At 54.3% G+C, this 141548-nt stretch overlaps 3 protein-coding genes across 4 annotated transcripts in view; 1 reads left to right on the plus strand and 2 right to left on the minus strand.

The window, feature by feature from the left end:
* Positions 1 to 20776, minus strand: part of LOC134338747 (uncharacterized) — a gene marked incomplete at its 3' end in the record, with an annotated part of 30739 nt that extends 9963 nt beyond the window's left edge. The window contains exons 1-2 of the mRNA XM_063034789.1: positions 20235 to 20776; positions 9645 to 9842 (exon numbers count right to left, since the gene is read on the minus strand). Coding sequence (XP_062890859.1) covers positions 9645 to 9842; positions 20235 to 20400 — 364 coding nt within the window. The remainder of the gene's footprint in view (positions 1 to 9644; positions 9843 to 20234) is intronic.
* An 18273-nt stretch (positions 20777 to 39049) lies between these two features.
* Positions 39050 to 109198, plus strand: gnl3l (G protein nucleolar 3 like). The gene is made up of 15 exons (XM_063034677.1): positions 39050 to 39071; positions 39182 to 39231; positions 42759 to 42857; positions 76804 to 76920; positions 83330 to 83413; positions 84084 to 84219; positions 88802 to 88905; positions 93606 to 93750; positions 94655 to 94742; positions 96221 to 96398; positions 101155 to 101297; positions 104557 to 104693; positions 104937 to 105082; positions 107362 to 107539; positions 108609 to 109198. Exons 1-15 carry the CDS (start codon positions 39059 to 39061, stop codon positions 108671 to 108673), a joined length of 1683 nt encoding a protein of 560 aa, XP_062890747.1. The 5' UTR covers positions 39050 to 39058; the 3' UTR covers positions 108674 to 109198.
* Positions 109199 to 124789: 15591 nt separating this feature from the next.
* LOC134339041 (synapsin-1-like) overlaps positions 124790 to 141548 on the minus strand; it is a 193779-nt gene continuing 177020 nt past the window's right edge. Inside the window, exons 13-14 of one of the 2 annotated variants that reach the window (XM_063035311.1) lie at positions 139882 to 140503; positions 124790 to 126865 (exon numbers count right to left, since the gene is read on the minus strand). In XM_063035311.1, the coding sequence (XP_062891381.1) occupies positions 126838 to 126865; positions 139882 to 140503 (650 nt within the window). In that variant the 3' untranslated portion in view covers positions 124790 to 126837. Of the gene's footprint in view, positions 126904 to 139881; positions 140504 to 141548 lie in introns of both variants that reach the window. The other variant, XM_063035310.1, reaches the window with a different exon arrangement.

The raw sequence follows: 141548 nt of genomic DNA on the forward strand, positions 1-141548 counted from the left end.
GCCACAGAGAGCTGTGTAGGTGAGGGGTGTCATGGAGACAGGGGGGGAGTGCTGGGGAGGGAGGGGTTCACAGTGATGGGGAGGGGTGTAGGGGAGGGGGGGTTTTGGAAATGGGGAGGGGTGTGGGGGAGGGAGAAGGACACAGAGATGGGGAGGGGTGTGGGGGAGGGAGAGGGTCACAGAGATGGGGAGGTGTGTAGGTGAAGGGGGTTATGAAGATGGCGAGGGGTGTAGGGGAGGGGGGGTTTTGGAGATGAGGAGGGGTGTAGGTGAGGGTGGGTTTTGGAGATGGGGAGGAGTGTAGGGGAGGGAGGGGGAAACAGATGGGGAGGAGTGTAGGTGAAGGGGGTTATGGAGATGGGGAGGGGTGTAGGGGAGAGAGGGGGGCACAGAGATGGGGAGGGTTGTAGGGGAGGGGGGTCACAGAGACGGCGGGGGGTGTAAGGGAGGGAGGGGGACACAGAGACAAGGGTGCAGGGCAGTGGTCCCCAACCACCGGGCCGTGAGGAAACGATAGGATTTGGCGATATGAAACAATAGGAGTCAGTTGCACCTTTCCTCATTCCCTGTCACGCGCTGTTGAGTTTGAGTGAGGTTATTACGCATGCGAGGTCATCAGTTGGTCATTAACCTACAACTACTCGATGAGTGAAAAACAAACGTCACTTGAGAGTTTCTTTGGAAGAGGTGGTCGGGGACATAAATAGCCTAATGATACTGTAGGGGAGGGAGGGGGTCACAGAGACGGGGAAGGGTGGTTTCACAGACAAGGGGGGATGTAGGGGAGAGAGGGGGGGTCACAGAAACAGGGAGGGATGTACTGGGGGGGTCATGCAGACAGGGAGGGGTCACAGAGATGGGGAGGGGTGTGGGAGGGAGGGGATTGTAGGCATGGGGACGGGTGTAGTGGAGGTGGGGGCCACAGAGAGCTGTGTAGGTGAGGGGTGTCATGGAGACGGAGGGGTGGGAGTGCTGGGGAGGGAGGGGTTCACAGTGATGGGGAGGGGTGTAGGTGAAGGGGGTTTCGGAGATGGGGAGGGGTGTGGGGGAGGGAGAAGGACACAGAGATGGGGAGGGGTGTGGGGGAGGGGGTTATGAAGATGGGGAAGGGTGTAGGGGAGGGGGGGTTTTGGAGATGGGGAGGGGTGTAGGTGAGGGGGGTTTTGGAGATGGGGACGGGTGTAGGGGAGGGAGGGGGCACAGAGAGGGGGAGGGGTGTAGGTGAGGGGGAGTTTTGGAGATGGGGAGGGGTGTGGGGGAGGGGGTTATGAAGATGGGGAAGGGTGTAGGGGAGGGGGGGTTTTGGAGATGGGGAGGGGTGTAGGTGAGGGGGAGTTTTGGAGATGGGGAGGGGTGTAGGGGAGGGAGAGGGACGCAGAGATGGGGAGGAGTGTAGGTGAAGGGGGTTTTGGAGATGGGGAGGGGTGTAGGGGAGGGAGGGTTATGGAGATGGGGAGGGGTGTAGGGGAGAGAGAGAGACACAGAGATGGGGAGGAGTGTAGGTGAAGGGGGTTTTGGAGATGGGGAGGGGTGTAGGGGAGGGAGGGGGACACAGAGATGGGGAGGGGTGTAGGTGAGGGGGAGTTTTGGAGATGGGGAGGGGTGTAGGGGAGGGAGAGGGACACAGAGATGGGGAGGAGTGTAGGTGAAGGGGGTTTTGGAGATGGGGAGGGGTGTAGGGGAGGGGGGGTTTTGGAGATGGGGAGGGGTGTAGGGGAGGGAGAGGGACACAGAAATGGGGAGGAGTGTAGGTGAAGGGGGTTATGGAGATGGGGAGGGGTGTAGGTGAGGGGGGGTTTTGGAGATGGGGAGGGGTGTAGGGGAGGGAGAGGGAAACAGATGGGGAGGAGTCTTGTGAAGGGGGTTATGAAGATGGGGAGGGGTGTAGGGGGGTTTGGAGATGGGGAGGGGTGTAGGTGAGGGGGTGTTTTTGAGATGGGGAGGGGTGTAGGTGAGGGGGGTTTTGGAGATGGGGAGGGCTGTAGGGGAGGGGGGGGTTTTGGAGATGGGGAGAGGTGTAGGGGAGGGGGGGTTTTGGAGTTGGGGAGGGGTGTAGGTGAGGGGGGGTTTTGGAGTTGGGGAGGGGTGTAAGGGAGGGAGAGGGACACAGAGATGGGGAGGGGTGTGGGGGAGGGAGAGGGACACAGAGATGGGGAGGAGTGTAGGTGAAAGGGGTTATGGAGATGGGGAGGGGCCATGGAGTCAGGGAGGGAGGGGGTCGCAGAGACGGGGAAGGGTGGTTTCACAGACAAGGGGGGATGTAGGGGAGTGAGGGGGGGTCACAGAAACAGGGAGGGATGTACTGGGGGGGTCATGCAGACAGGGAGGGGTCACAGAGATGGGGAGGGGTGTAGGGGAGGGGGGGTTTTGGAGATGGGGAGGGGTGTAGGGGAGGGAGAGGGATACATAGATGGGGAGGAGTGTAGGTGAAGGGGGTTATGAAGATGGGGAGGGGGGGTTTTGGAGATGGGGAGGGGTGTAGGGGAGGGGGGTTTTGGAGATGGGGAGGGGTGTTGGGGAGGGAGGGGGCACAGAGATGGGGAGGGAGCCTATCACAGAGACAGGGAGGGGTGGAGGTGAGGGGAGTCGCGGAGATGGGGAGGGGTGTAGGGGAGGGAGGGGGGTCACAGAGACGGGGAAGGGTGGTTTCACAGACAAGGGGGGATGTAGGGGAGTGAGGGGGGTCACAGAAACAGGGAGGGATGTACTGGGGGGGTCATGCAGACAGGGAGGGGTCACAGAGATGGGGAGGGGTGTAGGGGAGGGGGGGTTTTGGAGATGGGGAGGGGTGTAGGGGAGGGAGAGGGACACATAGATGGGGAGGAGTGTAGGTGAAGGGGGTTATGAAGATGGGGAGGGGGGGTTTTGGAGATGGGGAGGGGTGTAGGGGAGGGGGGTTTTGGAGATGGGGAGGGGTGTTGGGGAGGGAGGGGGCACAGAGATGGGGAGGGAGCCTATCACAGAGACAGGGAGGGGTGGAGGTGAGGGGAGTCGCGGAGATGGGGAGGGGTGTAGGGGAGGGAGGGGGGTCACAGAGACGGGGAAGGGTGGTTTCACAGACAAGGGGGGATGTAGGGGAGAGAGGGGGGTCACAGAAACAGGGAGGGATGTACTGGGGGGGTCTTGCAGACAGGGAGGGGTCACAGAGATGGGGAGGGGTGTGGGAGGGAGGGGATTGTAGGCATGGGGACGGGTGTAGTGGAGGTGGGGGCCACAGAGAGCTGTGTAGGTGAGGGGTGTCATGGAGACGGGGGGTGGGAGTGCTGGGGAGTGGAGGGGTTCACAGTGATGGGGAGGGGTGTAGGTGAGGGGGGTTTTGGAGATGGGGAGGGGTGTGGGTGAGGGAGAGGGACACAGAGATGGGGAGGGGTGTGGGGGAGGGAGAGGGACACATAGATGGGGAGGACTGTAGGTGAAGGGGGTTATGAAGATGGGGAGGGGTGTAGGGGAGGGGGGTTTTGGAGATGGGGAGGGGTGTAGGGGAGGGAGGGGGACACTAAGATGGGGAGGAGTGTAGGTGAAGGGGGTTATGGAGATGGGGAGGGGTGTTGGGGAGGGAGGGGGCACAGAGATGGGGAGGGAGCCTATCACAGAGACAGGGAGGGGTGTAGGTGAGGGGGGTCACGGAGATGGGGAGGGGTGTAGGGGAGGGAGGGGGACACAGAGATGGGGAGGGAGTCGCAGAGACAGGGAGGGGTGTAGAGGAGGGAGGGGGTCACAGAGATGGGGAGGGGTGTAGGCGAGAGAGGGGGGCACAGAGATGGGGAGGGGTGTACGAGAAGGAGGGGGACACAGAGATGGGGAGGGAGTTGCAGAGACAGGGAGGGATGTAGGGGAGGGGGGATCACAGAGACAGGGAAGGGTGTAGGAGAGAGAGGGGGACACAGGGACAGGGAGGGTTGTAAGGGAGGGGGGTCACAGAAATGGGGAGGGCTGTAGGGGAGGGAGGGGGACACAGAGACGGGGAGGGTTGTGGGGGGGTCACATAGATGGGGTGGGGTGTAGGGGAGGGAGGGGGACACAGAGACGGGGAGGGTTGTGGGGGGGTCACAAAGATGGGGTGGGGTGTAGGGGAGGGAGGGGGACACAGAGACGGGGAGGTGTGTAAGGGAGGGAGGGGGACACAGGGACAAGGAGGTGTGTGGGGGTGTCACAGAGACAGGGAAGGGTGTAGAGGAGGGAAGGGGTCAGAGAGATGGGGAGGGGTGTAGGGGAGGGAGGGGGACACAAGGATGGGGAGGGAGTCGCAGAGACGGGGTGGGGTGTGGGAGGGAGGGTATTGTAGGCATGGGGAGGGGTGTAGTGGAGGTGGGGGCCACAGAGAGCTGTGTAGGTGAGGGGTGTCATGGAGACACGGGGGGAGTGCTGGGGAGGGAGGGGTTCACAGTGATGGGGAGGAGTGTAGGGGAGGGGGGGTTTTGGAGATGGGGAGGGGTGTGGGGGAGGGAGAGGGAGAGGGTCACAGAGATGGGGAGGGGTGTGGGGGAGGGAGAGTGACACAGAGATGGGGAGGGGTGTGGGGGAGGGAGAGGGACACATAGATGGGGAGGAGCGTAGGTGAAGGGGGTTATGAAGGGGAGGGGTGTAGGGGAGGGGGCTTTGGGGAGGGGTGTAGGGGAGGGAGGGGGACACAAAGATGGGGAGGAGTGTAGGTGAAGGGGGTTATGGAGATGGGGAGGGGTGTAGGGGAGAGAGGGGGGCACAGAGATGGAGAGGGAGCCTATCACAGAGACAGGGAGGGGTGTAGGTGAGGGGGGTCACGAGAAGGGGAGGGGTGTAGGGGAGGGAGGGGGACACAGAGATGGGGAGGGAGTCGCAGAGACAGGGAGGGGTGTAGAGGAGGGAGGGAGTCACAGAGATGGGGAGGGGTGTAGGGGAGAGGGGGGGCACAGAGATGGGGAGGGGTGTACGAGAAGGAGGGGGACACAGAGATGGGGAAGGAGTTGCAGAGACAGGGAGCGGTGTAGGGGAGGAGGGATCACAGAGACAGGGAAGGGTGTAGGGGAGGGAGGGGGACACAGGGACAGGGAGGGTTGTAGGGGAGGGGGGTCACAGAGACGGGGAGGGGTGTAGGGGAGGGGGGTCTCAGAGACGGGGAGGGGTGTAGGGGAGGGTGGGGTCACAGATGGGGAGGGGTGTAGGGGAGGGAGGGGGACACAGGGACAGGGAGGGTTGTAGGGGAGGGGGGTCACAGAGACGGGGAGGGGTGTAGGGGAGGGGGGTCTCAGAGACGGGGAGGGGTGTAGGGGAGGGTGGGGTCACAGATGGGGAGGGGTGTACGAGAGGGAGGGGGACACAGGGACAAGGAGGTGTGTAGAGGAGGGAGGGTCACAGAGATGGGGAGGGAGGGGGAGACAGGGACAGGGAGGGTTGTAGGGGAGAGGGGTCACAGAGATGGGGTGGGGTGTAGGGGAAGGAGGGGGACACAGAGACGGGGAGGTGTGTAAGGGAGAGAGGGGGACACAGGGACAAGGAGGTGTGTGGGGGGGTCACAGAGACAGGGAAGGGTGTAGAGGAGAGAGGGGGGCACAGAGATGGGGAGGGGTGTAGGGGAGGGGGGTTTTGGAGATGGGAAGGGGTGTAGGGGAGGGAGGGGGACACAAAGATGGGGAGGGAGTCGCAGAGAAGGGGAGGGGTGTGGGGGAGGGAGAGGGACACATAGATGGGGAGGAGTGTAGGTGAAGGGGGTTATGAAGATGGGGGGGTTTTGGAGATGGGGAGGGGTGTAGGGGAGGGGGGTTTTGGAGATGGGGAGGGGTGTTGGGGAGGGAGGGGGCACAGAGATGGGGAGGGAGCCTATCACAGAGACAGGGAGGGGTGGAGGTGAGGGGAGTCGCGGAGATGGGGAGGGGTGTAGGGGAGGGAGGGGGTCACAGAGACGGTGAAGGGTGGTTTCACAGACAAGGGGGGATGTAGGGGAGAGAGGGGGGTCACACAAACAGGGAGGGATGTACTGGGGGGTCATGCAGACAGGGAGGGGTCACAGAGATGGCGAGGGGTGTGGGAGGGAGGGGATTGTAGGCATGGGGACGGGTTTAGTGGAGGTGGGGGCCACAGAGAGCTGTGTAGGTGAGGGGTGTCATGGAGACGGGGGGGTGGGAGTGCTGGGGAGGGAGGGGTTCACAGTGATGGGGAGGGGTGTAGGTGAGGGGGGTTTTGGAGATGGGGAGGGGTGTGGGTGAGGGAGAGGGACACAGAGATGGGGAGGGGTGTGGGGGTGGGAGAGGGACACATAGAAGGGGAGGACTGTAGGTGAAGGGGGTTATGAAGATGGGGAGGGGTGTAGGGGAGGGGGGTTTTGGAGATGGGGAGGGGTGTAGGGGAGGGAGGGGGACACTAAGATGGGGAGGAGTGTAGGTGAAGGGGGTTATGGAGATGGGGAGGGGTGTTGGGGAGGGAGGGGGCACAGAGATGGGGAGGGAGCCTATCACAGAGACAGGGAGGGGTGTAGGTGAGGGGGGTCACGGAGATGGGGAGGGGTGTAGGGGAGGGAGGGGGACACAGAGATGGGGAGGGATATGGGGGGTCACATAGATGGGGTGGGGTGTAGGGGAGGGAGGGGGACACAGAGACAGGGAGGGTTGTGGGGGGGTCACAAAGATGGGGTGGGGTGCAGGGGAGGGAGGGGGACACAGACGGGGAGGTGTGTAAGGGAGGGAGGGGGACACAGGGACAAGGAGGTGTGTGGGGGTGTCACAGAGACAGGGAAGGGTGTAGAGGAGGGAAGGGGTCAGAGAGATGGGGAGGGGTGTAGGGGAGGGGGGGTTTTGGAGATGTGGAGGGGTTTAGGGCAGGGAGGGGGACACAAAGATGGGGAGGGAGTCGCAGAGACGGGGAAGGGTGTGGGAGGGAGGGGATTGTAGGCATGGGGAGGGGTGTAGTGGAGGTGGGGGCCACAGAGAGCTGTGTAGGTGAGGGGTGTCATGGAGACAGGGGGGGAGTGCTGGGGAGGGAGGGGTTCACAGTGATGGGGAGGGGTGTATGGGAGGGGGGGTTTTGGAAATGGGGAGGGGTGTGGGGGAGGGAGAAGGACACAGAGATGGGGAGGGGTGTGGGGGAGGGAGAGGGTCACAGAGATGGGGAGGTGTGTAGGTGAAGGGGGTTATGAAGATGGCGAGGGGTGTAGGGGAGGGGGGGTTTTGGAGATGAGGAGGGGTGTAGGTGAGGGTGGGTTTTGGAGATGGGGAGGAGTGTAGGGGAGGGAGGGGGAAACAGATGGGGAGGAGTGTAGGTGAAGGGGGTTATGGAGATGGGGAGGGGTGTAGGGGAGAGAGGGGGGCACAGAGATGGGGAGGGTTGTAGGGGAGGGGGGTCACAGAGATGGTGGGGGGTGTAAGGGAGGGAGGGGGACACAGAGACAAGGGTGCAGGGCAGTGGTCCCCAACCACCGGGCCGTGAGGAAACGATAGGATTTGGCGATATGAAACAATAGGAGTCAGTTGCACCTTTCCTCATTCCCTGTCACGCGCTGTTGAGTTTGAGTGAGGTTATTACGCATGCGAGGTCATCAGTTGGTCATTAACCTACAACTACTCGATGAGTGAAAAACAAACGTCACTTGAGAGTTTCTTTGGAAGAGGTGGTCGGGGACATAAATAGCCTAATGATACTGTAGGGGAGGGAGGGGGTCACAGAGACGGGGAAGGGTGGTTTCACAGACAAGGGGGGATGTAGGGGAGAGAGGGGGGGTCACAGAAACAGGGAGGGATGTACTGGGGGGGTCATGCAGACAGGGAGGGGTCACAGAGATGGGGAGGGGTGTGGGAGGGAGGGGATTGTAGGCATGGGGACGGGTGTAGTGGAGGTGGGGGCCACAGAGAGCTGTGTAGGTGAGGGGTGTCATGGAGACGGAGGGGTGGGAGTGCTGGGGAGGGAGGGGTTCACAGTGATGGGGAGGGGTGTAGGTGAAGGGGGTTTCGGAGATGGGGAGGGGTGTGGGGGAGGGAGAAGGACACAGAGATGGGGAGGGGTGTGGGGGAGGGGGTTATGAAGATGGGGAAGGGTGTAGGGGAGGGGGGGTTTTGGAGATGGGGAGGGGTGTAGGTGAGGGGGGTTTTGGAGATGGGGACGGGTGTAGGGGAGGGAGGGGGCACAGAGAGGGGGAGGGGTGTAGGTGAGGGGGAGTTTTGGAGATGGGGAGGGGTGTGGGGGAGGGGGTTATGAAGATGGGGAAGGGTGTAGGGGAGGGGGGGTTTTGGAGATGGGGAGGGGTGTAGGTGAGGGGGAGTTTTGGAGATGGGGAGGGGTGTAGGGGAGGGAGAGGGACGCAGAGATGGGGAGGAGTGTAGGTGAAGGGGGTTTTGGAGATGGGGAGGGGTGTAGGGGAGGGAGGGTTATGGAGATGGGGAGGGGTGTAGGGGAGAGAGAGAGACACAGAGATGGGGAGGAGTGTAGGTGAAGGGGGTTTTGGAGATGGGGAGGGGTGTAGGGGAGGGAGGGGGACACAGAGATGGGGAGGGGTGTAGGTGAGGGGGAGTTTTGGAGATGGGGAGGGGTGTAGGGGAGGGAGAGGGACACAGAGATGGGGAGGAGTGTAGGTGAAGGGGGTTTTGGAGATGGGGAGGGGTGTAGGGGAGGGGGGGTTTTGGAGATGGGGAGGGGTGTAGGGGAGGGAGAGGGACACAGAAATGGGGAGGAGTGTAGGTGAAGGGGGTTATGGAGATGGGGAGGGGTGTAGGTGAGGGGGGGTTTTGGAGATGGGGAGGGGTGTAGGGGAGGGAGAGGGAAACAGATGGGGAGGAGTCTTGTGAAGGGGGTTATGAAGATGGGGAGGGGTGTAGGGGGGTTTGGAGATGGGGAGGGGTGTAGGTGAGGGGGTGTTTTTGAGATGGGGAGGGGTGTAGGTGAGGGGGGTTTTGGAGATGGGGAGGGCTGTAGGGGAGGGGGGGGTTTTGGAGATGGGGAGAGGTGTAGGGGAGGGGGGGTTTTGGAGTTGGGGAGGGGTGTAGGTGAGGGGGGGTTTTGGAGTTGGGGAGGGGTGTAAGGGAGGGAGAGGGACACAGAGATGGGGAGGGGTGTGGGGGAGGGAGAGGGACACAGAGATGGGGAGGAGTGTAGGTGAAAGGGGTTATGGAGATGGGGAGGGGCCATGGAGTCAGGGAGGGAGGGGGTCGCAGAGACGGGGAGGGGTGGTTTCACAGACAAGGGGGGATGTAGGGGGGTCATGCAGATGCTGAGGGGTGTAGGGGAGTGAGGGGTGTCACAGAGACAGGGGTGGGGTTATGGAGATGGGTAGTTCAGGGGATGGAGGGGGTCACGGAGATGGGGAGGGGTGTAGGTGAGGGGGTTATGGAATGGGTAGGGGTTTAGGGGATGGAGGGGGTCATGATGACGGGGTTGTAGGTGAGGGGGGTCACGGAGATGGGGAGGGGTGTAGGTGAGGGGGTTATGGAGATGGGGAGGGGTGTTGGTGAGGGGGTTATGGAATGGGTAGGGGTTTCGGGGATGGAGGGGATCATGATGATAGGGGTGTAGGTGAGGGAGTTATGGAGTGGGTAGGAGTTTAGGGGATGGAGGGGGTCATGATGACGGGGGTGTAGGTGAGGGGGTTATGGAGATGGGGAGGGGTGTAGGTGAGTGGGGTCACGGAGATGGGGAGGGGTGTAGGGGATGGAGGGGGTCATGATGACGGGGGGGGGTGTTACCTGGTTCACCGCTCACTGGACAGACGGGACAACACTTCCCCGGCGGGATGCGGGCACCCGCGCAGCTGACCTCCAGGCACTCGATCGGCTCGCAGACGGCTGTCCCTCCCGTCTGGCAGGCGCAGACAAGGCATGGCTCTGGCGTCCAGATGGCCCCTGGGTACAGGAGGATGCTGCCAACGGCGCAGGCCCAGCCGGCTAGAAAGCAGAGCGGCAGTGAGAGAGAAAGAGCAGCTGGAGTCAACGCTTTCCGCACCTCACTGCAAGATCCCAGTGCCCTACCCGCTCCTCACTGCCCCCCGCCCCCACCCCCGATGCCTCAACTCCCCATTCATAACACTCTCCTCATCCCGGACACATCCCTCGTATCCAGTTTTCACAGATGCACCGCAGAAAGCATCCTAACCTGAAACTTCACGGCTCGGCACGGTAACCGCTCGGCCCGTGGCCGTGAGAAATCCATCACGGACACAGCTCAGCCCATCATGGAAACCAGCCTCCCCTCCGTGGAGTATCTTCCGGTGGCCGACCATTTTAATTCCCATTCCTATTCCAAATTGTCAGTCCATGGCCTCCTCTTGTGCTACCCCCGGGGCAGTGGAGCAATGCCTTGTGGGTAGCCTCCAACCTTTCAGCCTAAATATCGAATTCTCCTTCTGGTAAAAAAAAAACATTTCTCCCTCCCTCTCCCCTCTTACCTCTTCTACCTGCCTGTCCCCTTCTCATAGAGAAGTATACCATAGAACAGGCCACCTAGTCCAACTCAAAACCATTGAAGCTGCCTACTCCCATTGGCCTGCATCGGGACCTCTACCATCCACGTACCCGTCCAAACTTCTCTTAAACATTGAAATCGAGCTCGCATGCACCACTTGTGCTGGCAGCTCGTTCCACACACTCGCCACCCTCTGAGTGAAGAAGTTTCCCCTCATGTTTCCCTTAAGTTCTCACCTTTCACCCGTAACCCATGACCTCTGGTTGTAGTCCAACCCAACCTCAGGTGGAAAATGCTTGCTTGCATTTACCCTATCTATACCCCTCATAATTATGTATACCTCTATCAAATCTCCTCTCAATCTTCTACGTTCTAAAGAATACAGTCCTAACCTATTCAATTTGTCCTTATAACTCAGATCCTCCTGACCGAGCAACATCCTTGTAAATTTTCTCTGTACTCTTTCAACCTTATTTACATCTTTCCTGTAGGTAAGTGACCAAAACTGCATAAAGTATGCCAAATTAGGCCTCACATATATACAACCTCAGCATAACATCTGCTGTACTCAATACATTGATTTATGAAGTCTAATGTGCCAAAAGCTTTCTTTATGTAACATGCTGTAAGGTTTCACTGATAATGTAATGGTTACTCTGTAGCAGCAATGTTTGGGTTATGACTAGAGATAACGGGGTTTGGAATGCTGTTGTTCTTTCTTGTGAGTCTGGGAGAGAGATTTTCGGGTCTTTTGCCAGGGAGAGATGAGGAGAGAAGAGGCGAATGGAGAGAGTTGGTAGACCGCCCGACGGACTGGACTTGGAGCGAGGGTCCGACGGGTAGCAACGATCGGAGGAGGTTAATGGTGGACGATCGGTTTATCAACGAGCCCCAACTTTGCACAATAGACTGTTTCATAAGAATGGGCCCTTTTTCTTTTTTGCCGTTTTCTTTACTAACCTTACAGTGAAAGTAAGAATTATAAAGCTCAATCGTTTAGTTGCATATTGTGTACTGTTTGTTATTTCAAGGTACTGCTATGTAACAGGGGACACATCGTGCAGCTTCCACCCAAACGAGATTTCTTAAGTTTGGCTGGGCGGGGGGCTATCACCCCCTACATTAAGCCACTAACCAAAGCGAGAGTTACACTTACAACTCTATATACCTGTGACGCCACTTTCAAAATGATTTATGGATCTGTATTCCCAGATCCCTTTGTTCAACCACACTCCTCAGCGCCCTATCGTTCACTGCGTAAGAGCTACCTTGGTCAGTCCTACTGAAGTGCAAAACCTCGCACTTGTCTGCATTAAATTCATCTGCCTTTTTTCAGCCCTTTTTTTCCAGCTGATGCAAATTGACCTGCAAGCCTTGATAGTCTTCCTCGCTGTCCACTACACCCCCAAACTTGGTGTCATCCTCAAATTTGCTGATCCAGTTAACCACATTATCATCCAGATCATTGATATAGACGACAAACAACAACGGACCCAGCACTGATTCCCTGCGGCTCCACCAGTCACAGGGTCCAGTCAGAGAGGCAACCATCTACTACCACTCTCTGGCTTCTTCCACAAAGCCAGTGTCTAATCCAATTTATTACCTCATCCTGAATGTCAAGCAACTAAACCTTCTTGACCAGCCTCCCATGTGGGACCTGGTTAAATGCTTTGCTAAAGTCCATGTAGACAACATCCACTGCCTTGCTGTCATCCACTTCCCTGGTAACTTACTCGAAAAACTAAGATTGGTTACACATGACCTACCACCCAGCAGTCCATGTCTATCCAAATACTCACATATCTGATCCCTTAGAACACCTTCCAAAAACTTTCCCACAACTGCTGTCAGACTCAATGGCCTATAATTTCCTGATTTCCTTTTTTCAAACAGCAGAACAACTTTGGCTATCCTCCAATCCTCTGGTACCTCTCCCGTCACTAACGATGATTTAAATATCTCTGCTAGGGCCCCAGCAATTTCAGGACTTGCCTCTCATAGGGTCCGAAGGAACACCTTGTCAGGCCCTGGGGATTTAGTCAGGGTAGCAAACACCTCCACCTCTGTAATCTGTACAGGGTCCATAAAGTTGATGCCACTTTCCCTTACTTCTACAGACTCTGTATCCATCTCCCAAGTAAATTCAGATACATGGAATGCATTGAAGATCTCCCCCATCTGTTCTGGCTCTAACGTGGATTACCATTCTGCTCTTCCAGAGGACCAATTTTGTCCCTTGCAATCCTTTTTGCTCTTAACACATCTGTGGAGTCCCAAGGGATTCTCCTTCACCTTGTCTGCTAAGGCAACCTCATGCCATCTTTTAGCTCTCCTGATTTCTTTCTCAAGTGTTCTCTTGCATTTCTTGTACCCCATAAGCACCTCATCTGTTCCTACCTGCCTATACCTGCTATGCACCTCCTTTTTTCTCTTAACCAGAGCCTCGGTATCTCTTGAAACCCACGATTCCCTGCACTTGTTATCTTTACCTTTTATTCTGATGGGAACATATAAGCTTTGTGCTCTCAAAATTTCACCTTTGCCGGAAAACAGCCTGTCCCAATCCACACGTGCCAGATCATTTCTCATACCATCAAAACTGGCCTTTCTGCAATTTGGAATCTCAACCCATGGACTGGACCTATCTCTTTGCATATTTACTTTGAAACTAATGGGATTGTGCTCACTGGATGCAAAGTGTTCCCCTACACAAACTCCTGTCACCTGCCCTGTCTCATTCCCTAATAGTAGATCCAGTATCACACACTCTCTCATTGGGACGTCTATGTACTGATGCAGGAAAGCTTCCTGAACACATTTGATAAACTCTATCCCATCTAGCCCTTTTACAGTATAGGAGTCCCAGTCAATATGTGGAAAGTTAAAATCACCTAATATCACAATTTTATGTTTCCTGCAACAGTCTGCAATCTCTTTACAAATGTGTTCCTCTAAATCCCTAGGATTTGTTGCGTGCTCTGTAATTATGGCCCCATTAACGTGGTCATACCTTTCTTATTTCTCAGTTCCACCCATAACACTTCACGAGTTGAGTTCTCCAGTCTGTCCTGACAGAGCCCTGCTGTGACATTTTCTCTGACTAATAACACCACTCCTCCTCCTTTAATCCGTCCCACTCTGTCATGTCTAAAACAACTGAACCCCCGGGTACTGAGCTGCCAGACGTGCCCCTCCTGTAAACCAAGTCTCAGTAATGGCTACAACGTCATAATTCCAGGAGTTGATCCAAACCCTGAGCTCATCCGCCTTTCCTACGATACTTCCTGAATTGAAATATACACAGCTCAGGAGACTAGTCACACCATGCTCAACCTTTTGATTCCCGACTTTCTCTGAGATCTTACCAACATCTGCCTCCACAACCTCTCCACTAACTGTTCTGGTACTCTGCTTCCCATCCCCCTGCAATTCTAGTTTAAACCCCACCGTGCAGCACTAACAAACCTTCCCACTGAGATATTAGTCCCCCTACAGTTCAGGTGAAAACTGTCCCTTCTGTACAGGTCCCACCTTCCCTGGAAGAGAGCCCAATGATCCAAAAGTCTTATGCCTTCCCTCCTACACCAGCTCCTTATAATCACCGACTGTATAACCTTCCTAGTTCTGGCCTCACTAACCCGTGGCACAGATAGCAATCCTGAGATCACAACCCTGGAGGTCCTGCCCTTTAACTTACCACCGACAGTAACTCCCTACGCAGAACCTCGTCACTTGTCTTAACCATGTAATTGGTATCTACACGGACCACGACCTCTGGGTGGTCACCCTCCCACTTAAGGATGCCAGGGATTTGATCCGAGATGTCCCAGAGGCAACAAACCATAGGGGAACCTTGTTCATTCCCCCTAATTAACGAATCCCCAATCAGTACAGCGGGCCTCTTCTCCGCCCTTCCCTTCTGAGTCCCAGAGGCACGACCACTGTGACTTTCCTCTGTTAGGTCATCCCCTCGACAGCATCCAAGGTGTTGTTGAGGGGGGTTTAACCCCCTCCCGCTCCTGTCAGCCAGTTTCCTGTGTCCTGTCTCTCTCTATGTCCTATCTATCGCCCCCTCAGCCTCCTGAGTGATCCGGAGTTCATCCAGTTCCAGCTCCAACTCCTTAACACGGGTTGTTAGAAGCTGCAGACGGATGCACTTCCCACAGTTGTAGTTGTCAGGGACACCGGGGGTCTCCCTGCCTTCCCACGTCCCGCAAGGGGAGCATTCCACTATCCTTCCTGGCATCTCTACCTAGCTGAGCAGATATAAATACGGGGAGGAAAAAGAAACTTTGCCTCGAGCTTCTCTTAGTTTGCTCTCTCTGGAAAAGGCCACCGTAAGAGTGGACAGAGCGAGAGGCTTCAGCTCTTCAAGGGCTCAGTGAAGAGGGATTTCTTCACTAAAGCCTCAAGGTCACCATTCTAGCTCTGTCCACTCTCCTTTCCTGTCAGATTCCCTCCTTTCCCAAACACCTGGCTTCACCTATCAGCTTCTCGCTACCCCTCTTCCCCTCCCCCCAACCTTTTTATCCTGGCGTCCTCCCCCTTCCTGGTCCTGAGGAAGGGTCTCGGCCCGAAACGTTGACTGCTTATTCCCCTATCCACAGATGCTGCCAGACCCGCTGAACTCCTGCAGCACTTCCCCGCTGCCCCCAATAAGACAGCCGGCAAAAATCGGGAATGGGAATTAAAATGCTTGGCCACTGGAAAATCCTACTTTTGGCGGATGAGGGGGCAATGTGATAGAGGGGCATAAAACGATACACAAAGTGGGCAGTTTTCCCAGGGCAGGAACAACTAATAGCAGAGGGTGTAAATTTAAGGTGACTGGAGGAAAGTGTGGGTGGGAGATGTCAGAGTCAGGGTTTTTTTTAATGGAGGGTACTTGGAATTGCCCTGTCAGTCAGATACAGTAGAGACTTTTAACATAGAGAGCTGGTAGTGTTGAGCTTAGTGTGAGGCTATCTCAGCTCGGGGGGGGGGGGACAAAGTTCGGAGTTCAAATCTGACATCCTCTGTAAGGAATCTCTACATACTCCCCGTGAACGCTTGGGTTTCCTCTGGAGGCTCTGGTTTCCTCCCACAGTCCAAAGACGTACCGGTTAGTAGGTTAATTGGTTATTGTAAGTTGTCCCGTGATTAGGCCGGGGTTAAATTGGGGGTTGTCGGGCGGTGTGTTTCGAAGAGCTGTTAGGGCCTGTTCCCTGCTGTATCTCCAAAGACTAGAAACTCCTAGATAGGCACATGGGTGATGGAAAAATGGAGGCCATGTAGGGTTAGATTGATCGCAGAGTTGGTCAAAAGGCAGGACAAAGGGCCTGTTGCACCTGAAAACTAACCTTTCACGACTCCAGTGTGAGACCACCTCCAAAACCCCCCGGAGGAGGAAAAAAACTGCCGGCGTTTCAGATTGAGAACTTGCCTCGGGACGTCAGGTACTGGGAGGGGTGAGGGGAGAAGGGAGGCTGGGCCCGAAAGGGGGGACTGGATGAGGGAGGGAGATGACGGGAGGACGGAGCTAGGAGCCGGGGGAGAGGGGATGGATGGAGGGCGGTGGTGGGGGGGGGGATGGAGACAGAGGCTGCGGGGTGGAGAGCGGACACCCAAGAGGCTCTGGAATGACAGGAGCAGCAGAGGGCGTCAGCACTGCCCACGTCCCTCCCTCCCATCCCACCCGTCCATACGGTGGATAAAAGGCTGGTGACACTGTTGCCCTGGCCTTTCCCTCTCCTGCTTTCTGGGAGAGGGCTCAGACGCTGGAAAGGCCGGGGGACCAACTTCAAGAAGAGCTTTATATTTATTAATTTTTTAATTGAGATACAGCAGGGAGTAGGCCCTCTGGAGCCCCATCGCCCAGCAATCCCCGGTGATCCCCGCCCCCCCCCACCCCCGGTTAACCCTAACCTAATCACGGGACAAGTTACAAGGACTAATTAACCTACATCTGTGGACGGTGGGAGGAAACTGGAGCACCCGGAAAAAACCCAAGGAGGACTTACAGAGACTCCTTACGGACAACGCTGGAACTGAACTCCAAGCCGATACCCTGAGCTGTGATAGATTGCTCTTTTACCCCCGTCGCCCCTCGACCCCCACCCCTCCCTCTCTTTGCCCACATTCTCCCCGTCGTCTCCCTCCCACACCCTCTCATGCTCCCCCCCACCCCACCTCCTCCTCTCCCTGACTGTCCACACTTTCTGTTCCTGTTCTCCGATCACTCTTCCCTCTCTCTCTATCTGACACTCATGCTCCGTCCTTCCCCACCTGTCCACCCCTCTCCCACTGCCCTCCTCCCTGTCTCTCCCCCTCCTCCCCATCTCTCTCTCTCTTTCCCCGTCTCCGTCTTTCTGTCTCCCGCTCCGTCTCCCCACCTCTCTAATCCTCTCTCCCTCCCTCTCCCTGTCTGTCTGTCTCTCTCCCTTCCTCTCCCCCTCACTTCTCATTCGCCCCTTCCACCCTTCTCCCCCTCCACCCCATCTCCCCTCTCCCTCACTCTCTCCTCTATCGTTCTCTTTTTCTCTCCCTGTCTCTCACTCCCCCTCTCCCCATCACACGGTTTCTCTGTCTCTCTCCCTTCCCGTCCCTGTCTCTCACTCCCCCCTCCCCATCTCTTTCTCTCTCACTCTGATTCTCCATCTCTCTCCCTCCCTCTCTCCATCTCTGCTTTTCTCTCTCTCCCCTGTCCCACTCTCCCTTTCTGCCCTCTGTCTCCGTCTCTCATCTCTATCCCTCTCCCATTCTTTCTCCCTCCCTTTGTCTTTCCCCCTTCCGCGCACGTGTGTGTGTGAGTGTGTGTGTGAGAGGGTGTGAGAGTGTGTGTGTGTGTGAGGGTGTGAGTGAGTGAGTGTGTGTGAGGGTGTGAGTGTGTGTGTGTGTGTGTGAGTGAGTGAGTGTGTGTGAGGGTGTGAGAATGTGTGTGTGAGTGAGAGAGGGTGTGTGAGTGTGTGTGAGTGTGTGAATGTTAGTGTGTGTGTGTGTGAGGGTGTGTGTGCGTGTGAGTGTGTGAATGTTAGTGTGTGTGTGTGTGAGTGTGTGTGTGTGTGAGTGTGTGTGTGAGTGTGAGTGTGTGTGTGAGTGTGTGAGGGTGTGTGTGTGCGTGTGTGAGTGTGTGTGTGAGGGTGTGTGTGTGAGTGTGTGTGTGAGAGGGTGTGAGAGAGAGTGTGTGTGTGTGTGAGTGAGTGAGTGTGTGTGAGGGTGTGAGAATGTGTGTGTGAGTGTGTGAGTGAGAGAGGGTGTGTGAGTGTGTGTGTGTGAGTGTGTGAATGTTAGTGTGTGTGTGTGAGGGTGTGTGTGCGTGTGAGTGTGTGAATGTTAGTGTGTGTGTGTGTGTGTGCGTGTGAGTGTGTGAATGTTAGTGTGTGTGTGTGTGTGTGTGAGGGTGTGTGTGCGTGTGAGTGTGTGAATGTTAGTGTGTGTGTGTGTGTGAGGGTGTGTGTGCGTGTGAGTGTGTGAATGTTAGTGTGTGTGTGTGTGTGAGGGTGTGTGTGCGTGTGAGTGTGTGAATGTTAGTGTGTGTGTGTGTGTGTGAGGGTGTGTGTGCGTGTGAGTGTGTGAATGTTAGTGTGTGTGTGTGTGTGTGAGTGTGTGTGTGCGTGTGAGTGTGTGAATGTTAGTGTGTGTGTGTGTGTGAGGGTGTGTGTGCGTGTGAGTGTGTGAATGTTAGTGTGTGTGTGTGTGTGTGAGGGTGTGTGTGCGTGTGAGTGTGTGAATGTTAGTGTGTGTGTGTGTGTGTGAGGGTGTGTGTGCGTGTGAGTGTGTGAATGTTAGTGTGTGTGTGTGTGTGTGTGAGGGTGTGTGTGCGTGTGAGTGTGTGAATGTTAGTGTGTGTGTGTGTGTGTGTGTGTGTGTGCGTGAGTGTGTGAATGTTAGTGTGTGTGTGTGTGCGTGAGTGTGTGAATGTTAGTGTGTGTGTGCGTGTGTGTGTGTGTGTGAATGTTAGTGTGTGTGTGCGTGTGCGTGTGTGTGTGTGTGCGTGTGCGTGTGTGTGTGTGTGACTCTCTCTCTGTTGATCTGGACCCCTGTGTACCCCTATTCCCAACCACTCCAGGCAGTGGCCCAGTGGTGTTCCCACCCGAGCCCCAAGACTGCCCATCTTCCCAGGGTGCGTTCATACCTGCGTTTCCCTGGAGAACAAAACTGAGGGCCGTCCATGGGAGACACGGGAGACACGGGAGCCCCGGTGTGTCCTGGACAGCGATGGCAATGTGCACTAAGTAATTTTAAACTTAAACTCATGTGAAGGGGCGAGGCACGCAATCTGATTACAGAGCGACGGGCCCTCGGCATGTGAGGGGAGAGGAAAACTGGGGCACAGGACACACACACTCACACTCATTCATACTCACACATTGAATCTGTGTCCCTCCCTGTCCTTGTGCGGGTGGAGAGGGGAAGGCAGTGGGGGGGGGAGAGAGGGAGAGAGGGGGAGGGGGAGGGGGGGAGGGGGAGAGAGGGGGAGAGAGGAGGGGGAGAGAGGGGGAGGGGGGAGGGGGAGAGAGGGGGAGAGAGGAGGGGGAGAGGGGAGGGGGGAGGGGGAGAGGGGGGAGAGAGGGGAGAGAGGGGGAGAGAGGAGGGGGAGAGAGGGGGAGGGGGGAGGGGGGAGGGGGAGAGAGGGGGAGAGAGGGGGAGAGAGGGGGGAGAGGGGGAGGGGGAGGGGGAGAGGGGGAGAGAGGGGGAGAGGGGGAGAGAGGGGGAGAGAGGGGGAGAGAGGGGGAGAGAGGAGGGGGAGAGAGGGGGAGGGGGGAGGGGGAGGGGGAGAGGGGGAGAGAGGGGGAGAGAGGGGAGAGAGGGGGAGAGAGGGGGAGAGAGGAGGGGGGAGGGGGAGAGGGGGAGAGAGGGGGAGAGAGGGGGAGGGGGGAGGGGGAGAGAGGGGGAGAGAGGGGGAGAGGGGAGGGGGAGAGAGGGGGAGGGGGAGAGAGGGGTAGGGGGGAGGGGGAGAGAGGGGGAGGGGGAGAGAGGAGAGGGAGGGAGAGAGAGGGAGAGGGACACAGAGGGGGAAGAGGGGAAGGGGGGGAGATGGGGAGGAGAGAGGGGGAGGAGAGAGGGGAGGGGAGGGAGAGGAGAGGGAGAGGAGAGGGGGAGGAGAGGGGGAGGAGAGGGGGAGGAGAGGGGGAGGAGAGGGGGAGGAGAGGGGGAGGAGAGGGGGAGGAGAGGGGGAGGAGAGGGGGAGGGAGAGGAGAGGGGGAGGGAAGAATGGAAAGTAGGGAGGGGGAGAGGAAGAGAGAGAGGGACTGGGGAGAGAAACCGAGGGGGGAGAGGCCGGCAGGACTAGAGGGGAGAGACAAAAAAGGGAGAGGGGGGAGAAGAGAGAGGGAGAGAAAGGGAGGATGGGAGAGAGGGGGGAGAGGGAGAGATGGGAATGGAGAGTGAGAGAGGGATGGGGAGGGAGGGAGAGACAGAAACAGTGTGATGGGGAGATGGTAAGTGAGAGATGGGGAGTGAGAATGATATCGGAGGGGGGAGGAGAGGGGGTAGCAAGAGAGAGAAATAGAGGGGGAGAGGGGCAGAGGGAGAGAGGGGGAGAGGGGGAGGCGACAAGGGTTGTAATAGAGAGAAGTTGGGTGGGTGGAGGGGAAGGAGTGAGGGTGGCAAAAGTGTGGTAAGGGGCGGGTGGAGGGAAAGGGGACGAGGGAGAAAGGAGGTAGTTAGAAGAGCTGTGTGGTACATGGACTGCAGACCACTCAGCCCCTCGATCCCCTTGTGCTATCCCACAGGGCTGCTCCTCAGCCACAGCTCTCAGACCGCGGATGATTCCTGGATCTGATCAGCCTCCCCGCCCCCCCCACCAAACCCCTCCATCCACCTCCCTCTGTGGCCTGTGTCAGGATCGTTTGTCCTGGATTGCCGCGAAGCCAGAAGAGAGGCGAACCTACCTGGGGTCCCACGGTGAAGTGTCCGCACTGCCCCGCTGGCTTCTGCGAGCTTCCGCGTGGGGCGAGGGACAGTGGCGTCGCTCCGTGGGGTAAGGCGTCGCTGGGTCCCGGCGCAAGTCAGGGAGAAGAGCCCCAACAGAGGCACGACCAGTGCCCACCAGCGCATCTCCGCTCCCTCCTCTCTCTCTCTCCTTTCTCCCCTCCTGCTCTCCGTCGCCCTCTCACCTGTTTGACAGTCCGTATCTGTCCTCCGTGGGTCTCTGATACCCTCACTAACTCTTCTAGTCCTCTCGGTCACTCTGCATGCTCTCTCCCCTGTACACTGTCTTTCCCCGTCTCCGTCTCCCTTTCTATCTCTCTCCCTCCTGCACCGTCGCTCCCTCTTTCTCTCTCTCCCCTAATCTCACCCTTTCACTGCCCCCTTCCTCTCTTCTCACTTAGTCTCACTCTTTCTCTCTCACACCCCTGTCACAGTCTCTCTCTCTCACATTTTCTTTCCCTCTCCCTCAGACTTTCTATCTCTCCTTTCCCACCGAACTCCCCTCTCTTTCTTTCTCTCTCCACCCCCACCACACTCTCCCTCCTTGGCCCTTCCCTCCACCCCCCACCAACCTCAGCAGCCAGTAGAAGCCGAGACCCAGGCCTCTTTCCAACCCTCCCGCCAGCCCCGAAGACCCTCCAAACTTGCGGGGAGAGAGAAAACCGCTCGCAGGCCGGCCCCGGGACGTTGCGAGGACGCAGAGAGCGAGACAGGAGAAAGAAAAGCACACTCCGAGCGAGGGGTGTGACGATTTGCCAGAGGAGAACGTCGGCCAGACTGTTTGACTCTCTTCAGACCTCAGGCCTCAGGCCTAAGCCTTGATGAAAGGACTTTCTGTGCCCTCGAATACTTCCTTCACACAGGTAGCTCTCAACAGGCCACAGGCGAACAATGATCCCTTTTCACCGGCAGTTAACGAGGCCACGAAACCTGAAGAGAAGGAAAAACAAAATAATAAATAGAATTCATTCAGTGAGTCGGAGGAGTGGGAAGGAACTTGACCTTGGTCGCCTCATCTCCGGCTGTGATTGGACAGAAATAACTCACCAATAGTAAATGGAGATTAGAACTGAAGGGATTGAGGCTGAAACATTGCAGGACACACAAAGTCAGTGGGAGAGTATTGAGGGACAGAAGGGCCTCGGTGTACAAGGGTAGGACACACACCGTGAATCATGGGGAGTGTCCAGGGACAGAGGGACCTCAGTGTACGAGGGTAGGACACACACCATGAATGGTGGGGAGTGTCGAGAGACAGAGGGACCTCGGTGTGTGAGGGTAGGACACACACTGTGAATGGTGGTGAGTGTCGAGGGAGAGACGGACCTCAGTGTACGAGGGTAGGACACACACCATGAATGGTGGGGAGTGTCGAGAGACAGAGGGACCTCGGTGTACGAGGGTAGGACACACACTGTGAATGGTGAGGAGTGTCGAGGGACAGAGGGACCTCGGTGTAGAAGGGTAGGACACACACTGTGAATGGTGAGGAGTGTCGAGGGACAGAGGGACCTCGGTGTACAAGGGTAGGACACACACTGTGAATGGTGGGGATGGTCGAGGGACAGAGTGATCTCGGTGTACAAAGGTAGGACACACACTGTGAATGAAGGGCAGTGTCGAGGGACAGAGGGACCTCAGTGTATAAGGGTAGGACACACATCGTGAATGGTGGGGAGTGTCGAGGGACAAGGAACCTCGGTGGACGAGGGTAGGACACACACCATGAACGGTGGGGAGTGTCCAGGGACAGAGGGACCTCGGTGTAGAAGGGTAGGACACACACTGTGAATGGTGAGGAGTGTCGAGGGACAGAGGGATCTCGGTGTAGAAGGGTAGGACACACACTGTGAATGGTGAGGAGTGTCGAGGGACAGAGGGACCTCGGTGTAGAAGGGTAGGACACACACTGTGAATGGTGAGGAGTGTTGAGGGACAAGGAGACCTCCACGTACAAGGGTAGGATGCACACTGTGAATGGTTGCCATTGGGGTGCCCAGTAAGAGAGCTGCAATGTTCTGGATGGTGTCGAGCTGCTTGAGAGTTGTTGGAGATGCACTCACCCAGGGAACTGAAACACGTCCTGTCCCACTCTCGACTTGTAGGTGCTGGGGGAGGTAATGTGGCGGATGTGGTGAGCAAGGACTAACTCCACCCAGTCAACTGGGAACTGTCCCATCACATTCCTTGACTCATGGATGTTCAGAAGGTAAAGTGGCAGATGTGGAGTGACTATGAGACACAGGAGCAGAATTAGGCCACTCAGCCCATCAAGTCTGTTCTGCCATTTGATCAAGACTGATAAATTATCCATCTCAACTCCTTTCTCATGCCTTCACCCTGTAACGTTTGATGCCCTGACTAATCAAGAACCAATGACTTGGCCTCCATGGTCATCTGTGGCAATGAATTCCACAGATTCATCACCCTCTGCCTAAAGAAATTCCTCCTCTTCTCTGCTCTACATGGACATCCCTCTATTCAGAAGCTGTGCCCTGAACTAACCCCAGCCAGGCAACTGGGGAGTGTCCTATCACACTCCTGACTGATAGGTAATGAGGCAGATGTGGAGTGCATGGACTAACTCCACCCAGGCAAATGGGGAGTGTCCCATCACACTCCTGACTGCAGCCTTGTCAATGTTGCATGAGCTTTGCTGAGGTAAAAACTTTCCTGCCACAACATCACTGGTGACCACAGTTCAGTTTCTGGTCATCAGCTTAAAGAGTTTAAAGGGAGCAGGTACCCGTTGGGTTCGAAGGGAGTGGGACATGGGGTCCCAGTGGGTTTAAAGAGAGCAGGAGATAGGGTTCCAGTAGGTTTAAAGGGAGCGGGAGACGGGGTCCCGGTGGGTTTAAAGGGAGCGGAAGATGGGGTTCCAGTGGATTTAAAGGGAGCAGGAGACAGTGTCCCGGTGGGTTTAAAGGGAGCGGGAGACGGGGTCCCGGTGGGTTTAAAGGGAGCGGGAGACGGGGTCCCGGTGGGTTTTAAGGGAGCGGGAGACGGGGTCCCGGTGGGTTTTAAGGGAGCGGGAGACGGGGTCCCGGTGGGTTTTAAGGGAGCGGGAGACGGGGTCCCGGTGGGTTTAAAGGGAGCGGGGGACGGGGTCCCGGTGGGTTTAAAGGGAGCGGGAGATGGGGTCCCGGTGGGTTTATAGGGAGCGGAAGATGGGGTCCCCGTGGGTTTAAAGGGAGTGACAAAATGGGGTTCCAGTGGATTTAAAGGAGGCAGGAAAATGAGGTCCCAGTGGGTTTAAAGGGAGCGGGAGACAGGGTCCTGGTGGGTTTAAAGGGAGCGGGAGACGGGGTCCCGGTGGGTTTAAAGGGAGCAGGGGACGGGGTCCCGGTGGGTTTAAAGGGAGCGGGGACGGGGTCCCGGTGGGTTTAAAGGGAGCGGGGGACGGGGTCCCGGTGGGTTTAAAGGGAGCGGGGGACGGGGTCCCGGTGGGTTTATAGGGAGCAGGAGACGGGGTCCCGGTGGGTTTAAAGGGAGCGGGAGACAGGGTCCCGGTGGGTTTAAAGGGAGTGGGAGACGGGGTCCCGGTGGGTTTAAAGGGAGCGGGAGACGGGGTCCCGGTGGGTTTAAAGGGAGCGGGAGACGGGGTCCCGGTGGGCTTAAAGGGAGCGGGAGATGGGGTCCCGGTGGGCTTAAAGGGAGCGGGAGACAGGATCCCGGTGGGTTTAAAGGGAGCGGGAGACGGGGTCCCGGTGGGTTTAAAGGGAGCGGGAGACGGGGTCCCGGTGGGTTTAAAGGGAGCGACAAAATGTGGTTCCAGTGGATTTAAAGGAGGCAGGAAAATGAGGTCCCAGTGGGTTTAAAGGGAGCGGGAGACAGGGTCCCAGTGGGTTTAAAGGGAGTGGGAGACAGGGTCCTGGTGGGTTTTAAGGGAGTGGGAACATGAAGAGGTGAGGACAGACCCCACTAAATTTCTCTACACTCAACCCTTTGCACTGCCTGAGTGGCCATTACAAGCTCGACGTATTTCTCCGCATCCCCAGGTCAAAACACAGCGCACCTCCCACAGTGTGCAGCTCCCTCACTGCCCCAACCCACAGGACGGAGGTCCCTCTCCAACACCCCATGGAGTGACACTCCCTCCTCTGCCTTCTGCAACCCAGGGACCCCCCCCCCCACAGTACAGAGATCTCTCGCTGCTCACCCGCAGGGCGAGCTCCCTCACTGACACCCCACAGCGCGACGCTCCCTTTCTCCTGGAGTTCCCTCACTCCACTTTCCACAGCATGACACTCCCACAGCAAAGAACCACCCGATGTCCGAATGATTTAAACAGCAGGCCGGATGGATTGAAAAGGCCGGGTGTCGGGACCAGAGGTGAGACCTAGGCCTACTCCAGGCTCTGTGACCTTTACTCCGCTGTGTGCTGAACTGAGGCCAGGGCTGCGGCCTATTCCGGGCTCCGTGCTTTGTGTCTGAGGACTCACTTTCGTTCTAAATGCTGTTTGCTTACTTTTATTGTTTGCACGATTTGATTCTCGTTTTCTCTCTCTCTCTCTCTCTCTCTCTCTCTCTACCCCCCTCCCCCTCCCTCCCTCCCTCCCTCCCTCTCCACATTGTGTGTTTGTCATTTTTAAAAAAGTTGGCTCTGTTTCATGGCTGCCTGTAAGGTGACGAACCTCAAGGTTGCATCATAAATACATGAGAAATTGCCTTTAAACTCCCGAGAGAGCAGAGGCCATCAACTTTTTGTTGTTGATGTTTCTGTAGCAGGCAATTTCTTTTTTACGAGGCTGAGTTGCTAGCTTGACGCTCAACCCAGCACGGATGGAAAGCGTGCCTGGGGAGCCGGCTGGATTCGAACTTGGGAGCCTACGCCACCAGCCGGCTTATAATAAATACATACTTCGGTAATAAATGCACTTTGAACTCTGAACGCCCTCTTGTCACTGTCCCCACCCCCACCGCGCGGATCTCCCTCGCCGCACCTTCCGCCACACAGAGCTCTCTTTCCGCCCCTCCCTCCACATGGAGCTCCATCGCTGCCCCTCCTGCAGTGAGAGGGCGTTGCCCAGTGCCTCTCTCCCCCACAATCTAAACCCATTGAGGGGGTGAGCACGTGCAGACTTGAACAGACACGCCAGACACGTGCACACACACAGATATGTACACACACGCAAGACGCTTAAGGTCAGGATCAATGGGCACCACCACCACCCAGGAGAATCCCCTTCATTTTCTTTTTGGAGGGGTGGGGCTGGCATTTGGGCAGGGGCTGTTACCCACCCCCAACCACCAGTGACAAAGTTAGGCAGCTTCAGAACAGCCCACGCACAGCCCAGCTGCGTAGCGATAACAAAAGTCTGAGCAGCTTCTAACCCTGGAAGGCATGTGAAGCAGATGGGGCCCATCTCGCTGACAATCCTCTCCCTTTTCCTCCCACCCCACTCGATTACCATACAGGAAACGAGCTGTTGTTTTCTTTTTCCAAAATTCCACAAGCTTAAAATGCGTTGCCAAGTCAGGATTCGAACTGGGGCTTCGCTCTGTTGGGTCTGAGTGCCTCGGGTCCTGAACCCCACCACCCTCACGGTGAAAAGGTTGCCCCTCCAGAATCCCCTTCAAGTCTCTCCCCTCTGCCCTTTAACCTGTGCCCTCCAGTTTTAGACTCCCCTCCCCTGAGAAAAAGACTGTGACCATCCACATTATCTACACCCCTCGTGGTTTTATAAACCTCTATAAAGTCGCCCCTCAGTCTCCTTCACTCCAGGGAAAACAGTCCCAGCCTGTCCAGCCTCTCCTTACAACTCAAACCCTCCAGTCCCAGGAACATCCTGGTGAATCTTTCCTGCCCCCTCTCCAGCTTAATGGCATCCTTCCTAACTCTTAATCAACTCCGTTTTGTGTGTGTGTGTGTGTGTGTGTGTGTGAGAAGTTGATAGAAACAAGGGGTAACTGAAACGGGGATCGGTGTAAATGGCTGGACGAGGGGTTGGCATGAATTCTGTGGGCTGACAGGTCTGTCTCCATGTTGGATCTCACCGCAGAAAAGAAATGATTCGTCTCCTCTGCTACCCCTTTGTTCCTCTTTCTCTCTCTCTCTCTCTCTGTCCTTGTGACACCTCCCACAGCATAGTGCTCCCTCCCACAGTGTGGAGCTCCCTACTCGCCACCCCTCCCACAGCGCGGAGCTCCCTCCTCGATGCCCCTCCTACCGCACAGAACTCCCTCCTTGATGCCCCTCCCACAGCGCAGAGCTCCCTCAACACCGTGGCTGTCAGCAAGATGCCCACGTTACAACACAACTACCCCTAGATAACGAGAACAAGCGGCAGGGACTGAATTTGAAATGGGCCCGGAATATAAAAGCAGGGACATAATTCTGAGGCTTCGTAAGGCAGTGGTCAGATCGCACTTGGAGAATTGTGACCAGTTTTGTGTCTGAGGATGTGCTGGATTTGGAGATGGCCCAGAGGAGGTTCACGAGAAGGAAAGGGTTAACATATGAGGAGCGTTTGATGGCTCTGGGCCTGTACTCCCAGGAGTTTAGAAAGGGGATCTCACTGAAGCCTAAATATTGAAAGGCCTAGATAGAGTGGATGTGAAGAGGATGTTTCTGATAGGTGGGTAGAGTCTAGGACAGAGGGTACAGCCTCAGAATAGAGAGATGTCCCTCTGGAACAGAGATGAGGAAGAATTTCTTTCGCCAGACAGTAGTGAACCTGTGGAATTCGTTGCCTCAGGTGGCTGTGGAAGGCACGTCACCGGGGTTATTTAAAGAGGTTGGTAGGTTCCTGATTAGTCGGGGGGTTGAAGGGGGAAAGGCAGGAGAATGGGGTTGAGAGGGATAATAAATCAGCCACGATGGAAGAGCGAAGCGGATTTGATGGGCCGAATGGTCGACTTCTGCTCCTGTGTCTCATGAACTGGGCTTGATGGAGGATAGGGTATGAGCACACATTCCTAACGAACGAGGCAAGCCTCACACGCCTTGTTTGGGGTAGGACTGCAAACTCCCCCATCTCCTTACACTTACAGGCATGGATTGGCCTTGGAAGCAGCTCACGGTCAGTGTCCAAGCCCCCGGGGGGGGGGGGGCGAGAGGGAGACGAGAGGTTGTGTAAGAACTGATTGGTGTGCTGGGTAGACCGGTTTCCTCAGGGCCCCAGAGACCTGGGTTCGATCCCATCCTCTGCCGTTGTATGTATTTGCTGGCAAAAGGTACCGAAACATTCGGGCTCTGACGACCAGACTGCGTAACAGTTTCTTCCCCCAAGCCACTAGACTCCTCAATTCCCAGAGCCTAGTTTGACACCAACCTACACACTCACACGCACACACGCGCGCGCGCACACACAACTGAACACCACTCCACTCCCTTTGCAATTTTTGCTCATTTCTTTCTCAATTCCTGCTAAAACATTGTTGACATTTACATTATTTATTATTATATTGTAATTTGTCCTTCACTGTGCCTATTGCCTTGTTTATTAATTATTTGTAGGCCTGAAGTCTAATGTAATTTTGTGTTGTTTTAGGTAGTCTAGTGTAGTTTTGTGTTGTTTCATGTAGCACCGTGGTCCTGGAGGATCATTTTGTTTTTACTGTATACTGTACCAGCAGTTACGCTTGAAATGACAATAAAAGTGACTTGACTTGTGTGTGTGTGTTTACCTCTGTGTGTGTGGAGTGTCCAATACATGTTTCTCCGTGTGCGTGTGTCCATGTGTTTGCGTGTGCGTATGTCTGTGTATGTCTGTGTGCCTGTTTCTGCGTGTACGTCTCTGATTGTGTGTTTCTGTGTGTGTGTGTGTGTGTGTGTGTATGTGTCACATTGAATGTGTATGCGTCTCCCTGTGTGTGGAGTGTGTACGTCTGATTGCATATGTATGCCTGTCTGACAGTGCGCATGTTTCTGCCCAAGTGTGTGTATGTGTGTATGGCTGTCTGTATGTGTCTGTCCGCATTTCTGTGTCTCGTTGCATGTGTTGACCTGTGTGGGTATGTGTGGGGTCTGCACGTGCCCCCTCTGACCTCCCCGGGCCCCGGGACTTCCCCAGTCACTCTGGTTCCCTCCCACATCTCAACAAACGTGTGGGATCGGTGGGTGAATCGTGTCCCACCCCACAACCACCCCTCAGCGTGTGCATTCAGAGTGGTTGCCTCATCGCCTGGTAGTGAAGGCTCCAGTGCAGAGGCAGAGATGATGGAGTCACACCACAAGTCCTGGTTACGCGACCACTGACGCCAGGCGCACAATCTCTGAAGAGTATTGATCATGGCCGGGGTCACCCGTCCTGTAAAGACACTGCCCAGAAGGTATCGATGGCAAAGCACTCTCCTGTAGGAAAATCTGTCAAGAACGATCCTGGTCACAGAAAGATCGTGATCGCCCACGTCACACGACACGACACGTATCGACAACGATCTCAGCTCTGTGGCAGCACGGAGGCGTAGCAGTTGGCACAGCGCTTTACAGTTTAGCTGATGCAGGTTCAATTCCCGTCGCTGCCCGTGAGGAGTTTGTACGTTCTCCCCGCGACTGCGTGGGTTTCCTCCGGGTGCTCCGGTTTCCTCCCACAGTCCAGATGTACCGGTTGGTCGGTTAATTGGTGTTTGTAAATTGTCCCGTGACATACAGAGTTCTGAGGGGTATAGACAGGGTAAGTGCAAGCAGGCCTTTTCCACTGATGGGTGGCACTACAGCCAGGGGTCAAGGGTGAAGGGTGAAGGGTGAAGGGTGAAAGGCAGAAATTTTAAGGGGAACATGAGGGGAAAGTTTTTCACTCAGGGGCTGCTGAGAGTGTGGGACGATCTGCCAGCACAAGTGGCGGATGCTGGCTCGGTTTCAATGAGAGGAGTTTGAACAGGAGGGGCTTGGATGGGCACAGGTAGACAGGGCTTGGCAGACCAGGCCAGCACAGACTAGATGGGCTGAGGGGCCCTTTCCTGCCCTGTGGTGCTGTGTGACTGTAACCCCCTGCCTCCGGGGTGAGTTAGGGTGTTTGTCAGGCGGGTACACGGATGGGAAAGGTGGAGAGGGATTAAGTACGGGATTGCAGGGCGGCGCACCTCAAAGGCCCTACTCCGCGTTGTATCTCAATAAATAAATCTGTCCTGTAGAGACATCTGTCGCGAACGAGCATGGTCAAAAGACCGTGGCCGCCCTCATCATACGACGACAATGATGGTGAATGCACAGGGCTGTAAACGGGCAGATCTCCCTCCACTGTCAAGGCCACCCTCCAGACGCGGTACGTCAAGAAGGCTGTAAAGACCCTCACCGTCTGGGACGTGCCCTCGCCTCATGGCAACCATCAGGGAGGAGGTACAGGAGCCTCAAGGCACACACAACGATTCCAGAACAGCTTCTTCCCCGTCTGAGTGGTCCGTGGACTCATCCTCACTTCACTATATATTTATCAGTAATTTAGTCATAAATAAACAGTAATTTGGCCACAGAACAACAAATTTCACAATGTACAGTTCAGCACGAGACCTAGGCGCACCAGTCCCGTATTAGTCAACGTGGAGCGGACAGCGAGTTTGTAAATCTGGCGGGAGCAAAGGATGTAGGGAATGGCGAGGCTGGGGTGTGGGACAGGTAGCAGAGGAGTGCCACGGGCGGGTAGGGGTCGGGGGTGGCACGGGTGCAGGCACACCCAGCCCTGAGACACCAGGCAAGGGCATTTGATTCCAAACAATTGGTTTATTGATCATTACAGAACGTCTCTCTGGTACTTCCCGCTCCCCACTCCCTCCTCTATCCCTTCCCCGTTTCCCAACCGCGATTCCCCCTCTCCCTGCCCCCCCTTCCCACTCTCAATCCACAACAGAGACCCAGAACAGAACCAGGTTTATCATCACCCACAAATGTCAGGAAATTTATTTTTGTGGCAACAGTACAGAGCGATACATAAAATTACTACAGTACTGTGCTAAAGTATCAGGCACCCTAGCTCTATATATTTGTGCCCAAGTCCTGCACAACGCTGTTGATCAGTGGTAAACCTTATATTCTGAATCTCAAGGCCCCATCCCCTAGTTCTGGTCTCACTTGGAAACAGCTTTCCGTCTCTGCCTTATCCTCCCCTTTATGTTCTATGTTTCTGCAAGATCCCCTCTCATTCTTCTGAATTCTGGCATGTAATCTCAGCCTCTCCTCCAAGGTTAACCCCTTCATCTCCGGAAGCAACCTGGTGAACCCAGGTGAAGTGTTTAAGGGGAACGTGCGGAGGGGGTGGTGGAACTTCACTTGGAGGTGGTGGGACTCGAGGGCTTGGGTTTTTGGGAGAGGTGTGGGCTTTACTACCTGGAGCGTAGGAAAACAAGGGGAGATTAGGAAGGAATATACAAAGGGTACGAAGGGTAAATGCAAGCAGGCCTTTTCCACTGAGGTGGGGTGGGGACGACAACCAGAGGTCACGGGTGCAGGGTGAAAAGTGAAAAGTTTAAGGGGAACACAAGGGGGAAACTTCTTCACTTGTGAGAGAGTGTGGGACGAGCTGCCAGCACAAGTGTTGGACACCGACTCGCTTTCACTGTTTGAGAGGAGTTTCGCCAGGAGGGGCTTGGACTAGTGCAGTAGACGGGGCTTGGCAGACCAGGCCAGCACAGACTAGTCGGGCTGAGGGGCCCTTTCCTGCCCTGTAGTGCTGCCTCCTGCCTCGGGGGTGAAGTAGAGGGTCTGGCGGATAGGTACACGGATGGGAGAGGTGCAGAAGGAACGTGGGCCAAGCTTGGGTGGGCGTCTCGGGTCAGCATGGACGAGTGGGGCCAGAAGGCCGATTTCCTTTGCCAAATGACCATCGTAGGGGATAGCAGAGCAAGCTAGAAGGGCTGAATGGTCTTGACGCCCAACCTGTTCGCCCCCATCCCAGGAAGGATGAAGGGGCTTTGGGGAGGGTGCAGAAAGGTTTCACTAGGACACTGCCTGGATTAGAGAGTGTGATCTGCAAGGAGATGCTGGACAAACTTGGGTTGTTTTCTCTGGAGGGGAGACCTGAGAGAAGTTTAGAAGATTAGGAGAGGCATGGACAGAGTAGGCAGCTGGTGTCTTTCAAACAAGAGAAAGTACGTGGATGCTGGAAATCCTAGGCAACACAGACAAAACTCTGGAAGAACTCAGCAGGTCAGGCAGCATCTGTGGAAAGGAGACGTTTCGGGCTGAAGGGTGGGGTGGGGGGGAATGATTCCTGAATAAAAAGGTGGGGGAGAGGTGAACATATCCTTACCCCTGGGGACAAAATGTCTAATGCCAGAGGGCGTGTGTGTGTAAGGTGAGAGGGAAGAGGTTCAAGGGAGATGTGTGGGTGCCGGGGGAGGCAGGTATGATAGAGGCTGTTAGAGAGCCACACAAATGTGCGGGGAATGGAGGGAGATGGATCCCGTGCAGGCAGAAGGAATTGACAGTGATCGGTCCAGCACAGCACGATGGGCTGAAGGGCCTGCGTCCAGACATTCCATAGAATAGGGAGAGAGCGCAGGCATGAAGGGACTCATGTGTGAAGAGCTCTGCCTCCTCCCCCCTGGTGCTGCAGCATCTGTAAACTCCTGAGCTGTTCGAGTACAAAACCAACAATCTGTCATTTTCTCTCTCCCTCCCCCCACACCCTCTCTCTCTCCAGCCCCAGGCTCTCACCGTCCCTCTCTCTCCAGTCTTCCCCTCTCTCCTTACATCCGCCCCCTCTCTCTCCTACCCCTCCGTCTCCCTCTGCTCACAACACCCCCACCCCTTCCTCGCTGATAAACGACACCAATCTTGGAAGCCAACATCCCTTATTTCCTGTTTTTCTGCAGATGGCAAAAACCTAATGAATTCCATAACCCCCCAGATCAGAGCTGTTGTTTATCCCTGAAGATTGTGTTGGAATAATTCACAGAGAGAGAGGGGAGAGAGAGAGAGAGAGTGAGAGAGGGAGGGGGGAGAGAGAGAGTGGGAGATGGGGTGAGGGAGAGGGAGAGGGAGGCTGAGCTGGTGAGAGAGGGAACCGAGGGAGAATGTGGGAGATGGGTGAGAGGAGATGGAAGTAGGAGAGGGGGAGGGGGGAGAGAGAGGGGGAGGGGGAGAGGGAGAGGTGGTGTGAGAGAGGGAGGGAGGAGAGGGGCAGGGCAGGGGGGATGAGAGGGGGAGAGGGAGAGGGGGAGGGGGAAGGGGGATAGGGGAGAGGGGGAGGGGGAGAGAGGGGATGAGAGAGGGGGAGGGTGAATAGGGGGAGAGGGGGGAGAGGGGGGATGAGAGAGGGGGAGAGGGAGAGGGGGATAGGGGGAGAGGGGGGAAGAGGGGGATGAGAGAGGGGAGAAGGAGAGGGGAGGGGGGATAGGGGAGGGGGAGAGGGGGAGAGGGGGGAGAGGGGGGAGAGGGGGAGAGGGGGGATGAGAGAGGGGGGATGAGAGAGGCGGAGGGGGGATAGGGGGAGAGGGGGAGGGAGGGGAGAGGGGGATAAGAGAGGGTGAGAGGGGGAGGGGGGATAGGGGAGAGGGGGAGAGGGGGGATGAGAGAGGGGGAGGGGGGATAGGGGAAAGGGGGGATGGGGGGATGAGAGAGGGGGAGGGGGGATAGGGGGAGAGGGGGGATGAGAGAGGGGGAGGGGGGATAGGGGAGAGGGGGGAGAGGGGGGATGAGAGAGGGGAGGGGGATGGGGGAGAGGGGGGAGAGGGGGATGAGAGAGGGGGAGTGGGGATAGGGGGAGAGGGGGGATGAGAGAGGGGGAGGGGGGATGAGAGAGGGGGAGAGGGAGAGGGGGAGGGGGGATAGGGGGAGAGGGGGATGAGAGGGGGAGAGGGTGTCAGAGGGAGGGACATCGTGGAGAAGGGAGGGTGAGACAAAATGATAAGCTGTAAGGGTAGATGGGTTCGGGGAGAGCGCACAGGGTGGGGGGAGGGTGGACGAATAGTTTTGATATCCTGAGGCTTATAATATGAATCTGATGTTGATTTGCTAAGGGAGGAAGGAGGGCTGCCCCGGGGGGAAGAGAGTGCTACCCTGCGGGTGTGCCAGCAGGGGGTAGGGCCACTCTGTAGGAAGTGTCACCCCACGGGGAGGGAGCGCGTCCCGTGTGAGGGGCCGGCCAGCAGTTTAGTGCCAAGCCCTATGGACTTCACTGCCTCACACAGCCTACACCCTGACACAAACTGCAGGCGGTAGGGCATGCAGTCTTGAAGAGATCCTGTGCTCGTGGGAGGAGTATCTCAGGGTGGGGAGGGACATGAGCCTTTCACCTTCACCCACTCCACCCCACCCCCCCGTCCTGCTTGAGCCGCGGACAATCAGGGGACCATCCAGTCCAGAAGCAGGCCATTCGGCCCAACGATTCCATGCCAGCTCTCAACCTCCCAATGACACCCATCCCATTTCATCCCTCCCCCCTCATTCTCACTGACCATCCCTCACCCATACACAGAGGAGTTCAAAGCTCAAACTAAATTCATCATCATACACGACCCTGAGATCTATTTTCTTGCCGGCACGCACATTAGAACACAGAAATACAACAGAATCAGTGAAAAGCTGCACATAAAGACGGACAATTACTGTGCAAAGGGATAAAACCCGTGCAAGTGAAAATAATAACGAACTAATACTGAGAACATGAGTTGTAGAGTCACTTACTGTGTGTCCATGGGTTGTGGAATCAGTTCAGAGTTGGGGTGAGTGACGTTACCCACACTGGTTCAGGAGCCTGATGGTTGAAGGGTTATAACCGTTCCTGAACTAGTGGTGTGGGACCTGAAGCTCCTGTACCTTCATCCTCATGAGAGAGGGATCCAGCCTCAGCCACCAGCTCCCATCCGGCAGGGGAGGTCCCAATGGGAGTGAGCTGAAAGGGGTGGGATTCCACTGGGAGTGTGGACAGTGGGAAGGGGTGGGATTCCATTGGGAGTGAACGGGAACGTGCAAGGTCCCATTGGGAGTGTGGAAAGTGGGAAGGGGTGGGGTCCCACTGGGAGTGAATGGGAACATGGTGGGGTCCCGCTGGGAGCGTGTATAGTGGCTAGGACTGAGGGTACCCAGGTACTCTCAGGATGGGTGGGGGGGGGGGCTTGAGGGGCGAGGATAGCCAGAGTTCCTCTGGAACCGGACCACATCAGTAGGTGTCATGCAGTGCAGTGCTCCCTCCACGTTGCCCCTCCTGCGGTGCTCAGTGCGATGAGCAGGTATGAAGAAGAGTTGTGTTCAACGGCAGACTGCTGCAACATACATGGGCTCTGGGACTTGGACTACATTTTCGTGTGTGAGACTGCATTTTTACTGATACGTTGTGGATGCTTGCTACCTTCTCTCTGCCTTGTGCTGTGTATGACTGTTGGTATGGTGTTCTGCACCTTGGCCCCAGGGTAACGCTGTTTCCATCGGGCTGGATTCCTGGGTATTTGTGTATGGCTGTTTGGCAATTAAACTTGAACTGTGACCTTTGAGAGGGGAGCAAGAATGGGGGCTGGAAAAAGAGAGCGTACGGGGAAGAGATGACCGGAAGTTGGAGAAATCGGTGCTCACGCCAGCAGGTAGGAGGCTGCCCAAGCTGACTGCCTGGCAATCTTCCAGTGTTACGTTCATTCTCCGGAGAAAGAACATGCGGAGCCCAAGGGTGTCGTGGATCTGTTCTGGGACCGCTGGGCCCTGCGGGTGACTATTGGCATCCTGGACGAGGATAGGAGCTTTTCAATTTAGTTGGTGCTCCTTATTGCTGGTGTTTATCATGTTTTTGGCATGGACTAGTTGGGCCAAAGGGCTTGTCCCCTTACTGTACTTTTCTCTGATCTCAGTGCCCAACGCTGTCTGTCAGGAGTGCGTACCGCATGACCCCGTGGGTTTCCGCTGGGTGCTCTGGTTTCCTCTCACACTCCAAAGGCGTACGAGCTGGGATTCATGAGTTGAGGGCACGTAGCGGTGGCAACCCGCCCTTTTGGGCCACGTTGGCCGCGTCTCTCTGCTTGTTTCGACCTACCTGGGGGCAAACCAAAGCCAGCCTTGCTAGTGAAACAACTCTATTGGGGCAGGCCGACGTCCCGCTGTGAGAGAAGCGGGGTTGGGCTTGGCGGGGGGGGGCTAGCAATCCCATCCCGTTAAAAAAAACAAGAGCTACAGAAAACACCAGCGGGGGCTCCAAGTTCAGCGTTCCCGGGAGAGGAAGGATCACCTGGGGCCAATTTGAAAGACTGGGTCAAGACAGAGGAATTCGGTGAGAGGTTATCGGCTGCCTCTGCCCCAGTAGGGGAGAAGGGCCTACGCAACCAAGTCTCTCATGAAACGAGCTCTTTCCGTAACAAAAAAGCAGTCCTGTGTATCCTCTGCTTCAAACCTCAAAGTGTCACGGGCTGTGGGGGGAGGAGGGTTTGGAAGAACGGGGCTCCCTTGCCAGCTGGCCTGCCTTGGATTGGAACTGCGCTCGAAGCCTCATAAGAACACGTCATGTTGTAATATTCCAATAAAAATACTGAACGAGAAAGCACTGAGGAAATTAAGCCAGGCCGGGAATCTCTGGCAGCCCTCCCGAAACCCAACTCAGGGCCTGCGGTTCTGTTTTCTGTGTCCCTTCCCCAGCCAGCCGCCTGGAAGCAGACATGTGGCTCTGGAATTGGCGTATTATTGTCACACGTGCTGAGATGGAGGGAAAAGCTTGTCTTACACACTGTTCACGCAGATCAGGTCATTACATGGTACATTGAGGTAGGTCAATAACAGAACGCAGAATGAAGTGTCACAGTTACAGAGAAAGTGCACTTAGGAAACCATAAAAATGCAAGAGCATAACGAGGCCGACTGTGAGGCCCTACAGACGTTGTCCTACCGGGAAGCCATTTAACATTCTTATAACGGCGGGGTAGAAGCTGTCCCTGAGCCTGGTGGGACCTGCTTTCCGGCCGCCGTACCTTCTGCCCGATGGGAGACGGGAGAAGAGGGAATGTCCGGGGCGGGTGGGGTCTTTGACTGCGCTGGCTGTTTTACCGAGACAGCGGGAAGTCCGCGGAGGAGAGGCTGGTCTCCGTGATGTGATGGCCCAAGGCTTCCATCTGCTGGCGGCTCAGCAGATGACAAGATGAGTTCGGGACGTCCCAGAACTCTGGCGGGTCCACCACGGACCCTCCTCCCACACATTTGACAGTAAAGTCACCACCATTTGGGATGTTATGTTGAAGATGTTGGTGAGGCCTAATTTCAAGTCAAGTCACTTTTATTGTCATTTCAACCATAACTGCTGGTACAGGACACAGTAAAAACGGAACAACATTCCTCCAGGACCACGGCTTGGAGACTGAGCACAGTTTTGGTCATTAAAGAGTTGAGTAAGGTTGAAAGAGTGCAGAGAAAATTTACAAGGATGTTGCCGGGTCTGGAGGACCTGAGTTATAAGGAAAGATTGAATAGGTTAGGACTTTATTCCTTCAATTTGATGGAGACATACAAAATTATGAGGGGTATAGATAGGGTAAGTGCAAGCAACTGGAGGCCATAGGTTAAGGGTGAGAGGTGAGAAGTTTAAGGGGAACGAGGGGAATCTTCTTCACAGTGTCGAGAGCGCGTGGAACGAGCTGCCAGCACAAGTGGTGCATGTGGGCTCGATTTCAACGTTGAAGAGAAGTTTGGACAGGTACGTGGATGGGAGGGGTCTGGAGGGATATAGGCCCAGTGCAGGTCAATGGGAGTAGGCACAGACTAGATGGGCCAAAGGGTCTGTTTCATTGCTGTACTTGTTAACTACAAACGACTCACTGCTCTCACACCACCCTCTTTTTAAACATTTTCTCTCTCCCTCCGCCTGTCTCAAATTGCGTGAGACCGAGGGGTCCCAAAATGGGGTCTGTGGACCTCCTGGTTAATGTCAGGGGTCCATTTCATTAAAAGAAAGGACTGAGACCACCTGCCGTCTCAGGGAGGATGTACAAGAGTCTGAAGGAGTACAAGACACTCAATGTTTCAGCAAGAGCATCATCACGTCTGTCATCAGATGGCCCAACGCAAACACTACCTCACAATTGTTTTTCTCAGCTCGGTGTCCATCCCCACAAATCCCATCTCCCCCCAAATCCCCCTCCCCCACAAATCCCATCTCCCTCCAAATCCCCCTCCTCCACAAATCCAAACTCCCCCAAATCCCCCTCCTCCATAAATCCCACCTCCCCACCAATCCCCCTCCCCCACAAATCCAAACTCCCCCAAATCCCCCTCGCCCACATAGCCAAACTCCCCCAATCCCCCTCCCCCGCAAATCCAAACTCCTCCAAATTGCATCTCCCCACAAATCCCCCTCCTCCACAAATCCCATTCCCCACAAATCCCCCTCCCCCACAACAAATCCCATCTCCTTCCAAACCCCCCTTTCCCACAAATCCAAACTCCTCCAAATTGCATCTCCCCTAAACCCTCCTCCACAAATCCCATCTCCCCACAAATCTCTCCTCCTTCCAAACCCCCTTCCCCACAAATCCAAACTCCCCCAAATCCCCCTCAAATCCCATCTCCCCCAAATCCAAACACCCCAAATTCCCCTCCCCCACAAATCCAAACTCCTCCACAAATCCTCCACCTCCACAAATCCCACCTCCCCACCAATCCCCCTCCTCCAAATCTCCCTCCCCAACAAATCCCAACTCTCCCAAATCTCCCTCCCCAACAAATTCCAACATCAAAACCCCCACCCCAAACTCCCCCTCTCCCACAAATCCCATCACCTCCCCAAAATCCCAATTCCCCCCAAATCCCCAATTCCATTTTCTCCCACATCCCCCTCCCCCACAAATGGCAACACCCCACATCCCAACTCCCCCCAAATCCCATCTCACCCCCTAAAATCCCCCTCCCCTTCAAATCCCATCTCTCCCACCCCCTACAAATCACATCTCCTCCCCCAAAATCCCTCTCCCAACAAATCCCATCATCTCCACAAAATCCCCCAAAATCCCACTCCCACAAATCCCTCTCCCCCAAAAATCCCATCTCCGGCCCAAAATCCCCCTTCCCCAGAAATTCCATCTCCCTCCAAAATCCCCTTCCATCACAAATCTCATCTCCTCCCCAAATCCCCCTACAAATCCCATCTCCCCCTAAAACCGAACTCCACCAACCCCCTCACAAATTTCATCTCCCCCAAAATACCTCACCCCATAAATCCCATCTCCCCCAATTTCCCACCTCCAAACCCCCTTCCCCATAAATCCCATCTCCCCCAAAATCAACTCCCCACAAATACCATCTTTCCCAAAATCCCTTCTCCCCCTACAACCCTGCCCCAAATCCCTCCATCTACCTCCCCCACAAATCCCATCTCCTCCCCCTTAGCTCCCCTTCCCCACATCCCATTTCCTCCCACATCACCCACCCTCAACCTCCCCATATTCCCCTCCCCCACATCATGTCTGCCCCTCCCATATCCCATCTCTCCTCCCCCACAACTTGTCACCCCATCCCCTTCTCCACATGTTCCCCCACATCCCGTCTCCACTCCCTATCTCCCCCTACATCCCATCTCCCCCACATTTCTTCTCACCCCTACATCCCATCACCCCCCCACATCTCCTCTCACACCAAACACCCTACCTCAAATGGGGTTTATTTTTTTCTGCGGATGAGAGGGTGGAGGATTCTGAAGTATGTTAGTCTTGTTTCTTCTACTTTTCTGTATTTAATGGGGATGGCTATCTGGAGAAGACAGATATCAGAGTTGTATTGTACATGCATACTTTGACAATAAAACGAACTTTCAACCTATATGCCGTAAAGTCGCTTTTCAGTTGTCTCGCAACAATTCGGGCGCCCTTTGCGACACTACGGGCAGTCGCTGGCGTCGCTCGCATTTTCTCACTTTACGGCAGCGGGGAGCCGAGCAAGATGGCGCGCGGTGGTGAGTGGCGGGCCGTGGCGATTTCCCGCTCCCTCCAGAAGGGATGGCACTGCTCGCAATCCACCTCTTACCTCACTGACTCTCTCCCTCTTTCTCTCCTCGTTTGGCAGGGAAGAAGCAGAAGCTGCGGCGCCTCGCCAGGGCGCAGAGACGGAGCCGAGTGAGTAAAAGGGGGCAGACGCGGCGGCGTGGAAATCGAATGTAATGCGCAGTCGCATGGACTCACCGCGGGGCCCTTTGGGAGTTGTAGTGATAGTGTTCTGTGTGCCGGTGAGCCCAGCGTACATATAACTACAACTCCCTTCGTGCACCGCGTGGGTATGCTAGGATATTTGACTACAGCTCCCAGGCTGCGCTGCGGTTAAAGGTCCCGGGCACATGGCTGACAGTGTCATGGAATTTGTCCTGCCCAAGCATGGATGCAGTCGCACACTTTAATCCCATCATGGATCATACAATAGGGCAGCCCAGGAACCGGCCCTTCGGCCCACAATCTTGTACCGAACTAATTAGCTGCTCTCTCCCTTCCTATAACACTCTATGGAATTTGGGATCCCTAAACAGGTGTAACACCTTGCCCAAGATTGACCGTTACACCGTCTTTGGTAGAGATGCATCTCCACGCCCCCCCCCACCTAGGAAAGGATTTAAACATCGAAATTGTAGCCACCACTACCACTGCCTCAGGCAGCTAGTTTTATGCATGGACCATTCTCTAGGTGAAAATCTTTTCCCTCTAAATCTCTCCCCTTTCACCTTAAATCTGTGCCCTCTAGTTTTAGACTCCCCTCCCCCAGGGGAGAAGGACTGTGACCATCCACATTATCATAATCATAGTCATAGTCATACTTTATTGATCCCAGGGGGAAGTTGGTTTTTGTTACAGTTGCACCATAAATAATAAATAGTAATAGCACTATAAATAGTTAAATAGTAATATGTAAATTATGCCAGTAAATTATGAAGTAAGTCCAGGACCAGCCGATCGGCACAGGGTGTCTGACCCTCCAAGGGAGGAGTTGTAAAGTTTGATGGCCACAGGCAGGAATGACTTCCTATGATGCTCTGTGCTGCATCTTGGAGGAATGAGTCTCTGGCTGAATGTACTCCTGTACCCAACCAGTACATTATGTAGTGGATGGGAGACATTGTCCAAGATGGCATGCAACTTAGACAGCATCCTCTTTTCAGACACCACCGTGAGAGTCCAGTTCCATCCCCACAACATCATTGGCCTTACGAATGAGTTTGTTGATTCTGTTGGTGTCTGCTACCCTCAGCCTGCTGCCCCAGCACACAACCGCAAACATGATAGCACTGGCCACCACAGACTCGTAGAACATCCTCAGCATCGTCCGGCAGATGTTAAAGGACCTCAGTCTCCTCAGGAAATAGAGACGACTCTGACCCTTCTTGTAGACAGCCTCAGTGTTCTTTGACCAGTCCAGTTTATTGTCAATTGGTATCCCCAGGTATTTGTAATCCTCCACCATATCCACACTGACCCCCTGGATGGAAACAGGGGTCCCGGTACCTTAGCTCTCCTCAGGTCTACCACCAGCTCCTTAGTCTTTTTCACATTAAGCTGCAGATAATTCTGCTCACACCATGTGACAAAGTTTCCTACCGTAGCCCTGTACTTAACCTCATCTCCCTTGCTGATGCATCCAACTATGGCAGAGTCATCAGAAAATTTCTGAAGATGACAAGACTCTGTGCAGTAGTTGAAGTCTGAGGTGTAAATGGTGAAGAGAAAGGGAGACAAGACAGTCCCCTGTGGAGCCCCAGTGCTGCTGATCACTCTGTCGGACACACAGTGTTGCAAGCACATGTACTGTGGTCTGCCAGTCAGGTAATCAAGAATCCATGACACCAGGGAAGCATCCAGCTGCATCGCTGTTAGCTTCTCCCCCAGCAGAGCAGGGCGGATGGTGTTAAACGCACTGGAGAAGTCAAAAAACATGACCCTCACAGTGCTCGCTGGCTTGTCCAGGTGGGCGTAGACACGGTTCAGCACGTAGACGATGGCATCCTCAACTCCTAGTTGGGGCTGGTAGGCGAACTGGAGGGGATCTAAGTGTGGCCTGACCATAGGCCGGAGCAGCTCCAGAACAAGTCTCTCCAGGGTCTTCATGATGTGGGAGGTCAATGCCACCGGTCTGTAGTCATTGAGGCCGCTGGGGCGCGGCGACTTCGGCACAGGGACGAGGCAGGACGTCTTCCACAGTACAGGAACCCTCCGGAGCCTCAGGCTCAGGTTGAATACATGGTGAAGTACTCCACGTAGCTGAGGGGCACAGGCTTTGAGCACCCTGGTACTGACACCATCCGGTCCTGCAGCCTTGCTTGGGTTGAGACGTTTCAGCTGTCTTCTCACCTGTTCAGCTGTGAAGCCCACCGTGGTGGTTTCATGTGGGGAAAGGGTATAGTCATGGGAGCAGGGTGGGGGACTGTGAGGAGCGGTAGGAAGGGAGAGTGGAATATGTGTTGGTTGGGGGCCGACAACAGATGGCTCGTGTGGGGGATGGGCAGGGGTCACAATGTCAAATCTGTTAAAGAACAGGTTAAGTTCATTGGCCCTGTCCACACTGCCCTCAGCTCCTCCGTTGCTAGTTTGCCGGAACCCAGTGATGGTCCTCATCCCCCTCCAGACCTCTCTCATGTTGTTCTGCTGGAGTTTCCACTCAAGCTTCCTCCTGTACCTGTCTTTAGCCTCCCTGATCCTGGCTTTCAGGTCCCTCTGTATTACCCTCAGCTCCTCCCTATTTCCATCTCTAAACGCCCTCTTTTTAGCGTTCAGGATGTCCTTAATGATCTTATCTACACCCTCATGGTTTTGTAAAACTCTTCATGGTCACTCCTCAGCATCCTTCACTCCAGGGAAAACAGTCCCAGCCAGTCCAGCCTCTCCTTATAACTCAATCCCTCCAGTCCCGGGAACATCCTGGTGAATCTTTCCTGCCCCCTCTCCGGCTTAATGGCATCCTTCCGAGAGCTGGGCGACCAGAACTACACGCAATACTCTGAGTGCGGCTTCACCGATGTCTTGTACAGTTGTTACTTAACTTCCCAACTCCTGTACTCAGTGCCCTGACTGATGAAAGCCAACATGCCAAATGCCTTCTTCGCTGCCCTCTCTAGCGTCTCCACTTTCAGGGAACCGTGCACCTGTACCCCTGGGTCTTTGTTCCACAACACTCCCCAGGGCCTTGGCCTTTGCACATCCTGCCCCAGTGTATCTTACTGCAACACCTCATGCTTATCTGCATTAGGCGTTTGCCATTCCTCGGCACAGAGGTCCGCCCCTTCAGGATCACCAAAGTGTGGAAACGGGAGGGTTACTGATGACGGGGTGGGGTTAGGGCTCCAGTGATGTGCAGGTCAGGGATGAATCAAGTACAGTAATTCACCCCTCAATAGGTGGGTGAGAGGGGAGCAGATGGGAATGTGGGGGAAATGGTCTGTGGAAATGTGGCTAGCACCGTGCTGGTGGGCCGAAGGACCTGTTGCTGTGATGCGTGGCTCTGTGGCTGCACAGGTGTGGGGATTGAGAGCAAAGATGCCGTTCAGGGAGAGAGGAAAACCATTAGGACGATCTTGCGCGGGAGGGGACCGTCCACTGGCTCCGTCGCCAGGACTGGTTAAGCTCTACCAAATCCCACTCTCCTCTTTGCCATTCTCCCCCAGGGTCCGGGACAGAAGCAACTGAAAAAAGATCCAGGGGTCCCCAACGTGGCCCCTTTCAAAGCGCATGCACAGCACGAGGCAGAGAAGAGGAAGCAAAGGGTAAGAGTGCCGTCCACACTGGGGGCTGCTTGGCTCATTGTGCTTTAAAATAAGCTGTCAAATCTGTCCTCCCATGCACAGTTCCATCCCTCCATCTGTACCCTGACCGGTGTCTCTGAGTCCCTCTCTCTCGGGCAGAGATCTGTACCCTGACCGGTGTCTCAGTTCCTCTCTCTCAGGGGGAGATCTGTACACTGACCGGTGTCTCTCAGTCCCTCTCTCTCAGGGGGAGATCAGTATACTGACCGGTGTCTCTCAGCCCCTCTATCTCAGGGGGAGATCTGTATACTGAACGGTGTCTCTCAGTCCCTCTCTCTCTGGGGGAGATCAGTACACTGACCGGTGTCTCTCAGTCGCTCTCTCTCAGGGGGAGATCTGTACACTGACCGGTGTCTCTCAGTCCCTCTCTCTCTGGGGGAGATCTGTACACTGACCGGTGTCTCTCAGTCCCTCTCTCTCTGGGGGAGATCTGTACACTGACCGGTGTCTCTCACTCCCTCTCTCTCAGGGGGAGATCTGTACACTGACCGGTGTCTCTCAGTCTCTCTCTCTCTGGGGGAGATCTGTACACTGACCGGTGTCTCTCAGTCCCTCTCTCTCAGGGGGAGATCTGAACACTGACCGGTGTCTCTCAGCCCCTCTATCTCAGGGGGAGATCTGTATACTGACCGGTGTCTCTCAGTCCCTCTCTCTCAGGGGGAGATCTGTACACTGACCGGTGTTTCTCAGTCCCTCTCTCTCAGGGGGAGAGCTGTACACTGACCGGTGTCTCTCAGCCCCTCTATCTCAGGAGTAGATCTGTACACTGACCGGTGTCTCTCAGTCCCTCTCTCTCAGGGGGAGGTCTGTACACTGATCGGTGTCTCTCAGGGAAGATCTGTACACTGACTAATGTCTCACAGTCCCTCTCTCTCAGGGAGATCTGTACACTGACTGGTGTCTCTCAGTCCCTCTCTCTCTGGGGGAGATTTGTACACTGACCGGTGTCTCTCAGTCCCTCTCTCAGGAGGAGATCTGTACACTGACCGGTGTCTCTCAGTCCCTCTCTCTCAGGGGGAGATCTGTACACTGACCGGTGTCTCTCAGTCCCACTCTCTCAGAGGGAGATCTGTACACTGATCCGTGTCTCTCAGTCCCTCTCTCTCAGGGGGGAGATCTGTACACTGACCAGTGTCTCTCAGTCCCTCTCTCTCAGGGGGAGATCTGTACACTGACCGGTGTCTCTCGGTCCTTCTCTCTCAGGGGAGATCTGTACACAGACCGGTGTTTCTCAGTCCCTCTCTCTCAGGGGGAGATCTGTACACTGACCGGTGTCTCTCAGTCCCTCTCTCTCAGGGGGAAATCTGTACACTGACCGGTGTCTCTCAGTCCCTCTCTCTCAGGGGGAGATCTGTACACTGACCGGTGTCTCTCAGTCCCTCTCTCTCAGGGGGAGATCAGTATACTGACCGGTGTCTCTCAGCCCCTCTATCTCAGGGGGAGATCTGTATACTGACCGGTGTCTCTCAGTCCCTCTCTCTCTGGGGGAGATCTGTACACTGACCGGTGTCTCTCAGTCCCTCTCTCTCAGGGGGAGATCTGTACACTGACCGGTGTCTCTCAGTCCCTCTCTCTCTGGGGGAGATCTGTACACTGACCGGTGTCTCTCAGTCTCTCTCTCTCTGGGGGAGATCTGTACACTGACCGGTGTCTCTCAGTCCCTCTCTCTCAGGGGGAGATCTGAACACTGACCGGTGTCTCTCAGCCCCTCTATCTCAGGGGGAGATCTGTATACTGACCGGTGTCTCTCAGTCCCTCTCTCTCAGGGGGAGATCTGTACACTGACCGATGTCTCTCAGCCCCTCTATCTCAGGGGGAGATCTGTACACTTACTGGTGTCTCAGTCCCCCTCTCTCAGGGGAGACCTGTACACAGACCGGTGTCTCAGTCCCTCTCTCTCAGGGGAGATCTGTACACTGATCCGTGTCTCTCAGTCCCTCTCTCTCAGGGGGGAGACCTGTACACAGACCGGTGTCTCAGTCCCTCTCTCTCAGGGGGAGATCTGTACACTGACCGATGTCTCTCAGTTCCTCTCTCTCAGGGGAGACCTGTACACAGACCGGTGTCTCAGTCCCTCTCTCTCAGGGGGAAATCTGTACACTGACCGGTGTCTCTCAGTCCCTCTCTCTCAGGGGGAGATCTGTACACTGACCGGTGTCTCTCAGTCCCTCTCTCTCAGGGGGAAATCTGTACACTGACCGGTGTCTCTGTCCCTCTCTCTCAGGGGGAGATCTGTACACTGACCGGTGTCTCTCAGTCCCTCTCTCTCAGGGGGATATCAGTATACTGACCGGTGTCTCTCAGCCCCTCTATCTCAGGGGGAGATCTGTATACTGACCGGTGTCTCTCAGTCCCTCTCTCTCTGGGGGAGATCTGTACACTGACCGGTGTCTCTCAGTCCCTCTCTCTCAGGGGGAGATTTGTAAACTGACTGGTGTCTCAGTCCCTCTCTCTCAGGGGGAGATCTGTACACAGACCGATGTCTCTCAGTCCCTCTCTCTCAGGGAGATCTGTACACTGACTGGTGTCTCTCAGTCCCTCTCTCTCGGGGAGATCTGTACACTGACCGGTGTCTCTCGGTCCTTCTCTCTCAGGGGAGATCTGTACACTGACCGGTGTTTCTCAGCCCCTCTCTCTCAGGGGGAGATCTGTACACTGACCGGTGTCTCTCAGTCCCTCTCTCTCAGGGGGAGATCTGTACACTGACCGGTGTTTCTCAGTCCCTCTCTCTCGGGGGAGATCTGTACACTGACCGGTGTTTCTCAGCCCCTCTCTCTCAGGGGGAGATCTGTACACTGACCGGTGTCTCTCAGTCCCTCTCTCTCAGGGGAAGATCTGTACACTGACCGGTGTCTCTCAGTCCCCCTCTCTCAGGGGGAGATCTGTACACTGACCGGTGTTTCAGTCACTCTCTCACAGGGGAGATCTGTACACTGACTGGTGTCTCTCAGTCCCTCTCTCTCAGGGGGAGATCTGTACACTTACTGGTGTCTCAGTCCCCCTCTCTCAGGGGAGACCTGTACACAGATCGGTGTCTCAGTCCCTCTCTCTCAGGGGAGATCTGTACACTGATCCGTGTCTCTCAGTCCCTCTCTCTCAGGGGGAGATCTGTACACTGAACGGTGTCTCTCAGTCCTTCTCTCTCAGGGGGAGATCTGTACACTGACCGGTGTCTCTCAGCCCCTCTATCTCAGGGGGAGATCTGTACACTGACCGGTGTCTCTCAGTCCCTCTCTCTCAGGGGGAGATCTGTACACTGACCGGTGTCTCTCAGTTCCTCTCTCTCAGGGGGAGATCTGTACACTGACCGGTGTCTCTCAGCCCCTCTATCTCAGGGGGAGATCTGTACACTGACCGGTGTCTCTCAGTCCCTCTCTCTCAGGGGGAGATCTGTACTCTGACCGGTGTCTCTCAGTCCCTCTCTCTCAGGGGGAGATCTGTACACTGACCAGTGTCTCTCAGTCCCTCTCTCTCAGGGGGAAATCTGTACACTGACCGGTGTCTCTCAGTCCCTCTCTCTCAGGGGGAGATCTGTACACTGACCGGTGTCTCTCAGTCCCTCTCTCTCAGGGGGAGATCAGTATACTGACCGGTGTCTCTCAGTCCCTCTCTCTCAGGGGGAGATCTGTACACTGACCGGTGTCTCTCAGTCCCTCTCTCTCAGGGGGAGATCAGTATACTGACCGGTGTCTCTCAGCCCCTCTATCTCAGGGGGAGATCTGTATACTGACCGGTGTCTCTCAGTCCCTCTCTCTCTGGGGGAGATCTGTACACTGACCGGTGTCTCTCAGTCCCTCTCTCTCAGGGGGAGATCTGTAAACTGACTGGTGTCTCTCAGTCCCTCTCTCTCAGGGGAGATCTGTACACTGACCGGTGTCTCTCAGCCCCTCTATCTCAGGGGAAGATCTGTACACTGACCCGTGTCTCTCAGCCCCTCTATCTCAGGGGAAGATCTGTATACTGACCGGTGTCTCTCAGTCCCTCTCTCTCAGGGGAGATCTGTACACTTACTGGTGTCTCAGTCCCCCTCTCTCAGGGGAGATCTTTACACTGATCCGTGTCTCTCAGTCCCTCTCTCTCAGGGGGGAGATCTGTACACTGACCAGTGTCTCTCAGTCCCTCTCTCTCAGGGGGAGATCTGTACACTGACCGGTGTCTCTCAGTCCCTCTCTCTCAGGGGAGATCTGTACACTGACTGGTGTCTCAGTTCCTCTCTCTCAGGGGGAGATCTGTATACTGACCGGTGTCTCTCAGTCCCTCTCTCTCAGGGGGAGATCTGTACACTGACTGGTGTCTCTCGGCCCTTCTCTCTCAGGGGAGATCTGTACACAGACCGGTGTTTCTCAGTCCCTCTCTCTCAGGGGGAGATCTGTACACTGACCGGTGTCTCAGTCACTCTCTCACAGGGGGAGATCTGTACACTGAACGGTGTCTCTCAGTCCTTCTCTCTCAGGGGGAGATCTGTACACTGACCGGTGTCTCTCAGCCCCTCTATCTCAGGGGAAGATCTGTACACTGACCGGTGTCTCTCAGCCCCTCTATCTCAGGGGAAGATCTGTATACTGACCGGTGTCTCTCAGTCCCTCTCTCTCAGGGGAGATCTGTACACTTACTGGTGTCTCAGTCCCCCTCTCTCAGGGGAGATCTTTACACTGATCCGTGTCTCTCAGTCCCTCTCTCTCAGGGGGGAGATCTGTACACTGACCAGTGTCTCTCAGTCCCTCTCTCTCAGGGGGAGATCTGTACACTGACCGGTGTCTCTCAGTCCCTCTCTCTCAGGGGAGATCTGTACACTGACTGGTGTCTCAGTTCCTCTCTCTCAGGGGGAGATCTGTATACTGACCGGTGTCTCTCAGTCCCTCTCTCTCAGGGGGAGATCTGTACACTTACTGGTGTCTCAGTCCCCCTCTCTCAGGGGAGACCTGTACACAGACCGGTGTCTCAGTCCCTCTCTCTCAGGGGAGATCTGTACACTGACTGGTGTCTCTCGGCCCTTCTCTCTCAGGGGAGATCTGTACACAGACCGGTGTTTCTCAGTCCCTCTCTCTCAGGGGGAGATCTGTACACTGACCGGTGTCTCAGTCACTCTCTCACAGGGGGAGATCTGTACACTGAACGGTGTCTCTCAGTCCTTCTCTGTCAGGGGGAGATCTGTACACTGACCGGTGTCTCTGAGGGGAGATCTGTACACTGACCGGTGTCTCTCAGTCCCTCTCTCTCAGGGGGAGGTCTGTACACTGATCAGTGTCTCTCAGGGAAGATCTGTACACTGACTGATGTCTCACAGTCCCTCTCTCTCAGGGAGATCTGTACACTGACTGGTGTCTCTCAGTCCCTCTCTCTCTGGGGGAGATTTGTACACTGACCGGTGTCTCTCAGTCGCTCTCTCAGGAGGAGATCTGTACACTGACCGGTGTCTCTCAGTCCCTCTCTCTCAGGGGGAGATCTGTACACTGACCGGTGTCTCTCAGTCCCTCTCTCTCAGAGGGAGATCTGTACACTGATCCGTGTCTCTCAGTCCCTCTCTCTCAGGGGGGAGATCTGTACACTGACCAGTGTCTCTCAGTCCCTCTCTCTCAGGGGGAGATCTGTACACTGACCGGTGTCTCTCGGTCCTTCTCTCTCAGGGGAGATCTGTACACAGACCGGTGTTTCTCAGTCCCTCTCTCTCAGGGGGAGATCTGTACACTGACCGGTGTCTCTCAGTCCCTCTCTCTCAGGGGGAAATCTGTACACTGACCGGTGTCTCTCAGTCCCTCTCTCTCAGGGGGAGATCTGTACACTGACCGGTGTCTCTCAGTCCCTCTCTCTCAGGGGGAGATCAGTATACTGACCGGTGTCTCTCAGCCCCTCTATCTCAGGGGGAGATCTGTATACTGACCGGTGTCTCTCAGTCCCTCTCTTTCTGGGGGAGATCTGTACACTGACTGGTGTCTCTCAGTCCCTCTCTCTCAGGGGAGATCTGTACACTGACCGGTGTCTCTCAGTCCCTCTCTCTCAGGGGAGATCTGTACACCGACTGGTGTCTCTCAGTCCCTCTCTCTCAGGGGAGATCTGTACACTGACTGGTGTCTCAGTTCCTCTCTCTCAGGGGGAGATCTGTACACTGACCGGTGTCTCAGTCCCTCTCTCTCAGGGGAGATCTGTACACTGATCCGTGTCTCTCAGTCCCTCTCTCTCAGGGGAGATCTGTACACTGATCCGTGTCTCTCAGTCCCTCTCTCTCAGGGGGGAGATCTGTACACTGACCAGTGTCTCTCAGTCCCTCTCTCTCAGGGGGAGATCTGTACACTGAACGGTGTCTCTCAGTCCTTCTCTCTCAGGGGGAGATCTGTACACTGACCGGTGTCTCTCAGCCCCTCTATCTCAGGGGGAGATCTGTACACTGACCGGTGTCTCTCAGACCCTCTCTCTCAGGGGGAGATCTGTACACTGACCGGTGTCTCTAAGTTCCTCTCTCTCAGGGGGAGATCTGTACACTGACCGGTGTCTCAGTCACTCTCTCACAGGGGGAGATCTGTACACTGAACGGTGTCTCTCAGTCCTTCTCTCTCAGGGGGAGATCTGTACACTGACCGGTGTCTCTGAGGGGAGATCTGTACACTGACTGGTGTCTCTCAGTCCCTCTCTCTCAGGGGGAGGTCTGTACACTGATCGGTGTCTCTCAGGGAAGATCTGTACACTGACCAATGTCTCACAGTCCCTCTCTCTCAGGGAGATCTGTACACTGACTGGTGTCTCTCCGTGCCTCTCTCTCTGGGGGAGATTTGTACACTGACCGGTGTCTCTCAGTCCCTCTCTCAGGAGGAGATCTGTACACTGACCGGTGTCTCTCAGTCCCTCTCTCTCAGGGGGAGATCTGTACACTGACCGGTGTCTCTCAGTCCCTCTCTCTCAGAGGGAGATCTGTACATTGACCGGTGTCTCTCAGGGGGAGATCTGTACACTGACCGGTGTCTCTCAGTGCCTCTCTCTCAGGGGGAGATCTGTACACTGACCGATGTCTCTCAGTCCCTCTCTCTCAGGGGGAGATCTGTACACTGACCGGTGTCTCTCGGTCCTTCTCTCTCAGGGGATGTCTGTACACAGACCGGTGTTTCTCAGTCCCTGTCTCTCAGGGGGAGATCTGTACACTGACCGGTGTCTCTCAGTCCCTCTCTCTCAGGGGGAAATCTGTACACTGACCGGTGTCTCTCAGTCCCTCTTTCTCAGGGGGAGTTCTGTACACTGACCGGTGTCTCTCAGTCCCTCTCTCTCAGGGGGAAATCTGTACACTGACCGGTGTCTCTCAGTCCGTCTCTCTCAGGGGGACATCTGTACACTGACCGGTGTCTCTCAGTCCCTCTCTCTCAGGGGGAGATCAGTATACTGACCGGTGTCTCTCAGCCCCTCTATCTCAGGCGGAGATCTGTATACCGACCGGTGTCTCTCAGTCCCTCTCTCTCTGGGGGAGATCTGTACACTGACCGGTGTCTCTCAGTCCCTCTCTCTCAGGGGAGATCTGTACACTGACTGGTGTCTCAGTTCCTCTCTCTCAGGGGGAGATCTGTATACTGACCGGTGTCTCTCAGTCCCTCTCTCTCAGGGGGAGATCTGTACACTTACTGGTGTCTCAGTCCCCCTCTCTCAGGGGAGACCTGTACACTGACCGGTGTCTCTCGGTCCTTCTCTCTCAGGGGAGATCTGTACACAGACCGGTGTTTCTCAGTCCCTCTCTCTCAGGGGGATATCTGTACACTGACCGGTGTCTCAGTCACTCTCTCACAGGGGGAGATCTGTACACTGACCGGTGTCTCTGAGGGGAGATCTGTACACTGACCGGTGTCTCTCAGTCCCTCTCTCTCAGGGGGAGGTCTGTACACTGATCGGTGTCTCTCAGGGAAGATCTGTACACTGACTAATGTCCCACAGTCCCTCTCTCTCAGGGAGGTCTGTACACTGACTGGTGTCTCTCAGTCCCTCTCTCTCTGGGGGAGATTTGTACACTGACCGGTGTCTCTCAGTCCCTCTCTCAGGAGGAGATCTGTACACTGACCGGTGTCTCTCAGTCCCGCTCTCTCAGGGGGAGATCTGTACACTGACCGGTGTCTCTCAGTCCCTCTCTCTCAGGGGGAGATCTGTACACTGACCGGTGTCTCAGTCCCTCTCTCTCAGGGGAGATCTGTACACTGATCCGTGTCTCTCAGTCCCTCTCTCTCAGGGGAGATCTGTACACTGATCCGTGTCTCTCAGTCCCTCTCTCTCAGGGGGGAGATCTGTACACTGACCAGTGTCTTTCAGTCCCTCTCTCTCAGGGGGAGATCTGTACACTGAACGGTGTCTCTCAGTCCTTCTCTCTCAGGGGGAGATCTGTACACTGACTGGTGTCTCTCAGCCCCTCTATCTCAGGGGGAGATCTGTACACTGACCGGTGTCTCTCAGTCCCTCTCTCTCAGGGGGAGATCTGTACACTGACCGGTGTCTCTCAGTCCCTCTCTCTCAGGGGGAGATCTGTACACTGACCGGTGTCTCTCAGTTCCTCTCTCTCAGGGGGAGATCTGTACACTGACCGGTGTCTCTCAGTCCTTCTCTCTCAGGGGGAGATCTGTACACTGACCCGTGTCTCTGAGGGGAGATCTGTACACTGACCGGTGTCTCTCAGTCCCTCTCTCTCAGGGGGAGGTCTGTACACTGATCGGTGTCTCTCAGGGAAGATCTGTACACTGACTAATGTCTCACAGTCCCTCTCTCTCAGGGAGATCTGTACACTGACTGGTGTCTCTCCGTCCCTTTCTCTCTGGGGGAGATTTGTACACTGACCGGTGTCTCTCAGTCCCTCTCTCAGGAGGAGATCTGTACACTGACCGGTGTCTCTCAGTCCCTCTCTCTCAGGGGGAGATCTGTACACTGACCGGTGTCTCTCAGTCCCTCTCTCTCAGGGGGAGATCTGTACACTGACCGGTGTCTCTCAGTCCCTCTCTCTCAGGGGGAGATCTGTACACTGACCGGTGTCTCTCAGTCCCTCTCTCTCAGGGGGAGATCTGTACACTGACCGGTGTCTCTCAGTCCCTCTCTCTCAGAGGGAGATCTGTACACTGACCGGTGTCTCTCAGTCCCTCTCTCTCAGGGGGGAGATCTGTACACTGACCAGTGTCTCTCAGTCCCTCTCTCTCAGGGGGAGATCTGTACACTGACCGGTGTCTCTCGGTCCCTCTCTCTCAGGGGAGATCTGTACACAGACCGGTGTTTCTCAGTCCCTCTCTCTCAGGGGGAGATCTGTACACTGACCGGTGTCTCTCAGTCCCTCTCTCTCAGGGGGAAATCTGTACACTGACCGGTGTCTCTCAGTCCCTCTCTCTCAGGGGGAGATCTGTACACTGACCGGTGTCTCTCAGTCCCTCTCTCTCAGGGGGAGATCAGTATACTGACCGGTGTCTCTCAGCCCCTCTATCTCAGGGGGAGATCTGTATACTGACCGGTGTCTCTCAGTCCCTCTCTCTCTGGGGGAGATCTGTACACTGACTGGTGTCTCTCAGTCCCTCTCTCTCAGGGGAGATCTGTACACTGACTGGTGTCTCTCAGTCCCTCTCTCTCAGGGGGAGATCTGTATACTGACTGGTGTCTCAGTCCCCCTCTCTCAGGGGAGACCTGTACACAGACCGGTGTCTCAGTCCCTCTCTCTCAGGGGGAGATCTGTACACTGACCGGTGTCTCAGTCCCTCTCTCTCAGGGGAGATCTGTACACTGATCCGTGTCTCTCAGTCCCTCTCTCTCAGGGGAGATCTGTACACTGATCCGTGTCTCTCAGTCCCTCTCTCTCAGGGGGGAGATCTGTACACTGACCAGTGTCTTTCAGTCCCTCTCTCTCAGGGGGAGATCTGTACACTGAACGGTGTCTCTCAGTCCTTCTCTCTCAGGGGGAGATCTGTACACTGACTGGTGTCTCTCAGCCCCTCTATCTCAGGGGGAGATCTGTACACTGACCGGTGTCTCTCAGTCCCTCTCTCTCAGGGGGAGATCTGTACACTGACCGGTGTCTCTCAGTCCCTCTCTCTCAGGGGGAGATCTGTACACTGACCGGTGTCTCTCAGTTCCTCTCTCTCAGGGGGAGATCTGTACACTGACCGGTGTCTCTCAGTCCTTCTCTCTCAGGGGGAGGTCTGTACACTGATCGGTGTCTCTCAGGGAAGATCTGTACACTGACTAATGTCTCACAGTCCCTCTCTCTCAGGGAGATCTGTACACTGACTGGTGTCTCTCCGTCCCTTTCTCTCTGGGGGAGATTTGTACACTGACCGGTGTCTCTCAGTCCCTCTCTCAGGAGGAGATCTGTACACTGACCGGTGTCTCTCAGTCCCTCTCTCTCAGGGGGAGATCTGTACACTGACCGGTGTCTCTCAGTCCCTCTCTCTCAGGGGGAGATCTGTACACTGACCGGTGTCTCTCAGTCCCTCTCTCTCAGGGGGAGATCTGTACACTGATCGATGTCTCTCAGTCCCTCTCTCTCAGGGGGAGATCTGTACTCTGACCGGTGTCTCTCGGTCCTTCTCTCTCAGGGCAGGTCTGTACACAGACCGGTGTTTCTCAGTCCCTCTCTCTCAGGGGGAGATCTGTACACTGACCGGTGTCTCTCAGTCCCTTTCTCTCAGGGGGAAATCTGTACACTGACCGGTGTCTCTCAGTCCCTCTCTCTCAGGGGGAGATCTGTACACTGACCGGTGTCTCTCAGTCCCTCTCTCTCAGGGGGAAATCTGTACACTGACCGGTGTCTCTCAGTCCCTCTCTCTCAGGGGGACATCTGTACACTGACCAGTGTCTCTCAGTCCCTCTCTCTCAGGGGGAGATCAGAATACTGACCGGTGTCTCTCAGCCCCTCTATCTCAGGGGGAGATCTGTATACTGACCGGTGTCTCTCAGTCCCTCTCTCTCTGGGGGAGATCTGTACACTGACCGGTGTCTCTCAGTCCCTCTCTCTCAGTGGAGATCTGTACACTGACTGGTGTCTCAGTTCCTCTCTCTCAGGGGGAGATCTGTATACTGACCGGTGTCTCTCAGTCCCTCTCTCTCAGGGGGAGATCTGTACACTTACTGGTGTCTCAGTCCCCCTCTCTCAGGGGAGACCTGTACACAGACCGGTGTCTCAGTCCCTCTCTCTCAGGGGAGATCTGTACACTGACTGGTGTCTCTCAGTCCCTCTCTCTCGGGGAGATCTGTACACTGACCGGTGTCTCTCAGTCCTTCTCTCTCAGCGGGGAGATCTGTACACTGACCGGTGTCTCATTCACTCTCTCACAGGGGGAGATCTGTACACTGAACGGTGTCTCTCAGTCCTTCTCTCTCAGGGGGAGATCTGTACACTGACCGGTGTCTCTGAGGGGAGATCTGTACACTGACCGGTGTCTCTCAGTCCCTCTCTCTCAGGGGGAGGTCTGTACACTGATCGGTGTCTCTCAGGGAAGATCTGTACACTGACTAATGTCTCACAGTCCCTCTCGCTCAGGGAGATCTGTACACTGACTGGTGTCTCTCAGTCCCTCTCTCTCTGGGGGAGATTTGTACACTGACCGGTGTCTCTCAGTCGCTCTCTCAGGAGGAGATCTGTACACTGACCGGTGTCTCTCAGTCCCTCTCTCTCAGGGGGAGATCTGTACACTGACCGGTGTCTCTCAGTCCCTCTCTCTCAGAGGGAGATCTGTACACTGATCCGTGTCTCTCAGTCCCTCTCTCTCAGGGGAGAGATCTGTACACTGACCAGTGTCTCTCAGTCCCTCTCTCTCAGGGGGAGATCTGTACACTGACCGGTGTCTCTCGGTCCTTCTCTCTCAGGGGAGATCTGTACACAGACCGGTGTTTCTCAGTCCCTCTCTCTCAGGGGGAGATCTGTACACTGACCGGTGTCTCTCAGTCCCTCTCTCTCAGGGGGATATCTGTACACTGACCGGTGTCTCTCAGTCCCTCTCTCTCAGGGGGAGATCTGTACACTGACCGGTGTCTCTCAGTCCCTCTCTCTCAGGGGGAGATCAGTATACTGACCGGTGTCTCTCAGCCCCTTTATCTCAGGGGGAGATCTGTATACTGACCGGTGTCTCTCAGTCCCTCTCTTTCTGGGGGAGATCTGTACACTGACTGGTGTCTCTCAGTCCTTCTCTCTCAGGGGAGATCTGTACACTGACCGGTGTCTCTCAGTCCCTCTCTCTCAGGGGAGATCTGTACACTGACTGGTGTCTCTCAGTCCCTCTCTCTCAGGGGAGATCTGTACACTGACTGGTGTCTCAGTTCCTCTCTCTCAGGGGGAGATCTGTACACTGACCGGTGTCTCAGTCCCTCTCTCTCAGGGGAGATCTGTACACTGATCCGTGTCTCTCAGTCCCTCTCTCTCAGGGGAGATCTGTACACTGATCTGTGTCTCTCAGTCCCTCTCTCTCAGGGGGGAGATCTGTACACTGACCAGTGTCTCTCAGTCCCTCTCTCTCAGGGGGAGATCTGTACACTGAACGGTGTCTCTCAGTCCTTCTCTCTCAGGGGGAGATCTGTACACTGACCGGTGTCTCTCAGCCCCTCTATCTCAGGGGGAGATCTGTACACTGACCGGTGTCTCTCAGTCCCTCTCTCTCAGGGGGAGATCTGTACAATGACCGGTGTCTCTAAGTTCCTCTCTCTCAGGGGGAGATCTGTACACTGACCGGTGTCTCAGTCACTCTCTCTCAGGGGAGATCTGTACACTGATCTGTGTCTCTCAGTCCCTCTCTCTCAGGGGGGAGGTCTGTACACTGACCAGTGTCTGTCAGTCCCTCTCTCTCAGGGGGAGATCTGTACACTGAACGGTGTCTCTCAGTCCTTCTCTCTCAGGGGGAGATCTGTACAGTGACCGGTGTCTCTCAGCCCCTCTATCTCAGGGGGAGATCTGTACACTGACCGGTGTCTCTCAGTCCCTCTCTCTCAGGGGGAGATCTGTACAATGACCGGTGTCTCTAAGTTCCTCTCTCTCAGGGGGAGATCTGTACACTGACCGGTGTCTCAGTCACTCTCTCACAGGGGGAGATCTGTACACTGAACGGTGTCTCTCAGTCCTTCTCTCTCAGGGGGAGATCTGTACACTGCCCGGTGTCTCTGAGGGGAGATCTGTACACTGACCGGTGTCTCTCAGTCCCTCTCTCTCAGGGGGAGGTCTGTACACTGATCGGTGTCTCTCAGGGAAGATCTGTACACTGACTAATGTCTCACAGTCCCTCTCTCTCAGGGAGATCTGTACACTGACTGGTGTCTCTCCGTCCCTCTCTCTCTGGGGCAGATTTGTACACTGACCGGTGTCTCTCAGTCCCTCTCTCAGGAGGAGATCTGTACACTGACCGGTGTCTCTCAGTCCCTCTCTCTCAGGGGGAGATCTGTACACTGACCGGTGTCTCTCAGTCCCTCTCTCTCAGAGGGAGATCTGTACACTGACCGGTGTCTCTCAGGGGGAGATCTGTACACTGACCGGTGTCTCTCAGTCCCTCTCTCTCAGGGGGAGATCTGTACACTGACCGATGTCTCTCAGTCCCTCTCTCTCAGGGGGAGATCTGTACACTGACCGGTGTCTCTCGGTCCTTCTCTCTCAGGGGATGTCTGTACAGAGACCGGTGTTTCTCAGTCCCTGTCTCTCAGGGGGAGATCTGTACACTGACCGGTGTCTCTCAGTCCCTCTCTCTCAGGGGGAAATCTGTACACTGACCGGTGTCTCTCAGTCCCTCTTTCTCAGGGGGAGATCTGTACACTGACCGGTGTCTCTCAGTCCCTCTCTCTCAGGGGGAAATCTGTACACTGACCGGTGTCTCTCAGTCCGTCTCTCTCAGGGGGACATCTGTACACTGACCGGTGTCTCTCAGTCCCTCTCTCTCAGGGGGAGATCAGTATACTGACCGGTGTCTCTCAGCCCCTCTATCTCAGGCGGAGATCTGTATACCGACCGGTGTCTCTCAGTCCCTCTCTCTCTGGGGGAGATCTGTACACTGACCGGTGTCTCTCAGTCCCTCTCTCTCAGGGGGAGATCTGTACACTGACTGGTGTCTCAGTTCCTCTCTCTCAGGGGGAGATCTGTATACTGACCGGTGTCTCTCAGTCCCTCTCTCTCAGGGGGAGATCTGTACACTTACTGGTGTCTCAGTCCCCCTCTCTCAGGGGAGACCTGTACACAGACCGGTGTCTCAGTCCCTCTCTCTCAGGGGAGATCTGTACACTGACTGGTGTCTCTCAGTCCCTCTCTCTCGGGGAGATCTGTACACTGACCGGTGTCTCTCGGTCCTTCTCTCTCAGGGGAGATCTGTACACAGACCGGTGTTTCTCAGTCCCTCTCTCTCAGGGGGAGATCTGTACACTGACCGGTGTCTCAGTCACTCTCTCACAGGGGGAGATCTGTACACTGACCGGTGTCTCTGAGGGGAGATCTGTACACTGACCGGTGTCTCTCAGTCCCTCTCTCTCAGGGGGAGGTCTGTACACTGATCGGTGTCTCTCAGGGAAGATCTGTACACTGACTAATGTCCCACAGTCCCTCTCTCTCAGGGAGGTCTGTACACTGACTGGTGTCTCTCAGTCCCTCTCTCTCTGGGGGAGATTTGTACACTGACCGGTGTCTCTCAGTCCCTCTCTCAGGAGGAGATCTGTACACTGACCGGTGTCTCTCAGTCCCGCTCTCTCAGGGGGAGATCTGTACACTGACCGGTGTCTCTCAGTCCCTCTCTCTCAGAGGGAGATCTGTACACTGATCCGTGTCTCTCAGTCCCTCTCTCTCAGGGGGAGGATCTGTACACTGACCAGTGTCTCTCAGTCCCTCTCTCTGGGGGAGATCTGTACACTGACCGGTGTCTCTCGGTCCTTCTCTCTCAGGGGAGATCTGTACACAGACCGGTGTTTCTCAGTCCCTCTCTCTCAGGGGGAGATCTGTACACTGACCGGTGTCTCTCAGTCCCTCTCTCTCAGGGGGAAATCTGTACACTGACCGGTGTCTCTCAGTCCCTCTCTCTCAGGGGGAGATCTGTACACTGACCGGTGTCTCTCAGTCCCTCTCTCTCAGGGGGAGATCAGTATACTGACCGGTGTCTCTCAGCCCCTCTATCTCAGGGGGAGATCTGTATACTGACCGGTGTCTCTCAGTCCCTCTCTCTCTGGGGGAGATCTGTACACTGACTGGTGTCTCTCAGTCCCTCTCTCTCAGGGGAGATCTGTACACTGACTGGTGTCTCTCAGTCCCTCTCTCTCAGGGGGAGATCTGTATACTGACTGGTGTCTCTCAGTCCCCCTCTCTCAGGGGAGACCTGTACACAGACCGGTGTCTCAGTCCCTCTCTCTCAGGGGGAGATCTGTACACTGACCGGTGTCTCAGTCCCTCTCTCTCAGGGGAGATCTGTACACTGATCCGTGTCTCTCAGTCCCTCTCTCTCAGGGGAGATCTGTACACTGATCCGTGTCTCTCAGTCCCTCTCTCTCAGGGGGGAGATCTGTACACTGACCAGTGTCTCTCAGTCCCTCTCTCTCAGGGGGAGATCTGTACACTGAACGGTGTCTCTCAGTCCTTCTCTCTCAGGGGGAGATCTGTACACTGACCGGTGTCTCTCAGCCCCTCTATCTCAGGGGGAGATCTGTACACTGACCGGTGTCTCTCAGTCCCTCTCTCTCAGGGGAGACCTGTACACTGACCGGTGTCTCTCGGTCCTTCTCTCTCAGGGGAGATCTGTACACAGACCGGTGTTTCTCAGTCCCTCTCTCTCAGGGGGAGATCTGTACACTGAACGGTGTCTCTCAGTCCTTCTCTCTCAGGGGGAGATCTGTACACTGACCGGTGTCTCTGAGGGGAGATCTGTACACTGACCGGTGTCTCTCAGTCCCTCTCTCTCAGGGGGAGGTCTGTACACTGATCGGTGTCTCTCAGGGAAGATCTGTACACTGACTAATGTCTCACAGTCCCTCTCTCTCAGGGAGATCTGTACACTGACTGGTGTCTCTCCGTCCCTCTCTCTCTGGGGGAGATTTGTACACTGACCGGTGTCTCTCAGTCCCTCTCTCAGGAGGAGATCTGTACACTGACCGGTGTCTCTCAGTCCCTCTCTCTCAGGGGGAGATCTGTACACTGACCGGTGTCTCTCAGTCCCTCTCTCTCAGGGGGAGATCTGTACACTGACCGGGGTCTCAGTCCCTCTCTCTCAGGGGGAGATCTGTACACTGACCGGTGTCTCTCAGTCCCTCTCTCTCTCAGGGGGAGATCTGTACACTGACCCGTGTCTCTCAGTCCCTCTCTCTCAGGGGGAGATCTGTACACTGACCAGTGTCTTTCAGTCCCTCTCTCTCAGGGGGAGATCTGTACACTGACCGGTGTCTCTCAGTCCTTCTCTCTCAGGGGGAGATCTGTACACTGACCGGTGTCTCTCAGCCCCTCTATCTCAGGGGGAGATCTGTACACTGACCGGTGTCTCTCAGTCCCTCTCTCTCAGGGGGAGATCTGTACACTGACCGGTGTCTCTCAGTCCCTCTCTCTCAGGGGGAGATCTGTACACTGACCGGTGTCTCTCAGTTCCTCTCTCTCAGGGGGAGATCTGTACACTGACCGGTGTCTCTCAGTCCTTCTCTCTCAGGGGGAGATCTGTACACTGACCCGTGTCTCTGAGGGGAGATCTGTACACTGACCGGTGTCTCTCAGTCCCTCTCTCTCAGGGGGAGGTCTGTACACTGATCGGTGTCTCTCAGGGAAGATCTGTACACTGACTAATGTCTCACAGTCCCTCTCTCTCAGGGAGATCTGTACACTGACTGGTGTCTCTCCGTCCCTTTCTCTCTGGGGGAGATTTGTACACTGACCGGTGTCTCTCAGTCCCTCTCTCAGGAGGAGATCTGTACACTGACCGGTGTCTCTCAGTCCCTCTCTCTCAGGGGGAGATCTGTACACTGACCGGTGTCTCTCAGTCCCTCTCTCTCAGGGGGAGATCTGTACACTGACCGGTGTCTCTCAGTCCCTCTCTCTCAGGGGGAGATCTGTACACTGATCGATGTCTCTCAGTCCCTCTCTCTCAGGGGGAGGTCTGTACACTGACTGGTGTCTCTCAGTCCCTCTCTCTCTGGGGGAGATTTGTACACTGACCGGTGTCTCTCAGTCCCTCTCTCAGGAGGAGATCTGTACACTGACCGGTGTCTCTGAGTCCCGCTCTCTCATGGGGAGATCTGTACACTGACCGGTGTCTCTCAGTCCCTCTCTCTCAGAGGGAGATCTGTACACTGATCCGTGTCTCTCAGTCCCTCTCTCTCAGGGGGGAGATCTGTACACTGACCAGTGTCTCTCAGTCCCTCTCTCTCAGGGGGAGATCTGTACACTGACCGGTGTCTCTCGGTCCTTCTCTCTCAGGGGAGATCTGTACACAGACCGGTGTTTCTCAGTCCCTCTCTCTCAGGGGGAGATCTGTACACTGACCGGTGTCTCTCAGTCCCTCTCTCTCAGGGGGAAATCTGTACACTGACCGGTGTCTCTCAGTCCCTCTCTCTCAGGGGGAGATCTGTACACTGACCGGTGTCTCTCAGTCCCTCTCTCTCAGGGGGAGATCTGTACACTGACCGGTGTCTCTCAGTCCCTCTATCTCAGGGGGAGATCTGTACACTGACCGGTGTCTCTCAGTCCCTCTCTCTCTGGGGGAGATCTGTACACTGACCGGTGTCTCTCAGTCCCTCTCTCTCAGGGGGAGATCTGTACACTGACCGGTGTCTCTCAGTCCCTCTCTCTCAGGGGGAGATCTGTATACTGACCGGTGTCTCTCAGTCCCTCTCTCTCAGGGGGAGATCTGTACACTGACCGGTGTCTCTCAGTCCCTCTCTCTCAGGGGGAGATCTGTACACTGACCGGTGTCTCTCAGTCCCTCTCTCTCAGGGGAGATCTGTACACTGATCCGTGTCTCTCAGTCCCTCTCTCTCAGGGGGAGATCTGTACACTGACCGGTGTCTCTCAGTCCCTCTCTCTCAGGGGGGAGATCTGTACACTGACCAGTGTCTCTCAGTCCCTCTCTCTCAGGGGGAGATCTGTACACTGAACGGTGTCTCTCAGTCCTTCTCTCTCAGGGGGAGATCTGTATACTGACCGGTGTCTCTCAGTCCCTCTCTCTCAGGGGGAGATCTGTACACTGACCGGTGTCTCTCAGTCCCTCTCTCTCAGGGGGAGATCTGTACACTGACCGGTGTCTCTCAGTCCCTCTCTCTCAGGGGGAGATCTGTACACTGACCGGTGTCTCTCAGTTCCTCTCTCTCAGGGGGAGATCTGTACACTGACCGGTGTCTCTCAGTCCCTCTCTCTCTAAGGGGAGGTCTGTACACTGATCGGTGTCTCTCAGGGAAGATCTGTACACTGACTAATGTCTCACAGTCCCTCTCTCTCAGGGAGATCTGTACACTGACTGGTGTCTCTCAGTCCCTCTCTCTCTGGGGGAGATTTGTACACTGACCGGTGTCTCTCAGTCCCTCTCTCAGGAGGAGATCTGTACACTGACCGGTGTCTCTCAGTCCCTCTCTCTCAGGGGGAGATCTGTACACTGACCGGTGTCTCTCAGTCCCTCTCTCTCAGGGGGAGATCTGTACACTGACCGGTGTCTCTCAGTCCCTCTCTCTCAGGGGGAGATCTGTACACTGACCGGTGTCTCTCAGTCCCTCTCTCTCAGGGGGAGATCTGTACACTGACCGGTGTCTCTCAGTCCCTCTCTCTCAGGGGGAGATCTGTACACTGACCGGTGTCTCTCAGTCCCTCTCTCTCAGGGGGAGATCTGTACACTGACCGGTGTCTCTCAGTCCCTCTCTCTCAGGGGGAAATCTGTACACTGACCGGTGTCTCTCAGTCCCTCTCTCTCAGGGGGAGATCTGTACACTGACCGGTGTCTCTCAGTCCCTCTCTCTCAGGGGGAGATCTGTACACTGACCGGTGTCTCTCAGTCCCTCTCTCTCAGGGGGAGATCTGTACACTGACCGGTGTCTCTCAGTCCCTCTCTCTCAGGGGGAGATCTGTACACTGACCGGTGTAGGGGGAGATCTGTACACTTACTGGTGTCTCTCAGTCCCCCTCTCTCAGGGGGAAACCTGTACACTGACCGGTGTCTCTCAGTCCCTCTCTCTCAGGGGGAAATCTGTACACTGACCGGTGTCTCTCAGTCCCTCTCTCTCAGGGGGAGATCTGTACACTGACCGGTGTCTCTCAGTCCCTCTCTCTCAGGGGGAGATCAGTATACTGACCGGTGTCTCTCAGCCCCTCTATCTCAGGGGGAGATCTGTATACTGACCGGTGTCTCTCAGTCCCTCTCTCTCTGGGGGAGATCTGTACACTGACTGGTGTCTCTCAGTCCCTCTCTCTCAGGGGAGATCTGTACACTGACTGGTGTCTCTCAGTCCCTCTCTCTCAGGGGGAGATCTGTATACTGACTGGTGTCTCAGTCCCCCTCTCTCAGGGGAGACCTGTACACAGACCGGTGTCTCAGTCCCTCTCTCTCAGGGGGAGATCTGTACACTGACCGGTGTCTCAGTCCCTCTCTCTCAGGGGAGATCTGTACACTGATCCGTGTCTCTCAGTCCCTCTCTCTCAGGGGGGAGATCTGTACACTGATCCGTGTCTCTCAGTCCCTCTCTCTCAGGGGGTGATCTGTACACTGACCAGTGTCTCTCAGTCCCTCTCTCTCAGGGGGAGATCTGTACACTGAACGGTGTCTCTCAGTCCTTCTCTCTCAGGGGGAGATCTGTACACTGACCGGTGTCTCTCAGCCCCTCTATCTCAGGGGGAGATCTGTACACTGACCGGTGTCTCTCAGTCCCTCTCTCTCAGGGGGAGATCTGTACACTGACCGGTGTCTCTCAGTCCCTCTCTCTCAGGGGGAGATCTGTACACTGACCGGTGTCTCTCAGTCCTTCTCTCTCAGGGGGAGATCTGTACACTGACCGGTGTCTCTCAGTCCCTCTCTCTCAGGGGAGATCTGTACACTGATCGGTGTCTCTCAGGGAAGATCTGTACACTGACTAATGTCTCACAGTCCCTCTCTCTCAGGGAGATCTGTACACTGACTGGTGTCTCTCCGTCCCTTTCTCTCTGGGGGAGATTTGTACACTGACCGGTGTCTCTCAGTCCCTCTCTCAGGAGGAGATCTGTACACTGACCGGTGTCTCTCAGTCCCTCTCTCTCAGGGGGAGATCTGTACACTGACCGGTGTCTCTCAGTCCCTCTCTCTCAGGGGGAGATCTGTACACTGACCGGTGTCTCTCAGTCCCTCTCTCTCAGGGGGAGATCTGTACACTGACCGATGTCTCTCAGTCCCTCTCTCTCAGGGGGAGATCTGTACACTGACCGGTGTCTCTCGGTCCTTCTCTCTCAGGGGAGGTCTGTACACAGACCGGTGTTTCTCAGTCCCTCTCTCTCAGGGGGAGATCTGTACACTGACCGGTGTCTCTCAGTCCCTTTCTCTCAGGGGGAAATCTGTACACTGACCGGTGTCTCTCAGTCCCTCTCTCTCAGGGGGAGATCTGTACACTGACCGGTGTCTCTCAGTCCCTCTCTCTCAGGGGGAAATCTGTACACTGACCGGTGTCTCTCAGTCCCTCTCTCTCAGGGGGACATCTGTACACTGACCAGTGTCTCTCAGTCCCTCTCTCTCAGGGGGAGATCAGAATACTGACCGGTGTCTCTCAGCCCCTCTATCTCAGGGGGAGATCTGTATACTGACCGGTGTCTCTCAGTCCCTCTCTCTCTGGGGGAGATCTGTACAGTGATCGGTGTCTCTCAGTCCCTCTCTCTCAGGGGAGATCTGTACACTGACTGGTGTCTCAGTTCCTCTCTCTCAGGGGGAGATCTGTATACTGACCGGTGTCTCTCAGTCCCTCTCTCTCAGGGGGAGATCTGTACACTTACTGGTGTCTCAGTCCCCCTCTCTCAGGGGAGACCTGTACACAGACCGGTGTCTCAGTCCCTCTCTCTCAGGGGAGATCTGTACACTGACTGGTGTCTCTCAGTCCCTCTCTCTCGGGGAGATCTGTACACTGACCGGTGTCTCTCAGTCCTTCTCTCTCAGGGGGGAGATCTGTACACTGACCGGTGTCTCAGTCACTCTCTCACAGGGGGAGATCTGTACACTGAACGGTGTCTCTCAGTCCTTCTCTCTCAGGGGGAGATCTGTACACTGACCGGTGTCTCTGAGGGGAGATCTGTACACTGACCGGTGTCTCTCAGTCCCTCTCTCTCAGGGGGAGGTCTGTACACTGATCGGTGTCTCTCAGGGAAGATCTGTACACTGACTAATGTCTCACAGTCCCTCTCTCTCAGGGAGATCTGTACACTGACTGGTGTCTCTCAGTCCCTCTCTCTCTGGGGGAGATTTGTACACTGACCGGTGTCTCTCAGTCCCTCTCTCAGGAGGAGATCTGTACACTGACCGGTGTCTCTCAGTCCCTCTCTCTCAGGGGGAGATCTGTACACTGACCGGTGTCTCTCAGTCCCTCTCTCTCAGAGGGAGATCTGTACACTGATCCGTGTCTCTCAGTCCCTCTCTCTCAGGGGGGAGATCTGTACACTGACCAGTGTCTCTCAGTCCCTCTCTCTCAGGGGGAGATCTGTACACTGACCGGTGTCTCTCGGTCCTTCTCTCTCAGGGGAGATCTGTACACAGACCGGTGTTTCTCAGTCCCTCTCTCTCAGGGGGAGATCTGTACACTGACCGGTGTCTCTCAGTCCCTCTCTCTCAGGGGGATATCTGTACACTGACCGGTGTCTCTCAGTCCCTCTCTCTCAGGGGGAGATCTGTACACTGACCGGTGTCTCTCAGTCCCTCTCTCTCAGGGGGAGATCAGTATACTGACCGGTGTCTCTCAGCCCCTTTATCTCAGGGGGAGATCTGTATACTGACCGGTGTCTCTCAGTCCCTCTCTTTCTGGGGGAGATCTGTACACTGACTGGTGTCTCTCAGTCCCTCTCTCTCAGGGGAGATCTGTACACTGACCGGTGTCTCTCAGTCCCTCTCTCTCAGGGGAGATCTGTACACTGACTGGTGTCTCTCAGTCCCTCTCTCTCAGGGGAGATCTGTACACTGACTGGTGTCTCAGTTCCTCTCTCTCAGGGGGAGATCTGTACACTGACCGGTGTCTCAGTCCCTCTCTCTCAGGGGAGATCTGTACACTGATCCGTGTCTCTCAGTCCCTCTCTCTCAGGGGAGATCTGTACACTGATCTGTGTCTCTCAGTCCCTCTCTCTCAGGGGGGAGATCTGTACACTGACCAGTGTCTCTCAGTCCCTCTCTCTCAGGGGGAGATCTGTACACTGAACGGTGTCTCTCAGTCCTTCTCTCTCAGGGGGAGATCTGTACACTGACCGGTGTCTCTCAGCCCCTCTATCTCAGGGGGAGATCTGTACACTGACCGGTGTCTCTCAGTCCCTCTCTCTCAGGGGGAGATCTGTACAATGACCGGTGTCTCTAAGTTCCTCTCTCTCAGGGGGAGATCTGTACACTGACCGGTGTCTCAGTCACTCTCTCTCAGGGGAGATCTGTACACTGATCTGTGTCTCTCAGTCCCTCTCTCTCAGGGGGGAGGTCTGTACACTGACCAGTGTCTGTCAGTCCCTCTCTCTCAGGGGGAGATCTGTACACTGAACGGTGTCTCTCAGTCCTTCTCTCTCAGGGGGAGATCTGTACAGTGACCGGTGTCTCTCAGCCCCTCTATCTCAGGGGGAGATCTGTACACTGACCGGTGTCTCTCAGTCCCTCTCTCTCAGGGGGAGATCTGTACACTGACCGGTGTCTCTCAGTTCCTCTCTCTCAGGGGGAGATCTGTACACTGACCGGTGTCTCAGTCACTCTCTCACAGGGGGAGATCTGTACACTGAACGGTGTCTCTCAGTCCTTCTCTCTCAGGGGGAGATCTGTACACTGACCGGTGTCTCTGAGGGGAGATCTGTACACTGACCGGTGTCTCTCAGTCCCTCTCTCTCTAAGGGGAGGTCTGTACACTGATCGGTGTCTCTCAGGGAAGATCTGTACACTGACTAATGTCTCACAGTCCCTCTCTCTCAGGGAGATCTGTACACTGACTGGTGTCTCTCAGTCCCTCTCTCTCTGGGGGAGATTTGTACACTGACCGGTGTCTCTCAGTCCCTCTCTCAGGAGGAGATCTGTACACTGACCGGTGTCTCTCAGTCCCTCTCTCTCAGGGGGAGATCTGTACACTGACCGGTGTCTCTCAGTCCCTCTCTCTCAGAGGGAGATCTGTACACTGACTGGTGTCTCTCAGGGGGAGATCTGTACACTGACCGGTGTCTCTCAGTCCCTCTCTCTCAGGGGGAGATCTGTACACTGACCGATGTCTCTCAGTCCCTCTCTCTCAGGGGGAGATCTGTACACTGACCGGTGTCTCTCGGTCCTTCTCTCTCAGGGGAGGTCTGTACACAGACCGGTGTTTCTCAGTCCCTCTCTCTCAGGGGGAGATCTGTACACTGACCGGTGTCTCTCAGTCCCTCTCTCTCAGGGGGAAATCTGTACACTGACCGGTGTCTCTCAGTCCCTCTCTCTCAGGGGGAGATCTGTACACTGACCGGTGTCTCTCAGTCCCTCTCTCTCAGGGGGAAATCTGTACACTGACCGGTGTCTCTCAGTCCCTCTCTCTCAGGGGGACATCTGTACACTGACCGGTGTCTCTCAGTCCCTCTCTCTCAGGGGGAGATCAGTATACTGACCGGTGTCTCTCAGCCCCTCTATCTCAGGGGGAGATCTGTATACTGACCGGTGTCTCTCAGTCCCTCTCTCTCTGGGGGAGATCTGTACACTGACCGGTGTCTCTCAGTCCCTCTCTCTCAGGGGAGATCTGTACACTGACTGGTGTCTCAGTTCCTCTCTCTCAGGGGGAGATCTGTATACTGACCGGTGTCTCTCAGTCCCTCTCTCTCAGGGGGAGATCTGTACACTGACTGGTGTCTCAGTCCCCCTCTCTCAGGGGAGACCTGTACACAGACCGGTGTCTCAGTCCCTCTCTCTCAGGGGAGATCTGTACACTGACTGGTGTCTCTCAGTCCCTCTCTCTCAGGGGGAGATCTGTACACTGACCGGTGTCTCTCAGTCCCTCTCTCTCAGGGGGAGATCTGTACACTGACCGGTGTTTCTCAGTCCCTCTCTCTCAGGGGGAGATCTGTACACTGACCGGTGTCTCAGTCACTTCTCTCACAGGGGGAGATCTGTACACTGACCGGTGTCTCTGAGGGGAGATCTGTACACTGACCGGTGTCTCTCAGTCCCTCTCTCTCAGGGGGAGGTCTGTACACTGATCGGTGTCTCTCAGGGAAGATCTGTACACTGACTAATGTCTCACAGTCCCTCTCTCTCAGGGAGATCTGTACACTGACTGGTGTCTCTCAGTCCCTCTCTCTCTGGGGGAGATTTGTACACTGACCGGTGTCTCTCAGTCCCTCTCTCAGGAGGAGATCTGTACACTGACCGGTGTCTCTCAGTCCCGCTCTCTCAGGGGGAGATCTGTACACTGACCGGTGTCTCTCAGTCCCTCTCTCTCAGAGGGAGATCTGTACACTGATCCGTGTCTCTCAGTCCCTCTCTCTCAGGGGGAGATCTGTACACTGACCGGTGTCTCTCAGTCCCTCTCTCTCAGGGGGAGATCTGTACACTGACCGGTGTCTCTCGGTCCTTCTCTCTCAGGGGAGATCTGTACACAGACCGGTGTTTCTCAGTCCCTCTCTCTCAGGGGGAGATCTGTACACTGACCGGTGTCTCTCAGTCCCTCTCTCTCAGGGGGAAATCTGTACACTGACCGGTGTCTCTCAGTCCCTCTCTCTCAGGGGGAGATCTGTACACTGACCGGTGTCTCTCAGTCCCTCTCTCTCAGGGGGAGATCAGTATACTGACCGGTGTCTCTCAGCCCCTCTATCTCAGGGGGAGATCTGTATACTGACCGGTGTCTCTCAGTCCCTCTCTCTCTGGGGGAGATCTGTACACTGACTGGTGTCTCTCAGTCCCTCTCTCTCAGGGGAGATCTGTACACCTACTGGTGTCTCTCAGTCCCTCTCTCTCAGGGGGAGATCTGTATACTGACTGGTGTCTCAGTCCCCCTCTCTCAGGGGAGACCTGTACACAGACCGGTGTCTCAGTCCCTCTCTCTCAGGGGGAGATCTGTACACTGACCGGTGTCTCAGTCCCTCTCTCTCAGGGGAGATCTGTACACTGATCCGTGTCTCTCAGTCCCTCTCTCTCAGGGGAGATCTGTACACTGATCCGTGTCTCTCAGTCCCTCTCTCTCAGGGGGGAGATCTGTACACTGACCAGTGTCTTTCAGTCCCTCTCTCTCAGCGGGAGATCTGTACACTGAACGGTGTCTCTCAGTCCTTCTCTCTCAGGGGGAGATCTGTACACTGACCGGTGTCTCTCAGCCCCTCTATCTCAGGGGGAGATCTGTACACTGACCGGTGTCTCTCAGTCCCTCTCTCTCAGGGGGAGATCTGTACACTGACCGGTGTCTCTCAGTCCCTCTCTCTCAGGGGGAGATCTGTACACTGACCGGTGTCTCTCAGTCCCTCTCTCTCAGGGGGAGATCTGTACACTGACCGGTGTCTCAGTCACTCTCTCACAGGGGGAGATCTGTACACTGACCGGTGTCTCTGAGGGGAGATCTGTACACTGACCGGTGTCTCTCAGTCCCTCTCTCTCTCAGGGGGAGGTCTGTACACTGATCGGTGTTTCTCAGGGAAGATCTGTACACTGACTAATGTCCCACAGTCCCTCTCTCTCAGGGAGATCTGTACACTGACTGGTGTCTCTCAGTCCCTCTCTCTCTGGGGGAGATTTGTACACTGACCGGTGTCTCTCAGTCCCTCTCTCAGGAGGAGATCTGTACACACTGACCGGTGTCTCTCAGTCCCGCTCTCTCAGGGGGAGATCTGTACACTGACCGGTGTCTCTCAGTCCCTCTCTCTCAGAGGGAGATCTGTACACTGATCCGTGTCTCTCAGTCCCTCTCTCTCATGGGGGAGATCTGTACACTGACCAGTGTCTCTCAGTCCCTCTCTCTCAGGGGGAGATCTGTACACTGACCGGTGTCTCTCGTTCCTTCTCTCTCAGGGGAGATCTGTACACAGACCGGTGTTTCTCAGTCCCTCTCTCTCAGGGGGAGATCTGTACACTGACCGGTGTCTCTCAGTCCCTCTCTCTCAGGGGGAAATCTGTACACTGACCGGTGTCTCTCAGTCCCTCTCTCTCAGGGGGAGATCTGTACACTGACCGGTGTCTCTCAGTCCCTCTCTCTCAGGGGGAGATCAGTATACTGACCGGTGTCTCTCAGCCCCTCTATCTCAGGGGGAGATCTGTATACTGACCGGTGTCTCTCAGTCCCTCTCTCTCTGGGGGAGATCTGTACACTGACTGGTGTCTCTCAGTCCCTCTCTCTCAGGGGAGATCTGTACACTGACTGGTGTCTCTCAGTCCCTCTCTCTCAGGGGGAGATCTGTATACTGACTGGTGTCTCAGTCCCCCTCTCTCAGGGGAGACCTGTACACAGACCGGTGTCTCAGTCCCTCTCTCTCAGGGGGAGATCTGTACACTGACCGGTGTCTCAGTCCCTCTCTCTCAGGGGAGATCTGTACACTGATCCGTGTCTCTCAGTCCCTCTCTCTCAGGGGGGAGATCTGTACACTGATCCGTGTCTCTCAGTCCCTCTCTCTCAGGGGGGAGATCTGTACACTGACCAGTGTCTCTCAGTCCCTCTCTCTCAGGGGGAGATCTGTACACTGAACGGTGTCTCTCAGTCCTTCTCTCTCAGGGGGAGATCTGTACACTGACCGGTGTCTCTCAGCCCCTCTATCTCAGGGGGAGATCTGTACACTGACCGGTGTCTCTCAGTCCCTCTCTCTCAGGGGGAGATCTGTACACTGACCGGTGTCTCTCAGTTCCTCTCTCTCAGGGGGAGATCTGTACACTGACCGGTGTCTCTCAGTCCTTCTCTCTCAGGGGGAGATCTGTACACTGACCGGTGTCTCTGAGGGGAGATCTGTACACTGACCGGTGTCTCTCAGTCCCTCTCTCTCAGGGGGAGGTCTGTACACTGATCGGTGTCTCTCAGGGAAGATCTGTACACTGACTAATGTCTCACAGTCCCTCTCTCTCAGGGAGATCTGTACACTGACTGGTGTCTCTCCGTCCCTTTCTCTCTGGGGGAGATTTGTACACTGACCGGTGTCTCTCAGTCCCTCTCTCAGGAGGTGATCTGTACACTGACCGGTGTCTCTCAGTCCCTCTCTCTCAGGGGGAGATCTGTACACTGACCGGTGTCTCTCAGTCCCTCTCTCTCAGGGGGAGATCTGTACACTGACCGGTGTCTCTCAGTCCCTCTCTCTCAGGGGGAGATCTGTACACTGACCGGTGTCTCTCGGTCCTTCTCTCTCAGGGCAGGTCTGTACACAGACCGGTGTTTCTCAGTCCCTCTCTCTCAGGGGGAGATCTGTACACTGACCGGTGTCTCTCAGTCCCTTTCTCTCAGGGGGAAATCTGTACACTGACCGGTGTCTCTCAGTCCCTCTCTCTCAGGGGGAGATCTGTACACTGACTGGTGTCTCTCAGTCCCTCTCTCTCAGGGGGAAATCTGTACACTGACCGGTGTCTCTCAGTCCCTCTCTCTCAGGGGGACATCTGTACACTGACCAGTGTCTCTCAGTCCCTCTCTCTCAGGGGGAGATCAGAATACTGACCGGTGTCTCTCAGCCCCTCTATCTCAGGGGGAGATCTGTATACTGACCGGTGTCTCTCAGTCCCTCTCTCTCTGGGGGAGATCTGTACACTGACCGGTGTCTCTCAGTCCCTCTCTCTCAGGGGAGATCTGTACACTGACTGGTGTCTCAGTTCCTCTCTCTCAGGGGGAGATCTGTATACTGACCGGTGTCTCTCAGTCCCTCTCTCTCAGGGGGAGATCTGTACACTTACTGGTGTCTCAGTCACTCTCCCACAGGGGGAGATCTGTACACTGAACGGTGTCTCTCAGTCCTTCTCTCTCAGGGGGAGATCTGTACACTGACCGGTGTCTCTGAGGGGAGATCTGTACACTGACCGGTGTCTCTCAGTCCCTCTCTCTCAGGGGGAGGTCTGTACACTGATCGGTGTCTCTCAGGGAAGATCTGTACACTGACTAATGTCTCACAGTCCCTCTCTCTCAGGGAGATCTGTACACTGACTGGTGTCTCTCAGTCCCTCTCTCTCTGGGGGAGATTTGTACACTGACCGGTGTCTCTCAGTCCCTCTCTCAGGAGGAGATCTGTACACTGACCGGTGTCTCTCAGTCCCTCTCTCTCAGGGGGAGATCTGTACACTGACCGGTGTCTCTCAGTCCCTCTCTCTCAGAGGGAGATCTGTACACTGATCCGTGTCTCTCAGTCCCTCTCTCTCAGGGGGGAGATCTGTACACTGACCAGTGTCTCTCAGTCCCTCTCTCTCAGGGGGAGATCTGTACCATGACCGGTGTCTCTCGGTCCTTCTCTCTCAGGGGAGATCTGTACACAGACCGGTGTTTCTCAGTCCCTCTCTCTCAGCGGGAGATCTGTACACTGACCGGTGTCTCTCAGTCCCTCTCTCTCAGGGGGAAATCTGTACACTGACCGGTGTCTCTCAGTCCCTCTCTCTCAGGGGGAGATCTGTACACTGACCGGTGTCTCTCAGTCCCTCTCTCTCAGGGGGAGATCAGTATACTGACCGGTGTCTCTCAGCCCCTCTATCTCAGGGGGAGATCTGTATACTGACCGGTGTCTCTCAGTCCCTCTCTCTCTGGGGGAGATCTGTACACTGACTGGTGTCTCTCAGTCCCTCTCTCTCAGGGGAGATCTGTACACTGACTGGTGTCTCTCAGTCCCTCTCTCTCAGGGGGAGATCTGTATACTGACTGGTGTCTCAGTCCCCAGCTCTCAGGGGAGACCTGTACACTGATCCGTGTCTCTCAGTCCCTCTCTCTCAGGGGGAGATCTGTACACTGACTGGTGTCTCAGTCCCTCTCTCTCAGGGGAGATCTGTACACTGATCCGTGTCTCTCAGTCCCTCTCTCTCAGGGGAGATCTGTACACTGATCCGTGTCTCTCAGTCCCTCTCTCTCAGGGGGGAGATCTGTACACTGACCAGTGTCTGTCAGTCCCTCTCTCTCAGGGGGAGATCTGTACACTGAACGGTGTCTCTCAGTCCTTCTCTCTCAGGGGGAGATCTGTACACTGACCGGTGTCTCTCAGCCCCTCTATCTCAGGGGGAGATCTGTACACTGACCGGTGTCTCTCAGGGGGAGATCTGTACACTGACCGGTGTCTCTCAGTTCCTCTCTCTCAGGGGGAGATCTGTACACTGACCGGTGTCTCAGTCACTCTCTCACAGGGGGAGATCTGTACACTGAACGGTGTCTCTCAGTCCTTCTCTCTCAGGGGGAGATCTGTACACTGACCGGTGTCTCTGAGGGGAGATCTGTACACTGACCGGTGTCTCTCAGTCCCTCTCTCTCAGGGGGAGGTCTGTACACTGATCGGTGTCTCTCAGGGAAGATCTGTACACTGAGTAATGTCTCACAGTCCCTCTCTCTCAGGGAGATCTGTACACTGACTGGTGTCTCTCAGTCCCTCTCTCTCTGGGGGAGATCTGTACACTGACCGGTGTCTCTCCGTCCCTCTCTCTCAGAGGGAGATCTGTACACTGACCGGTGTGTCTCAGTCCCTCTCTCTCAGGGGGAGATCTGTACACTGACCGGTGTCTCTCAGTCCCTCTCTCTCAGGGGGAGATCTGTACACTGACCGATGTCTCTCAGTCCCTCTCTCTCAGGGGGAGATCTGTACACTGACCGGTGTCTCTCGGTCCTTCTCTCTCAGGGGAGATCTGTACTCAGACCGGTGTTTCTCAGTCCCTCTCTCTCAGGGGGAGATCTGTACACTGACCGGTGTCTCTCAGCCCCTCTATCTCAGGGGAGATCTGTACACAGACCGGTGTCTCTCAGCCCCTCTATCTCAGGGGGAGATCTGTACACTGACCGGTGTTTCAGTCACTCTCTCACAGGGGAGATCTGTACACTGACTGGTGTCTCTCAATCCCTCTCTCTCAGGGGGAGATCTGTACACTTACTGGTGTCTCAGTCCCCCTCTCTCAGGGGAGACCTGTACACAGACCGGTGTCTCAGTCCCTCTCTCTCAGGGGAGATCTGTACACTGATCCGTGTCTCTCAGTCCCTCTCTCTCAGGGGGGAGATCTGTACACTGAACGGTGTCTCTGAGGGGAGATCTGTACACTGACCGGTGTCTCTCAGTCCCTCTCTCTCAGGGGGAGGTCTGTACACTGATCGGTGTCTCTCAGGGAAGATCTGTACACTGACTAATGTCTCACAGTCCCTCTCTCTCAGGGAGATCTGTACACTGACTGGTGTCTCTCAGTCCCTCTCTCTCTGGGGGAGATCTGTATACTGACCGGTGTCTCTCCGTCCCTCTCTCTCAGAGGGAGATCTGTACACTGACCGGTGTCTCTCAGTCCCTCTCTCTCAGGGGGAGATCTGTACACTGACCGATGTCTCTCAGTCCCTCTCTCTCAGGGGGCGATCTGTACACTGACCGGTGTCTCTCGGTCCCTCTCTCTCAGGGGGAGATCTGTACCATGACCGGTGTCTCTCGGTCCTTCTCTCTCAGTGGAGATCTGTACACAGACCGGTGTTTCTCAGTCCCTCTCTCTCAGGGGGAGATCCGTACACTGACCGGTGTCTCTCAGTCCCTCTCTCTCAGGGGGAAATCTGTACACTGACCGGTGTCTCTCAGTCCCTCTCTCTCAGGGGGAGATCTGTACACTGACCGGTGTCTCTCAGTCCCTCTCTCTCAGGGGGAGATCAGTATACTGACCGGTGTCTCTCAGCCCCTCTATCTCAGGGGGAGATCTGTATACTGACCGGTGTCTCTCAGTCCCTCTCTCTCTGGGGGAGATCTGTACACTGACTGGTGTCTCTCAGTCCCTCTCTCTCAGGGGAGATCTGTACACTGACTGGTGTCTCTCAGTCCCTCTCTCTCAGGGGGAGATCTGTATACTGACTGGTGTCTCAGTCCCCAGCTCTCAGGGGAGACCTGTACACTGATCCGTGTCTCTCAGTCCCTCTCTCTCAGGGGGAGATCTGTACACTGACTGGTGTCTCAGTCCCTCTCTCTCAGGGGAGATCTGTACAGTGATCCGTGTCTCTCAGTCCCTCTCTCTCAGGGGAGATCTGTACACTGATCCGTGTCTCTCAGTCCCTCTCTCTCAGGGGGGAGATCTGTACACTGACCAGTGTCTGTCAGTCCCTCTCTCTCAGGGGGAGATCTGTACACTGAACGGTGTCTCTCAGTCCTTCTCTCTCAGGGGGAGATCTGTACACTGACCGGTGTCTCTCAGCCCCTCTATCTCAGGGGGAGATCTGTACACTGACCGGTGTCTCTCAGTCCCTCTCTCTCAGGGGGAGATCTGTACACTGACCGGTGTCTCTCAGTTCCTCTCTCTCAGGGGGAGATCTGTACACTGACCGGTGTCTCAGTCACTCTCTCACAGGGGGAGATCTGTACACTGACCGGTGTCTCAGTCACTCTCTCACAGGGGGAGATCTGTACACTGAACGGTGTCTCTCAGTCCTTCTCTCTCAGGGGGAGATCTGTACACTGACCGGTGTCTCTGAGGGGAGATCTGTACACTGACCGGTGTCTCTCAGTCCCTCTCTCTCAGGGGGAGGTCTGTACACTGATCGGTGTCTCTCAGGGAAGATCTGTACACTGACTAATGTCTCACAGTCCCTCTCTCTCAGGGAGATCTGTACACTGACTGGTGTCTCTCAGTCCCTCTCTCTCTGGGGGAGATATGTACACTGACCGGTGTCTCTCCGTCCCTCTCTCTCAGAGGGAGATCTGTACACTGACCGGTGTGTCTCAGTCCCTCTCTCTCAGGGGGAGATCTGTACACTGACCGGTGTCTCTCAGTCCCTCTCTCTCAGGGGGAGATCTGTACACTGACCGATGTCTCTCAGTCCCTCTCTCTCAGGGGGAGATCTGTACACTGACCGGTGTCTCTCGGTCCTTCTCTCTCAGGGGAGATCTGTACTCAGACCGGTGTTTCTCAGTCCCTCTCTCTCAGGGGGAGATCTGTACACTGACCGGTGTCTCTCAGCCCCTCTATCTCAGGGGAGATCTGTACACAGACCGGTGTCTCTCAGCCCCTCTATCTCAGGGGGAGATCTGTACACTGACCGGTGTTTCAGTCACTCTCTCACAGGGGAGATCTGTACACTGACTGGTGTCTCTCAATCCCTCTCTCTCAGGGGGAGATCTGTACACTTACTGGTGTCTCAGTCCCCCTCTCTCAGGGGAGACCTGTACACAGACCGGTGTCTCAGTCCCTCTCTCTCAGGGGAGATCTGTACACTGATCCGTGTCTCTCAGTCCCTCTCTCTCAGGGGGGAGATCTGTACACTGAACGGTGTCTCTGAGGGGAGATCTGTACACTGACCAGTGTCTCTCAGTCCCTCTCTCTCAGGGGGAGGTCTGTACACTGATCGGTGTCTCTCAGGGAAGATCTGTACACTGACTAATGTCTCACAGTCCCTCTCTCTCAGGGAGATCTGTACACTGACTGGTGTCTCTCAGTCCCTCTCTCTCTGGGGGAGATCTGTACACTGACCGGTGTCTCTCCGTCCCTCTCTCTCAGAGGGAGATCTGTACACTGACCGGTGTCTCTCAGTCCCTCTCTCTCAGGGGGAGATCAGTACACTGACCGATGTCTCTCAGTCCCTCTCTCTCAGGGGGCGATCTGTACACTGACCGGTGTCTCTCGGTCCTTCTCTCTCAGGGGAGATCTGTACACAGACCGGTGTTTCTCAGTCCCTCTCTCTCAGGAAGAGATCTGTACACTGACCGGTGTCTCTCAGCCCCTCTCTCTCAGGGGGAGATCTGTACACTGACCGGTGTTTCAGTCACTCTCTCACAAGGGAGATCTGTACACTGACTGGTGTCTCTCAATCCCTCTCTCTCAGGGGGAGATCTGTACACTTACTGGTGTCTCAGTCCCCCTCTCTCAGGGGAGACCTGTACACAGACCGGTGTCTCAGTCCCTCTCTCTCAGGGGAGATCTGTACACTGATCCGTGTCTCTCAGTCCCTCTCTCTCAGGGGGGAGATCTGTACACTGACCGGTGTCTCTCAGCCCCTCTATCTTAGGGGGAGATCTGTACACTGACCGGTGTCTCTCAGTCCCTCTCTCTCAGGGGGAGATCTGTACACTGACCAGTGTCTCTCAGTTCCTCTCTCTCAGGGGGAGATCTGTACACTGACCGGTGTCTCAGTCACTCTCTCACAGGGGGAGATCTGTACACTGAACGGTGTCTCTCAGTCCTTCTCTCTCAGGGGGAGATCTGTACACTGACCGGTGTCTCTGAGGGGAGATCTGTACACTGACCGGTGTCTCTCAGTCCCTCTTTCTCAGGGGGAGGTCTGTACACTGATCGGTGTCTCTCAGGGAAGATCTGTACACTGACTAATGTCTCACAGTCCCTCTCTCTCAGGGAGATCTGTAAACTGACTGGTGTCTCTCAGTCCCTCTCTCTTTGGGGGAGATTTGTACACTGACCGGTGTCTCTCAGTCCCTCTCTCAGGAGGAGATCTGTACACTGACTGGTGTCTCTCAGTCCCTCTCTCTCAGGGGGAGATCTGTACACTGTCCGGTGTCTCTCAGTCCCTCTCTCTCAGGGGGAAATCTGTACACTGACCGATGTCTCAGTCCCTCTCTCTCAGGGGGAAATCTGTACACTGACCGATGTCTCAGTCCCTCTCTCTCAGGGGTGATCTGTACACTGACTGGTCACTTCTCTCCTACCGCTCCTCTTTCTCTCCCCTCTTCCACCGTCAGTTTCTGTCCGTCGTCTCCCTCACTCTCCCTTTCTCTGCCCCACAGATGGAGGAGCGGAAGGAGAGGCAGAAGGCGGCTCGGGAGAGGGAGCTGGCGGGGCGGCGGAGCCTCGAGGGGCTCCAGCGTGACGCTGAGTGGCGGCGGCAGCAGTTTGAGCAGAGGGTAAGCTGGCAGGTCTCCCTCACTTCGAACCGGGACCCTCTTGTCACTGAGTACAAGACACAGGATACGTGGCACAAGTGTCGTATTCAGTTCTGGTCACCCCGTTAACATAAGACAGATAAGTGGCGGATGGGATATAGCATAGGGAAATTGCCTGACAAATCTGTTAGAATTCTTTGAAGAAATAACAAGCAGGATAGGCAAAGGAGAATTGGTTGATGTTGTGCACTTGGATTTTCAGAAGGCCTTTGACAGGAGTCTGCTTGACAAGTTACGAACCCGTGGTATTACTGGAAAGATGGGTAAAGTATTGGCTGACTGGCGGGAGGCAAAGAGTGGGAATAAAGGGAGCCTTTTCTGGCTGTCTGCCGGTGACTGGTGGTGTATCGCAGGGATCGGTATTGGAACTGATTCTTTCTGCGTTATATGTCAATGACTTCGATGAAGGATTTGATGGCGTTGTGGCCAAGTTTGTGGATGATATGAAAATAGGTGGAGGGGCAGGTAGTGTTGAGGAAGCAGGACTTAAACAGATTGGGGGAATGTGAAAAGTAGTAGCAGATGGAATGTAGTCCAGGGAACTGTATGGTCATGCACTTTGGCAGAGGGAATAAAGGTGTGGACTATTTTCTATATGGGGAGAAAATTAAAAAATCAGGGGTGCAAAGGGACTTGGGAGTCCTTCTGCAGGATTCCTAAAGGTAAAATTGCAGTCTGAGTCAGTGGTGAGGAAGGCAAATGCAATGTTAGCATTCGTTTTGAGAGGACTAGACTATAAGAGCAAGGATGTAATGCTGAGGCTTTATAAGGCTTTAGTCAAATCTCACTTGCAGTATTGTGAGCAGTTTTGGGCCCCTTATCTAAGAAACCATAGGCTGGCATTGGAAGAGGTCCGGAGGAGGTTCACGAGAGTGATTTACAGGAATGAAAGGGTTAATTATCAGCGATTAATGGCTCTGGGCCTGTTCTTCCTGGAGTTTAGAGGACTGAGGGGGAATCTCATTAATGATTATTGAAAGGCCTAGATAGGGAGAATGTGGAGAGGATGTTTCCAATAGTGGGGGAGTCTGGGACCAGATGCCACAGAAGGACGTCCCTTTAGAACAGAGATGAGGAGGATTTTGTTTAGCCAGAGGGTGGTGAATCTGTGGAATTCATTGCCACAGGCAGCTGTGAAGGCCAAGTAATTGAATTGACTTTATTTCTTACATCCTTCACATACTTGAGAAGTAAAAATCTTTATGTTATGTTTCCGTCTGGATGAGCAATGTGCAATCATAGTAATTTATAATAAATAGAGCAGTCAACATAACATAGAAATACACTCAAATCAGCATGAGTTAATCAGTCTGATGGCCTGGTGGAAGAAGCTGTCCCGGAGCCTGTTGCTCCTGGCTTTTGTACAGCGGTATCTTTTTCCGAATGGTAGCTGCTGGAATAGGTTGTGGTTGGAGTGACTTGGATCCCCAGTGATCCTTGGGGCCCTTTTTTCAACCTGTCTTTGTAAATGTCCTGAATCATGGGAAGTTCACATCTACAGATGCTCTGGGCTGTCCGCACCACTCTCTGTAGAATCCTGTGATTAAGGGAGGTACAGTTCCCATACCAGGCTGTGATGCAGCCAGTCAGGATGCTCTCAATTGTGCCACTATAGAAAGTTCTTGAGATTTGGGGGCCCACACCAAACTTCTTCAACCGTCTGAGGTGAAAGACCACGTGAGGCCCTGGGTGATGTGGTTGCCAAGGAACTTAAGGCTGTTTACCCTCTCAACCCCAGATCCATTGATGTTAATTGGGGTTAGCCTGTCTCCATTCCTCCTGTATTCCACAAGCAGCTCCTTTGTTTTTGCGACATTGAGGGAGAGGTTGTTTTCTTGACACCACTGTGTCAGTGAGATGACTTCTTCCCTGTCGGCCACACTACAACAAAAATTGAAAAAGGTAAACAGAATCTGATCCACGGCACCCACTAAATCATCAGGTGCCAGTTTCCAACCGGCTAAAATCGAGGAAAAGCTTTGCTGCAGTGGAGGAACTACCACACGGAACATCCCCCCCCCCAAACATACAGGATTGACCTCTGGCAACAAACAGAAGCCAGAACCCCACCAAACAATACAGTGCAAGACCCCACAGAAATGTTGCCAGACGGGGCACTGCTTGACAGACGGAAGTGGTGCACTGTCAACAGAGCGGGAGCGGGAGTTTGTAGGACGGGAGACAATATGGTGAAGTGGGGTTTAAAGACCAGCGAATCCTGTGAGTGTGGCGAAAGGGTGCAGAACATTGAACACATTCTGCGCAACTGCCCACTCTCACCTGATTTAGCTGACACTGACCTGCTCAACATCAACCAAACAACACTAGAGTGGCTGGCTGTCTGGTGTGGCCAGCTATGATGATGATGACCTTGTTATCGTTTGAGATCAGGCCAACCGATTTAGACGCAAACAACAGGAGTTCTGCAGATGCTGGAAATTCAAGCAACACACATCAAAGTTGCTGGTGAACGCAGCAGGCCAGGCAGCTTTTCATTCTAGGACGAGGGAGATGTCTTCCTTTTTTAAAGAAAGGGACTTCCCTTCCTCCACTATCAACTCTGCTCTTAAACGCATCTCCCCCATTTCACGTACATCTGCTCTCACTCCATCCTCCCGCCACCCCACTAGGAATAGGGTTCCCCTGGTCCTCACCTACCACCCCACCAGCCTCCGGGTCCAACATATTATTCTCCGTAATTTCCGCCACCTCCAACGGGATCCCACCACGAAGCACATCTTTCCCTCCCCCCCTCTCTCTGCATTCCGCAGGGATCGCTCCCTACGCAACTCCCTTGTCCATTCGTCCCCCCATCCCTCCCCACTGATCTCCCTCCTGGCACTTATCCGTGTAAGCGGAACAAGTGCTACACATGCCCTTACACTTCCTCCCTTACCACCATTCAGGGCCCCAAACAGTCCTTCCAGGTGAGGCAACACTTCACCTGTGAGTCGGCTGGGGTGATATACTGTGTCCGGTGCTCCCGATGTGGCCTTTTATATATTGGCGAGACCTGACGCAGACTGGGAGACCACTTTGCTGAACATCTACGCTCTGTCCGCCAGAGAAAGCAGGATCTCCCAGTGGCCACACATTTTAATTCCACATCCCATTCCCATTCTGACATGTCTATCCATGGCCTCCTCTACTGTAAAGATGAAGCCACACTCAGGTTGGAGGAACAACACCTTATATTCCGTCTGGGTAGCCTCCAACCTGATGGCATGAACATCGACTTCTCTAACTTCCGCTAGGCCCCACCTTCCCCTCGTACCCCATCTGTTACTTATTTTTATGCACACATTCTTTCCCTCACTCTCCTTTTTCTCCCTCTGTCCCTCTGAATATACCTCTTGCCCATCCTCTGGGTCCCCCCCTCCTTGTCTTTCTTCCCGGACCTCCTGTCCAATGATCCTCTCGTATCCCCTTTTGCCTATCACCTGTCCAGCTCTTGGCTCTATCCCTCCCCCTCCTGTCTTCTCCTATCATTTTGGATCTCCCCCTCCCTCTCCAACTTTCAAATCCCTTACTCACTCTTCCTTCAGTTAGTCCTGACGAAGGGTCTCGGCCTGAAACGTCGACTGCACCTCTTCCTACAGATGCTGCTTGGCCTGCTGCGTTCACCAGCAACTTTGATGTGTGTTACCAACCGATTTAGTGTGGTTTGCAAATTTAATTAGCAGATTAGAGCTGTGGGTGGCGACACAGTCATGGGTGTACAGGGAGTAAAGGAGGGGACTTCGCACACAGTCCTAAGGGTATACTTTTGGGTATATTTGAAATGGAGATTAGTAAATTCTTGATTAGTCAGGGTGTCAGAAATTTATGGGGGGGGGGGGAAGCCAGAGAAAAAATCAACGCAGAAGGTTGAGGGGGACTTGGTAGAGGTAATTAAAATTATGAGGGGGATAGATAGAGTTGATGTGGATAGGCTTTTTCCATTGAGAGTAGGGGAGATTCAAACAAGAGGACATGAGTTGAGAGTTAAAAGGGTAACTTGAGGGGGAACTTCTTTACTCAGAGAGTGGTAGCTGTGTGGAACAAGCTTCCGGCAGAAGTGGTTGAGGCAGGTCCGATGTTGTCATTTAAAGTTAAATTGGACAGCTACATGGACAGGAAAGGAATGGAGGGTTATGGGCTGAGTGCGGGTCGGTGGGACTAGGTGAGAGTAAGAGTTTGACACGGACTAGAAGGGCCGAGATGGCCTGTTTCCGTGCTGTAATTGTTATATGGTTATATGATGGAATGACAGAACAGACTTGATGGGCCAAATGGCCTAATTCTGCTCCCAATGAAAACTAGTCGCTTCGTGCAGATGGGGCCGTCAGCTGTGGTTGGCAGCTTCTAGGAGAAGGAGAGCTCTGATCTCAAACCTCTGCTGCCTTGTGTCTATATCCACTCATGGATAAGGCTCGGGAGTAAACTCTGAGGGAAAATTCCGGAGCTGGAGTCCCTACGTTGAGTCCAGTGCTGACGGGCAACTCTTGTGACGCCGCTGGTGCCAAATGGCATCGGTGTCTGCTGATTCATTGTCTGCGTGGGGAGGGGGAGCCTGCTGTCCATATCAGACTGCCCTGGCTGGCGTATCAACGTAGACAGCGGGGACGCAAAACCCATGGTCGAGTCTGACCAGCAGAGGGCCACCATGTCATGGCATCTCCCTACTCTGGTAACGAGTTTAGTTTGCCTTTGACAGATAAAACCAACCCTTAATCTTCAAGTTCTCACTTTCAGCCTGTGGAAAGATTTAGCGGTTTGCAAAAACGGTCTCTTACACATTGGTTTTCTGCCAGTTTTTGTTTAGGCAGAGTTTCCCCCAAGTTTTATTCTATTTAATTTCCCACAAGGAAACGAATCTCCAGGTAGCATTTTGTGACCTATCTGCACTTTGATGATAAATTTATTTTAAAATTTATGGTTTGCTGTCCTATCCGTCTCCTTCTAAAGGCCTCTGTCACTTCTACCCATCCCTGCCCAGCTTCTGACATTGTTCTCTCTCTAACACCACGCCACCCCCCCCCCGCCCCCAAGCTTCATCTACCGGAAGATCAGGACCTGTCCTCAGGGAGGGGCCCAACACCACACACTCAGTGATTCAGGAACAGCTTCTTCCCCTCTGCCATCTGATTTCTGACTGGACATTGAACCCATGAACACCACCTCACTACTGTTTTATATCCTGCTTGTTTATTTATTGAGTTACACTGCGAAGTAGCCCTTCCGGCACTTCCAGCTGTGACACTCAACAATCCCCCAGCTTAATCCTAGCCTGATCACAGGACAATTTACAGTGACCTATGAACTTACTAACCAGTATGTCTTTGGACTGTGGGAGGAAACCCACGTGATCACGGGGAGGACGTACAAACTCCTTACAGACAGCGGTGGGAATAGAATCCGGGTCGCTGGTACTGTAAAGCGTTGTGCTCACCACTTGGCTACCTTCCCTCCCTCCGTCACCCTTCCCCTTCTCCCCCCCTTCTCCCCCCTTCTCCCCCCTTCTCCCCCTTCTCCCCCCCTTCTCCCCCTTCTCCCCCCTTCTCCCCCTTCTCCCCCCTTCTCCCCCCTCCACCCTTCTCCCCCTCCACCCTTCTCCCCCCTTCTCCCCCCCTTCTCCCCCCTTCTCCCCTTTCTCCCCCCTTCTCCCCCCCACCCCTTCTCCAATCCCCCTCCCTCTCCCCTCCCCTTCCTCTCCCCTGCCTCTTCCTCTCCCCCGCCCCTCCCTCTCCCCTGCCCCCTCCCTTCCCCCTCCCTCCCTCCTCCCCCCTCTCCCCCATCTCCCCCCTCTCCCCCATCTCCCCCTCTCCCCCTCTCCCCCCTCTCCCCCTCTCCCCCCTCTCCCCCTCTCCCCCTCTCCCCCTCCCTTTCTCCCTCCCTTTCTCCCCCTTTCTCCCCCCTTTCTCCCTCCCTTTCTCCCCCTCTTTCTCCCCCTCTTTCTCCCCCCTTTCTCCCCCCTTTCTCCCCCTTCTCCCCCTTTCTCCCCCCTTCTCCCCCCTTTCTCTCCCCCTCTCCCCCCTCTTCCCCTCCCTCCTTCCCCATCCCTCCCCCCTCACTCCCTATCACCCTCCCTCTTCCCCCTCCCTTGCCCCTTCACTCTCCCTCCCCTCTCCCCCTCGCCCCCCTCCCCCACTCTCCCTCCTCTCCCCCCTCGCTCCTCCTCTCTCTCTCTCTCTCTCTCTCACACAGACCCACCCACCCACATATTTCTATGTATGTGTGTGTATATTTAGTGTAATTCACAGTTTTTATTATTATCTGTTGCGATGAGCTGCTGCCGGAAAACAACAAATTTCGCGACCCATGCCGATGATGTTAAATCTGATTCTGAATCTGCCTGATGCGTATATAACCAATCGATGGCTCCCTACAGGAGAGCGACCTGGAGGGTATCCGCACCCACGTGAACCTGGAGAGCGAAACGTCGCGGAAGGCGTACTACAGGGAATTCAGGAAGGTTCGTGCTGTTCCGGTGTGCTCGTTCCCCTCCCGCTCTCCATCGCTTCCAGTCGGTATTGATCAGCGCTGTATCGGTCCCACCGCCGCTCTTCCGTCAGTAATCTTCCAGTCGGTATTGATCAGCGCTGTATCGGTCCCACCGCCGCTCTTCCGTCAGTAATCTTCCAGTCGGTATTGATCAGCTCTGTATCGGTCCCACCGCCGCTCTTCCGTCAGTAATCTTCCAGTGGGTATTGATCTCTGACTGCAATCGATCTGACTTGCTTGAAACACCACTGCAGTGAGGAGGGAACTCCACACGATGGGAGGGGTGGTGAAGGGGGAACACAATGTGGGGGCGGTGAAGGAAGAGATCTGCGCTGCGGGAGGGGCGGTGAGAGGGAACGCCCTCTGTTGGAGGGGTGGAGAGGAGGTAGTGACACTCTTCAGGAGGGTCGGTGAGGAGGGAGTGCCGTGCTGTGGGAGGGGTCCTGAGGTAGGAGGGTTGTTTGGAGGCACTGCTGCACTAGGGGAGGAACTGATGTGTGAGGGATGTGGGGCGGTGGCAGGACGGGGTGTTTGGGAGCTGGTGACCCGTGACGTGGGGTGCGGGGTGCGGACGGAGTAGAAGGGAGCAAGCTGGGGGAAGCTGGTAAGGTCTGACGTTGCCTCCTATCCCTCGGCCCCAGGTGGTGGAGGCCTCAGATGTGGTGCTGGAGGTGCTGGACAGCCGGGACCCGTTGGGCTGTCGCTGTCCACAGGTGGAACAGGCCGTGCTGCAGTCCGGCACCAGCAAGAGGATTGTCCTGGTGCTGAACAAGATTGGTGAGACTGGCTTCCCTCTCCTCCCAGTACCTTTCCCCATTCCCTCTCCTCCCGGTACCCTTCTCCATTCCCCCTCCTCCCGGTACCCTTCTCCATTCCCCCTCCTCCCGGTACCTTTCCCCATTCCCCCTCCTCCCGGTACCCTTCTCCATTCCCTCTCCTCCCAGTACCCTTCCCTGTTCCCTCTCCTCCCGGTACCCTTCCCCATTCCCCCTCCTCCCGGTACCCTTCTCCATTCCCTCTCCTCCCGGTACCCTTCCCTATTCCCTCTCCTCCCGGTACCCTTCCCCATTTCCTCCCCTCCCAGTACCCTTCTCCATTCCCCCTCCTCCCGGTACCCTTCCCCGTTCCCTCCCCCAGCCCCGGTATCCTTCCCGAATCCCCCTCCTCCCGGTACCCTTCCCGTTCCCTCCCCTCCCGGTACCCTTCTCCATTTCCTCCCCTCCCAGTACCCTTCTCCATTCCCCCTCCTCCCGGTATCCTTCCCGAATCCCCCTTCTCCCGGTACCCTTCCCGTTCCCTCTCCTCCCGGTACCCTTCCCCATTCCCTCCCCTCCCGGTACCTTTCCCCATTCCCTCTCCTCCCGGTACCCTTCCCCATTCCCTCTCCTCCCGGTACCCTTCCCCATTCCCTCTCCTCCCGGTACCCTTCCCCATTCCCTCTCCTCCCGGTACCCTTCCCCATTTCCTCCCCTCCCAGTACCTTTCCCCATTCCCCCTCCTCCCTGTACCCTTCCCTATTCCCCCTCCTCCCGGTACCCTTCCCCATTTCCTCCCCTCCCGGTACCCTTCCCCATTCCCTCTCCTCCCAGTACCCTTCCCCATTCCCCCTCCTCCCGGTACCCTTCCCCGTTCCCTCCCCCAGCCCCGGTATCCTTCCCGAATCCCCCTCCTCCCAGTACCCTTCCCCATTCCCTCCCCTCCCGGTACCCTTCCCCATTCCCTCGCCTCCTGGTACCCTTCCCCGTTCCCTCCCCTCCCGGTACCCTTCCCCGTTCCCTCCCCTCCCGGTACCCTTCCCCATTCCCTCCCCTCCCGGTACCCTTCCCCATTCCCTCCGCTCCCGGTACCCTTCCCCATTCCCTCTCCTCCCGGTACCCTTCCCGTTCCCTCCCCTCCCGGTACCCTTCCCCATTCCCTCCCCTCCCAGTACCCTTCCCTGTTCTCTCTCCTCCCGGTACCCTTCCCCATTCCCTCCTGCTCACCCCCCCCCCCAGCACTCTCTGCTCTCTTTCCCCCTCAACATCACATGTTCCCCTCCCCTCTCTCTTCATTCTGATCCCGGTACCCTTCTCTCCCACCTCCCCCAGCACCATCTGCTCCCCTCCCCCCTCAGCATCACCCACTCCCTCTTCCCTCTCCCTCCCAACCCAACCTTTATTTTCTGAACATCTTCCTCCCCTTTTGACCCCCTCCGCCTCCATCTCCCTCTCCCACTCTCTCAATTTTTTCCCCTTCCCCTCCCTTCCTGCTCATATCTCCACCTTCTCCCTCCCTCCCCCTCCACCATCCCCTCCCCTCTCCCCCACCCTCTGCTCTCCTTCTGATCCTCTTCTCCCCTCCTGATCCTCTCCCTCCCTCCCCTCCCTTTCCCTCGCCTTCCCCTCTCTCTGAATCTCTCTTCTCCCTTCCCCTGCCCTCCCATAACCCTCTCCCTCTACGTCCTTCCCACTCCTCCCTCCCTCACCCCTATTCACCCTCCCCCAGTGTTCCATTGCTCATTACCCCTACTATTTCTCCCCCCTGCATGTTATCTCAATCTCTCTCTCTCTCTCGCCCTCTCTCTCCCCATTACCCAGAACCCAAGGAAACACTTTCTCAGAATTCCCGACTGAGTGTTTCTCCCACTCTCTCCAATTTTTTTGTTATTCTAGTATTCCTCATTGCATCAAGGCCAGTCGGCCCATCAAGTCTGTGCCAGACCAATCCTCTAAGACCTTTTCCCCGATGGTTCCCTGTAGCCCGTGACCTCCCTCTCTCCTCCCGGCCGCCGACTCTCACAGACGTCCAGTGTGGAAGGAGGCTCTTTGGCCCAGCTGTACCGTGCTGACTGAGTTCCCCATCCAATCCAGTCCCATTTGGCTGTGCTTGGCCTGTATCCCTGTAAACCAGGGGTTCCCAACCTGGGGTCCCCAGACCCCTTGGTTCATGGTAGGGGTCCTTGGCCTAAAAACAGTTGGGGAGCCCTGCTCTAATCCTTTCCTATCCGTGTACTCGTCCAAGCGCCTTTTAAATGTTCACTTACCAGCCTCAACCACTCCCTCTGGCAGCTCGTTCCCCTCTGGGTGAAAAAGTTCCCCCTCAGGTCCCCTTTGAATCTCTCCCTTCTCACCTTAAACCTGTGCCCTCTAGTGTTTGATTCCCCTACACTGGAGAAAAGACTGTGAATTCACCCTGTCTGTGCCCCTTGTGATTTTATACACCTCTGTAAGGTCACCCCTCATAGTCTCCTGCACTCCAAGGAATAAAGTCCTTACCTGCCTGACCTCTCTCCATAACTCAGTCCCTCGAGTCTCGGTAAATCTCCTCTGCACTCTTTCCAGCTCAATGGCATCTTTCCTACAGCTGGGCGACCAGAACTGAGCACAGTTCTCCAAATGCATCGTAACGTCCCAGCTACTGCACTCAGTGCCTTGTCTACCTGTGACACCACTTTCAGGGAACCATCTACTTGTCCCATTGGGTCTCTCTGTTCTACAACACTCCCAGGACTCGACCATTCCCTGTAAAACTCTAATCTTCTTTGGTCTTCCCAAAATACAACACCTCACACTGTATCTGAACTAAACTCCATCTGCCACTCCTTGGCCCACTTGCCCCGCTGATCGAGATTCCTTTGTAAATCCTGAACAACATTGTCACTGTCACCAACTCCAACAACAGTACGGTGCGAAAGTCTTAGGCATATATATAGGTAGGTTGCCCAATTCTTAAGGCACAGTACTGAATTTTGTCAGTGTGGAGCGGAGAGAGTTTGTAAATCTGGCGAGAGCAAAGGACGTTGCGAATGGTTGGGAGCGCCGCAGGAGGGGAGTGGGACAGGTGGCAGAGGAGGAGTGCCAGGGGTGGGGGGAGGGGGGTGGCAAGGGTTCAGGCACACCCAGCCCTCAGACCCTAGGTAAGATCATTTGCTTTCAAACAATTGGTTTATTGATTATTATAGAATGTCTCTCTGGTGCTTCCTGCTTCCACCCCTCTCCCTTCTCCTTTTCCCAACCGTGATTCCCCTCTCCCTGCCCCCTTCCCACTTTCAGTCCACAATAGAGACCCAGATCAGAATCAGGTTTATCATCACTCACATCTGTCATGAAATTTGTTTTTTTTTGCAGCGGTACAGTGCAATTCATAAAATTACTACAGTATTGTGTGAAAGTTTTTTTTATGTGTCTGTGTATATATATATACACACACACATACAGGTGCCTAAGAGTTTTGCACAGTAATCAACTACCCTGAGATTCATTTTCTTGCAGACATTCACGGTAGAACAAAGAAATACAATAGAATCAATGAAAGACTACAAACAAAGACTGACAAACAACCAATGTGCAAAAGAAGTCAAACTGTGTAAATACAAAGACAGATAGTGTCATCTGTTTAGTGAGGAGGGGGTTTAAAAGGACAGGCCACGGGGAGTAGTTGATTATGGTTCTTCCTGAACTTTCACCATAACTCAGTCCCTCAAGTCCAGACAACATCCTCGTAAATCTCCCCTGCACTCTTTCGAACTTATTGATATCTCTCCTAATAGCAGGGAGACCAAAACTGAACGAAGTATTCTAAATGCACCCTCACCAATGTCTTGTACAACTGCAAAGTAACAACCCAAGTCCTGTACGCAGTGTCCTGACCAATGAACGCCAACCTGCCAAATACCACCTTTGCTGCCCTTTCAGGGAACCCATAGATACCTCTGTTCAGCACTCCCCTGGGAGGGTTGTTCGGCAGAAGCGTGTGAATTCACCCTATTTACCCCCCCACTTCGTGGTTTTATACACCTTTATAAAGTCACCCCTCAGTCTCCTACACTCCAAGGAATAAAGTCCCAGCTTGCCCAACCTCTCTCCATAACTCAGTCCCTCGAGTCCCGACAACATCCTTGGTAAATCTCCTCTGCGCTCTTTCCAGCTCAATGGCATCTTTCCCACAGCAGGGCGACTAGAACTGAACACAGTACTCCAAATGCGGACTCACCAACGTCTTGTATAACGGTAAAGTAACGTCGCGACTCCCTGACCGATGAAGGTCAGTATGCCTGATATCATCTCCACCGCCCTGTCTGCCAGTCACCCCACGTTCAGGAAACCATGTACCCACAGCCCTGGGTCTCTCTGTTCTACAACACTCCCTAATGTTCATCGTGATTTCACTTTCCAAAATACAACAGGTCACGACTTAACCAATTTGAACTGCATCTGCCAAACTTCATCCCACTTACCTCGATGTTTGAGATTCTCCTTGTAAATCCTGATAACTGCCTTCACTGTCTGATTCCTAATGACCACCTCTCCCGCGCTTCTTGTCGCGTCATGCACCCGGGCAGCTTCCCGTCGCTCTAAATATGTCACCTCTCCTCCTCCAGACCTGGTGGCGAAGGACGTGGTGCAGAAATGGTTAAAGTATCTGAGGAACGAGCTGCCGACCGTCGCCTTCAAGGCCTCCACTCAATTACAGAACAAAAACCTGGTAAGTCAACCATTGGGTGGGTCGGGGGGGCGTCGGGAAGGGCGCACGGGTAGGGTGGATGAGAGGAAAGATCTCTCCCCACCCTTCCCAAACCAGGGTTCCTAGTTCCAGTAGTGGTGCAGGAAAGCTTCAAAAGTTGCTTAAGGAACTTTAAAAGTTTCCCCAAACAACTTAAAAGGTTGTTTTTCAAGCGGAAGAGGAGAGCAGGCTCCAGTACAAACTCCCTGAATGGGTATGGGTGCCGAGCTTTTGGCTTGGGAGGCTTCAGACAGAGGAAGCTGAGCGGGTGAAGAGTGTAATATAAAGAGCGCAATTGGAATATGAAAGCAAGGCCGTAACACTGAGGTTTCATGAGACATTGGCTCAGGAACAGCTATTACCCCTCGGCCATCACGCTCTTGAACCAGAGCAATAACTTCATTCAACTTCACTTGCCCCATCACTGAAATATTCCCACATCATATGGACTCACTTTTAAGAACTTAATCTCATGTTCTCGATATTTATTTATTATTATTTCTTCCTTTTGTATTTGCATAGTTTGTTGTCATTTGCACTCTGGTTAATGCCTCAGTTGGAGAGTCTTTCTTTGATTCTGTAATGATTATTATTCTATAGATTTGAGTATGTCCACTAAAAATTGGATCTCAGGATTGTATATGGTGACATATATGTACTTTACTATATCAGCTCTGTGCTCTATGAGGCAGCAGCCCACTCCATCGGCCATAAGAGCAGGAGCCACCACGACTGGTTTGATGATAACTCTGACACCATCCACAACTTGCTTAAGGACATGCACAAAGCACACCGGGCAACTTTAGGCCACCCGTCGTCCACCAGCATCAGGCAGCATTGGCTGGCAGCTCGGAGGAAATTGCAAAAGGCAATACAGGCCGTACAAAATGAGAGGTGGATTGAAAAGGCACATGAAATCCAGTCCTTTACCGATAATAATGACGTGCATAATTTTTACAATGCTGTGAAAACCATCTACGGCCCAATAAATTGATGCGTTACTCCCCTGAAAACAGCAGATGGTCTAACACTTCTGAAGAATCAGAATACCATTCTGCTGAGGTGAGCTGAGCATTTTGACACCCTGCTTAATCAGGACTCTGACGCAGACCCCACCATCCCTGGACGAACTGCCAGAACCTCCTCCTATCCACGACCTCAGTCTACCACCAACCTTCCAGGAGGTTCTATCAGCTGTCCTTTCCCTTAAGAACAGCAAGTCCCCTGACACCGACAATATCCCTGCTGAGTTACTGAAGAACGGAGGGTACATGTGTATGCGCACCCTCTACCAGTACATCACCAAAGCCTGGACTGATGAGAACATCCCACAGCAATGGAGAAATGCAAACATCGTTGTCATTTATAAGAACAAGGGTGACAAGGCCATCTGCGGCAATAGTAGGGACATATCACTCCTTTCTGTTGCTGGAAAGGTCCTGGCTAAGGTGATGCTTCAGAGACTCATCAGCAACTTCACCGAGTCAATGCTGCCTGAATCACAGTGTGGATCTAGGAAGAACAGGAGCACGATCAACATGATCTACACAGCCCGGCAGCTTCAGGAAAAGTGCCGGGAGCAACATCAGGACCAGTTTATGGCCTTTGTCGACCTCTCCAAAGCATTCGACACTGTGCAAAGAGAGCTCTTACGGGATGTCCTCCTCAGGTTTGGCTGTCCCAATAAATCTGTTAACATCCTCCGCCAATTCCATGATGGGATGACTGCTCGGGTGACCGTAGGAGGACAAGAGTCCAAGCCCTTCCTTGTACGCACAGGGGTGAGGCAGGGGTGTGTGCTAGCGCCAGTGCTCTTTAACATCTTCCTCTTGTGTGTTACCAAGCTTCTCCACAACAAGACTGAAGACAGCAGCGGTGTGGCAGTGGACATCAGATTAGATGGCAACCTCTTTGACTTCAGGAGGCTCCATGCAACCACCAATCTCCGTAGAGAGCGGGTCCTGGAGCTGCAGTATGCAGACAACTGCGCTCTTGTGGCCCATACTCCGGAGGATCTTCAGACTGTCCTTGCTGTGGCGGTGAGAGCGTACAGCAGGATGGGGCTGACAGTCAATACCACCAAGACAGAAGTGGTTTGCCAATGGAGTACCAGTGTCCCACCCACTCTACCTGCCTTCACTGTTGGTGATGAAAAGCTGTCAGTAGTGCCATCTTTCAAATATCTGGGGAGCATTCTCTCTGAGGATAGCGGCATTGACGACGACATCCAGACCCGCATTAAACAGGCATCAGCTGCCTTTGGGAGACTTCGGCGTAGAGTCTTTCAGAACAGGAGCCTTCCTCCCCCAACAAAGGTCGCCGTATACCAAGCGGTCTGTGTCACCACCCTCCTGTACAGCTGTGAAGCTCGGGTAACCTACAGCCATCACATCAAGTCCTTGGATCGTTTCCACATAAGCTGCCTCCAGCGCATCCTGGGAATTACCTGGCGTGAGCGGGTGCCTCACACTGAAATACTTGTAAAGACTAACTGCAGGAGTATCGAGGCCATGATCACCCAGCGTCAGCTGCAGTGACTGGGGCACGTGATAAGGATGCCCCCATGTCGGCTACCCCGCAGAGTGTTATACGGCCAGCTACATCATGGTCGATACTCAACTGGAGGGCCGAAGAAGCGCTATAAGGATCAGGTGAAGAATGCTTTAAGGAAGTGCAAGATCAGACCCGAGGACCCGGAGGAGGTTGCTGCTGACCGTACCACTTGGTGACAGCTGCGTAGGGACAGGGTTCGTATTCTGGAGATGGAAAGAACAACCAGAAGACAGCAGAAGAGAGCCAGGAGAAATGCAACCATGGTTGCCACCACTATCACATATACATGTCCCACCTGCAATAGAGCTTGTGGGTCCAGGGTCGGACTGTGGAGTCATTGAAGATCTCACCGTTAAAGGAGTGGACGTCGTCATTGGATTTCGATGGACAACCGAAGAAGAAGAGAAGAAGATATGTACTTTGCTAATAATTTTACTTTGAACTTTGGGTGGATCACATTTGGAGTATTGTGAGCAGCTTTGGACCCCTTATCTGAAAGAGGAGGTGCTGGCATTGGAGAGAGTCCGGAGAAGGTTCACAAGAATGAAAATTCTGACATTTCCTTGAAAGTTTCTTAAATGTATACCTTCTGGGGGAAAAAGGCACTGACTGTCCACTCTATTTAGTTCACTCTGATCTTATACCTCTTCTCATCTGCCTATCACCTACCTTTCTCCAATGGTCCACTCATCTCTCCTATCAGATTGCTTCCTCTCTAGCCCTTTACCTTTCCCACCCACCTGACTTTACCTATCACCTAGCTATGCTCCTTCTCCTCCTCCAACCTTTTTATTCTGGTGCCCTCCCTCATCCTGAAGAAGGGTCTCAGCCCAAAACGTCAACTGTTTATTTCTCTCCGTAGATGCTGCCTGACTTGCTGAGTTCCTCCAGCATTTTGTGTGTGTTGCTCTGGCTGTCCAGCATCTGCAGAATTTCTTGTGTTTGCACTTTAGTTGAAATTCATTTATCGTTCAAACGTACATGAATACAACCCAGCAAAATCGGGGCTAAGATGCAAGGCACACACAGCACATTCTGCAATGAGCTCTTCAGGCCTTGAATCACCAAGGCATGAAAGGGTAGCTAAGTGATAAGAGCACTTGAATCACCAAGGCATGAAAGGGTAGCTAGGTGGGGCTAACATGGACAAGGTTGGCCGACTGGCCTAGTTCCCTGCTGTGCGAGCCCGAACCTGTCGTTGGAAGGTGGGGCCAGCTTTCGGGCAAAGATCAGGGATCCTCGGGCGAGTGGGACTGGGAGGAGAGCGATGCACCACCAAGAACACTTCATTCTCACTCTGCACGGTTCCAAATCTCTCCTGTAGAACAGGGCACTTGCTTCGACTAATCAGGCCACAGGATAAGCAGACTAGTGTCAGAAAGTGGTCCCAGCTACCCCACCCCCTACGCAGAACCTGTGGAAAGTCTAGCCCCTCCCTCGGGAGGGGGCACTACAGCTGTCCCTCTGATTGTGATTTCCTTCCCCAAGTCCAGGAGCTGGTAGAGGGTGACATTAATGTTAGTGGTGGGGTGGCAGAGTTACGGGAGGGGATTCTAAGAGGTGGGATCTGCCGGCATTTGGAGAGACAATACTTGATTTGGGACAGCCCACGTGTCTTTCCTTGGGAAATCCTGTCTCACCAGTTTGAGGAGGATCAGCCAGGGCAAGGTGGTAGATGTTATCTACACGAACCTTTGCAAAGCTTTTGGCAAGGTCCTGCCCCAGTGGACTCAGAGGGCGTAGGTTTAAGATGAGGGGATCAGGAAGGGAATTTTTCTCCCCCAGAGGTGGGGTTGGAATCTGGAATGTATAGTGAGAGGCGAAGTGCTACACCATGGGGAGCAATGGCAGGGTGGGGGTGCCTACAGATTGTGCTTTACTTGATCAGCTCATCTGATTACTGCATCTCTGTCTATCCATCTCTCCCTTCTCTCCGTTCCTCTATCCCTCTTCCTCACTATATACCCAACCATCTTCTCCCTCTATCTCCCTTCTGACACTGCCCTCCCACCCTTTCACCCCCCACCCCATCCCCTTCACACCCCCTCTCCCTTCCTCCCTCTCCCGTCCTCCCTCTCCCTCTCTCTCTCCCTCCCCCCCTCTCGTTCCCCTCCGTCCCTACCGCTCAGCACCGGAGCCGGGTTCCCGTGGACCGGGCGTGTGCTGACCTTCTGCAGAGCAGTGCGTGCGTGGGGGCCGACAACCTGATGCGTCTGCTGGGGAACTACTGCCGTAACCAGGGCCTCAAGACCGCCATCACCGTGGGAGTGGTCGGTGGGTATCCGCTGTCAAGGAGGCTGCTGGGTCAAAGGTTACGGGGAGGTGGGAGGAGACACATCATCGCCTGAATCTCTGCCTCCCCCCCTCACTTCTCCCCTTACCCCTCTTCCTCCCAGCCCTTCTCCCCTCACCTCTCTGCCCTTCTGCACCTCCCTGTCTCCCCTCCCAGTCCCCAGTGCTTCTCTCTCCCAGTACCCCACCACTCCAATTCCCCATTCCTCACTGGCCAGTATCCAAGGGTGGCAGAGGGATGGGTTCCCCAAGGAATGGGGGTGGGGGAGGGAGTGCTTTCCCTGTGGCTCTGCTCCCACCAAACGCCCCATTCCTGGCGCTGACCTCACCAAGATGGCAGACGCCACGTGCCATTGCCCAGGCTCACAACTGGGTGAATGCGGCCTGCCCAAAGCTCCTGGTTTCTCCACAGGGTGCCATCCGCTAGCTGCCGGGTCCCATTCCAGCCCTCAGAGGAGGGGGCCGGGGGCCGACTGTGGGAAAAGCCCTACCCGTGCTTAAGGCAGCAGCGAGTCAATCCCGCTTGGGGTGGGGAGGGACCAGCCTTGGAGAACGGGGGCTGCGGAGAGTGGGCCAGGAGAGAGGGGGAGAGGGGTGGTTGCTGGCTTCCTTTTCTCTCCCTCATCCCCCTCCTGTGCCCCTCCCCTTGTGCCCTTGTGCCCCCTGCCTCCATACCCCCTCCCTCCCCCTGCCTTCTCTCTCTCCCCCCCGTCTCCCACCTCTCCCCCTCCCCCCTTCCTTCCACTCTCTCCCCTCCTTAATCCACCATCACGTTACCCCCTTTCCCTCCCCCTCCTCCTGCACCTCTGTCCGACTCCCTCGCTCCATCACACACTCTTTCTTGCCCCTCTCACTCGCTATACCCGTCTCTTTCACCCCCCCCCAGGATTTCCGAATGTCGGGAAGAGCAGCCTCATCAACAGCCTGAAGCGAGCACGTGCCTGCAATGTAGGGGCCACCCCCGGCGTCACCAAGTGAGTGAACTCCTCGCCCCTGCTGAACTTCCCGCGGGAGGTAGGCGTGAAGGAAAGGGCGTCACATGAGGACTGTATGATGGGACGGTGTGGGGGGAGCTTCACTCTGTGTCTGACCCCGGGAGTGTGTGATGGGACGGTGTGGAGGGAGTTTCACTCTGTGTCTGACCCCGGGAGTGTGTGATGGGACGGTGTGGAGGGAGTTTCACTCTGTGTCTGACCCCGGGAGTGTGTGATGGGACGGTGTGGGGGGAGCTTCACTCTGTGTCTGACCCCGGGAGTGTGTGATGGGACGGTGTGGGGGGAGCTTCACTCTGTGTCTGACCCCGGGAGTGTGTGATGGGACGGTGTGGCGGGAGTTTCACTCTGTGTCTGACCCCGGGAGTGTGTGATGGGACGGTGTGGGGGGAGCTTCACTCTGTGTCTGACCCCGGGAGTGTGTGATGGGACGGTGTGGAGGGAGTTTCACTCTGTGTCTGACCCCGGGAGTGTGTGATGGGACGGTGTGGAGGGAGCTTCACTCTGTGTCTGACCCCGGGAGTGTGTGATGGGACGGTGTGGAGGGAGTTTCACTCTGTGTCTGACCCCGGGAGTGTGTGATGGGACGGTGTGGAGGGAGCTTCACTCTGTGTCTGACCCCGGGAGTGTGTGATGGGACGGTGTGGGGGGAGCTTCACTCTGTGTCTGACCCCGGGAGTGTGTGATGGGACGGTGTGGAGGGAGCTTCACTCTGTGTCTGACCCCGGGAGTGTGTGATGGGACGGTGTGGAGGGAGCTTCACTCTGTGTCTGACCCCGGGAGTGTGTGATGGGATGGTGTGGAGGGAGCTTCACTCTGTATCTGACCCCGGGAGTGTGTGATGGGACGGTGTGGAGGGAGCTTCACTCTGTGTCTGACCCCGGGAGTGTGTGATGGGACGGTGTGGAGGGAGCTTCACTCTGTCTGACCCCGGGAGTGTGTGATGGGACGGTGTGGAGGGAGCTTCACTCTGTATCTGACCCCGGGAGTGTGTGATGGGACGGTGTGGAGGGAGCTTCACTCTGTGTCTGACCCCGGGAGTGTGTGATGGGACGGTGTGGAGGGAGCTTCACTCTGTGTCTGACCCCGGGAGTGTGTGATGGGACGGTGTGGGGGGAGCTTCACTCTGTGTCTGACCCCGGGAGTGTGTGATGGGACGGTGTGGAGGGAGCTTCACTCTGTGTCTGACCCCGGGAGTGTGTGATGGGACGGTGTGGAGGGAGCTTCACTCTGTGTCTGACCCCGGGAGTGTGTGATGGGATGGTGTGGAGGGAGCTTCACTCTGTATCTGACCCCGGGAGTGTGTGATGGGACGGTGTGGAGGGAGCTTCACTCTGTGTCTGACCCCGGGAGTGTGTGATGGGACGGTGCGGAGGGAGCTTCACTCTGTGTCTGTGACGGGACAGTGAGGATGGAGTCTCTCGGGACTGTGACCCCCCCTTGCTCCCTCCCTGGTGCAGGTGCCTACAGGAGGTTCACCTGGACAAGCACGTCAAGCTGCTGGACTGCCCGGGCATCGTCATGGCCAGCTCCTCGTCAGATGCCGCCGTCATCCTCCGCAACTGCGTGAAGATTGAGCAGCTGGCGGACCCCGTCCAGCCGGTAGCCGCCATCCTGCGTCGCTGTAACAAGGAACAGGTGAGTGTAGCGGTTAGGGTACGTTAGCATCCCGAGTTCCATTCCTGCCGCAGTCTGTGAGGAGTGTGTACGTTCTCTGAGGAAGTGCTGGGATTTTCATACATTACAGTCTCTATAGTTTATAGAGTATGGGCTGAAAGACCAAAAAATCCTCCAGTGAGCGGCATTTCTATGGGTGAAAACGCCTTGTTAATGAGAGAGGTCAGAGGAGAATGGCCAGACTGGTTCAAGGTGACAGTAACTCAAAGAACCACACGTTAGAACAGCGGTGTGCAGACCAGCATCTCCGAACGCACAACACGTCGAACCTTGATGTGGCTGGGCTCCAGCAGCAGCAGACCACGGACATAAACTCAGTGGCCATTATACTCCCGGGATCCTTCCCGCCAGCCTCCTCTGGACCCTCTCCAATGTCAGCACATCTTTCCTGAGGCGAGAGGCCCCAAACTGCTCACAGTGCTCCAAGTGCGGTCTGACTAGTGACCGTGTGGGTTTCCTCCGGGTGCTCTGGTTTCCTCCCACATTCCGTAGGTGTCCGGGTTGGTAGGTTAGTCCGTCTCGTGGGTGTGATTGGTGGCTCAGGCTCACTGTGCTGGAAGGATTTACTACTGTGCTGTATTTTTGAATAATCACCGGATGATTGGTGGTTGGGGAGGGAAGTGTCGATGATGGATGATGCCTTCTTGAGGATAGTGTCAGTGATGGGGGTGGTGGGATCGGGCTTTCTCTGTCAATCCCTACGCCCCTGTGCGTTCAAACCCCGTTACCACCCCAGTGCTGTGACGTTCCCATAACCGAGAATACGTTTTCTAATCCTCCCCCAATGCTGTGACGTTCCCATAACGCAGAACACGTTTTCTAATCCCCCCCCCAGTTCTGTGACATTCCCGTAACCGAGATCACATTTTCTAATCCTCCCCCAATGCTGTGACGTTCCCATAATGCAGAACACGTTTTCTAATTCCCCCCCCAGTTCTGTGATGTTCCCGTAACCCAGAACACGTTTTCTAATCCCCCCCAGTTCTGTGACGTTCCTGTAACCAAGATCACGTTTTCTAATCCCCCCCTCAAGTTCTGTGACATTCCCGTAACCGATAGCATGTTTTCTAATCCCTCCCCCCAGTTCTGTGATGTTCCCATAACCGAGAATACATTTTCTAATCCCCCCCCCAGTTCTGTGACGTTCCCGTAACCGAGAATACGTTTTCTAATCCCCCCCCAGTTCTGTGACGTTCCTGTAACCAAGATCACGTTTTCTAATCCCCTCCCAGTTCTGTGACATTCCCATAACCGAGATCAAGTTTTCTAATCCCCCCCCAGTTCTGTAACATTCCCGTAACCGAGATCACGTTTTCTAATCCTCCCCCAGTTCTGTGATGTTCCCGTAACCGAGATCACGTTTTCTAATCCCCCCCCAGTTCTGTGATGTTCCCGTAACCGAGATCATGTTTTCTAATCCCCCCCCCAGTTCTGTGACATTCCCATAACCGAGATCACGTTTTCTAATCCCCCCCCAGTTCTGTGATGTTCCCATAACTGAGATCACGTTTTCTAATCCCCCCCCCAGTTCTGTGATGTTCCCATAACCGAGATCACGTTTTCTAATCCCCCCCCAGTTCTGTGACATTCCCATAACCGAGATCACGTTTTCTAATCCCCCCCAGTTCTGTGACGTTCCCGTAACCGAGAATACGTTTTCTAATCCCCCCCCCAGTTCTGTGACGTTCCCGTAACCGAGAATACGTTTTCTAATCCCCCCCCAGTTCTGTGACGTTCCTGTAACCAAGATCACGTTTTCTAATCCCCCCCCCAGTTCTGTGACGTTCCTGTAACCGAGAATACGTTTTCTAATCCCCCCCCCAGTTCTGTGACATTCCCATAACCGAGAATACGTTTTCTAATCCCCCCCCCAGTTCTGTGACGTTCCTGTAACCAAGATCACGTTTTCTAATCCCCCCCCCAGTTCTGTGACGTTCCCGTAACCGAGAACATGTTTTCTAATCCTCCCCCAATGCTGTGACGTTCCCATAACTAGAGAGCAGGCTATTCTGGACTGGGTTTTGAGCAATGAGGAAGGGTTAATTAGCGATCTTGTCGTGAGAGGCCCCTTGGGTAAGAGTGACCATAATATGGTGGAATTCTTCATTAACATGGAGAGTGACGTAGTTAATTCAGAAACAAAGGTTCTGAACTTAAAGAGGGGTAACTTTGAAGGTATGAGACGTGAATTAGCTAAGATAGACTGGCAAATGACACTTAAAGGATTGACGGTGGATATGCAATGGCAAGCATTTAAAGGTTGCATGGATGAACTACAACAATTGTTCATCCCAGTTTGGCAAAAGAATAAATCAAGGAAGGTAGTGCACCCGTGGCTGACAAGAGAAATTAGGGATAGTATCAATTCCAAAGAAGTAGCATACAAATTAGCCAGAGAAAGTGGCTCACCTGAGGACTGGGAGAAATTCAGAGTTCAGCAGAGGAGGACAAAGGGCTTAATTAGGAAGGGGAAAAAAGATTATGAGAGAAAACTGGCAGAGAACATAAAAACGGACTGTAAAAGCTTTTATAGATATGTAAAAAGGAAAAGACTGATAAAGACAAATGTAGGTCCCCTGCAGACAGAAACAGGTGAATTGATTATGGGGAGCAAGGACATGGCAGACCAATTGAATAATTACTTTGGTTCTGTCTTCACTAAGGAGGACATAAATAATCTTCCAGAAATAGTAAGGGACAGAGGGTCCAGTGAGATGGAGGAACTGAGTGAAATACATGTTAGTAGGGAAGTGGTGTTAGGTAAATTGAAGGGATTGAAGGCAGATAAATCCCCAGGGCCAGATGGTCTGCATCCCAGAGTGCTTAAGGAAGTAGCCCAAGAAATAGTGGATGCATTAGTGATAATTTTTCAAAACTCGTTAGATTCTGGACTAGTTCCTGAGGATTGGAGGGTGGCTAATGTAACCCCACTTTTTAAAAAAGGAGGGAGAGAGAAACCGGGGAATTATAGGCCGGTTAGCCTAACGTCGGTGGTGGGGAAACTGCTGGAGTCAGTTATCAAGGATGTGATAACAGCACATTTGGAAAGCGGTGAAATGATCGGACAAAGTCAGCATGGATTTGTGAAAGGAAAATCATGTCTGACGAATCTCATAGAATTTTTTGAGGATGTAACTAGTAGAGTGGATAGGGGAGAACCAGTGGATGTGGTATATTTGGATTTTCAAAAGGCTTTTGACAAGGTCCCACACAGGAGATTAGTGTGCAAACTTAAAGCACACGGTATTGGGGGTAAGGTATTGGTGTGGGTGGAGAATTGGTTAGCAGACAGGAAGCAAAGAGTGGGAATAAACGGGACCTTTTCAGAATGGCAGGCGGTGACTAGTGGGGTACCGCAAGGCTCAGTGCTGGGACCCCAGTTGTTTACAATATATATTAATGACTTGGATGAGGGAATTAAATGCAGCATCTCCAAGTTTGCGGATGACACGAAGCTGGGCGGCAGTGTTAGCTGTGAGGAGGATGCTAAGAGGATGCAGGGTGACTTGGATAGGTTGGGTGAGTGGGCAAACTCATGGCAGATGCGATTTAATGTGGATAAATGTGAAGTTATCCACTTTGGTGGCAAAAATAGGAAAACAGATTATTATCTGAATGGTGGCCGATTAGGAAAAGGGGAGGTGCAACGAGACCTGGGTGTCATTATACACCAGTCATTGAAAGTGGGCACGCAGGTACAGCAGGCGGTGAAAAAGGCGAATGGTATGCTGGCATTTATAGCGAGAGGATTCGAGTACAGGAGCAGGGAGGTACTACTGCAGTTGTACAAGGCCTTGGTGAGACCACACCTGGAGTATTGTGTGCAGTTTTGGTCCCCTAATCTGAGGAAAGACATCTTTGCCATAGAGGGAGTACAAAGAAGGTTCACCAGATTGATTCCTGGGATGGCAGGACTTTCATATGAAGAAAGACTGGATGAACTGGGCTTGTACTCGTTGGAATTTAGAAGATTGAGGGGGGATCTGATTGAAACGTATAAGATCCTAAAGGGATTGGACAGGCTAGATGCGGGAAGATTGTTCCCGATGTTGGGGAGGTCCAGAACGAGGGGTCACAGTTTGAGGATAGAGGGGAAGCCTTTTAGGACCGAGATTAGGAAAAACTTCTTCACACAGAGAGTGGTGAATCTGTGGAATTCTCTGCCACAGCAAACTGTTGAGGCCAGTTCATTGGCTATGTTTAAGAGGGAGTTAGATATGGCCCTTGTGGCCACAGGGATCAGGGGGTATGGAGGGAAGGCTGGGTTCTGAGTTGGATGATCAGCCATGATCATAATAAATGGCGGTGCAGGCTCGAAGGGCCGAATGGCCTACTCCTGCACCTATTTTCTATGTTTCTATGTTTCTATAACGCAGAACATGTTTTCTAATCCCCCCCCCCAGTTCTGTGACGTTCCTGTAACCAAGATCACGTTTTCTAATCCCCCCCCAGTTCTGTGATGTTCCTGTAACCAAGATCACGTTTTCTAATCCCCCCCCCAGTTCTGTGACGTTCCCATAACCGAGATCACGTTTTCTAATCCCCCCCGCCAGTTCTGTTACGTTCCCGTAACGGAGAACACGTTTTCTAATCCTCCCCCAGTTCTGTGACATTCTCATAACCGAGAGCACGTTTTCTAATCCCCCCCCAGTTCTGTGACGTTCCCGTAACCGAGAACATGTTTTCTAATCCCCCCCCCCCCCGGTGCTTTCCGCAGGTCCGGCAGCACTACGGGGTCGGGGATTTCCGAGACGCCCGGGAGTTCCTGGCACTCCTGGCCCGGCGGCTGGGTCGGCTGAAGAAAGGCGCCGTGCCGGATCACGAGAAGGCCGCCAGGACTGTCCTCTCGGACTGGACCAGGTATCAACACCGTCCCCACCCCCCCCCCAGCTCACTCGCCTGCTTCTGTTTTGTCCTCCAGTTTTATTAGTCCATCAGTTGGGAGACAATATGCATTTTAATCCTGAGGAAAGAGTTAAACACGAGAGTTTTTGGAAATGCTGGAAATCCGTAGCAACACACACAAGATACTGGAGGGACTCAGCAGGTCAGGCAGCATCCGTGGAAATGAATAAACAGTCGACATGTCAGGCTGAGGAAAGATATTCTAGCTGTGGAACTGGTGCAGACGAACTTGACCAGACTGAATCCAGAGACAAGGGCATTAGCCGATGAGTTGCCTGGGACTATCAAAATCATCATTATGTACCATGTCGTATGACATCATCATTATGTGCCGTGTCCTATGACGTGGGCGATCATGGTCTTTCCATGACAATGATTGTTCTTGGCCAATTTTTCTACAGAAGTGGTTTGCCGTTGCCCCCTTCTGGAGCCAAGATGCTTGACCCTGGCCATTATCAATACTCTTCAGAGATTGTCTGCCTGGCGTCAGTGGTCACATAACCAGGAGTTGTGTTATGCACCGGCTGCTCTTACGACTGTCCACCACCTTCTCCCATGGCTTCAGGTGACCCTGATCGGGGGGCTGAGCAGATGCTACACCTTGCCCAAGGGTGACCTGCAGGCTAGCGGAGGGAAGGCGTGTCTTGCACCCCCTTTGGTAGCGACGTATCTCCACCCCGCCACTCGCTTGCTGGAATTCAGGAAAATGAGATGGGATCTTTTGGAAACATATAAAATTATGAAGGGGGTAGAGGCAGGAAAGTCGTTTCCGCTGGTGAGACTAGAACATAGGAACATAGTCTCAAGATCTGTGGGAATACATTTAGTATGAAGATAAGGAGGAACCCAGAGAGTAGTGAATCTGTGGAATTCTCTAGACAGGGTAGCAGCAGAAGCCACCTTGTTAAGTATATTTAAGACAGAGTTGGATAGACTTTTGCAAAGCGGGGGAATTGGGGGTAAAGGAGAGAAGGCAGGAGGTGCTGAGTTCATGGCCAGATCTATATCTGAGGCTGTGGAGAAAGGGAGACCAGCGAGTTGATGGGGCAGCGTGAGGGAAATGTCGCTGGAAGGGTGACACCAGGGCGATCGGCGGGAGAGTTTGTGGATGAGATTATCCGTGCTAGGATACGGGCGGGAGCAGTGAGGGACTAGGCAGAAGATTTCAGGGAAGATTGAATGTGCTGGAACCCGCAGCACCAGGCTCTGCTGGAGGAACATTGGGGATCCCTGCCTGGGCCATGGGTGGGAATTGTGCAAAGAATCTGCAGAGAGATATTGACACATCAACTGAGTGGGCAAGTTGCGGAGGATGACGGCACACAGAGTACAGCACTGGTACTAGTTTGCAAAGGTGAAAGTAATCGAACTATTTATGTTTTCATTTAAATGGTGAAAATTTGCAGTGTGCAGTCGTGCAGAGGGATGTGGGTGGGGGGTGCTTGTGCGAGAATTGCAAAAAGTTGGTTTGCAGGTACAACAGGTTACCAAGAAGGCAAATGGAAAGATGCCCTTCGTTGGGAGAGGGACTGAATTTATGAGCAGGGAGGTTGTGCTGCAACTGTAAAAGGTTACTGGTGAGGCCACTCCTGTGCTGCTGTGGGTTAGTCTACGAAGAGGGGAATTACGGGAGGTGGGGGGAGAAATTGGAGCCGAGTCCACAGTCAGATCAGCTGTGGTCTTACTGAATAGTGGAGGGGTGGTGAGGAAGGAACACTGTGTTTTGGGAGGGGTGGTGAGGAGGGAGTGATGTGTCGTGGGAGGGGTGGTGAGGGAATGCCGTGCTGTGGGAGGGGTGGTGAGGAGGGAGTGACGTGTTGTGGGAGGGCTGGTGAGGAGGGAGTGACGTGTTGTGGGAGGGGTGGTGGGGAGGGGGTGACGTGTTGTGGGAGGGGTGGTGAGGAGGGAGTGACGTGTTGTGGGAGGGGTGGTGAGGAGGGGATGCTGTGTTGGGGGGTGGTGAGGAGGGAGTGCTGTGTTGTGGGAGGGGTGGTGAGGAGGGGGTGCTGTGTTGTGGGAGGGGTGGTGAGGGGGGGTGCTGTGTTGTGGGAGGGGTGGTGAGGAGGGAGTGACGTGTTGTGGGAGGGGTGGTGAGGAGGTGGTGCTGTGTTGTGGGAGGGGTGGTGAGGAGGGGATGCTGTGTTTTGGGAGGGGTGGTGAGGAAGGAACACTGTTGTGGGAGGGGTGGTGAGGGAGTGACGTGTTGTGGGAGGGGTGAGGAGGGAGTGCTGTGTTGTGGGAGGGGTGGTGAGGAGGGGATGCTGTGTTGTGGGAGGGGTGGTGAGGAGGGAGTGCTGTGTTGTGGGAGGGGTGGTGAGGAAGGAACACTGTTTTGGGAGGGGTGGTGAGGAGGGAGTGACGTGTTGTGGGAGGGGTGGTGAGGAGGGAGTGATGTGTTGTGGGAGGGGTGGTGAGGAGGGGATGCTGTGTTGTGGGAGGGGTGGTGAGAAGGGAGTGCTGTGTTGTGGGAGGGGTAGTGAGGAGGGAGTGCTGTGTTGTGGGAGGGGTGGTGAGGAGGGAGTGACGTGTTGTGGAAGGGGTGGTGAGGAGGGAGTGTTGTGTTGTGGGAGGGGTGGTGAGGAAGGAACACTATGTTTTGGGAGGGGTGGTGAGGAGGGAGTGACGTGTTGTGGAAGGGGTGGTGAGGAGGGAGTGATGTGTTGTGGGAGGGGTGGTGAGGAGGGAGTGCTGTGTTGTGGGAGGGGTGGTGAGGAGGGGATGCTGTGTTGTGGGAGGGGTGGTGAGGAGGGGATGCTGTATTGTGGGAGGGGTGGTGAGGAGGGAGTGCTGTGTTGTGGGAGGGGTGGTGAGGAGGGAGTGCTGTGTTGTGGGAGGGGTGGTGAGGAAGGAACACTATGTTTTGGGAGGGGTGGTGAGGAGGGAGTGACGTGTTGTGGGAGGGGTGGTGAGGAGGGAGTGATGTGTCGTGGGAGGGGTGGTGAGGAGGGAGTGCTGTGTTGTGGGAGGGGTGGTGAGGAGGGAGTGCTGTGTTGTGGGAGGGGTGGTGAGGAGGGGATGCTGTGTTGTGGGAGGGGTGGTGAGGAGGGGATGCCGTGCTGTGGGAGGGGCGACAAAGAGGGAGTGCCATTCTGCACTGCGGGAGGGTCTTCACATTTGACCATTGGAGGTAAACGTTTGTTGGTACAGGGGTTGTGGTTCTTGATGGTGCCAAATCCTCGCCGTTAAACCCGCTGCACCCCCACTCCTTCCACAGCGGCAAGATTCGTTACTTCACTCATCCCCCCGAGACTCACACCCTTCCCACGCACATCAGCGCCGAGATAGTCAGCGAGCTGGGCAAAGCCTTCGACATCGAGGAGCTGGAGAAGGGAAACCTGGAGGCCCTGACTGGTGAGTCGCTCCCTGTCCTCACTGCCCTCCTGTATCCTCGTCCCATTGATTCCTCCCCTCACTGCCCCACCCGTGGTGCGTTCCCCCCCCCCCCGAGTAGCATGCCGGAGTGTGGCGCTCCATCCTCGCCACCCTTCACCTGGTCTGGTGCTCCCTCTTACCCGCCTCCCCCACGAGCCGATGCCTCCTCGTGCCTGCCGAAGCTGACTTTGAGTAACCCTGGCATTCTTCCCCGAACGGCAGAGATGGCATCTCCGCCGGAGGAGGCCGGGATCTGCATGGAAACGGCGGGCCCCACCTGTGGCGAGAGTCCACTGCCCCCGGACACCGAAATGGCAGAGGATGGAGCGAGCCGAGAGAAGGACCGCACCGAGAGCTCTGACGGACAGGTACTGATCGATCTGTGCGCTGGGAACCCGTCGGAACGAGCAGGAACCCGGGGAGTCGTATGTTCCTCTCTCTATTGCTCGCTCTCTCCCCTATCCCTCTTCTTAACTTCTCTTCCCCCGTCCCTCCCCTTTCCTCCATCCCTCCCCTCCCCCGTCCCTCCCCTCCCCCCTTCCCCTCCCCCGTCCCTCCCCTCCCCCGTCCCTCCCCTCCCCCCTTCCCCGTCCTTCCCCGTCCCTCCCCTTCCCCGTCCCTCCCCTTCCCCGTCCCTCCCCTCCCCATCTCTTCCCTTCCCCGTCCCCATCCCTCCCCTTCCCCTGTCCCTCCCCTTTCCCCCTCCCTCCCCTTTCCCCCTCCCTCCCCTTTCCCCGTCCCTCCCCTCCTCCTCCCCCTCCCCGTCCCTCCCCTCCCCCTCCCCCTCCCCTGTCCCTCCCCTCCCCCTCCCCCTCCCCTGTCCCTCCCCTCCCCTCCCCTGTCCCTCCCCTCCCCCTCCCCTGTCCCTCCCCTTCCCCCCGTCCCTCCCCTTCCCCCGTTCCTCCCCTTCCCCGTTCCTCACCCTCCCCCCGTCCCTCCCCTTCCCCGTCCCTCCCCTTCCCCCCTCCCTCCCCTTCCCCCCGTCCCTCACCTTCACCCCGTTCCTCACCCTCCCCCTTTCCTCTCCAACTGCTCTCCGGTACTTTCATTCTCTATGCAATATTCCCTTTCCCTTAAACAAGGCCGAGAGCAGCCCCTTCCACTGTCTCATCTGAAATGTTTGCTCGCTTTCTCCCTCAGTCGATGTCTGACTTGCTGAGTCTGTACAACATTGTATTCCGGGTTTCCAACATCGACAGTTTAATTGCACCCCCCCTCCCCCCCCGTTATCGGACAGCTTCTCCCCTCTCCCCGTGGCAATGTCTCCAGCTCTGTCCCTCCCTCTGCAGGTGAGTCAGTGATGGGCAGGAGAGGGATGGGCTGAGCAGTCTGGCTGCTGTGTCCCCTCCCACTGCAAGTTGGGGTGATAATGGGCAGGAGAGGGAGGGGCCGAGCGGTCTGGTCTGCGTTGGGTAACAGTGTGTTACAGTTGTAGTTGGAGTTTCCCTCCTGCATCAGTCACACCAGTGCCCAGGGAGAGCTGGGTGAGCTGTCTCAGTGACTGTCGCCCAGTTGTACTCACATCGACTGGGATGAGATGCTTTGAGAGGTCGGTCATGGCTAGAATCAACTCCTGTCTGAGCAGGAACCTGGACCCACTGCTATTTGCCTGTCGCCACAATGGGTCTACAGCGGACGCAATCTCACTCAGCCTCGGGTCAGCTGACAATCTCAATACTTACATCAGGCTGATGTTTACTGACGGCAGCTCAGCATGCAACCTAATCATACCCTCAGCTCGAATTGACAAAGCTGTGTGCCTTCCCTCTGCAACTGGATGCTGGACTCCCTCACCAGGAGACCACAGTGTATGCAGATTAGAAGTAACATCCTTGACAGTCAACACTGGCAAGGATTTTTGCTTGGCCCACTGCTCTGCTCTCTCTACACCCATGACTGTGTGGGTAGGCACAGCTCAAATGCCACCTATAAATTTGCCGATGACACAGCTACGTTGGCAGAATTTCAGACGGTGAAGAGCAGGCGTGCGGGAGATAGATCAGCTGGTTTGAATGGTGTCGCACCAACAACCTTGCACTCAATGTCAGGAATTGATTGTGGACTTCAGGAAGGAAAAATTGAGGGAACGCACGCGCACACACACACGCACGCGCACGCACCAGGCCTCAGTGGAAAGGGTGAGCAGTTTCAGGTTCCTGGATGGCCCGGTCTCTGAGGATCTGTCCTGGGCCCAGCATTTTGATGCAGTTACAGAGAAGGCACGATGGTGGCTATGAGTTTGAGGAGATTGGTATGTCACCCTCGCCGATTTCTACGTGTTCTCCTTGCGTCACCGTCTGGTGTGGAGGGGCCACCGCACAGGATCGGGAAAAGCCGCAGAAAGTTGCAAACTCAACCAGCTCCATCCAGGACACCTCCGAAAGACAATGCCTCAAAAAGCTGCCGTCCGTCACCACCCAGGGCATCTCCTCATCTCATTGTTCACCCAATCATTCAGGGACAGCTTCTTCCCCTCTGCCATCAGATTTCCAAATGGAAATCACCGCTCTTTTTCCACTACTAACTCCGTTTTTTTAAATATATACTCATTGTAATTTATAGTTTATTGTATTGTACTGCTGCTGCAAAGCAGCAAATTTCAGGGCATATGCCGGTGATATTAAACCTGTGTCCCCTCCCGCTGCAGGTGGGGGCGATGACGGTGCTGCTTGACGGGGGACGAACCAGGCCGGCGCAGGAGCCGGGGAGCTGGGGGGAGCCGGGGCGCTGGGACCTGAACTCAGTCCGCGAGGTGGAGCCCCTGCGGCAGGGGCAGGCGCTCAGGGCGGCCAACAGGAGGCGCCGGCGGCTGCAGAAACGGGCAGGTGGGTGTCGGGCGAGGGGGACATGGAGGGAGGGGTGGGGGAAGGGGTAATGGGGGCAAGGGAAAGGGGAAAAATAGACAATAGGTGCAGGAGTAGGCCATTCGGCCCTTCAAGCCAGCACCACCATTCACTGTGATCATGGCTGATCATCCACAATCAGTATCCTGTTCCTGCCTTCTCCCCATATCCCTTCACTCCGCTATCTTTAAGAGCTCTATCCAACTCTTTCTTGAAAGCATCCGGAGAATTGGCCTCCATTGCCTTCTGAGGCAGAGCATTCCACATATTCACAACTCTCTGGTTGAAAAAGTTTTTCCTCAATTCCGTTCTAAATGGCCCACCGCTTATTCTCAAATTGCAGCCTCTGGTTCTGGACTCCCCCAACATTGGGAACATGGTTCCTGCCTCTAGCATACCCAATCCCTTAATAATCTTATATGTTTCAATCAGATCCTCTCTCATCCTTCTAAATTCCAGTGTATACAAGCCCAGTCGCTCCAATCTTTCAACATATGACAGTCCCGCCATCCCAGGAATTAACCTCGTGAACCTACGCTGCACTCCCTCAATAGCAAGAATGTCCTTCCACAAATTTGGAGACCAAAACTGCACACAGTACTCCAGGTGGGGTCTCACCAGGGCCCTGTACAACTGCAGAAGGACCTCTTTGCTCCTATACTCAACTCCCCTTCTTATGAAGGCCAACATGCCATTAGCTTTCTTCACAGCCTGCTGTACCTGCATGCTTGCTTTCAGTGACTGATGAACAAGGACAGCTAGATCTTCTTGTATGAGGGGAAGAGCAAGAGTGGGAGGGAGGGAGAGGGGAGGAGTGGAAAGGATGGGACTGAGAGGAAAGGAGGGAAGAGGGCCAGGGGTGGGGAAGGGGAAGATCTGTGGAATTGTGCTTTGCCTCTCGCCCTGAGGGAGGGCTCACCGGGGTGCTGACGAGCAGTCCGAGACCCGACCTCCCTCCACCGCAGGTTCAACTGGCAGGGGTTGTGCGTGCCCTTGTGGCTCCCTTCCCCCCACCCTGACACTCACGGCCTCCCTCCTTCACTCCCCGCAGACAAACTGGCCGCCAAGCTGTCGGACACCCTCAATGCAGCCATGGACCTGTCGCTGGGGGAGTGAGGGCAGCTGCAGGGTCCTCACCCCCCACTCTCCTCCCGCCAGCAACCAGAGAGAGTGGAACCCCTCTCCCAGCGCCACTTCAGAGCGTGGGGACACCGAAATAAATGTAAACTCCACGGGTGCGGCACTGTCAGATTCAAGTTTAATTATCATTCAGCCATGCATGGGTATAGCCAAACAAAACAGCACCTTGCTCCAAGTCCCTGTGTGGTGTGATTCCAGATGGCAAGTTCGCCTGGTTCAGCTTGTTCTTTCACCAACTGAACTCTGGGGGGCAGCACTGAGAGAACACCGCAGGGCAGGGCAGCACCAAGCAAACACTGGAGGGCAGCACTGAGTGAGCACCACAGGGCAGGGCAGCACCGAGCAAACTCTGGGGGGCAGCACTGAGTGAGCAACACAGGGCGTGGCAGCACCGATGGGAGGGGCCAGCCTCCAACCCATTACTGATTTTGACCTCTCTGCAGGATGGGAGAGTCATCCTTCACCCACACACATACCAAATGGTGGGGGCAATAAACCCACCGTCTCCACACATTTGATGTGGGGAGGGGGAATCTGGAGTACTCAGGCGGGGTGGGGGGAATACGGGGAAAACATGCAGAGTCAACACACAGTGATTGGGATCGATGTATGGGGCAGCCTCAAACCCTCGCGGCGATGTGATCACTCTTCCCCACAGGTGGAACTGAAATAGCCGTCGCACGAGATGGTGGGGCTAGTCAGCATTGGCATGAGGGTGAAATTGAAGCAAAGGCCCTGTTCATGACTTGCTGCCAACTTTATCCATTTAAAAATGTTATATTTATTTTTTTTTTAAAGTTCAAAATACAAATTCCTGAAAAGCACTTCAACTATTGGAGTACCAGTGGGCTTTTGTGTCTAGTGCGGTGTCAGTCGTCAGCGCCACCGACACAGGGTGGAGGGTCAGACAGACAGGGCTGGGGGTAGAGTGTGATGGGGAGAGGAAGATGGAGATGAGAGGGCAGAAAGTGAGATTTGGATGGGGCAGAGGTGAAGGGAAATGAGATGGAGGGAGAGAAAGAGAAATGGGGAGGGGTGAGAGAGTCAGGATTGGGAGAGGGAAGGAGAGGTGGAAAGAGGGAGAAAGAGATGGGGTGGGAAGAGAGAGACAGGGAGATGAGAGAAAGACAAGACTGGAAGGTGGGATAGGGTGAGACAAATAGGGAGGAAAGAGATATGGGGAAGAGAGTGGTTATTGAGAGGGGGAGAGAGATGAAAAAGTGAAAGATGGGGAGTGGGGAGAGAGATATTCGGAGAGGGGTGAGGGAGAGAAGGTAGGGTTGAGGTGGAGAGATGGTAGGGACAGAGAAAGATGGGGAGGATGAGGGAGAGGTGGGGAAGGAGGGAGAGGGAGAGAGGGATGTTTCTCCCCATGTTCAAAGTCCTGCTGCAAGAACCAAAGACATGTGCACAGCAATGGGAATCCACTGAAAATTCCTCCTGGGCAGAGGGAGGGGGGTTTTTGGTGTGGGGGCTGACTACGTAGCTGTGGGTGGGCAGCAGCCACCGGATGCCACCAGTAGACAGAGTGGTGTTTTAAAAGGCCCCAGGATCAACCCAGCTATTCCAGCCCCCTTCCCGAGAACGTCCTCCTCTGCAAGTTAAATTTTACATGCGCATTAATGGAAAGAAATACGAACACTTCCCCTTGTCAGAAAGCACAGAAGTGGGCCCAGCTGAACTTTTCCATGGGCTTCAGTCATCGTGATTTATGAGGCAATTGGCAAAGCCAATGGAAAGCAGTTAATCAGAGCAGCCATTTTATGAATGGGACAGTGTTAGAGTGGTTAGTTTGAAGTTTTGGCTCAAGCGGTTTGGATAAGAAGAGAACGAAGGGGTCGAGACTAGAGTACGTGTTTTTTTTCTCATTGTCTATTGGTGTACAGCTGGTGCAGTGAGAATGGGTCCAGCGGAAGTGATGTGTTCTTCATGTGGGATGTGGGACCTTCTGGGAGACCTCCAGTCTCCCTGGTAACTACATCTGCACAAAATGAATCGAGCTGCAGCTCCTTAAAGACCATGCTAAGGAACTGGAAATGCAGCTCGATGACCTTTGATTCGTACGGGAATCTGAGGAGATGATAGACAGGAGCTGCTGGGGGTGGGGGGGTACTCACCCCTATGTTGCAGAGGGCAGGTGCCTGGGTGAGGGTCAGGAGAGGGAAAGGGGATAGGCAGTCAGTGCAGAGTACCCTGTGGCCATCCCCTCAAACTTTGGTTACTGTTGGGGGTGACAGCGTACCAGGGAAAAGCTGTGGTGACCAGGTCTGTAGCTTTGTGGCTCAGGAGGGAAAAGAGGAGAGGAAGTAGCGATAGGGGATTCCGTAGTTAGAGGAGCAGACAGGAGATTCTGTGGACGTGATCGAGACACCCAGAAGGAGTGTTGCCTCCGAGGTACCAGGATCAGGGATGTCTCAGAGAAGGTCCATAATATTCTAAAGGGGGAGGGTGAACGGCCAGAAGTCATGATAAATATTGGTACCGATGACATAGATAGAAAAAGGGAGGAGGTTCTGAGGAGGGAATTTAGGAAGTTAGGCAGAAAGCTGAAAGGCAGGACCTCCAGGGTAGTGATCTCTGGATCGCTGTCTGTGCCACACACCAGTGAGGGTAGGATTAGCATGATTTGGCAGATGAATGCTTGGCTGAGGAACTAGGGCAGGGGGCAGGGGTTCAGACCCCTGGGTCATTGGGATCCCTTCTGGGGAAGGGACAGGCTACACCTGACCCCAAAGGGGACCGATATCTTTGCGGGCAGGTTTGCTAGAGCTGTTGTGGGGGGGGGGAGTGTTTAAACTAATTTGGCAGGGGGCTGGGAAGCAGAGTGAGGGGGCAGTTGGAATACAGGAGGGGCAGTGAGACTGTGAGGGAAGTATAGGGCAAAATTGCAGACTGGGGGGATAGGTGGATAGGTTGGTGTGCCTTTAAACTCGGAGGGTGGGTTCAGCAGTTTGGAAAAGTGAGGAAAAAATAAAAGGGAGGGAGAGTGCAGGAGTGAATGAGATCCTGCAAAACAATTTAACTTCTGGTAACATCAGGGCAAAGTAGATGATGAATACAGGACTGAAGGTGTTGTGTATGAATGCACACAGTATATAGAATAAAGCAGATGATCCTGTAGCACAGTTAGAGATTTTCAGGCATGATGTTGTGGCTGAAGGAAGTTTATAGCTGGGAGTTTAACATCCAAGGGTCCACGTTTTGTCGAAAGGGCAGGCAGGTGCGCAGAGGAGGTGGTGTGACTCTGTTGGTAAAAAGTGAAATCGATTCCTTTGAAAGAGGTGACATAGGATCGGAAGGTACAGTGTGATTGTGGGTAGAGCCAAGTAACTGCAAGGGTTAAAAGACCTACAAAATGAATGCCAACATTTGTATTTGCTTTCCGTACGACCAGGAAAGACAGAGGTAGCAAGTCACTGAATTATGACCACACCAGGGAATAGTTCTGGAATTTTCAGATCCTCCGACACCCCCACACTCCCCACAGAGGAAAGGAAGTCCACCGTCGAAGGGATCCTCCTTCTCCAGGCAGCTGCTGCTGGCGGTCGCCACGGTGGTCCCGCTCCGCGCCGGGCGGTCCCACCCCCACCCCCGAAGTTGGTGACAGGCGGGCCCTGAGACCGGTACATACAGCACAGGAACAGGCCCTTCTGCCTGTCGTGCCTATGCTGACCATAATCCCTGCACTTTTACGTGTCTAACAGTCTCTCGTATCCGCCAACCCGACAGCTCATTCCAGGCACCCACTGCTCTGTGTAAAAAAAAATGTCCTTCGTATCTCCTCTCACCTTATGCATGCCCTCTGGTATTAGACACTACATCCCTGGGAAAAAAGATGGTCTTTCTACTCTATCTATGCCTCTCGTAATCTTATAAACCTCTATCACATCTCCCCCCACACTGGTCTCTGACGCTCCAGAGAAAGCAACCCAAGTTTGTCCAAACTCTCCTTGTATCTAATCCAGGCGGCATCCCAGTGAACCCCTTCTGCACCGGCTCCAAAGCCCCCGCACTCTTCCTGTAATGGAGGGGTGACCAGAAATGAATGCGATACCCCATATGTTTCCCAACCGGTTTGATAAAGTTGCAACACGAGTCTTGAAGTCAATGCCACAACTACTAACGGCAACAATTATCTACCTTATTTATTTATTTCGAGAAACACCGCGGAATAGGCCCTTTGAGCCGTGCAGCCCCAGCAACCAATCTACTTAACGCTAGCCTAATCACGGGACGTCAGTGGTGGGGTGGAGATTTAAGGCATCTGTTAGTCTTGCGAGACCATGGATCTGCACCTGGAAAGTCTTCACTCTCCAGGGCGCAGGCCTGGGCAAGGTTGTATGAAAGACCAGCAGTTGCCCATGCTGCACGTCTCCCCTCTCTACGACACCGATGTTGTCCAAGGGAAGGGCAAGGGCCGATACAGCTTGGCACCAGTGTCGTCACAGGGCAATGTGTGGTTAAGTGCCTTGCTCAAGGACACAACATGCGGCCTCAGCTGGGGCTCGAACTCACGACCTTCAGATCACTAGTCCAATGCCTTAACCACTTGGCCACGTGCCCACACATCTATTGTATCGAGGTGGAGATACGTCTCTACCAAAGGAGGTGTAAGGTGCTCCTTCCCTCCGCTAGTCTACAGGTCACCCTTGGGCAAGGTTAGCACCTGTTTATCCCCCCGATCAGGGTCATGTGAAGCCATGGGAACAGCCGGTGCATATCACAAGTCCTGGTGATGCGACCACTGACACCGGACAATCTCTGAAGGGCCGGGGTCACCCATCTTGTGAAGACACTATCCAGAAGAAGGCAATGGCAAACCACTTCTGTTGCAAAGATTGCCGAGAACAATCACGGTCATGGAAAGACCGTGATCACCTCTTGTCATGCGGCACGGCACCTAATGAACAAACTCACAGGACGATTTACAACGACCAGTTAACCTACCACCAGGGTCTTTGGACAGCGGGAGGAAATCAGAGCGCCCGGAGAAAACCCACACACCCGGCAGGGTGGACAGTACAGATTCCTTATAGAGGACACTGGAGTTGACCTCCGAACTCGCATGCCCTGCGCTGTAATAGTGTTGCACAAACCGCTTGCTCTATCACCTCATCAACTGGTGCAGCCAATTTCAGGGAGTCGTGGACATGGGGCCCAAGACCGCGCCCTGCCGCTGTCCACCTCCCCAAATCTGAAGGCATAGAGTCACACAGCCCTTCGGCCCAACTGGTCTGTCCCAACCAAGACTCCCATCTACCCGGTGCCACTTGCTGGCGTTTGGCCCTTATCCCTCGAAACCTTCTGTATCCATGAACCTATCCAAGTGCCTTTTAAATGTTGTAATTGTACCCACCTCAACCACTTCCACGTAGCTCGTTCCATAGATTGCCCCTCAGGTTCTTAGTAAATCTCTTCCCTTCACAAACCTTTTTTTGATTTTACAGTTCTGGGAAAACTGTGAATTCACTCTCTCTACACCCCTTCTGATTCTATACACCTCAGTTTCTTGTGATCCAGGGAATAAAGCTCCAACCTGCCCAACCTCTCTCCATAACTCAGTCCCTCGAGTCTCGGCAACATCCTCATAAATCTCCCCTGCACACTTTCCAGCTCAATGGCATCTTTCCTACAGCAGGGTGACCAGAACTGAGCACAGTACTCCAAGTGTGGCCTTACCAACGTCTTGTGCAACTGCAACATGACGTCCCAACTCCTGTACTCAGAAGCCTGAATGACGGCCAGCATGCCCAAAGCCGCCTTCATCACCCTGTCTACCCTTTACTAGATTAGATTAGATTCAACTTTATTGTCGTTGTGCTGAGTACAAAGCCAATGAAATGCATCCAACCAGAAATGCAAGGAATAGTGTTATTTACAAAATAACTGCGAATAAAAAGTAACTGCTACAGCACACAAATATAAAAGTACTGAGACAGTACAATATGGATGTAATACTGCTTAGTGCTGTGATGAGAGGTTCAGCAGGGTCACAGCCTCAGGGAAGAAGCTGTTCCTGTGCCTGCTGGTGCGGGAGCGGAGGCTCCTGTAGCACCTACCGGATGGGAGGAGAGTAAAAAGTCCATGGTTAGGGTGAGATGCATCCTTCATAATGCTTTTCGCCCTGCCCAGGCAGCGTTTATGGTAGATGTTCTCAGTGGTGGGCAATTGGGTGCTGATAATCCGCTGGGCAGTTTTCACCACACGCTGGAGTGCTTTGCAGTCAGATATGGGACAATTGCCATACCACACTGAGATGCAGTTATCGTCGCTTTCAGGAAACCATGTATCTGTAGCCCCGGGTCTCTCTGTTCTACAACACTCCACAGGACCCCGCTGGCCACTGTGCTGCACGCATCACCTCACACTTAGAGCACAGTACAGGCCGTCTGGCCCATGATGTTGTGTCAACCTTCCCACCTACTCTGAAATCAATCTAACCCATCCCTCCCATATACCGCTGTCATCTAATCTGATCCAGGGAGTTTATATATAGAGTACCAGATCCCTGGGAGTAGTTACAGGCTGGGATCTGCTCCAGTGGTTCGTGGGTTTAGATATATATATTATAATTATAACAAATATATATATATATATATATATATATATATATATATATAATAATAACAAATCCCTGGTGTGGGATACAGTCTGTGATCTAACCCAGGGGGTTCAGGGGGTTTATATATATAGAATAACAGATTCTGGGACTGGGTTACAGACTGGGATCTAATCCAGGGGTACGGGTTTGTATATATACAGTAACAGATCACCAGGAGGAGGTTACGAGGTGAGATCTAACCCGGGGGTTTAGGGTGTTTATATATAGAATGACAGATTCTGGGACTGGGTTACAGACTGGGATCTAATCCAGGGGTATGGGTTTGTATATATACAGTAACAGATCACCAGGAGGAGGTTAGAAGCTGAGATCTAACCCGGGGGTATGGACCACAGGATATAGGAGGGGGATTTGGGCCATTCAGCCCATCGAGTCTGTTCTGGCATTTCATCATGGCTGATCTGTTTGCCTCTCAAACCCAGTCTCCTGCCTTCTCCCAATAACCTTTCACGCCCTGACTAATCAAGAAGCTATCAAACTGCCGTAGGTACACCCAGTGACCTGGTTCCCACAGCCACCTGTGGAAATGAAATTCCACAGATTCACCGCCCACTGGCTAGAGAAATTCCTCCTCGTCTCTGTTCTAATTGGACGTCCCTCTATTCTGGGGCTGTGCCCTCTGGTCCTAGACTCTCCCACTATAGGAAACATCCTCTCCACATCCACTCTGTTGAGGCCTTTAACATTGACTAGGTTTCAATGAGATCCCCCTCATTATCTGAATTCCAGTGAGTACAGGCCCAGAGCTTTCAATCACTGCTCACTTCCATTCCCGGAATCATCCTTGTAAACCTCCTCTGGACCCTCTCCAATGCCAGCACAGCTTAGATGAGGAGCCCAAAACTGTTCACAATACTCAAGGTGAGGCCTCACCAGTACCTTATAAAGCCCTAGCATCACACTCTTGCTTTTATATTCCAATCCTCCTGAAATGAATGCTAACATTGCATTTGCTGCCTTCACCACTGACACAGCATGCAAATCAACCTTTAGGAAATCCTACCTGAGGACACCCAAATCCCTTTGCACCTCAGATTTTTTAAAGTTTTCTCCCCGATTAGAAAATAGTCAATGCTTTTACACCTTCTCCCAAAGTTCATGACCACACACTTCCGGACATTGTATTCCATCTGCCATCTCTTTGCCCATTCTCCTAATCTGTTTAAATCCTCTTCAGGCTCATTGCTTCCTCAACACTGCCTGCCCCTCCACCTATCTTCATATCCACAAAGCTTTCAATTTCATCTTTGAAACCGTTGACATACAATGTGAAAACAATCGGTCCCCACACCAAGCCCTGTGGAACATCACTGGTCACCGGTAATAACAGATCTCCGGGAGTGGGTTACAGACTGGGATCTAATCCAGGGGTTCAGTGGGTTTATATAGAGAATAACAGATCCCCGGGAGTGGGTTACAGACTGGGATCTAATCCAGGGGTTCAGGGGGTTTATATAGAGAATAACAGATCCCCGGGAGTGGGTTACAGACTGGGATCTAATCCAGGGGTTCAGTGGGTTTATATAGAGAATAACAGATCCCCGGGAGTGGGTTACAGACTGGGATCTAATCCAGGGGTTCAGTGGGTTTATATAGAGAATAACAGATCCCCGGGAGTGGGTTACAGACTGGGATCTAATCCAGGGGTTCAGGGGGTTTATATAGAGAATAACAGATCCCCGGGAGTGGGTTACAGACTGGGATCTAATCCAGGGGTTCAGTGGGTTTATATAGAGAATAACAGATCCCCGGGAGTGGGTTACAGACTGGGATCTAATCCAGGGGTTCAGGGGGTTTATATAGAGAATAACAGATCCCCGGGAGTGGGTTACAGACTGGGATCTAATCCAGGGGTTCAGGGGGTTTATATATAGAGTAACAGATCCCCAGGAGTGGGTTACAGACTGGGATCTAATCCTGGGGTTCAGGGGGTTTGTATAGAGAATAACAGATCCCCAGGAGTGGGTTACAGACTGGTATCTAATCCAGTGATTCAAGGGGTTTATATAAAGGATAACAGATCCCCAGGAGTGGGTTACAGACTGGGATCTAATCCAGGGATTCAAGGGGTTTATATATAGGATAAAAGATCCCCAGGAGTGGGTTACAGACTGGGATCTAATCCAGGGATTCAAGGGGTTTATATATAGGATAAAAGATCCCCAGGAGTGGGTTATAGACTGGGATCTAATCCAGGGATTCAGGATTTATGAATAGAATAACAGATCCCTGGGAACGGGTTTCAGACTAGGATCTAATCTAGAGATTCAAGGGGTTTATATACAGAATAACAGATCCCTGTGTGTGGGTTACAGACTGGGATCTAATCCAGGGATGCAAGGGGTTTATGTATAGAATAACAGTTCCCTGGGAATGGGTTATAGACTGAGATTTAATCCAGGGGTTCAGGGGGGTTTATATATACAATAACAGATCCCTGGGAGTGAATTACAGGCTGGGAACTAATCCAGAGGTTCGGCAGTTGATAATATATAGTAAGAGATCCCCGGGGAGTGTTGGTAACAGATCTGGCCTCGAGGGGTTTATATACAAGACCACAAGACGTAGGAGAAGAATTAGGCCATTCGGCCCATCGAGTCCGCTCTGCCATTTCATCATGGGTGATCCATTTCCCTGCCAAACCCAATCCCCTGCCTTCTCCCCGTATCCTTTCATGCCCTGACTCATCAAGAATCAATCAAACTCCGCCTTTAATGCACCCAATGACCTGGCTTCCTCAGCCGCCTCTGGCAACGAATTCCACTGATTCACCACCCGCTGGTTAAAAGAAATTCCTCATCTCCGCTCTAAATGGACGTCTCTGTATTCTGAGGCTGTGGTCTCTGGTCAGAGGCTCTCCCACTGTGGAAAACATGCTCTTCAAATCCCACCCTACCGAGGCCTTTCAACATTTGATCGGTTTTAAAGGGATTTCCCTCTCATTAGTCCGAATTCCAGAGCCATCAATCACTCCTCCCATATTAACTCTTTCATTCCCGGAATAATTTTCATGAACCTCCTTTGAACCCTCTTGACGTCAGCACATCTGTTCTAAGAGCTCCAAAACTACTCACAATTGAGGTCTCACCAGTGCGTTATAAAGCCTCAATATTACATCTTTGTTTTTATATTCCAGTCCTCTTGTGATGAATACCAACAGTGCATTTGCCTTGCTCACCACCAACCCAACCTTTGGGAAATTCTGCCCAAGGACCCCCAAATCCCTTTGCAACTTGGATTCTTCAATTTTCTCCCCGTTTAGGAAAAGGTCTGTGCTTTCACTCCTGCTACCAAAACGCATGCCCATTCCATCTCTCACTTCTTTGTCCATTCTCCTAATCTGTTTAAGTCCTTCTGCATGCTCCCTGCTCCCTCAGCTCTACCCGCCCCTCCGCCTGTCTTTGTATCGTCGACAAACCTGGTCACGAAGCCTTCAATCTCAACCTCCAAGTCGTTGACATACAACATAAAAAGAACTGGTCCCAACACAGACCCTTGCGGAATACCTTAGATATCAGATAAACTGGAGTGGGTTAGAAGCTGGGGTCTAATCAAAGGGGGGTGTCATGGGAGGGGGTATATATGGAATAATAGATCCCTGGGAGTGGGTTCACGGCTGGGATCTAATCCAGGGGTCCAGGGATATGTATATATGGAATGATGGATCCCTGCGGTGGGTTACAGGCTGGGGTCTGGTCCAGGGGTTCAGTGGGTTAACTGCTGGAATCTAATCCAGGAGTTTATATATATAGAATAACAGATCCCCAGGAGTGGGTTAATGGCTGGGATCTCTTCCAGGGATTTGGTGGGGGTGGAAGTGGTTATATATAGACTAACAGATCCCAGGAGTGGTGAGTGGGTTAATGGCTGGGATCTAATTCAGGTGTTTGGGAGGGGGAGTGGGGTTATATGTAGAACAACAGATCCCCAGGAGTGGGTTACAGGATGGGATCGTATGCGGGGTTTCGGTGGGTTTATATATAGAACAGCAGTTTCCCGGGAATGGGTTAATGGCTGGGATCTAATACAGGGGTTTGGGGGAGAGTGGGGTTATATGTAGAACAACAGATCCCCAGGAGTGGGTTACAGGCTGGGATCTAATCCAGGAGTTGAGAAGTTTATGACCAACTGCCCAACTCAATAAGAGGGGCAAGTGACTGCAGATGCTGGAACCTGTAGCCACAGACAGTCTGCTGCAGGAACTCAGATGGTCAGGCAGCGTCCATGGGGGGAGGAATTGCCAGCGAATCGGGTTGAGACCGTGTGCCTCAGGAGTGAGGAAAGAATAAACCGACCAATTAGAACAGTTGTGTATTTTGCAGACTTTTACCAACCGTAACAGTGCTTCATTCTACAATATCCATGACTGAAATTGACTATTCTGTACACAAACATTAAATAAAGTGACGAATTTCACAGATATGTACCGAACTTTCCGAAAAAATGGGTGCAGGAAGTTCAACAGGTGGCTCACGATCTGAATAAATATTTTGTTTTGTACACGGGTGACACCCCCTCCAACACCGCCCTTGGAGAGGAGTCATGGCGTTCCCACAGAACAGCTCACAGAATCATTACAAACACAGAGGGCACGGCCACTGATCTTAGTCCTGTCTTAGAAAGTGGCTGGCAAATGGGGGGTGGGGTCAGCAGACTCCGACTGTCTTTTCCCTCCTTCAGCTGGTGGGCTGACAGTTCACTGTCATCCTCCGGTAGGTGTGGGGCGTTGTGGCCATTCTGACGTCTGGCAGGGTAGGGACTGTTTTAGTCACTTCCTCCGACAACACCCTCCATCTCTTTCTCCCTCTTGCCAACCCAATGCGATTGATGGCTTCTGATTCTGCACGTTTCCTCCAATCTGCCGGACGATTTTTTTTTTTGTTAAGCGGAGAAATTTCCCCGCTGTTGTCGGTTGAGGCTGCAGCAGTCCTGACCGGCAGAACTAGTCATAAATAGACTCTACTTTCCCCCAGATGAGTCGAAAATTCACAGCCCGGACAATGAGGGAGAAATCCGTCTGGATTCAGGTGGACATCATCAGTTGGAGGTGGTGGGGTGCGGGGTAGCGGAGGAAGAACCCCTTATCTGATCAATCCATGCACTGCGCCATCCGTGATTCCCCTTGCCACAATCGTCCACGTGCTCTGCCCAAGACAAGAAGATGCTGGGCAGAGCTTTATTCTCAGCCGGAGTTTGGATGCCCCCATCTTTGATCGGTTAGAGAGGGCAGTATAGAGACACCCATTGCCACAGTGCAGGGAGCAGTCACAGTACGTGGAGGGACACATTGTATTTGGAAAGTTCACAGCTTAACAAGCACCTCTGATCATATTTACAGTCGAGGAGCTGGAACTGGAACGGCCATCTGCTTTCCTCGAGACATACTGGAGGAGATACAGGTTGGGTTGGTCTGTGTTGGGTTGGATTGGATTATGTTTGATCGGGCTGTGTTGGGTAGAGTTGGGTTGGATTTCCCATCCTAAAATACACCTTCCCGACTTCAAGGGGGGTTCAGACCTTGCTACGGAGCCGGGCAGGTGTTGGCAAGGGGATGCCGAGGATTCGGGCTGTGGTAGGAGGTAGGCAGGAAGGTGGGAGATTGGGAATGAGAGAATAGGGTCGGCGAAGCTAGGATGGTCTGCATGACGTCATGGGATGGGTAGGTCTTTAGCTAGGTTGAGTTCAACCCATTGGGTTGGATTGTACTGAGTGTAGTTGGGCTGTGTTGAGTTGGGTTAGACTATTTGGGGTGGATGGTGTCAGGCTGGATTGTGTGTTGGGTTGGAGTACGCTGGGTTGAACAGTGTTGATTGTAATGTCTTGCATTGAGTTAAACTGTGTTGGGTTGGGCTTTATTGGGTTCGACTGTGTTGGGATGGATATTGATCGGTTGGATTATATTGGGTTGAGTTGGGCTGTTGGGATGGATTGGACAGTGTTGGGTTGTATACTATGTTGTGTTGAGTTAGACTCTGTTGGGTTGGGTTGGACTAAGTCGTATTGTGTTGTCTTAGCCCTACCCTATTTCATGCAGTCTTCCAGTAAGGGGCACAGACAAGGATGGATGATGTTGTCTCTATAAACTTACACCTGGGTCTGACAAAGAGTGCTATCCATGGTCCTAGAAGTGGATAGCGGAGGATCCGTGGTCCTGGACGGACTGCCTGTCGATATTCCGTGGGGTACGTCCCATGCCCAGGTCACGTGGAGGCATTCTGGGACCATCGCTGGGGGTAAACACTATCCTTGACAGGAACGGGAACATTTTAATTTAGTGACACAGTGCAGAGCAGGCCATTTCGGCCCTTCAAGCCGTGGGGCCCGTGGCAACCCCGATTTAAACCTACCCTGATCACAGGACAATTTACAACGACCCATTAACCGACCAGGTCGGTCTTTGGACCATGGGAGGAAGCCGGAGGAACCTGAAGAAAACTCACACACTCTGACGGGGAGGACATTAAAAAACTCCTGATAGGACGAGGCCAGAATCGAACTCTGGACTCTCGGAAAGCGTCGCGCTAACCGCTTCGATACAGCAGTGTCAGTAATTAATTGAGTTGGGTCACCGTTATTGTCCCCATGTTTGTCGTCGTGTGGCACATCGTTTGTAATAAGCAGGGGCTGCTCCTCGCCTTCTGGCTGCATTTGTGCCCCAACCTTCCTCATCTTTGGGGGGGGGTGCGGGAGGGAGGAGGGTGTCCTAGTTGGCCTACACCCGGAGTGTTCAGGGGGTATGTCCGTGCCCGGGTAGCCATGGATAAAACACGTAGAGGTGCTTCAGGGCCACTGGACACTGTGGAGGGATACATGCCAACCTCGCTGAGGATGGGACGGTATTAGTTCAGTCGTGATTTTTCTGTTTTCTCATTTGTAAGGCAAGTGTGTAGTAGTAGCTTGAATTTATAATAGAGTTTTGTTTAATAAAACGTGTTTTTGTCAAAGAAACTGAGTCAGGTTGGATGGGTTGGATAATATCCCCCATCCTGATGGATTGCACTGGGTTCCTTTCCCCCATACCCGGGTTGAACATCGGGTCTGCATGAAATATAGGGCACCAGGGTTGCGTGGCAGTCTCACAGCTTGGAGTTCCGGCATCCTCTGTAAGAAAGTTCCTACTTTCTTCCCGTGACCGCGTGGGTTTCCCCCGGGTGCTCTGGTTTCCTCCCACATTGTTAAAAAGGGGTACGGTGTGTTGGCCTTCATCAACTTGGGATTGAGTTCAAGAGCCATGGGGTAACGTTACAGCTATATAGGACCCTGGTCAGACCCCACTTGGAGTACTGTGCTCAGTTCTGGTCACCTCACTACAGGAAGGATGTGGAAACCACAGAAAGGGTGCAGAGGAGATTTACAAGGATGTTGCCTGGATTAGGGAGCATGCCCTATGAGAATAGGTTGAGTGAACTTGGCCTTTTCTCCTTGGAGTGACGGAGGGTGAGAAGTGACCTGATAGAGGTGTACAAGATACTGAGAGGCATTGATCGTGTGGATAGTCAGAGGCTTTTTCCCAGGGCTGAAATGGCTAACACGAGGGGGCACAGTTTTATGGTGCTTGGAAGTATGTTCAGGGGAGATGTCAGAGGTAAGTTTTTCACACAGAGAGTGGTGGGTGTGTGGAGTACGCTGCCAGCAATGGTGGTGGAGGTGGATACAATAGGGTCTTTAAGAGTCTCTTAGATAGGTACATGGAGCTGAGAAAAATAGAGGGAAATTCTAGGCAGTTTCTGGAGTAGGTTACATGGTCGGCACAACATTGTGGGCCGAAGGGCCTGTAATGTGCTGTAGATTTCTATGTTTCGAGTGCAAAGGTTTCTAGGTTAATTGGTCATTATAATCACAGCCTAATCATTGGAATAATGTTGATGAACCATCTTTGAACCCTCTCCAGTTTTAGCACATCTTCTCTAAGATTAGGTGTCCAAAACTGCTCAGTATGCTGAAAGTGAGACCTTACCAGTGTTTCATGAATTCCCAACATTACATCCTTGGTTTTATATTTAAGTCCTCTTCAAATATTGCATTTGCCTTCCTCACCACAGACTCAACCTGTAAATTAACCTTTAGGGAATCTTGCACAAAGATTCCGAAATCCCTTCGCGCCTCAGCTTTTTGTATCTTCTGTCCATTTAGAAAATAGTCAGCCCTTTCATTTCTTCCACCAAAGTGCATGATCATCCAGCTCCCGGCTGATATGCCGCAGTGGGGCTATTTACTCAGCTGGGGCTCTGGCTCACGAGCACTCGGGGAGACCCCCTCCCCGTCCTCTGTAGCTCCCCTGACTCCGAAAGGAGTTCCGTTTCAGTGAGCCGCCGGCAAGGAGGCACAACATGAGGCTTGCTGTTGGAAAGGCCGTGTACTGGCGGGAAGAGACTTACACCTTTTCGCAGGACTGCTAGCCAGCGGTGGAGGTTGAAAGTGAGAGCGACAAGTACTACCATAACCATATAACAATTACAGCACGGAAACAGGCCAGTTTAGCCCTTCTGGTGTCTGCCGAACTCTCACTCTCACCTCATCCCACTGTGTTTAGGGTCGGGATAAACCGTGTGGCACGAAGGGGCGGAAGGGCTTATTCCACAATGTTATCTCTGTAAAATATGGAGGGTGTAGGCGGGCTTGGGAATGCGGGGGGGGGGGTGATATTAGAAACATAGAAAAACTACAGCACAATACAGGCCCTTCGGCCCACAATGCTGTGCCGAACATGTACTTACTTTAGAAATTACCTAGGGCTAGCCATAGCCCTCTTTTTTCTATGAACCATAGAACACTACAGCACAGAAAACAGGCCATTCGGCCCCTCTAGTCTGTGTCGAAACTTTATTCCACTAGTCCCATCGACCTGCACCCAGTCCATGACCCTCCAGACCTCTCCCATCCAAATTTATTGGTTGGAATCTATCGGGATTTGGGAGGATAGGGATGGAATGACGACGGGAGATAGCGGTGGGGTTGGGAGATGGAAGTTCGTAGGGGTGCAGAGCAGGTGTTGGCAAGGTGTGTGGGGGGAGACCAGCCCCTGACCGATGGGCGTTCCAGCTCGCAGTAACAGTTCAAGAAGCGGGTAAGAGTTAGTGCAAAGTTACAATTCCAAGGGGGTTCAAGGGCGCCGCGATATAAGGTGGCGCGGGTACACTCACAACACCGAGACCTGCACGAGGGTAGATACAGTAGCTACTGAGGAGGAGAGGCAGGTTCACAGGAGCTGGAAACGTTTGCCCCGTCCGGGGTTGCTGGATGGATTGCAGGGCTGGGAGGCTTGGGAATGGAGGGTGGCGGAGGAGGGGAATTCCTCCCTGCCCTGCCCCGGAGGAAGGGCTGGCGGAAGAGTCGGTTCACGGGCTTCGTGGACCCAGCTCCTGTGAGGCCTCCCTCGTGAGATGCCATCACGGTTCACAGTGACACAAACACCACGGTACGCAAAACCGGTGGGGTGGTGGATTCAGGGGGGGCGGGGTGGGAGTCTAGGGGTGGTGGGGGAGCGTCTGTGCATTCCACGATCGATCAACAATTCAGGGTGGGACGGGAACTCTTCCCGCCACCGCCCTCCCAACCAACCCTCTCCCACCCTCAGGATCCGGCAAACCCGCGGGACGCTCGGGGCTTCCAATCGGGCACGTGGTTAGGCAGCCCTGCTTCCCTTGTTGGGGTTCCCCACTCCTGGATCTCCTAGCAACCAGGTGCTTCAGAGACAGTCTTGTTGTTACTAGGGGAACTGGTCTCCAGGAAGCCATGGCCTGTTGCTAGGGCACTAGCCCTTAGGCAACAATGGCGTGGTCTCTAGGTAACCATGGCTTCTTTCACCATGGGCACTGGTCTCCAGGCAACCATAGCCTCTGTTGCTAGAGCACAGGGTTTCCAAGCAGCCGTAGACTTTATAACTAGGGTACTGGTCTCCTGGCAACTATGGCATCCGCTGCCAGGGACCAGACTTTTGGCAGCCATACCTCAGTTACCAAAGATGCTGGTCTCCAAGTAGCCAAGGCCTCCATCACCACGGGTGTTAGTCTCCTGGCAACCAGAGGCTCTTGTGCCAATCGGGCCATGGTCTCTGGGCAACTTTGAGCTATTGGAGATGGCTTTACACAGTGCCCTGAGTCCAGGACACTCCAGAGGTGAGACATCAATTCCCAGGGCATCTCCAGACAGTAACGGCTCGGAGCGACGGAGAAGTTATCCTTCCACGGAGGCCGCCTCGGGCTCGGCCAATCAACCAATGAGAGTGCCAGGTCAAGCAGCGTCCACCAATCAGAGCAGACGGCCCCAGAGTTTCCGGCCAATGGATGGGAAACATTCCCTTCCCCGATCACCCCCCCCCCCCGCCCGGCACCCACCTCAGTCCAAGAGTTCAGTTCCTGGAACAGCCAAACTATTGGATCTTTCCAACCTTTGGAATTTCGGAAAATAGTTCCGAGTGCGATTCGGAATGGCCTAACCGGTCCTTTAGGGTTTGCCGGGGACTCACAAGGGAATTACTTTCAAATATATATATATAAATATATTTATATATATAGATATCTCTGTGCAATAGTGGGACAATGATTCATGATACATGCATTTCTTCTCTCTCTCTTTGTCTCTCTCTTCCACACTCTCTCCCTCACTGCAATTGTCCAAAGACACGTGTCCAGTAACAAATCTTTCTTAGAAACGGCTTTCATGTGTCTTGCTTTAGTGGCTGATAAGTTGGGTGATGGGGGAGAGGGGAGGGAAGGAGAGAGATTGAAAGGGAGAGAGGGAGACAGGAGAGGGAATAGAGAGATGAAGAGAGAGGTCAGGGACAGAGGGAGAGAGGGGATTAGAAAGAGGAAGGGATAGCAAGTGGGGGGCATTGAGGGAGAGGGGGAGTGGAACAGACTTAGAGAGAGAGAGGATAGGACAGATGGAGGGGTAGAGAAAGAGGGGGATAGAAAGAGAAGGGTGAGTGAAACCGAGAGAGAGGCAGAGAGAGAGGAGTGGAACAGAGATAGAGGGGGGTAGAGACAGAGAGAGAGGCAGAGAAAGAGGGGGAAGGCAGAGAGAGGAGTGGAACAAAGAAAGAGAGGGTAGAGAGAAAGAGGGCAGAAAGAGAGAAAGGAGTGGAACAGAGAGAGAGGGGGTAAAGATGGAAAGAAGAGAGAGAAGGAGGAGTGGAATAGAGAGAGAGTGTAGAGTCAGAGAGGGGGGCAGAGAAAGAGCTATGAGACTGGGACAGACCACGAGGCAAGGTGAGAAGTGAGGATAAGGAGAAAGAGGGAGGCAGGAAGAGAGGAAGACAGGATCCGAGATGGGAAAGAGGAACGAGGGAGCTAGATAGGAGAAGGTAAAGAGAAAGAAAAGGGGGGAGCTGGGCCAAGTGAAGTTCGAAATGTGGGAGAGAGCCTGCGGAAGAGAGAGAGAGAGAGAGGCCAAGCTGGAGAGAGGGATGAGGAGGGGAGGGAGGAGGAGAAGCGAGAGATGAGCCCCTCATTCAGAGAAGAGACTGGCGAAAGATTTCCTCAAACTGCGGATCGATTCAGCCTTCACCTCATCCTGACTAGGGGCTGAACGAGGAGCCAATGTTTCTGGAATGTTGAAGGTATTTGTCAGAGATTTGGATTTGCTGTGAACAACGTCAAAAGGGTTACTATTAAGCAGAGGGCCAGAAAATCACCACGATCCCTTCCAACCCTGACAGAGGGACGTTGTTAAACTTCAGGGTGTTACAGCAGGGTGGCTGAGGCTGTAGAAGTGAGGCCTCCCCTCGCTCTCCACCCTCCCTCTGTCTCCCCCCACCCTCCCTCCCACTCTCTCCTCCACCTCCCCTTTCTCTCTCTCCCCCACCCATCTCCTGCCTGTTCTCCCTCTCCCTCGACATCTACCCCTCCCTCCTCCTCTCACCTCCCTCCTCCCTCCCAGTCTCTCTCCCCCCAACCCTTCCTCCCGTTCTCCACTCCCTCTCCCTCGAACCCCCTCTCCCTCTATCCCTCCCTCTCACCTCCACCACCCTCCCTTCCCCTCCCTCTCCCCATTCATCTCCCTCCCATTCTCCCACCCTCTTCCTCTCCCTCTCACCTCCACCACCCCTCCATCTCCCATCCTCCTCTCGCTCCCATTCTCCCTCTCCCTCCTCTCACTCTCCCCCGCTCTTTACCTCCCTCTCCCTTTCCCTCGCTGCTTCCCCTGTCTACCCCTCCCTCTCCTCCTCCCCCTCCCTCTGTCCCAGCCTCCCTCCATCATTCTATCTGTCCAACTCCACTCCAGCACGATCTCCCTCCTGCACACACAACCCTACTACACTCCCTCTCCCTCACAATCCTGCTCCCTCACCCACTACCCTTCCTCCTTCCCTCTGCCAGGATCTCGCTCTTCTCAACTCATCCTCCATTTCCTCCCTCTGACCCATTTCCGTCCACCGTCCCCCCATCTTCAGCTCTTTAGGCCACAGGCGAGGCCCTTTGGGTCAGTGCCTGATCGGCCAAGGGGTTCCACCATCTGAAGTTGGGGAGGAAGGCAGTCAGGAAGACGGAGAGGGAAGTAGGGGAGGGAGGGGGTCACGGAGTCAGGGAGGGCTGTAGGGGAGAGATGGGGTTATGGAGACGAGGAGGGGTGTAGGGGAGAGATGGGGTTATGGAGATGAGGAGGGGTGTCAGGGAGAGATGGGGTTATGGAGAAGATAATGGCTGTAGGGGAGAGATGGGGTTATAGAGACGAGGAGGGGTGTGGGGGAGAGATGGGGTTATGCAGACGAGAGTGGGTGTAGGGGAGAGATGGGGTTATGGAGACGAGGAGGGGTGGAGGGGAGAGATGGGGTTATGGAGACGAGGGATGTAGGGGAGAGATGGGGTTATGGAGATGAGGAGGGGTGAAGGGGAGAGATGGGGTTATGGAGACGAGGAGGGACGTAGGGGAGAGATGGGGTTATGGAGACGAGGAGGGGTGTCGGGGAGAGATGGGGTTATGGAGACGAGGACGGGTGGAGGGGAGAGATGGGGTTATGGAGACGAGGAGGGGTGTCGGGGAGGGATGGGGTTATGGAGATGAGGAGGGGTGTAAAGGAGAGATGGGGTTATGGAGACGAGGAGGGGTGTAGGGGAGAGATGGGGTTATGGAGATGAGGAGGGGTGTCAGGGAGAGATGGGGTTATGGAGAAGATAATGGCTGTAGGGGAGAGATGGGGTTATAGAGACGAGGAGGGGTGTGGGTGAGAGATGGGGTTATGCAGACGAGAGTGGGTGTAGGGGAGAGATGGGGTTATGGAGACGAGGAGGGGTGGAGGGAAGAGATGGGGTTATGGAGACGAGGAGGGATGTAGGGGAGAGATGGGGTTATGGAGACGAGGAGGGGTGAAGGGGAGAGATGGGGTTATGGAGACGAGGAGGGACGTAGGGGAGAGATGGGGTTATGGAGACGAGGAGGGGTGTAGGGGAGAGATGGGGTTATGGAGACGAGGAGGGGTGGAGGGGAGAGATGGGGTTATGGAGACGAGGAGGGACGTAGGGGAGAGATGGGGTTATGGAGACGAGGAGGGGTGGAGGGGAGAGATGGGGTTATGGAGACGAGGAGGGGTGTAGGGGAGAGATGGGGTTATGGAGACGAGGAGGGGTGTAGGGGAGAGATGGGGTTATGGAGACGAGGAGGGGTGTAGGGGAGAGATGGGGTTATGGAGACGAGGAGGGACGTAGGGGAGAGATGGGGTTATGGAGACGAGGAGGGGTGGAGGGGAGAGATGGGGTTATGGAGACGAGGAGGGGTGTAGAGGAGAGATGAGGTTATGGAGATGAGGACGGGTGGAGGGAGAGATGGGGTTATGGAGACGAGGAGGGGTGTAGGGAAGAGATGGGGTTATGGAGACGAGGAGGGGTGTAGGGGAGAGATGGGGTTATGGAGACGAGGACAGGTGTAGGGAGAGATGGGGTTATGGAGATGAGGAGGGGTGCAGGGAAGAGATGGGGTTATGGAGACGAGGAGGGGTGGAGGGGAGAGATGGGGTTATGGAGACGAGGAGGGGTGTAGGGGAGAGATGGGGTTATGGAGATGAGGACAGGTGTAGGGGAGAGATGGGGTTATGGAGACGAGGAGGGGTGCAGGGGAGAGATGGGGTTATGGAGACAAGGAGGGACATAGGGGAGAGATGGGGTTATGGAGATGAGGAGGGGTAGAGGGGAGAGATGGGGTTATGGAGACGAGGAGGGGTGTAGGGGAGAGATGGGGTTATGGAGACGAGGAGGGGTGTAGGGGAGAGATGGGGTTATGGAGACGAGGACAGGTGTAGGGAGAGATGGGGTTATGGAGATGAGGAGGGGTGCAGGGAAGAGATGGGGTTATGGAGACGAGGAGAGGTGGAGGGGAGAGATGGGGTTATGGAGACGAGGAGGGGCGTAGGGGAGAGATGGGGTTATGGAGACGAGGAGGGGTGTAGGGGAGAGATGGAGTTATGGAGACGGGGGGGTGGAGGGGAGAGATGGGTTTTTGGAGATGAGTAGGGGTGTAGGGGAGGGATGGGGTTATGTAGAGGAGGAGGGGTGTAGGGGAGAGATGGGATTATGGAGACGAGGAGGGGTGTATGGGAGAGATGGGGTTATGGAGACAAGGAGGGGTGTAGGGGAGAGATGGGGTTATGGAGTCGAGAGGGGTGGAGGGGAGAGATGGGGTTATGGTGATGAGGAGGGGTATAGGGGAGAGATGGGGTTATGGAAATGAGGAGGGGTGTAGGGAGAGATGGGGTTATGGAGATGAGGAGGGGTGCAGGGAAGAGATGGGCTTATGGAGATGAGGAGGTGTGTAGGGGAGAGATGGGGTTATGGAGATGAGGAGGGCTGTGGGGAGAGATGGGGTTATGGAGACGAGGAGGGACGTAGGGGAGAGATGGGGTTATGGAGACGAGGAGGGACGTAGGGGAGAGATGGGGTTATGGAGACGAGGGGGGGTCGAGGGGAGAGATGGGTTTTTGGAGACGAGGAGGGGTGTAGGGGAGGGATGGGGTTATGGAGATGAGGAGGGGTGTAGGGGAGAGATGGGGTTATGGAGACGAGGGGGGTGGAGGGGAGAGATGGGGTTATGGTGACGAGGAGGGGTGTAGGGGAGAGATGGGGTTATGGAAATGAGGAGGGGTGTAGGGAGAGATGGGGTTATGGAGATGAGGAGGGGTGCAGGGAAGAGATGGGCTTATGGAGATGAGGTGTGTAGGGGAGAGATGGGGTTATGGAGATGAGGAGGGGTGTAGGGGAGAGATGGGGTTATGGAGATGAGGGCTGTAGGGGAGAGATGGGGTTATGGAGACAAGGGGGGGTGGAGGGGAGAGATGGGGTTATGGAGACGGGCGGGTGGAGGGGAGAGATGGGGTTATGGAGACGAGGAGGGGTGTAGGGGAGAGATGGGGTTATGGAGATGAGGAGGGCTGTGGGGAGTGATGGGGTTATGGAGACGAGGAGGGACGTAGGGGAGAAATGGGGTTATGGAGACGAGGAGGGACGTAGGGGAGAGATGGGGTTATGGAGACGAGGAGGGGTGGAGGGGAGAGATGGGGTTATGGGGACGAGGAGGGGTGTAGGGGAGAGATGGGGTTATGGAGACGAGGGGTGGAGGGGAGAGATGGGGTTATGGAGACGAGGAGGGGTGTAGGGGAGAGATGGGGTTATGGAGACGAGGAGGGGTGTAGGGGAGAGATGGGGTTATGGAGACGAGGAGGGGTGTAGGGGAGAGATGGGGTTATGGAGATGAGGAGGGGTGGAGGGGAGAGATGGGGTTATGGAGACGAGGGGGGGTGGAGGGGAGAGATGGGTTTTTGGAGATGAGGTGGGGTGTAGGGGAGGGATGGGGTTATGGAGACAAGGAGGGGTGTAGGGGAGGGATGGGGTTATGGAGACGAGGAGGGGTGGAGAGGAGAGATGGGGTTATGGAGACGAGGTGGGGTGTAGGGGAGAGATGGGGTTATGGAGATGAGGAGGGGTGTCAGGGAGATATGGGGTTATGGAGACGAGGTGGGGTGTAGGGGAGAGATGGGGTTATGGAGATGAGGAGGGGTGTCAGGGAGATATGGGGTTATGGAGACGAGGTGGGGTGTCGGGGAGAGATGGGGTTATGGAGACGAGGGGGGGTGGAGGGGAGAGATGGGTTTTTGGAGATTAGGTGGGGTGTAGGGGAGGGATGGGGTTATGGAGACAAGGAGGGGTGTAGGGGAGGGATGGGGTTATGGAGACGAGGAGGGGTGGAGAGGAGAGATGGGGTTATGGAGATGAGGTGGGGTGTAGGGGAGAGATGGGGTTATGGAGATGAGGAGGGGTGTCAGGGAGATATGGGGTTATGGAGATGAGGTGGGGTGTAGGGGAGAGATGGGGTTATGGAGATGAGGAGGGGTGTCAGGGAGATATGGGGTTATGGAGACGAGGTGGGGTGTCGGGGAGAGATGGGGTTATGGAGACATGGTGGGGTGTCGGGGAGAGATGGGGTTATGCAGACAAGGAGGGGTGTAGGGGAGAAATGGGTTATGGGGACGAGGAGGGATGTAGGGGAGAGAGGGGTTCATGGAGATGGGGAGGGGTATGGGGGAGTGAGGCAGTGATGGAGATGGGGAGGGGGTTTCGGAGACGGGGTGGGGTGTTGGGGATGAAGGTGGTACGGACACATGGAGTAGTGTAGGGGCCAGCATTGGCGGGGAGGGACTGAGGGACCCCTGGTCATTGTACGGATCTCCTCCTGAGAGAGGGGGACTGAGAGACACCGGTCAGTGTACAGCTCTCCCCTGAGAGACACCGGTCAGTGTACAGATCTCCCCCAGAGAGAGAGGGATTGAGAGACACCGGTCAGTGTACAGATCTCCCCCTGAGAGAGAGGGACTGAGAGACACTGGTCAGTGTACAGATCTCCTCCTGAGAGAGAGGGACTGAGAGACACTGGTCAGTGTACAGATCTCCTCCTGAGTGAGAGGGCTTGAGAGACACCGGTCAGTGTACAGATCTCCCCTGAGAAAGAGGGACTGAGAGACACTGGTCAGTGTACATATCTCCCCCTCAGAGAGAGGGACTGAGAGACACTGGTCAGTGTACAGATACCTGTAACAAAGGAGGAAGTTAAGTGACTCTGGAATAGAATTAGACTGTTTTACCTTGTTTGACGAATGTGGGCCTACTTTGCTGAACTGATTGGCAGGGTTCTAGTTCGTGCAGAAGTTGGGTAATACGGCCTAATTAATGTCCGCTGGACTAGATTTGAGTGCAGTAGCCTGGACGAAGAACTCTGTTTTCCCCAGGTGTCCTAATTCGATGGTACCAGGCCTCTCCAGGCTGAGCTAAATCACGTCAAGTCTGTCTGTTCTTGGCCAACCTCAACACAACTGGGTCCATCTTCATTGCCGCCCCGCTCAGTAACAGCCCCTTCGGCCCTCTGCTTGTGTGCTGACCCACAACCATCCTCATACCCTCCTCCTGTTCCATTACCCCTATTTCCCCCTCAGCTCACTACTGCCCAGATTCTCCCCCTTACCCACACACGCTGGTGGTGAGGGAGGGGGTCGATTAACCCACTAAGTCCGCATGTTTGCTGGGGCGCGGGAGAGGACCGGAGCAATGGGGGGGGGCGCCCATGGGTTCACAGGAGGAGTTTGAAGACTTCACACAGGCACACACATACTCACACACAGATACACACACACACACACTCACACACATTGATACACACTCACAGAGATACACACAGATACACACACACACTCACACACAGATACACACACACACACATAGATACACACTCACAGATACAGATACACACACACACTCACATAGATACACAGACACTCACACACAGATACACAGACACTCACACACACTCACATAGATACACAGACACTCACACAGATACACACACACACTCACATAGATACACACTCACACACAGATACACACTCACACACAGATATACACACACACAGATACACAACACACACAGATACACACACACTCACACACAGATAGACACACACACAGATACACAACACACACACACACACACACACACACACACACACACACACACACAGATACACACCAACACAGACAGATACACACACACAGATACACACCAACACACAGATAGACACACACAGATATATAACAACACACACAGATATACACACACACACACACACATAGATACACACCAAAACACACAGATACACACACACACATTCATGGACATATACATTTTGTCTTTCATGTATACGCACACTCAGGCAGGCATGCACACACACACACACACCTGCGAGCATGCGTCCACTCTCCAACTCTCTCTCTCCCTCTCACCCCCATCTCACCTCCCTCTCCCCCTCTCCCTCCTGCTCTCTCCCCCCAATTCATCTTCCTCCCATTCTCCCACCCTCTCCCTCTACCCCTCCCTCTCCCTCTCACCTCCACCACTCCTTCATCTCACCCCCTCCTCCTCTCCCTCCCTTTCTCCCTCTCTCTATCCTCTCACTCTCCCCAACTCTCTTCCTCCCTCTCTCTCTCTCCCCTTCCCTCACTGCTACCCCCTCTGCCTACCCCTCCTCCCCCTCCTTCTGCCTCCCTCTGTCCCAGCCTCCCTCCCTTTATCTGCCCAACTCCACTCCCATTCCATTCCAGCGCGATCTCCCTTCTGCACACACAACCCTACTACACTCCCTCTCCCTCACAATCCTGCTCCCTCACCCACTACCCTTCCTCCTGCCCTCTGCCAGGATCTCGCTGTTCTCAACTCATCCTCCATTTCCTCCCTCTGACCCATTTCCCTCCACCGTCCCCCCATCTGTAGCCCTCTAGGCCACAGTCGAGGCCCTTTGGATCAGTGCCTGATCGGCCAAGGGTTTTCACCGTCTGAAGTTGGGGAGGAAGGTAGTCAGGAAGATGGGGAGGGAGGGGGGTCACAGAGTCAGGGAGGGGTGTAGGGAAGCAGGGGTCACAGAGATGGGGTAGGGTGTAGGGGAGGGAGTGGGTCAGAGACAGGAGGCGTGAAGGGGAGGGTGGGGTCACAGAGACGGATGGGGTCACGGAGATGGGAGGGTGTAGGTGAGGGAGGGGTCATGGAGAGGGGAGGAGAATGGGGAGGGAGGGGTGTAGGGGAGTGAGAAGATCACAGAGACGAGGAGATTGTAGGGGAGAGAAGGAGTCATGGGGACGGGGAGGAAGGGCGTGATGGAGATGGGGAGGGGAGGGAGGAGTTCAGGGAGATGGGATTATGATTCCCTTGACTATGGAGATGCCTTGTGACTTGCTGCGTTTGGTTCTCTCGGGCCCACTTGATGTTTTCCTGCAGCTTTCCAGGTAGTCGCTCGGTGCATGCTGCAGTAGTGGTCAGTGTCGTTATATCGTCCACGTGGTACAGCACTTGTTTTTTCACTACCTACCACCCATCTTGAAGCCTTGATAATGACCTCCATGGCCACTGTGAAGACCAGGGGTGATAGGGTGCAACCTGCCACAATGCCTACGTCCAGTCTCTGCCAGGTTGTAGTCAAATCTGCTGTTGTGAGGCACAAGGAGAGTACAACTTCACCAGCGTTGTGATGGGCTCTGACATCTGGAAGAAGTCAAATGCTTCCCAGAGGAGGGCACGGGGAATTGAGCCGAATGCAAGGTCCAGGAAGATCACATGGAGATTTCTTTGGTCCTTCCAAGCTGCTGGGATCTGGGTGCCATTTCACGTTTGTACATTCCAAACACCTGGGAGCCATGGAATTCCTGCTTTGTGTACAGATGTATCAATGTACTTGTTTCTCTCCAGGTCACCGGCCAGCATTTGAGTTACTACAGTGAAGATGGTTTTCCCCTTGACGTTCAGAAGGCAGATTAGTCGAAACTGATTGATGTTCTCCGCATCCTTTCCTTTTGGAATCAGGACACCGCCAGCCCTTCGCCACATTTATTTGCCTCTGCCACACTACCCTGGCACTTTGAAGGAATATAAAAGTGGATAAGTCTCCGGGTCCGGACAAGATATTCCCTAGGACTTTGAGGGAAGTTCGTGTAGAAATAGCAGGGGCTCTGACAGAAATATTTCAAATGTCATTAGAAACAGGGATGGTGCCGGAGGATTGGCGTATTGTTCATGTGGTTCCGTTGTTTAAAAAGGGTTCTAAGAGTAAACTAGCAATTATCGGCCTGTGAGTTTGACGTCAGTGGTGGGTAAATTGATGGAAAGTATTCTTAGAGATGGTATATATAATTTTCTGGATAGACAGGGTCTGATTAGGAACAGTCAACATGGATCTGTGCGTGGAAGGTCATGTTTGACAAACCTTACTGAATTTTTTGACGAGGGTAAAACAGTGGATGTTGTCCATATGGACTTCAGTAAGGCATTTGACAAGGTTCCACACGGAAGGTTAAATCGTTAGGCATTAATATGGAAGTAGTAAAATGGATTCAGCAGTGACTGGATGGGATACGCCAGAGAGTAGTGGTGGATAACTGTGTGTCAGATTGCAGGACGGTGTGTAGCAGTGTGCCTTAAGGATCTATACTGGGTCCAATGTTGTTTGTAATATATATTAATGATCTGGATGATGGGGTGGCAAATTGGATTAGTAAGTATGCAGATGATACTAAGATAGGTGGTGTTGTGGATGATGAGGTAGGTTTACAAAGCTTGCAGAGAGATTTAGGACAGTTAGAAGAGTGGGCTGAAAGATGGCAAATGGAGTTTAATGCTGAAAAATGTGAGGTGCTACATTTTGGTAGAACTAATCAAAATAGGACATACATGGTAAATGGTAGGGCATTGAAGAATGCAGTAGAACAGAGAGATCTAGGAATAATGGTGCATAGTTCCCTGAAGATGGAATCTCATGTGGATAGGGTGATGAAGAAAGCTTTTGGTTTGCTGGCCTTTATTAATCAGAGCATTGAGTTATAGGAGTTGGGATGTAATGTTGAATTTGTATCAGGCATTGGTAAGGCCAAATCTGGAGTATTGCGTACAGTTCTGGTCACCGAATTATAGGAAAGATGTCAATAAAATTGAGAGAGTACAGAGGAGGTTTACTAAAATGTTGCCTGGGTTTCACCTCCTAAGTTACAGAGAAAGGTTGAACAAGTTGGGTCGTTATTCTTTGGAGCGTGGAAGGTTGAAGGGGGACTTGATAGAGGTGTTTAAAATTATGAGGGGGATTGATAGAGTTGACGTGATTAGACTTTTTCCATTGAGAGTGGGGAAGATTCAAACAAGAGGGTTGAGAGTTAGAGGACAAAAGTTTAGGGGTAACATGAGGGGGAACTTCTTTACTCAGAGAGTGGTAGCTGTGTGGAACGAGCTTCCAGCAGAAGTGGTTGAGGCAGGTTCGATGTTGTCGTTTAAAGTTAAATTGGATAGATATATGGACAGGAAAGGAATGGAGGGTTATGGGCTGAGTGCAGGTCGGTGGGACTAGGATAGGGTAAGAGTTCGGCACGGACTAGAAGGGCTGAGATGGCCTGTTTCCGTGCTGTAATTGTTATATGGTTATATGGTTATACCCTCATGAGCTCCAGAAACCGTGCGCTCTTCTAAAGCCTATATGGTGCTACATTAGGACACGGTGAGCCAGCTGCCTCTCTCACCCATTGGTCTGCCTTCCCTACCTCCCTCCATTTCAGAGGGTCACAATCCAAGTGGTAGGTCGGGTGACGGATGGAATGACTGTATCTTTCTGCCTTTTCCAGTCGTTGCAAACCTTTTCCAGGCGCTCTTCCGGTCCCTGCTTTGATGCTTTCAAGGCTCCACTTTTTTCCCGGTGTGAAGAGACCTTTAACGAACTTAACAGTGTCTTTGCAGAACTGTGCTCTTGTTTGTTCTTCCTTTCTGCGCAGCTTCCTTAGACTCTCAGCTCTTCGCACCTTTGTCAGCTGGGTCTTGATGTCCGCTTGAAGTTGCTTGAGGCCGTCCCTCTCACTAACTGGAGCTTTCTTCCCCCGTTCCCTCAGCTGTCTCCTTTCTCGAACCAGTCACTCAATCCCCTGCTGCCTCCTGGACCTTATCGGTGGTGATGATGTCTTTCCACTCGTGCTTGCACTGACTCCGAACCGCTCTTCCCCCGTAGCAGTGGACGATGTCTCCCATTGCATCCAACTTCTTTTCTGCTGTCCCTTATAAATTGCTGCAAGGTTTTCATCAAGTTGATGTCGATGGTCTCGCACTCTTTCTCATCAGCAGTTTTGGGCCACTTCACCAGCGGTCTGTGCCCTTTGACCTTTCTCTCCTTGGGAGGTGCTGGTGGTTGCGTGGGTCCCTCGGTCAGGATATCTGTGCTAACCTCAGTGACAGGAGTGCTGATTCTGCGCCAACTTTGGTTTGTGCCCGGTCGCAGACTTAGACTTGACTAGCAGACTGGCTTCGCAGGAAGTACTGGTCAACGCGAGCCCCTGTCCCGGCTCCCTCAAGGCCCCTGTTCTCCCCCGGTGGATCTTCAACCCCCTTTCTGATGTTACGTTCTCCCACCCACAGGTGTACACCCGACACTTGTGTCCCACTGCTGCTGCTGGTGTTGTGCTGGTCTCCCATGCACGCATGCGTGGGCCTCCGTCAGTCAGAGTTGACCGTGGATGTTGCGTCCTAGTGGTCTAGATACGCAAGCCAGGGCAGTACGGTACGAAGAGCAATCTGTCGCCCGTGTAGCAGGCTCCCCCTCTCCACGCGCCTAATGAACCCAAAGGAGCGGCAGAGACCCGACAGAGTTTGGCACCAGCAGCGTGGCAGGAGTTGCCAGTCAGTGTTGAACTCAACGTCAGACTGCCTCAGGGACTCCAGCTCCGGATTTTTCCCTCAGGATTTACTCCCGAGCCTTCCCCGTGAAAGGCTATAGCCACAAGGCAGCGGAGGTTTGAGATCAGAATTTTCCTTCTCCTAGATGAGATGCCAACCACGGCTAATGGGCCCCATCTGCCCGAAGCGACTGGTTTTAAGGTGCCAGTGACCCTCCTTTGCCCCTTCTTCTGTCAGTAGAAACGGTTCTGCCTGGTTTAGTAGCTAAGCCACACGTGAAGGCCAGGAGCTGGACTTGGTTGTCAGAGGCTATTTGAGGTGCACACCATTGGGAGCATTTAATCGGTAGTGGGAGCTTGTCCCCATTACCATCCCCGGCTGTAACAATCTTAAGGAACCGTTGTGCAGAGCTCACACACACACACACACACACACACACACACACACACACACACACACACACACATATATATATATATACAGACACATATGTAAACACACACATGCACACTCACATACACACACATGGACACGACACATATAAAGAGTCACGCGCACACACATACACACATACAGACACACACACACACTCATACACAGACACAAACACACAAACACACACACACCTGCTTTGGCCAAAGTTGTCTGGTTTTGGCTAGGCTAAATTGACCCTGATTAGGTTGAACCAGGCTGAAATGGGCTTGTTTAGGCCCAGGTGGGTAAAAGTTTGCTGTTGTAGCTCAAGCCAAACCAAAGTAGGCAGATTTAGACCAAGGTGTGCCAAAGTAGCCAGCTGTAGTCCGAACCAGGCCAGAGTAGGCTGGATTAGGCCCAGGTGGGCAGGAGAGTGTTGATTTGGGCCCAGACAAGCAGTTTAGACTGAAGCAGACTAAAGTGGGTCATTTTAGATACAAGATGGCTTAGATTGGTTGGCTTGGGCCTAGCTAGTCTGAAGCAGGATGTTTCTGGCCAATCTAGATGAAGTCAGCCAGCTTGGACTCCAGTGTGATGAATCAGGCTGGTTTAGGAGAATCCAGGCTGAAGTGGGCTGGGTTACATCCAGGTGGGTGGTTTGATCCCAGGTGGGTCAAAGGTGGCCGGTTCATGCTGAGCTAGGCCCAAATGGGTGAGCTAGTTTAGATGGGTGGAATTGAGCTGGATTAGGATGAGCCTGGCTGAAGCAGGTTTGTTTACACACAGGTGGGCCAAAGTTAAATGATTTGGACAGAACCAGGATAAAGTAGGCCATTTTAGGCCCAGGCTGGCTGAGGTAGATTGGTTTGGACCAAGTAAAGCCAAATCAAGCTGCTTTAGGCTGAAATGGGTTAAGTTAGACCCTAGTGAGCCACATTTGGGAATGGGAGGCTGGTTTGATCTGAATGTGCGTTCCAGGTGGCCACCTCAGGCCTAGTCAGTACCAACTGGGCAGGATTAGGCCCAGGTGGGCCACATTGGGCTGGTTTATGATGCACCAAGTTGAAGTGGGCCAGGTTAGACCCAGGTGAGCTGTTTTTGACTCTGGCTCAGTCCAAGTGAGGGGGTTCAGGCCCAGGTAGGCAAAGCTAGGCCAGTTCAGGCTCACATAAAATGAGATGAGCTTTCTCAGGCTTTGGCAGGCCAAGCAAGGCTATTTCAGGCCTTAGTAGACTGAGCAGGGCCAGGTCAAGCCTAGACATGCCAAGCTAGGCTGGTTCAGGAACAGGTAGTCCATGCTAGTCTAGTTCAGCCCCAGAGAGACCGAGATAGGCTGGTTCAACTCAGTCAGGCCAAAGTAGGCCACCTGTTGGGGGACGGGGAGTGACGCAATTTGCTCAGCTCACGCGTGACGGACGAATGCCCCTCCCTCCTCCCCCCCACCCCACCGCCCGCCACAGCAAGCCGACCAACTTACTTCATGTGAGGATGGGGTGCGCCGGCCTCCTGCAGGGGTGGTGGGGCCTTCTGCTGGCCTCCAGGTCTGGTCTGCTGGTGCAGCTGCTGGTGAGGCTGCTGGTGTGGCTGGTGGTGCTGCCCCTGTCCTCCCTGGGCAGCTGGACGTGGCTGCTGGGTAGTAGGGGCAGCCCGCCCGGCCAGTGGCCCTCCCGCAGACCCCCCCCTAGGCCCGGCCTGGCGAGGGGACGCTCCCTGCCCCGGCCCGGGCCTGGCCTGGGGTCCCGAAGCAAGAGGGCGTTGGGGTGAGGCCTGGCGGGGCTGCTGGGCCGCGGCCGGACCCGGAGCCCGGGGCTGGTGGGCCGCGGCCGAACCCGGAGCCCGGGGCTGGTGGGCCGGACCGCCACCTCCCCTGACGCCTGGTGCCGCGGGAGGGGGAGGCTGCTGTGGGCCGTGCTGGCCCAGGGGGCTGAGCTGGCGCTGGGCGGTGGGGCTGGCCGACCTTGGCTGCTGTGGCGAAAGGGGTGGGCCAGACGAGCCCTGGGGGCTCAAGCCCGCGATTGGCTGGCCCTGCGGGGGAGGCCGCTGGTGGGACGGGGGCCCCGGCCGTTGAGACTGCTGGGGCAGAGGCTGCTGGGGTCCACCTGTGGGGGAAGAGGAGGAAGAGAGCGAGGGAGAGAGAGAGACAGACAGACAGACAGAAAGATAGATAGAGGCAGAGAAAGAGACATAGAGACAGGGAAGTGAGAGAGAAGGAGAGATCGATCAGGAGAGTGTGAGAGAGAAGAAGGGGACAGAGAAAGAGTGAGACAGAGCATGGAGAGAGAAAGTGGCGGGAGATGGGGAGAGAGGGGGAGGGGAGAGAGGGGGAGAGAGGGAGAGAGGGGGGAGGGGGAGTGGGGAGAGAGGGGGAGAGAGGGGGAGGGGGAGAGGGGGGGAGGGGGAGGGGGGAGGGGGCAGGGAGAGGGGTAGAGAGAAGTGAGAGAGAAACGGGGAGAGAGAGTCAGAGAGTGAGCAAGAGAGAAAGAGGGGGAAGAGACAGAGACAGAGTGAGAATGAGAAGTAGAAAGAAAGAGAAAGAGAGAGAGCAGTATGTGAGAGGAAAGAGAGGGGAGAGAGAGAAGGAAGAGACAGAGGGGGAAGGGGGAGAGGCAGAAAGAGGGTGAAGGGAGAGACAGAGAGAAAAGAGAGAGAGAGAGAGGGTGGGGAAGAGACAGACATTAGTTACCAGGTGTAAGCTGCCCTCTGGTCCCTCTACAGCCTGTCACGGTGTGGGATGCAGACCATTTGGCCGCAGCCACTCTGTGCTGACCCTCCCACTTGTCCCTACCCCCTCCAGACGTTCCCCATCTCTATGAACCTGTCCAGGGCTAAGCTGCCTCTGGGTCAGCATGGGAGAGTCGTGCCGAAGGGCCTGTTCCCCCAGTGGTGAGAATCCATTCACGCACCGTGTACCCACCAACCTCCAACCCCGTCCCCTCTAATCATTTCCCCTCGCGCTGTAAACGCTAATCCCTGTGCCCGCTGGCACTAGACTCTCCTCCCCCCGGGGAAACGTTATCAACCCCACCTTTGTCCCCTCCATAACTTTGTTCACCCTTCCGTCAGGTGACCCCTCAGCCTCCTATATTGTCCACTGAGAACAAAGACCATCTATCCAATCTGTCATAAACACCACAATCCATTCCA

This window comes from Mobula hypostoma, chromosome 28 (assembly GCF_963921235.1).
Source record: "Mobula hypostoma chromosome 28, sMobHyp1.1, whole genome shotgun sequence".
Lineage (NCBI taxonomy): Eukaryota > Metazoa > Chordata > Chondrichthyes > Myliobatiformes > Myliobatidae > Mobula > Mobula hypostoma.

Bases quoted from the DNA above. Each gene is read 5' to 3' on its own strand.
- gnl3l (XM_063034677.1), top strand. The intron at 84,220-88,801 runs GTGAGACTGGCT...CTCCTCCTCCAG, and splicing joins CCTGGTGCTGAACAAGATTG to ACCTGGTGGCGAAGGACGTG. The intron at 104,694-104,936 runs GTGAGTCGCTCC...CCCGAACGGCAG, and splicing joins AAACCTGGAGGCCCTGACTG to AGATGGCATCTCCGCCGGAG.